Genomic DNA, 144,179 nt, shown 5'->3' with positions numbered 1-144,179 from the left:
TGTAAAAATTTTCATGTATTTACACTAAAACAAAGTATAATTTCGCAAAAAAAAAAAGTGAATAACCTGAACAAATATGAACAACCTGAAACGTTTTAAGAGAAGTAAGTACAATTTTAACAAGATTCTGCCTGTTACTAAATGTTTTATGTGTTTGTAGATCCACTGTGTACATGTGTAAATGATAAACTGTGGCATAATATTGTTAAAATTACACTTATTTTTTCAGTTTGTTCATGTTTTTCACATTGTCTGAAAGGATAATTTGTAGATGTAAACCTTTTCATAATGTAAATTTACTTTTTTCGCTCTTAAACATAAAGGAAAGTTTGCAGTTGACATTATTTATATATTATTATGTTATTATTTTACTGGTTCAGCCCACTTCAGATCAAATTTAGCTGAATCTGGCCCCTGAACTTAATGAGTTTGACACCCCTGATGTATATCATGATGTTTTAATCATCCTTTTTACAGGTTTTATATTGACATTTTTAGTGATCTTTGATGACTTTTATTCATTTTAGTCTGCTTTTTGTCTTTTAATACTTCTACCAAGGAATGGAGGAGGCTATGTTTTCATTGGGGTTTATTTGTCTGTCTGTTAGTGTGACAGGTTAAAATGCCTTAGCGCATTATTTTTTTGAAATGTTCCTCATAGGTCATTAATATATTTATTTGTTCTCAGGTATTATTATAGATTTATATATATATATATATTGTTACAGAAGTGCAAAGGTACTGTATAATTACATTTCTATTTAATTAACCCTTTCATGCATGAATTATGAGAACCTTTGTTGAGATTTTTTTCCTGAGTGTTTTTATTCCTGTTTAGGCATAAAAAAACAATGCAATTGATTTTTTTTTTTTTTTTTTTTATGAACTGGTTTTTCATGGAGTTACAAAAACATCCACTCAGCTGGACACCATGCATTTAATTTTTGAAGCAAAGAGACATGTATTTAAAGCCCATCATAAGAAAGTTATATACTGTGTGAAAACTATTCATTCATTCATTCATTCATTCATTGTTTATTTCAAGCATTTACAGAATAAATGCAAATTCAAAATTCCAAAATCATTCATCCATACTTGAAAAGAAGTGGGAAGAAGAAAAACTTGGTGTGGGAAAAAGAAAAACTATGAAACAAATATGTTTTTCATGCCACTAATCTGATGATTTCTCACATTTTAATATAGTCTAATACTAGTTATTACTAACTTCATGGAGATAATATGCAAAAAAAAACAACAATTTTTTGATTAAGAAAACTGTTAATTACAGTCTAATAACAATTAGCAACTGATTTAAAGCAGGTTACTGCAGATCAGGTTTATCAAGAACAGCAAAATTACAGTAACAGTATGAATTGCAGTGGATGGCATGATGCATAAGTGTCCGCTGTATTGGCTGATATGGAACTAAAACAACAAAACCCATGAATATACAAGAGAACAGCTGGAGAAGAACTGTCCGCTGTAGTGACCACTATGCATGAAAGGGTTAATGATGGAAAATATAGGTTTATATACATTTAATTTTACATTTAAAATAGTTATTAAAATTGCTACATATTTTGTCTAAAAATCAAATGCATTTAAAAAAGGTTTTTATTTAAAACAAGTAATACACAGTTTGTTCAGTGTTTCATGCCTGATTGATTCATGTTGTCTGGAAGGAAGTTGTTATGAGCATGTGTGTCGTGGAGGTGTGTGTTGTAATGGTGGCTGCTGAATAAACACCGGACGAGTGAGGAAAACACTGCAAGTTCGTTGTCGTTTCAACACCACATACAGCGCAGCCATCTCCCTCGAACGTCCGGGCGGAGAGCGCAACATTAGCAAGATAACTCCAAAAGTTATGGACGGATTTGAATTAAATTTTCAGGAAATGTTGATAAGGAACAAATGATAAAATTTTGGTGGTGATCGGGGGGACGGTGGGGACAGCGGGGAAGGGGGTCGGATTTTTTGTTTGTTTGTCTGTTAGCAAGATAACTCAAAAAGTTATGGAAGGATTTTGATGAATGAAAAAAGTATGAAAGTATGAAAAAATACCCAGGAGAATATACAGGGGTTGGACAAAATAATGGAAACACCTTAAAACATCAACAAAATATAATTTAATATGGTGTAGGTCCGCCTTTTGCGGCAATTACAGCCTCAATTCTCCGAGGTATTGAATCATACAATTTGTGAATTGTTTCCAAAGGAATTTTAAGCCATTCTTCAGTTAGAATACCCTCCAACTCTTTTAGAGACGATGGCGGTGGAAATCGACGTCTTACTTGAATCTCTAAAACTGACCATAAATGCTCAATAATTTTGAGGTCTGGGGACTGTGCCGACCATACGAGATGCTCAACTTCATTAGAATGTTCCTCATGCCATTCTTTAACAATTCTAGCTGTATGGATTGGGGCATTATCATCTTGAGGTGAAGGTGTTTCCATTATTTTGTCCAACCCCTGTATTATCTGTGTGGTGCTGATGTAAATGGTCAAATAATTTTGTTGTGTTATCTGTCGTTGTGGCAACAGGTGCAAGGAACAGACGACACAGGACAGGTGTTTCAGTATCATCCTTCTTGTAGCTGAAATCATTCCAGATAACTGACGTTGGTTTTCGTTTTGGCGCCAAGTCTTCGTTTTTGGTGATTTTCTCTTGTTCGTTGCTCATTTTTCTTTGTTGTTACCAGTAACTCACTCCATGCGCAGGGGCGTGGTCTGCTTTGGCAAACTGATTGTTAAGACTTCTGGGTGAAACGACAAAGCTGTTAAGACTGAGTAAATGGGTTTAAATAACTTCACTGTTGAAAATTGTAATTGTTTGGTTTCTTTAAATTTCTTACATGTTTACATATTTTTGTCTAATTTTGTTAATAATAGTAATGTTTATATTATGGTAAAATAAGTCTGGCAGTTTATATTTATGAGCAGGCGGGGTTGCCTGAGGTTATATATGGCGGCTGTGGCCCATTCTAATCAACCCATTCATTGATCTGTTCACCATCGGCAGAAGCACACAGCCCATTGGTATGTAACAAACGCTATCAGCTAATGTAGACTGCTAAGGGTGTTTAATCATTAATAGATGCTTGTGTATGTTTTCATTTGTTATGTTAAGTTAGCGTTACTTTACAGTGGAAGGATGTTTGTGTTTGTTTAACTATGAGTTGCGGGAATGCGGAAGTTCGGCTGTGGCGTGAGTGCCAATTATCAATGCTAACCGTATCTTACGTTACCTTAAATATTCTTTAAGTTAATGATCCTGGCGACTGCCATAGTAAACTCCGTAGTAAGCGACGTTTAATTCTTAGTCTGTAACAATGTCGCGCTGCGGCGCATTTTGGCTTTGTTTATGTGTAGTTATTAGCCCATGGGCTTCCATTCATAAAAAGGGCTACGGTGGCGCTTGGGTGCGCTTTGCGCATGCTCCAAGGACACTAAGCCTTCTGGGTAATGTAGTTTCCAGGGTAATAGTCACTGTAGTTATTAGTCTAATGTGTTTTGTCTTTTAAGTCTGTTTGTCATGTGAGAGATGACTTTGTTTGCTTGATGTTGTGTTTTATGTGTGAAGAGTGCATTGTAATTATGAATTTCTATGTGTTTGTTTTTATTCAAAGGTTTATGACCTGTGATAAATCCTGTGAAGAACAAAAATAAATTAAGTAAGAAAAGGATAAACACAAGTTATAACATTGTGTGCTGTCTGTCTAGCCTTTTCGGAGGGCTAAAATTTTGAAAAGTCCGAACACTGATTAAGAACGATTATGATTGGTGGATCGCTGCGCAGTGTGTTACAGGTACCCAGGGTGAAATTAGATGAGAACATGTTGAGTTCATTTACCTCCTACATTGCAGGACCTGCAATGTGACTATTGCGCACACGTACAATGGGATGATGATAGTCAGACGATATATTGTGCAGCTCTACTTAGTTGTATTCATTACGTTAAAGTTCAGAAATATCAGCCTTAAGCCTTATTCAGACCGGATTAGTTTTACACAGGCACGTGGGGTAAAGCAATAATTGCCAGAGATTTTTGCCTCATCTGAATGAGCTACGTCAGTAATCATTACCGCACAATGTCAGTAAAGATTACTGCGACTTTTACATAATGTAAAGGGGTTCAGGAAAATGACCCCAGGTAAAAATAATCCTGTGCGAATAGACCAGTAGTTAATATGTATGTAGATACTGAGTCATATCCTGTTTACAAGTGGTTTTTTTTGTGGATTTTCAACCATGAAGAGGCACTCAGTTTTCCAGTCAGCAGTCGGAAAAGTGCATGTGAAACCTCGTGTACTGTTGGAATTGGTATACGAAAAACATGATTCAGAAGCAAAAGAAGGTAGAAAGCACTTGTTAGAGGCAATAGAATAGAACAGAATAGAATAGAATAAAATCAAATAGAATAGAATAGAATACAATAGAATAGAATGTCTTTATTATCATTGTACAGGTACAACATCATTTTAAAAAGTGCAATTGTCCTAGATGCAATTAAAAGTATAAATAATGTATATAAAAGAGTATAAAAATTAAAATATAAAAGAACAACCCTGACAGCTGAAACTTAACATGCTTTTTTACAGGTTTTCCCCGGATCCTCTCTGGACCTGCTGCTGTGGTCCTGCCTCTCTCCTCCTTCATCATCATCACTCACTTATCCATATAGTTATGATAGTGTTTATTACATAGTTTCATAGATGTTCTAGTTCAGTTATCTGTGCATCCACTGCATCCATGTGTCTCCCTCTCTCCCCCAGTCTCTCTCTATCTCTATCGCTCTCTCTTTTCTCCTCCTTTACTCTCTCTCTTTAACCCCAACGGATCAAGGCAGATGACCATCCTTCAGGAGTCTGGCTCTGCTCCAGGTTTCTGCTGTTAAAGGGAAGTTTTTCCTTCCACTGTCACCAGTCACAGTGTTTGCTCCTGCAGGATTCTGTTGGGTTTCTGTAAATTGGCTCAGAGTCTAGTTCTGACCAACTCTATATGTAAAGTGTCATGAGATAACTTTTGTTATGATTTGGTGCTACATAAATAAAATTTGATTTGATTTTAACGTTCGACTCCCAACTTCTATTCCTCTATTATACAGCAGATCTTACACGAAATATTCACAACTTAACCTGTATCCACTGGACCCCCTCCACTGCTCTATGGCCCCCCACAAAAACTGAGCTCCATGAATTTCATCATGGGTAGGGGCGGCCGTGGCTCAGGTGGTAGAGCGGGTCGTCCAATAACTGAAGGGTTGGCGGTTCGAATCCCGCTCTGTCCTAGTCAGTCTGTTGTGTCCTTGGGCAAGACACTTCACCCTCCCTGCCTCCAGTGCCACTCACACTGGTGTATGAATGTTGGCGCAAAATGGCAGCCATGCTTCTGTCAGTCTGCCCCTGGGCAGCTGTGGCTACAGATGTAGTTTACCACCACCAGAGGGAGAATGTGAGAGCTAATGAATAATGGGTTAATAATGTAAAGTGTGTCTAGAGAAGCGCTATATAAATCCAATCCATTATTATTATTTACCCCTCCCACTTATGGTAGTTTTACTTAGGGTGCGAACTGGTCAAAAAAACAAGGGGGATGTTTTGCTTGTTTTTGTTTATCGGCATGGGGGGGGGCAGTTATACATGTAGGGGTGTGGATTATGACATAACTAATGCTGGCGTGAAACGAAAGTGAAACTTAAAATACAGTCTACTCTCGTTATACCGCCAACTTCCGTTCACGGCCAAATTGGCGGTATAGCGAAAATGGCGTTACAACGGGTTGCGTCCATAATGTGCATGTCTTTACTATATGATGTCTATGCTGCCTCCGTTAACCCTTTCTAATTGCGTTTCTAAATAAATCTTGATTCTGTTATGTTGTAAGGGATCATTTAAAGTGGGGAAACATTTTAAGCATTATTATACCGTGTCGGGAAATGACACCCCATCATCTTGAGGCTTTGGCTTAATCCCACGTCCTCTTCCCGACATCCTGACCTACTGAGTGTTCTGCGATAAATGAACGGTGGCCGTTCCGTAGACCTACTCGTAGCTTGTCGCGATCAGCGTCTGGCGCGTTTGTTTCAGTGCACTGTTAAAATTTATGTGTACTCGATGGCAATCACGCTGGCGGTATAACGGTCGGGAAATCAATGGTATAAGTGTTGTTTGTGCATGGAACTGGGCTGGCGGATGGCGAAAGGCGGAAATGGCGGTAGCTAATGGAATAATTCATTGGGGATTTTTGTGCAATGGTTTTGGTCGGCGGTGAGCGAAAATGGTGGTGTAACGGCGGGCGGTTTAACGAGAGTAGACTGTACTTTCAACGTCCAACTCCTGGGTTCTATTCCTCTATTAAAAAGTGGATCTTACACAAAAATTTTTTCACACCTTCTAACCTGTATCCACTGGACACACAAATACTGGGCCCTATGAATTTGTCACGCCCCCACTCCCCCTCCCCTTTACAGCACCTCAGTGCATGGGGCCGTTCGCAAATTCTGAGACTGCCAACAGTTCGGTTCAGGTGAACGTTAGAGCCAGTGATGTAGGATATAGGTGGAAGAAAACGGTCCCAACCTGTCTGTTATTTACACTGGTTGGTTGACATCAGAGGTGGGTAGTAACGCATTACATTTACCCCGTTAGTTACTTAAGTAACTTTTTACGTAAATTGTACTTTTAAGAGTACTTTTGATACGACATACTTTTTACTTTTACTCGAGTATATTTATGAAGAAGAAACGCTACTTCTACTCCATTACAATGGTGTACATTCTACTTGTTACTTTTATTTTTGGTCATTTGTTAATGGACGAACCATTTGTTTTGTTAGAAAGATTTTCGCCAAAAACTCATGACTCACATGAGTTAAAGAAATTCGACAGAAGGGGAAGATATGTTATGATAAAAATATCTAGGCTAACTGGTAAAAGTAAATAGAAAAACATGCACAGTATCTGCCTCCATAAGAACAGACTTGAAATATTAAAGTGATGGAACAAACAATGATTATTGTGAGGTATATTTGTAACTAGCTGTAATGTTCCCATATATATTTTCTATATTTTATTTTAACATTTTACTTAGTAATTGTTGAATTAAGAAGAACAATAAAGATGATGTTACTCAGGAAGTACTCAGTACTTGAGTAATTTTTTCATTAAGTGTTTTTTTTTACTTGAGTAATTATTTGGATGACTACTTTTTACTTGTACTTGAGTAATATGTTTCTAAAGTAACAGTACTTTTACTTGAGTCTAATTTTTGGATACTCTACCCACCTCTGGTTGAAATTCACTGAGCAGCAGTAGGGATGTCAAATCCAGAGGGGTGGTTGATTCCCCCCCCCCATTCCCCCCAACAAACTGCACCCTGGTTTTACTGATATTCCTTATCCTATGCAAATTAGCCATTAATATTACTGACGTCCTGTGCTAAAGTGGCATTATCCCACGAGCCCATGTAAAAGTAATCCAGTCCGAAGAGTGCTTAGCTCTGAAAAATATGTGTGTAAGTATTCATGCTATAAACAAAGGTAAAAAAAAAAAATTAATAAAAACTCCTGTTGTGGGCAAACACCTCGACACTTTTATATATATTTGATTTCATTTTCAGTAATTCCACTTGAGACGTCTAATATTTGCCTTCAGCCAATTCCTGCCGATACAAATACTAGAATATTTATTTATTTATTTATTTATTTTTGCACAACAACAAATCAAACATTAGGACAAACAAAGAAACAAATTGTGCAGGTGAGATCAGAAAACCCTGTGGGGCTTTTAAAATTAGTCTCACCTCATTACAGCATTAGTTTAACGAAAGACAATAGGAATAAAGCAACAATATACAAGTACAATAAAAATATAGACAGAATAAAAGAAAAAGAGTATGTGTAAGTGTGTGTAAGGGTGGGAGAGTGTGTGTATGAGGAATATTTAAATCTGTTGAATCAGATATGTCCTAAGCCTAAACTTAACCCTTTCATGCGTGAATTATGAGAACCTTAGTCAAGATTTTTTTCCCTGATTGTTTTTTTTTTCCTCTTTAGGCATAAAAAAACAATTAGACAAATTTTTTTAATGAACCTATTTTTCTTGGAGTTTCAAAAGCCATGCGTTTCATTTTTGAAGCAAAGAACCATGTATTTAAAACCCATTATCAGAAAGTGATATACTGTGTGACAACTATAAAATAAAAACATTTTTAATGCAGCTAATCTGAGGTTTTCTCATATTTTAACATACTCTAATACTAGTTGCAAAACAAAAAAAAAAAAAAAAAGAAAAGAAAAGCAAAAAAACCCACAAAGTTACAGTAATAGTATGAATTGCAGTGTATTATGGGATGGTGCTGTGTTGGCTGATATGAAACTAAAACAACAAAACCTGTGAATATACAGAGAACAGCTGTAGAATAGCCGTCCACTGTAGTGACCACTATGTATGAAAGGGTTAAACTGACTAAATGAGGTAGACCGAGATGTGATTTGAATAGAACTGTTCCATAGCTAAGCCCCCCCACCCCCCTAAACCTCAGACAGAACTGACCATGCCCACTACGGACCATTGGCACATGCAACCAAATTGGCATGTCTTGTATGGATGTTATATACATCTCTATTAAATTGGAAGAAGGCGGTTTTACAAGGCAAAGAATGTGTAGCAGGTTGAATCAAGATTTTGTAAAGAAATATACAGATGAGGTATTTATTTAAAGTAAAAATGGAGAGGGGCGACACAGTGGTGCAGTGGTTAGCACTCGTGCCTCACAGCAAGAAGGTCCTGGGTTCGATTCCAACACCAGTCGACGGGGGATGGGACCTTTCTGTGTGGAGTTTACATGTTCTCCCCGTGTCTGCGTGGGTTCTCTCCGGGTACTCCGGCTTCCTCCCACCATCCAAACACTTGCACTAATAGGTTAATTGGTTAATCTAAATTGCCCATAGGTGTGAATGTGAGAGTGGTTGTTTGTCTCTATATATTCAGCCCTGCGATGAACTGGCGACTTGTCCTGGGTGTACCCCGCCTTCGCCCCTATGTAGCTGGGATAGGCTCCAAGCGACCCTAGTGAGGATAAAGCGGATTCAGAAAATGAATGAAAAATGGAGAGGATATTGAACTATTTGAAAAGAGGGGCGGAGTCACTAAACGTAGCCATCCTGCAGAATTTCTTTTGCAGCATATAAAGTTTATGAAGGTGGGTAGGTGTAACTGCTGGTTATCGAATGTGTCCACACTTCAAACTGATGTCCACAACAAGTTTATTCTTCACAGAAGATAATGCAATGGTACGCCATGAAAACTAAATACAACAAGAAAATTAAACAAGGTTTTACTTAAACGTCATTCTAACACAACAATAGTTTTCTGTTAACATAAATTAAAAGTCGTTATTACCCTGTTCACCTGGATAACCAACAGAAAATGGGACGGGGTGTAATGCCCTCTGTTTGGACCTGCCAGATCTGTCCTTTTCTCCCACGTCGTCCTTCGCGTCCCTGTTGAGGGTCACATGACAATACATGAACTTTGACCAGGACGAACTTACCTAGTGCAAAATACTTATTTGACTTAACAAAATGACTTAAGTTACAACAGATCAGATATTTCAATAATGATGTGCAAAATAAAATTATCCCAAAAAATCTCCAATACAGTGATCAGATTCATAAACTACTGTGTTGCCATAGCAACTGTTATACTCTGTCATGTTGAGCAGGTTGGTTTTTGCCACTCAGTCTGACTTAGAGGGGTGTGGCCCGGGGAGAATATGCATATAATGGGTAATGTGCATACCCTCTTTAGCAGTAAACACAGCGAGACCGGGAAAATGTGAAATATGAAATTAAATGAAGGACAGTTGGACTGGACATGGATCTGTACGAGCTACCAAAGAACAAGTGGTCCATGAACACTGACATGTGGACGGAAATGGAGTATCCGGACATCCAGGGTGGAGGGGATCAGCGCTATTTTTACCTGAAACAAATAAACATGGTTTCATCATTACTGACAACCAGGGTCCAAAACTAGAACCCAGAACCAGCTGATCCAAAGTGGATTTACAGTAGACCGTGGACTGACCCCAGTGAATATATGCATGATCTACTGGGACTGAGCAGATTTACTGAGTCTAGTTCAGATCCAGTACTTAATCCAACACAGATACTACTGCTGTGGAGCAGCAGGGGACGACTTTATTCTAGTAAATTCTGATATTTTTACCACCTATTTTTAAATTACATTATTCTTTTAATATTACAGTGATCGCTTGCCAATTCGCGCTTTAAGTTCCGCAGTTTTAGTTATTCGCAGATTTTTCAGAAATATTCATCAAAAAATAAAAAATCAAGAAAAAGTCGCAGAAATTCCGCGAAAATCCACCCCACAGCAGACGAGAGGCCGCAGCTGCCAGAGAGAGAGAGAGAGAGAGAGAGAGAGAGAGAGAGAGAGAGAGAGAGAGAGAGAGAGAGAGAGAGAGAGAGAGAATGAAGAAATGTCAGTTCATGCATGTACGTGTGTTTGTGTGTGTTGATGCTCGAGACCAAAGAGAGAGAGAGAACTGATTTGTTTCTTGTGCGTATGAGAGGAAAAGAGAGCTGGGAGTAGATGTGTGTGTGTTCGTGTGTACGTATACGATGGATAAGCGTCACGAATGAAGAGAGGAGAGAGTACGTATCAGCTGTTAGTACGGATGCACGTGTGTGTGTTTTGTGTACTTTCCACATTCTTTCTTCAGATGTTTACAGTACTATGTACATGTATCCGATATATATATGCATGTATACACGTACTAATCATTGTTTTCTTTTATATATATATATCTCATTTATTTCATAATTATTACATTTGCAGTACTCATATACTATTTATAGATACATACAGACATGTACCTAGGTCTAGGATAGGCTCGGGGGCTCCGGCTCCAGTTCGCGGATTTTCGATTTTCGCGGGGGGCGCCGGTCCCCATTAACCGCGAAAAATAAGGGCTCACCGTATGGCTTTATTGTCGGAATATAATTACTTTAACCTCATAAACGAATGACATTTTTGTTAAATTATGAGTTTTTTTTATAACTACAACTTTATTCTCATAACATTGTGATTGTTTTTGTATTTGACTTTATTATCATAAAATTCTGGGTTTTATATCGATATTTTATGACTTTATACTTGTAGTGACAAGTGTTTTTATTTTCTTATGTGGCCCTAATACATTCGTAGCTTTATTCTCCAGTATTTGAAAAACTAGGTTAGCCTCAGTTTCAGTTAGTTTACTAATCATGTAGGAGCACAAGGTTCATTATCACAAAATGAAGACAAAAACCATGAAAGATCTGATCATGAAACCAAGAGCTTTACTAAGAAGTAACGTTAGCCAAAACAATCTGTCATTTAAGGTCTGATTTGACCCAAAAGTACAGCATAAATTAATGTTACTTTACACAAAACGAGATCTACAAATCTAGGTTTTGTTGTCTGGATTTGTGGATCCATCTGCGTCTCTTTTCTTTGTCTTTCGGTGTCTGTAAAACAGTAGCTCCGACTGCTTTTTAAACCTGTTCATACAATCAATCGCACAACAGCTCTATCCCATTATTTATTAAATATTGTTCTTCAGTTTAGACAGTATTGAGGCCAACGCTGTCACTCAGTGGGCGGAACCACGGTGACTTCTGCTAGTGGTGACATCACGTGCACACCCTCTATTGTGACTTCTAATTTTTAAATTTTACAGTCTTATCCTGGTTTTTATCCCAGAGACTCTTTTTATCTTCTTGAGGTTTTTATTGTGTTTTAATGGTCTTGTTTTTATTTATTTGATCTTATTTATTATTTATTTGATCCTTTTACTTATCCATACTGCTGTACTGATGAATGGTGGAACACTGAGCACTTTTTTTTTGTCTTGACTTTCGATTAAGTACCTGCCTAACAGGTTCAGTGTGTGTTTTTTGGTAATGCCAAATGCAGTTCACTCTGTCTGCAAAACAAATCTACCCACGGGTATAAATAAAGTAACCTTGAACGTTGAGTTTGCCGTACACATAAATGTCTGGAAGCCGATGGCCACCACTTTGAGCACCTCTTGTAATTGTAGAGGCCAAAGGTAACTTGTATTAATCTGGTGATGTCTGAATAAATTTGGTATTGAAATATTTATGCAAGTTTTTATTTTCCTGATGCATACATTATTTGGCTGACTGTATTCTGTGCTTATCCAGGTTTGCTGCTGTATTGGTAATCATATACTGTATATAACATCTCTACCACCTAAGTTTCACTGGACTCTCCCACACCAACATTTCTACATTTATTCTGTTTTTCCCTGTTCTGTTCCGTTCTGTTCTTTCCATCCTCAGTGGCATACCATCCACATGCTAGAAAATTCTGTACACCTCTGCTTGCATTTTTGTTTATTTGACTGCTACTACTTTTACCTACCTGGGTTTCTAACCTCTGTTGCACAGCTGTGCTAGTTTACATCTGTCTATTTTTACTTTAAATAAATCATATACAACAGTGGTGGTTTCAGAGAGGGGAAGCTCATTGTTGGCTTACATCAGAAAAATTGTCAAGTTATTTAAACATAAATTCAGCCCTCCGCTCCTTTTTAAGAAAATGGTCAGTGATCTTATCGTAGGCTACCAAGTAGGCGTCTTTTCCAGGGACTTGATAGCTAGTTCACGCCGACCTAGCCAATAGTATGATTGATTTAACTATCTACAAAAGGATATTAAACTCGAACAAGAAATGATTAAATTATGTAACGGAAACAAGAAAACATTGAAATTATGTCAAATTGAAACAAGGAAGTACAATGAGTGTGTTTTATTTACAGCGCAAGAAATGAACAAGTCATTTCATAGTGGTTTCTCTCTCGATTTCACAGCAGAATGCGCAACGGTATTAAACTGAACTCAAGTGAGGAGTAGATCTCAAAAATAGCTGTCAATCAAATGGGATTCAGCCTTTCGACCGATCCTCCAATCAGCACGTGGAAGCATGGCGTCCAGCCCAGCCGAGCTCCGCCCACAGCTCCATTCACCCCCAGAGACGCTGAGTGTCCAGGGGCGGTACAACATCGTGGCATTTATCCAATTACCGTCCAGTTTTGAGGCATGAAAAAAACTGTTCCATTCAGTCCCATTGAAGTGCATGGAGCGTCGACGGACAAATGCACTGAGCAGAGATCGAATGAGAAAACAACGGGAATGGATGAGAAGTGAACAACATGGAGTCTGTTGCTTTGTCATAAAGCTGATTCTGAACGAACTCGTCTGTGAGATGAACGTGTTCTAACACATTTGTAGTCAATGAAATGTCAACACAACCGTACAGATTTGACCATTTAATTTTCGTAATTTTAGGGGAAGCTGAGCTTCTCTTGCAGTCTGTGAGAAATCGCCTCTGATGTAGAAACTTCCATTTCATTTAATCCTACTTTATTATTTTATCTTCTCTTAAAACCTCCTCTTTTTTTCCTCCATTAACTGAACTATTGTAACATTTTCATATCTTTATGTAATAGGTTTGGTGCTATATTCCCAGTGTGACTGTTAGCTAGTGAGTGGGTGTATTATACAGGTGTATTTGCCTTCTCTGAGCTTCCTCTTTTTTTATAGTTCTGCAATTTTAATGATTTATGATTGTGATATCTGTGGAGGAAGAGAAACCAGTTAAAAGCAGTGAAATAAATGTTGAAGTGTCCAGTCTTTTTTCTGTTATTCAGCAGTAATTATAGAGTGCTCCTCTCATAAATGTCAGTGATAAACACATACCTTGAGATAACTCCATAAAAAGCCCATGATTATTATACACTACTGCTGTGGTTACCTCTGTACATAAGGACAACATAATTCATATAATTTGACAATAAAGGATTCAGTTTAATCAGAGATTATACTGTTTGCCTCTTGGTATCATTAACCATTTATGAAACAACATTATACATATGGATAAATAACCTTTTTTCCTCTTACTATTGCAGGTATTGCTGCATCCTGTCTGTGTGTCACTATAAATGCATTTACTTTGTCTCTTCAGCTTCTTTCTTGCTTGTATCATCAAATTCAAGGCCTGTTCGCCTCCCAGTGAAATTAGTCAATCAATGTCACAGTCGTCAGCGAGTCCCTGAAATAATATTGAAAACATACCCATCTGTCATACTGATATGAGAAGGATTTTCTGCCCATGATTCATATTATTTTTTAACAGCGAGTGACAGGACCGACGCCATCTGCTACAGAACCGCAGTATATACCATAGCGTGCTCCCATGCTTTGATGGGTTCCACTGTAGATCCTTAAATCCCACCGAGTCCTGCTAGATTTTATGACAGGGACAGTCTTGGTTTTGAGTTAAAATCCCAATTTCAACAAAGGCGTGAGGCCTGATATTTCTTTTTATTACATGGCTTTGTTGAATACCCCATTCTGATTGGTCAGTGCTGATGTTCTAGAGCCTGTTATTTCTGGATCGCACACTCTGTCTGTCTGTCTGTGTGTCCGTCTGTCTGTCTGTCTGTGTGTCTGTCTGTCTGTCTGTGTCCGTCTGTCTGTCTGTGTGTTTGTCTGTCTGTCTGTGTGTCTGTCTGTCTGTCTGTCTGTGTGTTTGTCTGTCTGTCTGTGTGTTTGTCTGTCTGTCTGTGTGTCCGTCTGTCTGTCTGTCTGTGTGTCCGTCTGTCTGTCTGTGTGTTTGTCTGTGTGTCTGTGTGTCTGTGTGTCCGTCTGTCTGTCTGTGTGTCTGTGTGTCCGTCTGTCTGTCTGTGTGTCCGTCTGTCTGTCTGTCTGTGTGTCCGTCTGTCTGTCTGTGTGTTTGTCTGTCTGTCTGTGTGTCTGTGTGTCCGTCTGTCTGTCTGTCTGTGTGTCTGTCTGTCTGTGTGTCCGTCTGTCTGTCTGTCTGTGTGTTTGTCTGTCTGTCTGTGTGTTTGTCTGTCTGTGTGTTTGTCTGTCTGTCTGTCTGTGTGTTTGTCTGTCTGTGTGTCCGTCTGTCTGTCTGTGTGTTTGTCTGTCTGTGTGTTTGTCTGTCTGTCTGTGTGTCTGTCTGTCTGTGTGTCCGTCTGTCTGTCTGTGTGTTTTTCTGTGTGTCTGTGTGTCCGTCTGTCTGTCTGTGTGTCCGTCTGTCTGTGTGTCTGTCTGTTTGTCTGTGTCTGTGTGTCTGTCTGTCTGTGTGTCTGTGTGTCCGTCTGTCTGTCTGTGTGTCCGTCTGTCTGTGTGTCTGTCTGTCTGTCTGTCCCTGAGTCTCTCTCTTTTTCTGTCTGTCTATGCCTAGGTCTGTCACTGTGTTTCTGCCTGTCTGTCTCTGTCTGTCTTTATCTGTCTGTCTGTCTTTCTACCTGTCTCATGCTCTGATTCTCTGTCTCTTTCTTTGTCTAGGTCTGTCTCTCTGTCTCTCCCTGTGTCTGTGTCTCTGTCGCTCTGTCTTTCTATCTGTCTGTCTCTATGTCTCTCTTTGTCTTTCTCTCTCTCTCTGTAAATGTGTCTGTCTCTCTCTTCCTCTCTCTGCCTGTTTCTTTCTTTGTCTAGGTCTGTGTCTCTCTGCGTGTCTCTGTCTCACTTTCTGTCTGTTTTTCTACCTGTCTCCCACTCTGTGCTTCTCTGTCTCTCTCTGTCTTTCTGTTTGTTTTTCTACCTGTCTCACACTTTGTTTCTCTATCTGTCTCTCTCTGTGTCTGTCTCTGTCTAGGTCTGTCACTCCTTGTTTCTGCCTGTCTCTCTCTGTCTGTCTATCTGTCTTTGTCTTTCTGTCTGTCTTTCTACCTGTCTCATGCTCTGTTTCTGTCTCTTTCTTTGTCTAGGTCTGTCTCAGTGTCTCTCCCTGTGTCTGTGTCTCTGTCTTTCTACCTGTCTCTATGTCTCCCTTTATCTTTCTCTCTCTCTCTGAGTGTGTCTGTCTGTCTCTCTCTCTCTTTCTCTCTGTGAGTGTCTGTCTCTCTGCCTGTTTCTTTCTTTGTCTATGTCTCTGTGTGTGTGTCTCTCTCTCTCTGTCTCACTGTCTGTCTGTCTTTCTGTCTCCCATTCTCTGTGTCTCTCTGTCACTCTGTGTTTCTACCTGTCTCTCTCTCTGTCTGTCTGTCTCTGTCTGTCTTTGTCTTTCTGTCTGTTTTTCTACCTGTCTCTCACACTGTTCCTCTATCTGTCTCTCTCTTTGTCTAGGTCTGTCTCTCCGTCTCTCACTGTGTCTGTGTCTCTGTCACTCTGTCTTTCTACCTGTCTCTCTCTATATCTCTCTCTTTGTCTTTCTGTCTCTCTCTCTTTGAGTGTGTCTGTCTCTTCCTCTGTCCACCTGCTTCTTTCTGTGTCTCTCTCTCACTCTGTCTCACTTTCTGTGTCTTTCTACCTGTCTCTCTCTCTTTGTTTCTCTGTCTGTCTCTCTGTCTCTCTCTGTCTCTTTCTGCTTGTCTCTTTCTTTGTCAGGTCTGTCTCTGTGTCTCCATCTGTGCCTGTCTGTCACTCAGTCTTTCTACCTGTCTTTCTCTCTCTCTCTCTCTCTCTCTCTCTCTGTTTTTCTTCTTGGTCAAATTGATCTTTAGTAAGTAGTCATATAATGAATAATGTACATAGAGCAGGTCATTATTATATTCATTTTTGTAATAATGGCTGACTACCTCTTACCTATCCAGTATGTAGTTGAAATCAATTGTCTCTAATGGCAGCTTAGCTCAAATTAAATATACATTAAGATATGGAACTAAAATGGACGATCAGCTCCTCAACTGACTAATAACAGGTACAATGTGGAAAACCACAATCAAAACAAAATAAAAATCGTCTATTATCTCATGAATACACCAACACATTTCAACTCCATTTGGACAGTTTTTATAGAGTTTTTTTTTTTTTTTTTTTTTTTTTACTAAATTCATCCAATCCAGCTCTGTCCTAGATGAGCATCTGATTTTTCACACATTCCCATCATTACTTTGTGTACTTTTTGTGTGTTTTTTAACCCAGTGCAGCAGTCACAATTAATGTTTTTTTCTGCTTTTTTTTTTTGCTGAATGCACTCGTCACACCAAAGGAGATTTCAAAAATAGTTGGAGTGTCCATAAAGACTGTTTATAATGTAAAGAAGAGAATGACTATGAGCAAAACTATTACGAGAAAGTCTGGAAGTGGAGGAAGCAACAAAAAACGTACCAAAGCTTTTATTAAAGCTCTCAAATCCAAAATCTTAAAGGATCCAACCAAATCCATGAGAAAAATGGCAATTGAACTTGAGGTAGACAACAAGAGCGTTAGAAATGCAGTAAAATAGGATTTGAAGTTAAAATCTTACACAAGAACACCAAAACACTTGTTGACAACAGCTATGAAGGAAAAGAGATTGGAAAGGTGCAAGAAAATTATTACATGGTTCAAGAAAAAGTCCTCCATTGTAACGATCTTTTCAGATGAAAAGATCTTCACTGTCGATGCTGTTCTGAACCGCAGAAATGACAGATTTATCGCAAAATCTCCTTTGGTGTGACGAGTGCATTCAGCAAATCACACACTCTTTGACGTTTGCTTTCCTGATTACTCATATGGGCAAAAGTTTCTGAAAAGGTATGGATAATAGTGTTAGGTATGATTATGACATCAATATACAGGGGTTGGACAAAATAATGGAAACACCTTCACCTCAAGATGATAATGCCCCAATCCATACAGCTAGAATTGTTAAAGAATGGCATGAGGAACATTCTAATGAAGTTGAGCATCTCGTATGGCCGGCACAGTCCCCAGACCTCAACATTATTGAGCATTTACGGTCAGTTTTAGAGATTCAAGTAAGACGTCGATTTCCACCGCCATCGTCTCTGAAAGAGTTGGAGGGTATTCTAACTGAAGAATGGCTTAAAATTCCTTTGGAAACAATTCACAAATTGTATGAATCAATACCTCGGAGAATTGAGGCTGTAATTGCCGCAAAAGGCGGACCTACACCATATTAAATTCTATTTTGTTGATTTTTAAGGTGTTTCCATTATTTTGTCCAACCTCTGTATGTTTGGTTTCAAAACAATTGACGTAGTGCCTGCTGAGAAAAAACAACTAAATGTTCATTGTAAAGTTTGCTTCCCCACCCTGTAATAGTTTAACAGTTTCATTATGAGTATAATTAACCCATAAAGACCCAAATATACGCATGTGATCAAAAGCAGTTACTGATCTAAATTGTTTAATCCTGATTGATCAATTAATTTTATCAATACATGTAAATAATTGGTGTAAAATAAGGTTATTCATCTTTTCATGGTCATCAGATATGACCCATTTAGATGTTCAGAGGCTCCATAGTTACCATGGAAACATCTTCATCTTCTACAACATTGATTCACCAGTAAAACCCATGGAGTTGGATCAATGACAGTGGATGGAGACACTGGGTTTATGTTCAGTTAATGAGAGATTTGACAGAAAAAGTCACTATTTCTCAAGTTCCATGATGATTAAAGTACATGATTCATAAAATAGGGAGATAAATATTTATTATTAATAATATTTTCTGGAGAGGGGGTGGGGTTAAATAACTTGCACTGCTTCTCACCCCTTTTCGTGCATGTAAATGAAACTATTGTGCTGTGCCTCTAAGATTGTTATAATTGTTGATATTTGTAGCATTATTTATGTTTTGCTTGTTGCATATATGTTAAATTTCATTGGAATAAAACACTAAATCAAATCAAAATAAAAGAAGACTGGTGCTAAAAGTACAGAAGTCACATTTTTGGACAATTCAGCTCTGTATAAAAAGAGAATTTATCATCACTTCACTTATTTCAGTCTTAACTATATCTTGACTAAGTCTTAAATAAACATTGATATTTACTTGCCTCGGATGCAGTGCTCGAATGGAATGAAAGCATGTATACTATTTTCTGAAAGAAACAATCAATTGTAACATCTTCCTATAAAATCTGAAAAGTAGAAGCATAATGTAATGTCACAACCTTATCTTGGACCAGTTCCACTGCATTTTTACAGGAAAAGGTGGAATAATTCAGAAATACCACCATACGCCATGAAGCGTAATGATACATTAAAAAAAAAACAAAAAAAAAAAACAGGTACCATATAATCATGACTGAGCTACTCATTTGGAAAGGCTATCATGGTTTAATACACATAAATATGTCCTACTAACAAAATGGCACCACAAAAGTTTTGCCCCGTTCGGTGGTACCACTACCTGGCCTGGCCCATGGACTAAGTAGTATCTGTACACCATATCAAAATATGTGGGTCTAATTTTATTGTTTCTGTCAATATATGGAATTTTTCAGCACGCATGCTTTGGACACAACATCTATGCAATAAACAATGCATGATTCTTCTGCGTGCTGAAACATTTGTTTGTCTTTGTAGGCATTAAATCTGGAGGCTATTAGGCTGGAGTGTCTGTGCATCCAATAATTTCTGATTTGACAGGGGTACAAGCCTGACATATTTTTAGTGGACACCATAATACAAAAATATTTTGGACTTTAAAAGAGAAATATCAGACAAATAAAATGGCCTGTCTGATTTTTTTGATAGAGCATTTTTATTTTTTATCTATATGTGCACCCTTTCCGTTACCCTTGATTGTGATCAGGCCGTGTGTATATTTTTGCTATTTCTGTCATTATCTTATCAGTAAAATGCTGATAAGATAATGCTACCTGAAAATACTACAAAGAAAATTACACAAAAAAGGAAAAAGAAAAAAATAGCCTAACTTTAAAAAAGATAAATAAAAAAAAAACTAAAATCTTGTAGATTTTGGGCAATAAATTTGATATTAACACCCAGATTTATAGATTTACAAGTTTGGGTGTTCATTACTTTGACTTAAAAGCTTACAGCAGTTGTCTACTTTCTGGCTGAATCCCAGTTCACCCCTCAGCCCCTCCCCCTTACCTTTACACCTACCCCTCCGTTTTGTGCGTACATGTGAAGGGGTAGTGTTGTCCTGATTCTCAGTTAGACGGAGGGGAAAGCCTAAGGCGGACGGGCTGTTTAGTCCTCGAAACGGAGATTTTCCACAGTACGAACAGAGGGGTGGGAGAAATCTGCCGTAATTCTGTTTGAATCATTAGCGAGATGGAGGTAAACACAGCCAAAAAGTACAGCAGTGTGATGAAAGAAACACACAAATGTACGGATTTTCTTCATAAACAATTTAATAATTGGATCGACCATTTAATGCCATTTCAATGTGTTATAGATTGCATTTCTGCGGTTTAGTTGATAGCCTCATACTCTGTTTTAGATTTACCCTTTCATGCATGAATTATGAAAACCTTAATCTAGATTTTTTTCCCTGAGTGTTTTTATTCCTCTTTAGGCATAAAAAAAACAATGTGACTGAACATTTTTTATTAACTTGTTTTTCATGGAGTTACAAAAAGTCCACTCAGCTGGACACCATACTTTTAATTTTTTTTTTTTTTTTTAAATTAACCTGTTATGACCCTGGGTCATAATTTGTCTATTTATATGTATGTGTTTTCTGTTTAGAGTGTGTGTGTTTTCCCCCCGTCCTGTAGGTGTGCTGTGCCCCTTTTGTTTCCGTTTGTTGCAGGTTTCTGATTGGTGGAGCATGATTGCCCGGCCCTTTAAAGATGGCCCTGGAGCTCCCATCCTTGGTCGCTCTTGCCTCCTGTCAGCTCCCAACCCTGTGTTCGTGTGTGTGACCGTCAGTCTTCGATCCTGGAAAAATCTGATTGTTTGTAGTTGTAAATAGTTTTGTTAAATTGAACCTTTTTCTGGTAGGGGAGGTCGGCTCTTTTGTTTTCACCTTTTCTCCTGTTTTTGTTAGGTAGTTAGGTAAGTTTTCTGTATTTTATTTCTTGCATTTATTTTGGTTAGGTAAGTTAGTTTGAATTGTAAAAGAAGATATTTTGTTTGTTGTTTTAGCCGCCCCCTCCCCTAACCCTTCCTTAGTTGAACAAAATACTGATAATAAATACTGTGAATTTTAGTTTTTGACTGACGTGTGTGTTTGGGAGCTGGGAGGGGTCAAAGTTGAGCCTATTATGTTCGCCCTGGTGAACCCCTAGGCCGGGGCGTAAAAAACCTTTATTTAACCAGGTACGTTAGTTGAGAACTGATTCTTATTTACAATAACAACCTGGCCAAGAGGCAGCACACAAACAGAATGAGTAGCAGCACAGGTTGCATGTACAAACAACAGATTAGATTAAAAATAACATTTTTGAAGAAAAGAAACAAATTTATTCATATACTGTGCGAAAACTATGCAATAAAAACATTTTGAATGCTGCTAATCTGATGTTTTCTCACATTTTAACATATTATAATACTAGTTATTACTCACTCAGATAATATGCAAAAAAAAAAAAAAAACATCTTTTGTTTTACAAAATAATGTTAATTATAGTCTAATGACAATTAGCAACTGTTTACACTAAAATATATTACTGCAGATCAGGCTTATTAAGAACAGGAAAGTTACAGTAATGGTATGAATGTCAGTGTATGGAATGATGCATGAGCGTCCACTGTGTTGGCTGATATGGAAATGAAACAACAAAATTTATGAATATACAACAGAACAGCTGGAGAAGAACTGTCCACTGGAGTGACCACTATGCAAGAAGGGGTTAATGTAAACAACTGATATTGTGATTTGTTGCTGGTAATATTTGGGCGGTCGTTGTTTATGATATTCTGTTATGCTTTCTTTTCTTATATCCCTCATTTAATAGGTCTTATTTATTTTATTTTATTGTATTTTTGTTTGTTTGCTTGTTTGTTTGTTTCTCTTCTGCCCAGTTTACTCAGTTCGTGTTCTAGTTATTGTTACCATTATAATATAATTATCACCATGGTTGTTACTGTTTGTATTGTTGATATTTTCTTGTGAGGGTCTTCGCCACCTTCTTTTTCCTTGTCCCCCCCAGGTCAGGTCCAGTTTGGTTAATTTTATTGTTAATGTTGTGCTTGTTTGTTAAAAGAGAATACGAATTTGCCCTTTTGTTAATGTTGCACTTTATGTGGAATTTTTTGTTATTTTTTGCAGAATGTGAACTGACAGAACTGATTTGATTTTTGTTGTTTGTTCAAAACTACCTTTCAGAGAAAAGTGCAATACTAATGTTTAAAATACATTTAATAATATTTATTTTATTTTATTTTCTATTTGATTTATAGCAGCAGAATTATATTACCCCTGTTTTTCTATATTCTATTGTCTCCAAATGTTTGGGAGAAAATGTTCAAAAATTCATAATAAATGCATTAAAGACATTTTGAGGGGTTTTCTTTCCTCCCATACCAAACCGTAAGAAACAAACAAAAACGAACCGTGGCTTTCAAAACCGAAAATGTACCAAAAATTTTGTGTACCATTATAGGACTAGATACTGGACAAGACAAGTTAAAAAGAGAAAAACAAAAATTAGTTGATAGCTGCAGAAAGATGACCAAAGTCCATGCAACACAGATGGTTACAGCTGCTGACGGTATGATGAACACCTTTAGAAACAAAGTTCTTGCATCTGTTAATAGCGGCATCGATGACCGCTGATGACGTAACAGGTCACGAAGCGTTGTCCCATTTCATAGGAGAATGTTTCCCTTGTAGCTCCGTTTCAAGGGGTTGTGCCAAGTGCAAGGGCCAAGGGGTAGAGGTAGGGGTAAGGGGTGAACGGGGATCGGGCCTCTAATTAAGTTAAAAATAGTGTCAGTTTTTGTGTGAATGCATCCATAGGGGGTGACACATGGTCAGCTATTGACTGTTTCCTGTCACAGACTATCATTATTGTATCAGCCTCTAAAAATCCAATAATGTCGACCTCTGGAATGTTGTCGTATCCCATTTAAAGGTCAAAGGTTAACCCACTATTATCCCTGTAGGGAAATTCCCTCTCTGCTTTTTACCCGTCCTAATACACACTGCAACTTGTGTTAGCGATTAGCATTAGCTCTAAACACATTTAATAGCTGTGAGCGGTCATTGAAGCCGCTTAGGGATGAACTCCAGATCTTTGATCAAGGACAGTGACAGGAGAATTAACCTGTATATACCTGCATTTAACCCTTTCATGCATGAATTATATGAACCTTAGTCAAAATCTTTTCTTGAGTGTTTTTATTCCTCCTGAAAAAAACAATACGACTGAGTTTTGTTTTTTTTCATGGAGTTACAAAGATGTCCACTCAGCTACACTGTGCATTTAAATTTTGAAGCAAAAAAAAAAACATGTATTTAAAACTCAATATCAGAAAGGGATATTAAAACAATGAAATAAAAACATTTTTAAAGCTGCTAATTGGATGTTTTCTCACATTTTGACATATTTTAATACTAGTCATTACTGACTTCACAGAGATAATATACACAAAAAACCCTTTTTGTTTAAAAAAAGAAACAAATAAACAACAAATATATATATATATATATATATATATATATATATATATATATATATATATATATATATATATATACGCTGTAACAAATTAGTGTAAAAAAAACCAGTAAATTTTGTACAGTATCATGCTGTTATTTGTAAATACAGTATAATGCTGTAAATAATGAGGTCTTTAAGGTGCAAATTTTAAACAGTAAGCTACTGCAAAATGTGACAGTATTTGACAGTATTTTCTTCAATTCCTCCACTGTCGTCCGCCCAGAACTGGTCTGAACAAAATCATCTGGCATCAAATCCCACCAGCTCATTTAGAAAAGATTCAATCCAACAAATGTTAACTACAGACTTGCTGCATCAAAGGTAAGTGGTTCTTTTTCGAAGCAGAAGGATAAAATAAAAAGAGGAAATAACTGAGGATGGCTATTTTCACCTGGACTTAACCCCATACAGAACGGGAACGGAGGTCACCTGATGCTTCTACCAACACTGCCAGAACTCCATTCTGCTCCAGTTGTTCATTTATCAAGGTAATTGTGATTTTATCAATGTAACTGTGGCATTTTGGGTTCATTAAACTTCTTCTTCTTGCAAGAATTTAAGAAAATGTGTTAATTACTGAATGGATTTGATGTGGTCGTTTCAATCAATTTAATGTAATATATGATCTCTTGTTAAAGTTCAAGAAAAAGGAGACTGAATATACGACACATGTACTAAGCTATGCACTTTGAGCCAATTTTGAACCAAATCACTGAATGTGATTGACAGTGAATTTAATAAAAGCTCAATGTTATAATGCCATCTCTTGCTATCTCTTTTTCTAGCAATGTTCATGATTTTGTATTTTAAAATGTAATTTGAAATGTTAAAATCCTAGCTTTTTGCTGTGTTATACCATAAATATTACATTAAATATGTTTTACAGTAATATATTGTTTCTTGGAATGCAGTAGTTACTGTAAAATGCAACTACTGTGGCTAACAGTATTTTACTGTAAAAGGAACATTATATACAGCCCAGTACCGTAATACTTTTTATAGTAAGAAACTGTAGTTGTAGATTACAGTAGAGGTACTGTAGAATAACAGTAACATGCTGGCAACTCTAGCTGCCAATATTTTACTGTTATTTAACAGTAAAATTTGTTACAGTGTAATTACAGTCTAAAAATTACCAATTGATTTACTCTAAACATGTTAGTGCAGATCAGGTTTATCAATAACAGCAAAGTTACAGTAATGGTATGAATGTCAGTGTATGGGATGATGCATAAGCGTCCACTGTTTTGGCTGATACGGAACTAAAACAACAAAATCCATGAATATACGAGAGGCTTTGAATAACTGACCACTATGCATGAAAGGGTTAATGGAAGGGGGTGGGGGGGGCAGAACAAAGTGCTACCTGATGTGCCACTGCGCCGCCCCTTGACTAATTTAACAGCAACATTTCGAGTATTTTCAATGCAGTGATTTAATGTAAATTTATGCAACTAAGGGAATTATTTGAGTTCATTCATATTGAAATACTGTGAATAATTAAATACTGTATATGCATGCAGTGTACAGTATATGTTGATGGCTTTTATGGTGAACAAAATCTGCAATCTTTGCAGTATTCTATGTTTTTTTTGCAACAGAGTAATGCCATGTAGCAGAAATTGCTTACTGTGCATTTAAATCATTCTAATTTTACCTCATTCAGCCGGTGAATTATGCAGAATACCGTATTTAATACAAACACATTAAGGTGTAGCAGAGGTGTAAATGCTATAATGAAAGATGTAGCTACTTGTTTATCATCTTAATGGCGTGAGGGTTTGCATCACAAATGGCCGATACATCATTAGAAATGCACCATAAAAACAAAAAGTACTCAGTGGTGTGAAAGGGTTTAGTTCTAGATGTGTCCGTAGCCCATAATTAGTATGGGCTCTATCATTTGTCATTGTACACAGTGCTGCGGTTGTAAAATGAAGATGACACTCTACCCTTTGGTCATTATAATGGTAAGCTTTCTGTGAAGGACAAGCACTTGAAGGCTCATTTCTGTTATCTTTATGACGTCATTTCAGTTATCCTTGAATTATTGATGTCTCGGTCATTCATTTCAACAACAAAAAAAGGAATGCTACCGACGCCAATTCATTCCGTCAGCGCCTTTCATGGTTAATACTCTCTTAGGGCAGCATATGCTTTTATGCTCTCCCTGTTGTTGTTGTTTATTTATATTAATACCCAGTAGTCTTACTTATACGTGTGTGTCCCACACTGTAAAAAAAAAAAAAAAACATTAAAAAAACAGCAATATTCCAGCAGCTGTTAAATAACGGAAATTAACCATCTCATAAATATATGGTAATTTTCCACAATTAGAACACAGTTTTTTGCTCTAACTTTACATGAGATTTTGCATATTTTTTTGACTTTCAAATGTTTAATAAAGAATATTTACATGTATTAAAACAATCAAATTACATATACATATAAATAATAAATAAATAATTTTCAATGAGACTAAGTTGTACAATCCACTGATAAAAACTGCATTTGGACAGTTTATCAGTGTTTATACATGTTATACATTCACAACAATACATTTATTCAGCATTTTTGTTGTGAAACCTCTTATAATTACACAAGATATTTGTCAATTAACAAACAAGTCTCATTAAACTTACAGAACAAATACTTCTTTAACGGATAATTGTCAGCAATTTTTTCTCGTTTTATTTATTTATCTTTTTTTTTTACAGTATTAAACTTTAAATTAACAGTTTAATCTCATAAATAGAAAATAAATATTTGTGAAATTATGATACATTTCCAAATGTATTTTACCTGTATTTTTCTGTAAAAAAAAAAAACAAAATCTTTTTAACCCTTTCATGCATGAATTATGAGTCTTAATCAAGATTTTTTTTTTTTCCTTGAGTGTTTTTATTCCTCTAAGCATTAAAAAACAATGCAATTGAAGAAAATTTTATCAACCTGTTTTTGATGGAGTTGCAAAAATGTCCACTCAGCTGGACACCATGCATTTAATTTTTGAAGCAAAGAAACATATTTACTGATCTACTGTGTGAAAACTATGAAATAACATTTTAATGCAGCTAATCTGATGTTGTCTCACATTTTAGTCATTACTCAGTTCATAGAGATAATATGGGGGAAAAAAATGTTAATTATAGTCTAATAGCCATAACAAGCAATTGATTTACACTCAAACATATTAGTGCAGATCAGGTTGATCAAGAACAGCAAAGTTACAGTAATGGTTTGAATTGCAGTGTATAGGATGATGCATGTGTTGTACCCCTGAAAACAGGGGAGATAGAATCACACGAGTGATTTTCCTCAGTGTGCACTTTAATGCAATCACAATAGTGACATATAACAAATAAAATTACGGTTACGTAATACAGCATCAAAACTTAAGTAGCTTTAGCCTTATATATTAGCGCCACAAACGTGTACGGACATAAGATGGCGCAGTGCACTCACGACACATTGTATGATAACGTTGAGTTACAGTTAACAGCAATAAAACTTATCTTAGCATTGCAAAAACTATAACAAACAAACAGATTTATGCTTTAACAAACTACATTTCACAATATAATCACAGTTGACCGCAATTACCTGAAAACAGGGGAGATAGAATCACACGAGTTATTTATCGTTGTTTTCCTCAGTGTGCACTTTAATGCAATGAGGAGAAATGGCGCGATCCCTCTCGAGGTGAATAAAGACAGAACTAATCAACCCCAGATAGTTTCAGGCATGCTAGTGGATCAGATTACCTTATCTGAAATGGCAAAGATATTATTGAAACAATAACATTTTAACTATATTCCTATTGTTTTAAGGCTTATGTGAATTAATATGAATTAATATTTATTGCAAACATTTTAGCTGTTTTACTGTTTTTACATCTTAATCTTGTAATAAACTGAATCGCTGCAATCCTATGTAAGGCATATAATGTTACTACAACCTATCACACATTAGTGTTCACTGTGTTGGCTGATAAGACAATAAAATCCATGATTATACAAGAGAACAGCTGTAGAATAACTGTCCACTGTAATGACCACTATGCATGAAAGGGTTAAAAAAAATGGAAATTTTATGGTTATTCACAGTTACAGTTTTTTCATGTTATTTTACATTTGACGTGTAAAATCACAGTCTATTTTTGTCATTGTTTCATTGATATTTTCCTGTATCTTAAAAATACAGGAAAAATCGGTAAAATAAATGGTAAAAATTCTGTTAAATTCAGATTTTTTTTTACAGTGTGTGTGTGTGTGTGTGTGTGTGCCCTCACAAATTGTTCACCATAATCTCTTCATTTGCTGCCAAATGGATATAATTGCGAATCTCAATTATAACATGATCGCACAGGCCTCACGTTGGCAAATATACACCAGACACACAATAATAAGTTTATCATATAGCCTCGACAGCAATAGAAACCTAGTAAATTGCACAGCGAAGTCTTGTCATCTTGATAGCTTTTGTGCTTGTGCATCTCTCTTTTTTTTTTTTTTTTTTTTTGCCTCCTCTGGCTGAGATTAATTGCTTCTCTACCCAGCACTGACAACAGCGTTTACAGAAGGAGGCGGATATGGGATGCCTGTATTTCAGGTCCTTCTACCTCCCTCCCCTTTTTTTTTATTCTCTTTTTGTCGCTGTTATTTACCACTTTGCTGTGTTTCACCGGAGGAAACACACACACACACACACACACACACACACACACTGAGCATGTAATGGGAATATGGTAGATATGGCACTATGGGCTACCGGCTGCAGGAATAGAACAGAGGTGATGTCTCAATTTATAATCCCCCTCCTACATTTTTTCTTAAATTCATCACTCAGATACCACCTGCTGCCCTTAGCTGCCACTACTGATGCCTTTGTCACCCACGCAAGTACACTGTATTACTCCAGGGAAGTAGGGAGACACAGTAATCGCAGTGTTCCTACAGAAAGTCTATGTTACTGTGCTGCTGTCTTGGTTAGTTTTTACTGCTTTGTATTTCAAGCACAAATGTTTGCACAACCCACAACGTTCAAATAAATGCTGAGAGGCTGCAAATACTCGTCTCATATTTGTGACATTGACCTGAAATTTTTGATGGAAGGGTGGGAATAGGAGATTGGCCCAGTGAGGACACAGCTGAGCGCGAGTACGACCGCCTGTTAATAATTCATCTATCTTTTCCACATGTGGGACTTCATCCAGTACAATAGAAGGTGTCTCTGGACCTGAATAGGTTTTATTCTCAGCTGAATTAATTCTCCTTGTGCATTGTCCTGCTGCATGGCTCTTGTGATGGGGCCCGGGAGATGAGCAATCTAAAATGCTCAAAGAATTCACTTTGCTGTAACGCTGAAGTGCTGACGTAATGTCCATAACTGTGATTGGACGGGCTGCTGACAGATGGTTTAATAGACACCGCCTTAATACAGTTGATGCTCATGGACTTTTCGCAAGACAGCACCCCACCGCTATTCTGACATGCTCAAAGAGTCACTGCATTTTATTACCTCCGCCAGGGAACGGCAGAGGTTATGTTTGCATCAGGGTTTGTCTGTCTGTCTGTCTGTCTGTCTGTCTGTCTGTTAGCAAGATAACTCAAAAAGTTATGGATGGATTTGGATGAAATTTTCAGGAGATGTTGATACTGGCACAAGGAACAAATTATTCCATTTTGTTGGTGATTGGGGTGGGGGGGCAACTGATCTGCCTTGGCTGAGGTCTGCGTTCTCCGAGTGCTTTTCTAGTTATTCTTCTTCTTCTTCTTCTTCTTCTTCTTCTTCTTCTTCTTATTATTATTATTATTATTATTATTATTATTATTATCATTATTTTTATTATTATTATTATTAGTAGTAGTAGTAGTATTACCTCTGTCAAGTGAAACAGCGGAGGTTATGTTTTTTTATCAGGGTTTGTTTGTTTGTTTGTTTGTTTGTTTGTTTGTTTGTTTGTTTGTTTGTCTGTTGCAAGATAACTCAAAAAGTTATGGACGGATTTTCATGAAATTTTCAGGTGATGTTGATACTGGCACAAGGAAGAAATTATTAAATGTTGGTGATGATTGGGGGGGGACTGATCTGCCTTGGCGGAGGTCTGTGGTCTCCGAGTGCTTTTCTAGAAAAGACAGTGAAAAGACCTCCGCCAAGGCAGATCAGTCCCCCCCCCAATCATCACCAACATTTAACCATTCCTTGTGCCAGTATGAAGATTACCTACAAATTTCATGAGCACTGGGGCACTGATATGCCTTGGCAGAGGACTGCGCTCTCCGAGTGCTTCTAGTTATTATTATTATTATTATTATTATTATTATTATTATTATTATTATTATTATTATTATTACTACCTCTGCCAAGTGTAACGACGGAGGTTGTGTTTTCATTGGGGTTTGTCTGTCTGTTTGTTTGTTTGTTTGTTTTGTTTGTCTGTTAGCAAGATAACTCAAAAAGTTATGGACAGATTTTCATGAAATTTTCAGGTAATGTTGATACTGGCACAAGGAAGAAATGATTAAATTTTGGTGGTGATCGGGGAGGGGGGGGGGGCAACTAATCTGCCTTGGTGGAGGTCTGTGCTCTCCGAGTGCTTTTCTAGAAAAGACAGTGTAGACCTCCGTCAAGGCAGATCAGTGGGCCCCCGTGGCCCCACCACCCCCCACCACCCCTGATCACCACCAAAATTTCATCATTTCTTCCTTGTGCCAGTATCAACATTACCTGAAAATTTCATCCTAATCCGGGGCACTGATCTGCCTTGGCGGAGGTCTGTGCTCTCCCAGTGCTTCTAGTTCTTCTTCTTCTTCTTCTTCTTCTTCTTCTTCTTATTATTATTATTATTATTATTACTACCTCTGCCAAGTGTAACGATGGAGGTTATTTTTTCATTGGGGTTTGTCTGACTGTTTGTTTGTTTGTTTGTTTGTTTGTCTGTTAGCAAGATAACTCAAAAAGTTATGGACAGTGTTACGTGCCAGGAGGTCTAGGGTACCGACACGTAACAAACACTAAAAGAAAGAAAAAGATGTTCCGGGAGACAGGAAAGAAAAACGTGGAGAGCAGGTCGCTTGTAACAAAAAAACGTTGAATTTATTATACAAAAAGAAAGGAATAATTGTACACGGTCAAAATTACTCAAAAATTAACACAAGCTTAAGAAAACAAAAAACCAAACTGCAGCGATGAACCCACTAGTCTTCACTGTTTGAGCTCCAGGCTTTTATAGGCTGGTGGGTTGGTGGCAGGTGTTTCCAGTCAGCCAAATGAAAGGCGGAGACAAGGAAAAAATAAATAATTAACAGCCCCAGCCGTAACAGATGGATTTTCATGAGATTTTCAGGAAATGTTGATGCTGGCACAAGGAACAAATAACTAAATTTTGGTGGTGATTGGGGGGGGGGGGGGTTGTTTGTTCGTCTGTCTGTTAGCAAGATAACTCAAAATGTTATCGATGGATTTGGACCAAATTTTCAAGAAATGTTGATATTGGCACGATGAACAAATGATTAAATTTTGATGGTGTTGGGGGGGGGGGCTGATCTGCCTTATTACTAGTTATTATTATTATTATTATTATTATTATTATTATTATTATTATAATAATAATAATAATAATAATAATAATAATAATAATAATAATAATAATAATAAAGAGTCACTACATTTTAGTCATTTTTAACAATTATTTTTTTATTAGTGATAGTTAACAAGACATTGTGGACAGAAAAACAACAGCAATACATAAACTAAAGGAAAAATCAAACAAATAAACAAACCAAAAACAACAAAGACGACAGAGTAATGACAAATGACAACAATGATAACATCATATTATAATGAAAAAGATCATACATGTAAAGATGTAAACATTTTAGTCAGTTTGTCTGTTTGCATATTTGAAAAAGTCATGGATGTACATTAAAATGCACTGAATGACCCTGAGTAGTGAATTTCCCTTTATATTTCTTTTTTTTTTTTACTTCATCAGTATCTGCATCAGTGTCATATTCATTTTCTTATTTCAAATCAATCTGTTCATATTTATGATATACAGTAAAAATCACCCATCTCTGTTTCCAATGTCTGGAGAGTATATTTAGAGATATGAGTTTCCCTATCTGATCTACAGTCCCACACTAAAACACACAGTAATTACAGTACAGTAACATAAAATAAGAAGTAAACATTTACTTTCACAGTTTGAATGCATGGCTAGGCACTAAAACAGTACTACTGATATATGTATGATTTCATCAGACAATTTTGGGTCTTCTTTTTTTTTTTTTTTGTTATGGATGATTTGCCATTTTTATAGATTTTAGATTAATAGGAAAAAAAGAGTTGGAAAATAGTTTGGTTTTCTGAAACTATTGTATATGGTGCATATTTAGAAAAAAATAAACTTGCAGAGGTCTCAAGGTGAGCTATTCAAAAATAAATTGCTGAGCCAAGAAAGAAAAAGAAGTCTGTTTGTCAGTAGCTTTAAACAGGATATATTATTTCTCATATGGCTAATTCCACATACTGCCAAAGTTACAGGAAATGGCACAACATTAGATTTAGTTTTGGCCAAGATCTTTTTTTGATTAATTTATTTTTTATTTACTTTCAACAACAACAAAACAATTTTGAAAAACAATTTTCATGCAAGTAACACCATTGTGCAGGAGAGGATAGAAGCCAAAAAAGACTTATATAAATATCTCCCCGGAAATAAACAATACACAGAAAAAGAAAAAGAATATTAATTGTATTTTATGTGTACTGTTTTTTGCACTTCGCACTGTAAAGCACTTCTTGACTCTGTCTGTGAAGAGTGCTCTATAAATAAAATTTACTTACTTATTTAGAATAAAAATACGATATAACTGAAATGATGCACTGTAAAAAAAAATCTGTAATTTAACAGAATTTTCACTGTTTATTTTACAGATTTTCCTATATTTTAAGCTACAGGAAAATATCAATGAAATGACAAAAATAGACTGTGATTTTACACGTCAAATGTAAAATAACACGAAAAACTGTAACTGAATAACCATAAAATTTCCATTTTTTTTAAAGATTTTTTTTCACATTGAAATATAGTTAAAATACATTTGCAAATGTATCGTAATTTCACAAATATTTCATTTCTATTCATGAAATTAAACTGTTAATTTAATGTTTAATAGTGTAAAAATAAATAAATAAATAAAACAAGATAAAATTACTGACAGTTAACCGTTAAAGAAGTATTTGTTCTGTAAGTTTAACAAGACTTGTTTGTTAATTGACAAATATCTTGTGTAATTACAGGAGGTTTCACAACAAAAATGTTGAATAATTTTTTTTTTTTTTTTGTGAATGTATAACATGTATAAGCACTGATAAACTGTCCAAATACAGTTTTTATCAGTGGATTGTACAACTTAGTCTCAATGAAAATTATTTATATACATATATATATATATATATATATATATATATATATATATATATATATAGGTAATTTGATTGTTTTAATACATGTAAATATTCTTTATTAAACATTAAAAAGTAAAAAAAAAAAAAAAAGAAAAATCTCATGTAAAGTTAGGGCAAAAAACTGTCTTTCAATTATTGAAAATTACTGTATTTTTATGAGGTGGTTATTTTCTGTTACTTTACAGTATTTTTTTTGGCACCCCTGCTGCCGGAATATTACAGTTATTTTATTTTATTTTATTTTTTTTTTTTTTGTTTTTTTTTTTACAGTGTAATCTAAAGTGAAAAAAAAAAAAATTACAAATCAGATAATATAAAGCCTTACATTTTTTCGTAAATTAGAGTCCTTTTCAGCTGCTTGTATTAGATAATCAGTGAGTCTGAGTATTACATTAAGGCGTATTCATCACATGCCAAAGATTCTCAAAGGGGTTCAGGTCTGGGCTCTGTGGTAGCCAAACCATGTGTGAAAATGACATCTTACACTCCCTGATCCACTGAGTCACACTGTTGTCATCTTAGAAAGAAAAAAAAAAATCCACTGATGTTCAGACCTGCTCATTCTGTATATTCAGGTTCAGGTGACTTCTTTTTTTTTTTTTTTTTGGACATCTAATGTTGCCGAACCCAGACCTGACCGACTGATCATAACACTGTCCCCATAGGCTTGTACTGTAGGCACTAGGCATGATGGGTAATCACATCATCCACCTCTCCTCATCACTTTGGACTAATCAGATCACATGACGTTTTTCCGTTGAATCACAGTCCAATCATTATGGTCTGTATCAAACTGATGGTTGTTTAAGAAATGAGCAGCTACTGCATCAGTTATGGTTAAAGAACTTGCAGCCATGGTTATTATCGTTAATGGAAACGAACGAAATAATGAAAACTAGAACTGAAAAAAACATTTTCGTTAACTGAAATAAATAAAAACTGTAATTAAAAGGAAAAAAATGATAACTAATTGAAACTGTATTGTGTGCTTACAAAACTAACTAAAATGTGACAAAATTATAGATAAAATTCTCTTTTTTTTTTCGTCTTCGTCAATGTCAGATTGATATGAAATCGATTTATTTCGCTCGAGTAATTTTAGCTGGCAGCACCATACGGCACTTCACGGTCTGTCACTTGTGGTCATCTTCTGGTTCCCACTCTACCTGGAAACATGGCGACTAAAGTCGGGAGAAAGCAGCAGAGTCCTGTCTGGAATTTATGTGAATACGACAGTAAGGAAAATAAAAGATGAAAAACTAAAACTAAACTAAAACTGAGCATTTACAACAAAAAAAAAGAAAAGAAAACTAATAAAAACTAGCAAACTTGCTCGAAAAACTAATTAAAACGAACTGAATTAGACAAGTCAAAACTAAACAAAACTAAACTATAATGAAGAATCCAAAACTATTATAACCTTGCTTGTAGCTCAAACATATTAATCACAGCAGTAATTATCCAATGGAAGAACATGAACTTTTTACTGAATTATACTTAATTGCATAATTTCACTTTTATCTGCTGCCGTTTTATGTACCTAAGTGTTTTATATATGTATGTGTGCAAGTTTAATTGTGTTTAATTTATTTTAACAACTATGTGTCCTGAAAGGTGCCTATAAATAAAATGTATTATTATTATTATTATTATTATTATTATTATTATTATTATTATTCATTCATTCATTCATTCATTCATTCATTCATTCATTCATTATCTGAACCTGCTTTATCCTCACTAGGGTCACGGGGGTCGCTTGGAGCCTATCCCAGCTACTTACGGGTGAAGGCGGGGTTCACCCTGGATATTTCACCAGTTCATCGCAGGGCTATTATTATTATTATTATTATTATTATTATTATTATTATTATTATTATTATTATTATTATTATTATTATTACCTCCGTCAGGATGCATTGTGATCACTTTGCTTTGTGTGTTTGCGTGCTTGTTTGTTTGTTTGTTTGTTTGTTTGTCTGTTAGCAAGATAACTCAAAAAGTTATGGACGGATTTTCATGAAATTTTCAGGAAATGTTGATACTGGCACAAGGAAGAAATGATTAAATTTTGGTGGCGATTGGGGGGGCAGATCTGTCTTGGCGGGGGTCTGCACTGCCCGAGTGCTTTTCTTGTTATTATTATTATTAATTAAATCCAGGTGGTGACTGTATTTTGAGCTGTGTTTATTCACCATGAATGTGTTACAATGAACAAACTATAATTTCCCAGTTTGGAATAAATAAAGTACATCTGTCTGTCTGTCTGTCTGTCTGTCTGTCTGTCTGTCTGTCTGTCTATCTATCTATCTATCTATCTATCTATCTATCTATCTATCTATCTATCTATCTATCTATCTATCTATCTATCTATCTATCTATCTATCTATCTATCTATCTATCTATCTATCTATCTATCTATCTATCTATCTCTAAACAGGTTTCATTACATTCATCATAAATGAAAAACCAGACAGCTAATCTTATTCACTCATTACATAATATCTCTACACAATTTCTATTTATCCTGCTTACATTGTCAACGTTCAGCTCTAGCTGTATTCATCCATTATTGATTCCAGATTCATTTTCTATTCATCAGGTAATAAATGATGAATGTTATTATAAACACTGCTTATAAACAGTATTCTTATACAGTTCATCCTTGGATTTACTGTTATGAAAGGCTAACCTTATCCTGTGTTTGCCTCGTATTGAATACATTTCCATTCATGCAGCTGCTTGTGTGACCAGTAAAACCTACAAACTGCTCTTGAACAAGTCATGATCATTTTGTAATAGTGAGCAAATCCTACTGGTGGATTTTTGGGTGAACTAAATAGAGTAGTCTTATATGTCAATGTTTCTAAAACGCTGTGTTTCTGGACTACTTAAAAAAAAAAAAAAAGGCAAAAATTGAGAGTATACCCACTTCTCCAGGGACCACTACACCACTGATAATAACCTTTAAATAATGACAGCTCCAAATTTTTCTCTTTGTTTTAGTGTAAACAAGGGAAAGTTACTGGACAATTTTTACATTTATCAACTGTCCTTTCCCAAAAAAATATGAATAACTTAAACAAATATGAACAACATAAAATGTCTTAACAGAAGTAAGTGCAGTTTTAACATCATTTTGTTAATGTTTTTTCAAGTTTTTGTACATTTTTACCTCCGCCAAGGAGGTTATGTTTTTGCCAGGGTTTGTTTGTCTGTCTGTTTGTTTGTCTGTCCGTTAGTGTGCAACATAACTCAAAAAGTTATGGACAGATTTTGATGAAATTTTCAGGGTTTGTTGGAAATGGGATAAGGAAGAAATGATTAACTTTTGGGGGTGATCCAGAAGAAATCCTGGATTCTGGATCACTTTGAAATTTTTGTTAACATTGTGGTAAATGGGGCCAAAATTTTCGTTTCCCAATATCTCGCTTAATTATTGACCAAAACTCATGAAATTTAACTCAGGAATTGACAATGGGGTCCTCTATCACATTTCAAAGGCTGATCCGGATCTGATCCAGAAGGCGGATTTTATCTCAATTTATATAAAAAATGGGGGTGCCCTTACTTTTTGGCCTACTGTGCCTTTAATATTAAAGGTAGCAATTTCTGACAAGCACCATCGTGTAGCTCAGTCAGTTCCGCATCGGGAGTATGCCACCGGATTTCATGTAGCTTTAATACTTAAGGAGCTAGATCCAGAAGAAAACCGCCATTACGAGAAATGTGATTTTCGTGAATAACTACTGAACTAATAAGGATATAATTATGAATCCGGTTGCTAATGGTATGTTTTCATGGTCAAGGAATCTTAAAATATAGGTCAAATAAATATGGGACTAATATTTATGGTGGAAATCACAATATGGGGGAATTGTGCAAATCTCATGCAGTTTGACTCAGGGATTTACAATGGGGTGTTCTATCAAATGGCAAAGACTGATCCGGATCTTTCAAAAAGTTATGGACAGATTTGGATGAAAATTTCAGGAAATACTGATACTGGCACAAGGAACAATTAAAAACATTAAATTTTGGTGGTGATCGGGCGGGGGGAGGGGGGCACTGATCTGCCTTGGCGGAGGTCTGCGCTCTCAGAGTGCTTTTCTAGTTGTACATGTTTTATTTTTGTTATCCTTTATTTTTCCATCGATTTAGGTTTTATTTGCCATTTGCACACATTCGGTCTTTTTTTTTTCATCTGATATGAGTCTCCCGGATTTGAAATCTGTCTGAAACATACAAGCAACATTCTCATGGTACTGTCATTTATCAGGCACAAGGAGCAGGTTGAGAGCCAATTCTGGTCCTTTGTTACCTGATGTTGTCTCTCAGGACCGCAATTTTGGTAGATAAGTGTCCTTATCCTCTGGTGATATGGGACCCACCTAGAGAAAAATCCCTTACATTCTATTATGCCTCTGCCATCTTGACAACACATAGTCACAGCTACTGAAGACATTCATCATGTCTCCCTGGACACAAACACGGAGAAGATAAACCAAAACTCTTTCATGTCCATTTATTCCTTCGTCTATTTGTGCAGTCTCCTCTGATCTTCTATAAACCAAGATGACTTGAATAACAATGTTGTTTGACTACTTTCCTGCTCAGTGTTTCTGAATATACTCGTGCCAATCTGCATGAATCTTCAAGGAGAAGTAAATTCAGTGGAAAAAAAACGAGTTAAAACATCCCGATGAGGCGTTTGAGGCGACCGTGTGCTGCCAGAATAGCTTCGATACACTTTGGTGCTGATTCTACAAGTCGGTGAACTGTCCTGCGCAAGAGATATTTATTCATGTGGTGTTTGGATCACGGTAGAGAGCGCTGTCCAGAATCCTCCCCATCAGTGTCCAAATACGGAGTATGTGAAGGCCACGGCATTGGTGAGACCCCACATAACATATGAATGAGGGCAATGTCAACCTGGCAGAGACCACCCCCATTGGGAAAGAAATATTTCATCGCAGAATAAACGGGATCACTTAAGACAGCTTTGTATTGATTTGCAGTGACCCTTCGCTCTAAGGTTAGGGTGTCAAACATAGGGCCCGTGGACCAAAACTGGCCATGAACGGAATATGTGAAATGGAAAATTTCAGATCAATATGATCTCAAATGGATCAGACCAGTAAAATACCATCTTAATAGCCTATTATTAATGACAGCTGCAATTTTTTCTCTTTGTTTTTGTGCAGGGGTGTCAAACTCATTTTAGTTCAGGGGCCACATTCAGCCCAATATGATCTCAAGTGGGCCGGACCAGTAAAATAATAACAATGAAAAAAGTAAAATTAAATTATGATATTGTTAACTTCTACAAAAATCAGAATAACATGAACTACTGGAAACGTCTTATGAAAAACAGCTGCAATTTTAACAATGTTCTGCCTCAGATTACACTGGGTTACAAAAAAATGTTTTTTGCAAGTTGTCTAGGTTTTTTCAAATGAATTAGGACCATTTTGCACCGCTAAATCCAAAAATGGCATCTGTTTTTCTCAATCAGGTCAGGTTTTTTTGCTAATTTGATTTTGAAAAATTTGATCTTCTCACAAAATTGATTACATTTTTGTGACTTTATCAGTTGATTTTTTATATACAGGTCTCCATACATAGGAGACATAATACATTCCATACATATATGGTTCTAACATGTATTTCTTTATATTTCTTCTTTATAGTTCTTCAGCAGTGGAGGACACGCATTGAAATGCGTTCCCGACAAAATGGCAGTCATATAGAGCATATTATATAAATAAAAATGGTTTATGTCAAGAAACGTTTATTTTTCCTATATATGGAGACTTATGGGACACCCTGTAGTTCTCACCCAAAATAGGTTTTAAGAGAAAAAAAATCATTTGATCTCTTGATTCCTGTTAGGTACAATGGTGTATTCACCGCAGATGTAGCAGAATACGTCAGGCTTATTTTTGCAAGATCTTCTAGTCAAAGCCATTTCATTCACCTGTAATATTAAAAAAAACATTAATCATAAATTGGCAAAAGTAAAATCTTCAGAGCTTGTTTATTGCAAGAAATATGAAATAATTTTGTATCATATGATGTGAAAATGCCCATAAATGTAAGCAAAAATGTTAAAAAGCCAATATGTAGCATAGTTTAGAAAGTTGACCTGATTAAGCAAAATTAATGTGATTTTTGGATTCAGCACACCAAAATTATCCTAAATCAGCTCAAAAAACTTAAACAACTAGAAGCACTCGGAGAGCGCAGACCTCCACCAAGGCTGATCAGTGCCCCCCCCCCCCCCCCCCCCCCGATCACCACCAAAATTTAATCATTTCTTCCTTATCCCATTTCCAACAAACCCTGAAAATTTTCTCAAAATCTGTCCATAACTTTTTGAGTTATGTTGCACACTAACGGACAGACAAACAAACAAACAAACAAACAAACAAACAGACAAACAAACAAACCCTGGCAAAAACATAACCTCCTTGGCGGAGGTAATAAATTTGTTGTTGACCAGTGTTGTCAGTTTATCATTTACACATGTATATTACAACTTACATTACAATTAGAAATACACAAAACATTTAATAACAGGCAGAATATTGGTAAAATTGCATTTACGTATCTTAAGACATTTCAGGTTATTCACATTTTTTGTAAAATAACAGTTTTTTAATAGAAACATTTTCATGTAATTTTACTTTTTTATACAAACAAAGAGTAAATTTGCTGTTTTCCTTATTTTCTAGGTTTAACATGATAGTATTTTACTGGTCTGACCTACTTGATATCTAATTGGTCTGTATGTGGAATTTGAATTAAAATGATTTTGACATCCTCAATTGTTAATATCTTCAGTGCAATTTATGTATTTCACAAATCCATCCCACGGGCCAGATTGGATCCTTTGGCAGGCCAGATTTGGCCCCCGGGCCGCATGTTTGACACCTGTGTTTTGGTTTTTAAAAAAAAAGGAAATTTACTGGACAATTTTTTCTGAACATTAATGTTATTTTAACATGACATTAAAGTTGCATTTATCAGACAGATCAGGAGAACACTGGTTTTGTTTGAGGTCTGTCTCAGCACCACAAATCCCATTTAAAGATGAAATCATTCTAACAAAACAATGTTAGTGACTCATAAACAGGATAAAAACGGTGGGATTTTTTTTATTAATAACTGATAAATGGTCAGTCATTTATTTTGAGGATGTGCAAGCGGAGAAAGAAAAAAAGAAAAAAAACCACCAAAAAATAATGAATGTACAAAACTTTCAAGTGAAACTAGACACATATATACATGTACATACATATACATATAAATATGCTATTTACATCCACCCCTATTCTATAGTTATACATTCCTTAGTATAAATTTAGTATCAATTTGTTCAGCTTCTTAGTATTAGTAAATTTAGCTTATACAGGATATTATATTAGTGTTGTAATCAACGTATCACCATCAATTCTAATAATGATTGGCCATATATAATCGTTTATATGTTATGATTACTGCCATCATTTAAATTAATATTTTCTAATATATATATATATATATATATTTTTTTTTTTTTATTGTTATTATTCTCACCATCACCACTTCACTACTACAAATTGCTGACAGTAATAATAATAATAATAATAATAATAATAATAATAATAACAACAGTGCTAATTAAAACAGAATGCCACCATATTACTGTATTATACTGCTAACAATACTGATAATAACAACAGTAGCAACAGCAATAGTAACAATAAATACATTGAGTGCATAATATTCTCCTTCAGCCAGGATTCCATAGAACCCCTAGTGCCTAGTGTCACTTCCCTCCTTCTTTCCTGTACTGTTAAGACCATAGACCTTATTAATTTATCATCTCCATCCACATGACGTTCTCAAACCGTCTGACAACAGCCACTTAGAGAATGTAACATGTCATATCTGCGCCAGAGCTCGCTGTGCATCATCTACGTATGGGGGATATTGTATGACCAAGGCAACCGATGCAGGAGAGGTAACTGAAACACCCACTGCTCATCTATCCACACACATGGCACTGTTTAAAGCAATATGTGTTCAAAAATGCCAACAAGAATGTGCCAAACCAAAAAATATTTTTCCAATACCAACGTCTCTGTGTGCCAAGTATTAACAGATTATTGGTGGACAAATGTCAGGATTTTAAAAATGAATGTTTTCGATCTCTGGAAAAAAAAGACTTCCATCATTACAATTTCAGTCTGTCTTTTAAAATGATCCAATAGACTCAATTAATCATTATGTAAAGACTAAAATAGTGAAAATAGTACTGTTTTAAATGTAATACAGTGTTTTTATGCCGCCTGTTTTGAATCCATCCTCTCCAGCATAGTCTGTATATTTTTAATTTAAGAAAAAAAATCATAGATGGTGTTTATTTTCAGATCTTTTCATCCACCTTCTATCTGCAGATCCCCTCATTTTACAGGTCGAACATTCAGAATAGAAAATAAGGAGAATGTGGGAGAAAGACCACATGACCTTTTCCCATTGAAACACAGTCCAATTATTATGGTCTGTATCAAACTGATGGTAGTTTAAATGAGAAGCTACTTCATCAGTTATGGTTAAAGAACTTGTAGCTCAAACATATTAATCACAGCAGTAATTATCCAACAGAGGGATCTGAACTATTTACTTAGTTAACCCTGTAAAGCCTGAACCATTAAATCATTGACAGAAAATTCCAGTTCTTTGAAACTGGAGCCTTTATTGGTCCTTCTGAACAACCAAAAAACATTTTTTTCAAATATTAATTTCCATGTATGAGTTTCTATTTTGTATCATATTTGATACATCGGGCCTGAATGCTCAAATGTTATTGTTTTTGAACAAACAAAAACATAATATAACACAAACATGTCTAACAAATTGGTAATTCCTTTTCAAAATTGCCAAAGTTCTTCCTCCTTCCTCATTAATGTCAATCTTGTAGTGTCACTGGAAAGGCCTCTGGTGAATAAATCCCTCCCCCTGGTGGATTATATGTATATTGCATGTATCTAATTGTTCTTATCAGGTTTTTCAAGAAAAAAAAAATCACACTGATCATGTAGAGGGTTTCAAAACTCATGTTTCAAATATGATTCATTTGTAGGGTTGAATCCAGGTGCTGGCTGTATTTTGGGTTGTGTTTATTCACAATGAATGTGTTACAATGTACAAAGAAGTTTCATTACATTCATCAGCTTTCATCATGAATAAAATACCCAGCTAATACAACTAATTTTTAGTCATCCAATATGTAACATTTCTACACAATATGATTTTTTTCTCCTTTTTTTTCTGGGTTTATCTAGCTTACATTGTTGCCCAGCTCTAGCTATACATCCATTATTGATTCCAGATTAACCCATAAAGACCCAAACAGCCACCATCGACCAAAACCACCTACTGATGTAACTGTTTAATACCTGTTGATTCACTAATCCTATAAATACAAGTAAATACTGAGAGTAAATACAGTTTGTCATCTTTTCTTGGTCATCAGATATGACCCATTTGGACGTTCAAAGGCTCCGTAGTGAACATGGAAACACTGTCATCTTCTACAACAGTGTTTTCCAACCAGTGTGTTATGAAAATTGGGTGTGTAGTGGAAGATGATCCAGTTTCACCTGATTGGATCTGTAAGCAAACAGCGTGATATAGATACATACAACTGCACACACCAATGATCCACTCTGCAACAACAGTCTCCTGTTTCCCTTCGCAAAATAAAAGTGAAAGTGAACTGGCCTCGATGTGGTGCATTCCATTGGTAAAACCCCCATCACTAGTGATGCATGGATTAGCAGGTTATCCACAAACCCCGGGTATCGGGTTGGGAAGAGGGGTGCCTCCCATACTATTATACGACGGACCTCAGTCTGTAGACTGGGGGGTCCGTCTCAGCTTTCTTGTTCCAAACACCCCACGACAATGTCGCTCATGCACCCCCGATGTGCCCCCCCAGATTTGTGTGTGTCTTTCTTCAATTCCTGCAAGAATATCAGCTTTGTGTTCAACTAAACAGGCCCAGGTTTCACACTGAGGAAGTGCATTGAGACTAGATTTGTATTATATTTCAATAAATATACTTTTTGTGGCATTTTTGTTCGGTGGTGTGCCTTATGATTTTTCTAATGTAAAATATGTGCAGAGCTCAAAAAGGTTATGAAACACTGTTCCACAACATTGATTCAGCAGTAAAACCCATGGAGTTTGATCACTGACACTGGATGGAAACACTTGGTTTTGCATTTAATATTTGATATATTTGCTGATAAAATAACTTTTTCTTCAATTTCATTCTGTTTCTGACATAATAACCTTTGAATTTACTCTGAGTTTTCATGAACATCTACAAGATCCTTGAATTAAATATAGGAAAATACATGATTTACACTGAAAAATGCAAAATACAGAGGATATTATTTTGATAAATGGTGATAAATCACTTAAAAAAGGTTGAATGTAGAGAAAAATGTATTTGGGAACTGACATAAAAGCAGCACTAAGTGTTGGGTTAATGGGGGTTAATTTTCTATTCATCAGGTTTTAAATGCCCCTGTTTTACACACACACAAACAAAAAAACTGCTGATATACAGTATTCTTATTTGGTTCAAGCTTCTTCAGGTCAAACATTCAGGCCTGGTTCATGTGAACTTGCTGAGTATATGGAGAAACCCACCCCATCAGACCAGTGCAGATGGTTTTTGCAGCGCTGAACTTCTGCATGTGCATTTATCTTTGTAATGACGGCTTTATATACTGCAGGCCTACTGCTACAGCATCCATCTGTATGTACTTGTTGATGGACTGGTCTCGCTGACAGTCTCATCACGTCCTGCGCTGACATTTTCAGTCACCTGAAGAAGAGTTACCCTTCTTTTTTTTTTTTTTTCTTTATATATCACATATATGCACACGCATCACGCTCATCAGCTGCACGCCGTCGGCCACACTTTCTATTTACTGATGTCTTTCCCATAGATCTAAATGCAAATGTCACTTTAGTCACTGTTCCTGTTGCCAGTTGAGCTGTCTGTGCGACTGAAGCTCCTGCCGTCCACGCCCCAGCAAAGTCACTCAGATCTTTTATTTTTCCACATCTTGGTCCAAATTCAGACTCAAACTGGCCGTGCTCAGTGTTTTGATTGGATGTTGACTGCTCTACAGCACTATGCCGTGCACCTGTGTGGGAAAATCTCTTATGTTTCTCCACTCATTTATTCCTTTTTTTTTTTTTTTTTGCTTTAATCTGACTCAACTTTTGCATTTTAAGCAGATTTAAGCGTAATGCACAAGATATGGGCTGTTCTATTTGTTTTTGAAAGAGAGCTCAGAGTAAAGGCTCATAATTTGTTGATGCTTTTGTCAACGACATCAGTGATTCCCCAAATGTCAATGTGCCTCATAAAAAAACATTTAGTTACTTTGCAGATGAAGCTCATTTCTGATCAGGAATTCACTGAAGGCACAGAAATCCACCAGGCAGCCGCATGAAGCCAGCGAATGTGTACTGCTGTTTACCCCCCTGCTACCCATGCGCCCCCCCCCCCCCCCCCCCCCCCCCCCAACACACACACACACACAAACACCCCGACCCGCTTTCAAGCCCCAGTGGCATTCTTTTATTCAGCTGATGAAAGAGATTGCTTGGGTCTTGTGCTAATGAATTGGCATTATTATTAAATGATGTTTGTAAATTATGACCTAGATTGCTCCCACTGAATGGTGCAGAAGCTCAAAACCCACATCATCAATTAGGGGCTCACAGCTACTGCGAACACTTAGTTGAGGAGTTAAACTGATTTCTAGAAGCAGGTGGGCGATCACATATTCCATTCGCAGCTCACTGGCGCTGCCTTGTGGTCTGAAGGCAAACTTCATCACTTTTATTCCCCTTAAATTTATGCTCTCTAATCAGAAATACATTAAATTATTAAGCATTAGTATGATAAATTTTCATTTGCAGTCATTGCTCAGTACTAATATTAGCAGAACAAATCAATATAGAAAGTGAAAACATAACTTATGTGCATGTGATTCCAAAAGAAATGAAATTTTCATGGAATATTCATCTGACTAAAGTATTCTGAAGCAAGTATGAAAATGTTAAGAATACATGTCTGCAAGTTTAAGAGTAGCTCCTTCATTAGGGCTTATTTTGTGTCCCATCTGTAGCCACAAGGGGGAAGAATAGTGGAACAGATGCAAGCACAGAGCTTCTCATCTCAGTGATCAAATATTTCTTTTTCATTTGAAATTCTGCTTTGTTGTTAATGATGTTGACAGCAACTTCACTCGACTTTTTGATAATTCTGATGGGTGAGCATATGACAAATGCAAATGAGAAAATGTTAATTTGTTTTTTGATCCAAATGGTATTTGAGTAGCATATTTCTCAAATCTCTTCCTGTAATGTGTTTATCATCCTGCACCAGAACAGTGGGATGTGAACTTGCTGCACATCTGCTGAAGGTCACGCTCATAGTGACACCTTGTGGAGGTCCGCGTCACTTAAAAACTCACCTCAACTTACTGTAACGCTTCCAGGTGGGCAATTTTATGTGAAAGTATGCCACCGCTTCCTCTTACCATTTTCTCTCATTTAGTTTGGACAGCTGTGTGCACTCCACAGTGGGAAGAACCCAAACAAACCCAAGACGCTTCGGGATTGCATTTTGCTTTAGTCACATACACGGGAATGCAGTTTGTGTTTTTAGCTTCATGGCCAATTTTGTTTGTGTGTATTTTTGCTCTGTTTGGCTGTGTGGACTGTTTAACCAGAAAATAAACAGTATTTGTCATAGTTACACAGTGAAATATGAGACTACAGCACTTGACTATCTTAGAAAATAGTTCCTAAAGAAATGAGTAAAGGTGGAATGAGGGGTGAAGGAAGTCAAGGGCACAGATGTATGATTGGTTTTAAATGTATATATAAAAAAATACAGCAAAAATCACAAAAAAAAAACAAACAAAAAACTGTATATACCAGGATACTGGTACATTTCTTTCAGACATCTTCACATAGTATAAGGCAGTGGTTCTTAAAGGTTTTACCATGGAGTACCCCCTGAAATATACTTTTTTAGCCAAGTACCCCCAAATTTGTTCCTGTGCCAAACATGTCTGTTTTTATATTCAAAACTTTGTACACAAACAACATATATTTAACTGTAATATATATAAAATAACACATTTTCATAAGTGAATTTTGTGTGCAAATTAATGCAGAGTGCCCTCTTTCATTAAGAAAAATAAATAAATTGGTCATTATTAAATGAATAAATGAACATTTCATCAGCAAAAAATTATGACGTAATTACTGAAACTCATTTTGAATAATATAAAATAAAAATGTTCTTAAAATGTTACCAAGATGATTAATAAAACTAGGAATGTCAGTTTTACTATATGAATGTATTTATTGTTTCATATTTTAACATTATTTCTCTTTTTTTTTTTTTTTATTCAGGACACGATGACTTATTTAATGTTTTTTTTTTTTTTTAATAAAAAAAATAAATAAAAATTCAAGTACCCCCTGGGCTTCCTCCAAATACCCCCAGGGGGGGATGCGTCCCCCATTTGAGAAAGACCTGTATAAGGAGTACAACATTTATTTCGACAAATTGTCCATTGTTTGGATTTTAGTCCAAACGTCCTGGTTTCATGTTACAGGTTTGCATGATTCCACTCCCATCCTTCACTGACCAGATGTTGGTCCCCTGCAGCAGGGAGGCTTTAGAGACTTTCCAGTCATAATATATGACTGTTCACAGAGCTCCCCCTCACACATAATTTCCACCCACTAGAGCATTTATCAGTCTTTTATCAGTAGCGAGGCACAAAATCCGTGCAGGGGAAGAAACTCTCAGGGAAAGACGTCATTCTCAGGAATCTTTTTGAAATGTCTGTGAATATCCTCCCAATCCTCTCATTGTATTTCACTCTTGGTATTCATAATCAGTTCTGCATCCGCAAGATGGTCCCATTTAAATTCCACAGTATTTCATCAGATCGCAGTAATAACACCATTCAATTTGGCATTTAACTTAATGTTCCATCTATGCCTGGGACATAATGGAAGAAAAACTCACTTAATGCCTATTTTTTTGTGGCACAACCCTGCAATTTGACAAGGCTGGATTACAGCATCTCTGTAAATAGCATTTGGGAAAATACCAAAATCACACTGTCCTTTTAGGACTCTTATTATTTTCTTTATGGTCCTTTAAGTGCCTTGAATAAAATTATATTATCATTGCACTTCCTTAGGTGGATCCCCATCATTTGTGAGATGGCTGCTGGTGTAAATTTGGACTTTCACTGGTAGATCCGGATGTTTTACAGCCCCGTGTGTCTCAACTGTAGATGAAATTCACAGCTTTGTCCTGTCCAGACATAGCAGCAGTGGGGGCTGTGGGGGTGGGTTATGAGGGGGCCACATTCCAGACCTACTGAAGCTAAAAGGAAATGATGTCACCCTTACCCAGACTACCATGACTCATTAGTTTCAGGCTGGACTGTATTTGGCAGATCACACTGTCTTGCCCATGCCACCGTGAGGAAAAACACCTGGGCTATTACATTTCTCTCAAAAACACCCATTTCCGTGTTGTTTCTGCACGAAAAGCAAGCCAAGCTTTTGATCCTGCATGTCTAAGACGCTCCGAACTGAATTCTCCCTCACATTTTAGTACCTTGTTAGGGCGCTGTAATTTTTTACATCGTGCAATACGTTCCTGTCTGCAGCCGTGATGTGTTCTCTGCAATATGCAGGATTGATGATTTCAGTAGTGGCGCAGGCAGCAGTCCTGCAAGCTAAATGTTTTTCATTCCATCATGGCTCACTTGAGAGCCATTTGAGATCATTATCGCTAATGTAGATATAATTTTTCTGGCAGAATCTCTAGATATTTGCATTGTAATTCGTGTAGCTCTAGGTTTTTTGCAGTGACTGAACCAGGTAATGTATACAAAAATCTGGACTTAACCCATGAAGACCCTGTTCTACTTTTGTGTCAGTTCCCAAATGAATAAGGCTTCATTCAGACTGCAGGCAAATGTGGCTCAAATCTGATTTTTTTTGCCCATATGTGACCTGTATCTGATCTGTTACAGACAGTTTGAACAGCACAAATCGGATTTTTTCAAATCCGAGCCAGGCCACTTTCATATGTGGTCCTAAATCCAATATGTATCTGATATGTTGCAATGCTACTTCACTCTGAACGGCCAGGTGGCATTTATCTGACCTTTATGTCATTGAAATGTCACAATTCTGCGTCCCAGGAGGAGAAGCGGTGGGAAAAACGTACTTACCATGTAAACACAGTGCATGCCTGCGTGGTCATGTATTGCATCAGGACCTTTTTTGTGCATGCGGGTCACTTCAGGGTCACATTCAGTTCATACTCAAAACTGATAGAAGTCGTATTTAATGCGTAATATGAATGAGCACACACACATTGGATTTCACCAAAAAATCCGAATTGTGCATTAAGACCTGCTGTCTGAACGTAGCCTTATTCTCGCTATTTAACCTTTCCTAAGTGATTTATCACCATTTATTATAATATTATCCTCTGTATTTTGCATTTTTCCAGTCAAAATCAGGTGTTTTCCTGTAGTTAATTTACTGATCCTGTAGATCAGGGGTGTCAAACTCATTTTAGTTCAGGGGCCAAATTTGACACAATCTGATCTGCAGTGGGCCGAACCAGTAAAATAATAACATAATAATATATAAATAATGTCAACTCCAAACTTTTCTCTGTGTTTTAGAGCAAAAAGAGTAAATTTACATTATGAAAATCTTTACATCTATAAGCTGTCCTTTCAAAAGATGTGAATAATATGAACAAACTGAAAAAATAAGTGTAATTTTAACAATATTCTGCCTGAGTTTATGATTTACACATGTACATTATAACTGACAGATCACAGTGGATCTACAAATACACAAAACATCTTGTTAAAATTGTACTTACTTCTCTTAAGACATTTCAGGTTGTTCATATTTGTTCAGGTTATTCACATTTTTTGCAAAACTGTACTTTTATTTAGTGGAAAAACATGAAAATATGTACATTTACAAACAGAAACATTTGGAGTTGTCATTATTTATATGTTATTATGATAGTATTTTACTGAATCCTGTCCACTTGAGATTGAATTGGTCTGAATTTTGGAACCTGAACTAAAAGGCTTGCATTTTTGCATTTCACAAATTCATCTCAAGGGCCAGACTGGACCCTTTGGCAGGCCGGATTTGGCCCCCGGGCCGCATGTTTGACACCTGTGCTGTAGATGTTCATAAAAGCTCAGATTAAAATTGAGGGATATTATATCAAAAACAGACAAAACTGATGAAAAATAGAAACTTTTCTGTAAAATACATCATTAACTGAACATAAACTGGGTGTCTCCATCCACGGCTATTAATCAAACTCCATGGGTTTTACTGGTGAATCAGTGTTGTAGAAGATGATGGTGTTTCCACGTTCACTACGGAGCCTCTGAACATCCAAAAGGGTCATATCTGATGACCATGAAAAGATGACAAACTGTATTTTGCACCAATTATGTCCATGTATTGATAGGATTAGTGGATCAGCAGATATTAAACATTTCACTGCATTGGCTGTTTGGGTCTTTATGGGTTAATCAAGATTTCCTATTCTTATGTAACGCAGTGCAACACTAAATAAGATGACACCATAAACCACTGAACAGAGACATGTGACAATAAGGACAGTCTTCAGTAGGACATAAATAATGGAGGGTGTGACACAAGGAGAATAAACAGCACACCCAGTCATTAACTATACATTGTTGGGTGGCCATATGTGTTCATTTAAGAGGCTTCCTGCGGTTGTGAAAATTATAGTAAATTGTGTAAATGTGCACGTAGGCAAACATACGGCAAACATACTGCCAACCACTGACTGACCCCAGTTATCTCAGCCTACTGTCTAACTCCAACCAGTACCTCCACAGAGTCTGTATATGAGAGCATGTGGGTGGGTGCTGCATCATCCTGCCTGTCGTGCATGTAAATAATCACATGCATATCTGATGCGGGGAGATTAACCATCAGGGTCTCCACATAGACACTGTGGATAAAACATTATGCATGGATGCATCTACTTGTATACATGATCAAATGATTGGTTCAAAAGAATTAAACTGTGTACATTTCAGTGTTTTTTTTCCTTCCCTGTGGAAAGTCAACTAATTTGAGTTTGAACTGCTGATACGCAAGCAGTAGATCAAAACGAGCTGCTTTATATTTGGAATTTCTTTGTAGTGTGAGGATTAAAAGATCATCATTATTAGAATTCTTAGGTAGCTTATACGTATGAGAAAACTAGATAGAAATCATATGCGACAGTCATACTCGTCTGTTCATTTATCCGCAGGAAAATCACGTATGATGTGGGTAGAATAATTATATTATTTTCAATAGAGACATGGATTATTACACTACCGATACCAGCTATTTTAACCCTTTCATGCATACTGGTCACTACAGTGGACAGCTATTCTACAGCTGTTTATATTTATGGATTTTGTTGTTCTTTTCTTTTTCTTTTCTTTTTTTTTTTTTTTTTTTTTTTTTACACATATCTTTATTAAAGTTTTAAGACACTACATATCTTTTCTGACATAAATCGGTAACATTATGTAGATAAACCCCCAGAATCACAAGCCCTCCCCGTAGTTTTCACACAATTTATCAGTAAATACATGTTTCTGTGCGTCAAAAATTAAACGTGTGGTGTCCAGCTGAGTGGACATTTTTGCAACTTCATGAAAAATAGGTTCATAAGAATTTTTTTTTCATTATTATTATTTTTTATTTTTTTAGTTTATTTATTTTTTCAAATTTATTTTTCAGAAGAAAATTTTCAATCGCATTGTTTTTTTTTCATGCCTAAAGAGGAATAAAAACACTCAGGAAAAAAAATTTTGATTAAGGTTCTCATAATTCGTGCATGAAAGAGTTAATGTGTACCTAAAAGCCCAGCACAGTAGCGTGTTTCTATAGGACGATGTCAAGTAAACCTTAAAGGGGTCATATTTTTCTAAACCCACTTTTATTAGTCTTTGGTACATTTATTTGTGTATTTGGACCCTAATAATTCATACAGGTTTTTGTTTTTTTTAACCTTTACTGAGGCAACACCAAGTGACAAAGAGATTACTGTACAATATTATCAATTATTTACATTTCCGTTTAATCATCATAATGTGTGTGTGTGTGGGCGGGGGGGGGTTAGGATATATGGCATGTAACATACAAAAGAAACAAAACGCCAGTCAGTAATAAGAATCAATGTTTTGTGTGTGGTGGAGTGTGTAAGATGTGTATGTGGTGTGACTGTTGTGGTGTGGGCTTCTCAAAAAAAGAATAAAAATCAGGGACATGACCAAAGACAGTTATTAGGTAACTGACACTAAACGAGAAGAAGAGAAAGAAAAAGGAGAGAGAGAGAGAGAGAAAGGAGGAAAAAGGGGGGGGGGGGGGGGGGTAAAAATAAATAAGTAAATAAATAAATGAAAATAACCAAATGAGATTAAAAGTACAATTTATCTACATTTGATGCCATTGCCCCCACTGCCTCACCTCGACATCATAGCACTGCTGCAACTTTTTTTTTTTTTTCCCTTTTAATAGTGAAAATAAACTCCTGGCTTATGTTGGGAAATGTTTGTATGAAAGTGTTTGTACTGTGCATTAAAAACACACAAAATTGTTTGGTTTCACCTTTGCTTAGCCTCCCTCCTCTTTGTGTGTGTATTATTTTTTGTTGCATGTATGGGTGCCATTTATTTATCACCATTAACCCTTTGATGCACAGTGGTCACTACAGTGGACAGTTATTCTACAGTTGTTCTCTTGTATATTCATGGATTTTATTGTTTTACTTCCATATCAACCAACACAGTGGACGCTTATGCAACACCCCATACATTACAATTCATACCGTTACTGTTCCTGTTCTTGCTAAACCTGATCTGCAGTAACATATTTGAGCGTAAATCAATTGCTAATTGTTATTAGACAGTAATTTAAATTTCATTTAAAACAAAAAGTTGGGTTTTTTTTTTTTTGTTGCATATTATCTGAGTGAGTATTTCAGTATGTTAAAATGTGAGGAAACATCAGAAACATCAGATTCACAGCATAAAAAATGATTTTATTTCATAGTTTTCATACAGTATGTCAGTAAATTCATGTTTCTTTGCTTCAGAAATTAAATGCATGGTGTCCAGCTGAGGGGACATTTTTGTAACTCCACAAAAAATAGGTTAATAAAAAAATTTCAATCACATTTTTTTTCATGCCTAAAGAGAAGTTAAAACACTCAGGAAAAAAAATATTGATTTAATCATAATTTTAATCATAATTCATGCATGAAAGAGTTAAAAACATTGCACCTGCTGGTGTAAAATGAATTGAATTTATAAAAACCAGTGTTGAATGTGGGAATATGGGCCCAAAACCAGGTGTATGATACAGTTTGGATTTGAACCCTCCAGGTGCTGCAAAGCTATCTTTTGATTCATTTTGGCAAAAATCGAGCGGATTTCTACAACGTGTTTAATTCCTGCTTAGTTTGTTATGCCTATAATTAGTTACGTCACGACATTTGAATGAATGAACAAATGAATGAATGTTTATTTCAGTTAAATACAAAATACAAAATACAAAACACATACATATTAAAAAAAACAACAAAACAAAACACATACATATTTAAAAAACAAACAAACATAAAATTAACACATTTTGTAACTGAAAAAGGAAGAAGCTGAAGCCGGAGGCTTATTTCTGCTTCTCCTATTCACATCCTTAGTCCACACCTGAAGTTGCAGCAGATAAATACTTAAACACAAATTATACTACATTCAGTGTTATAAGTCATTTTGTAATCATATTACTTTCATAGCCCTTCATAATTTGACAAATTAAATTCTTTTTGAAACTCAACAGTGAGCTACACAATTTCACTTCATCCTTCAATTCGTTCCATAGCTTGACACCAATAACTGAAATACTGTGATATTTAACGTTTGTTCTTACTTTACATTTTTCAAACACAAACATCCCTCTTAAATTATAATGTCCTTCTCTTAACTTAAACATTTTCTGAATACAAAAAGGAAGGTTTTTACTTTTAACGCGAAACATAAATTTCATTGTTTTTAAATATACAATATCGAAAAATTTTAGTAAACCAGATTCTACAAAAAGTGGATTACTTGATTGGAGATAACCAGCTTTGTTTATGACTCTAATAGCTTTTTTTTGGAGTTTAATTATCGGGTCTAAATTAGTTTTATACACATTGCCCCATATTTCCACACAGTATGACATATATGGCATTACAAGTGAACAGTACAATATATGCAAACATTTTTTGCTTAACAAGTCCCGAGTTTTATAAAGAATCGCAACAGCCTTGGACATTTTGCGTTTGATATATTCTATTTGTGGTTTCCAACAGAGCTTATGGTCAATAATCACTCCCAAAAATTTTGTTTCATACACCCTTTCAATTTCAATTTTGTTAATTTTCAGTCTTATATCATAATTTCCCCTAGCACCACCAAAAACCATAAATTTTGTTTTGTCTTCATTAAGTGACAACTTATTTACGTCAAACCATTTTTTTAACTTGACCAATTCCTTTTCCACCGTTTCTAATATTTGTTTCATATTTGCTCCCGAATAAACACATATAAGGTTAAGACTTCTGACGAACATTTCTCCGAGTACGACATATTTGTTTGTCAGCGGCAGCGGTTGTAGTCCACGCTGAAAATATGTCCAAACTTCGATCTGATTAAGTAAAATGTTCAGTTGTTGGTTGTATTAAAGAACACAGGTGGCTGAACAGGGTAGAAAGCATGGTCAACAACTTGGAGGGGGCGGGGTCATGTGCATTTAAAGGGCCAGCGCTCAAAACGACCTTTCTGGTGTCATTACTCAGAAATAGGGTTGAAGATGGACCTGTGGAGTTGAATTAATGAAGAATTCAGACCCAAGCAGAGCATTTACAATTTATGTAGACCACAGGGAAATGTTTTGAAATGCATAATTCCATTTAAAAAAAAAACAAAAACAAAATATCACTCCTTTAATGAGTACCTAAAAGCCCAACACAGTCGTATGTTTCTATAAGACGACGTCAAATTACCCTCAAATCACTTCATGATACAACAGTTTTTTGGTCTGATTCAAAGGAGAAGAGTCATCCATATCCTCCTGAGACCCAGTTATTTATTTTTGTCCTCTGCAGGGGACAGGAGTTTCACAGCTTTATTGAAAAAAAAAAAAAAAAAAAAAAAAAAAATGCTGTCCACTGCAAAAGACATTCTTGCACTGTGCTGTTTCTCATAAAGGCAATTATTTAATATAAAAAAAAAACAAACTAAAACCTGTACTTTCCTGGGTCTCAGGAGGATATATAATATAGTATTTACATAAGCGTTTACTTCATGCAGGTGTAATACCACTGATGACCACTAGATGCTGTCTCCAAAAAAGCCCTCCTTGCATTGAACTTCTCATCACATATACATACATTTTTTTCTCTTCCCCTAGAAGTCATTGTGGTTAGTTTACTTTTTTTGGCCCTTCTAATAAGTGTACCGGCGGTTGTTTTGTAAATTGGTTTTAGGGTTGATGCAAGGTTTAGATGTCTGCCGTGCCGGTTTTGATTGACAAGCGTGGTTGACGGCTCGCTCGCCCGCTGCGTTGGACATTCAGGGCTTCTACTTACCAAACAAACTTTTTCCTTTTTTACTCTTCTACAGTTGTGGTTAAGAAGTTACGGTAAGAAGTCTGAAAATATCTACACATATGAAGTTTACCCATCACCCCTTGGACTTCTACCTTCAGTTCAAATACATACATAAAGCCAGGTATGTTTACGACCAAAACGTAGACTCGGGGTTCATAACAGCGATCCAAAAACCCGAGTGGTGATGTCACGGTGGCTACGTTCGCTTCTTTTGTAGTCTGTGATTATAAGGCTTTCTCAAGTCACTCCATATAGAAACTGTTCAAGATGATGGAGGAGAAACACAATGGCAAACAAATGAAAATTTAACAAAATGTCCCTTTAACGATGCTGAACTCTCCCATTTTTAGCTTTACTCATTTGCCGTTGTGGTAACTCTTTAGTTTTTATTGCTAAATTTACTGACTTTAAATGAGCGAGTTAATTCACCTATGATCTGTACACCCCTTTTTATGAAATTTATTGTCGACTTCAGTCCTGTCTGCAGCTCAGAAGAAAAAAGGCACAAGAGTCTGAGGTGATAATCTGCATCTTTGGCAGGTTTCAGGTTACTTCTGGGACGTTTTTTGGCAAAGTCGAATAGAGTAAGTCCAGCTTGTTGCGTGATATAATGTACAAGAAAGCCAGATATAGCGTGATTTGGGTAAGTGAGCTAGTATGTATGAAAATGGAAGCATGTGTATGTGTATCCTGTGCAATATATCATAGATATTGTGGAATCTTGCCACTCGCTGACTACTCCCAAGCCATACGACGTAAAATATCAAACAAGCTATGATTATCTCCAACATTTTTATTATCAGCTGCCACATCTACATTTGTAGGTTAAGAAAAGAGGATGACATCGAGCCGTATGAAAGAACTGAAGGAGAAAAAGCAAACTTGACCTTGTGAACCGGTCTCAGGCTTTGCATTCCTGGGAGGTTGTGTTGCTGAAGAAAGGCTGTGTGATTTCTAGCTTTCACAGCTCCCTTTGGTTTCTGACCTCGGTGTTTATTTGTCCGTGAGGGAGGACGGAGGCTGAGGGTGGGGGAGGGGTCGCAGCTCCCACATGTGCTCCGTAATGACCACCACTTGACTTTGGCGTTGTGCAGTACACTTGTTCCCCCACCAAAGTCTAACCTTCGGAGACTAAATTTACCCTGCCGACTCACAGAGAGGACCCACTGCTAAGTCTTGGTTCACACTGTAATTGTATCAAACCAACCCTAATATTACCCAGCAGCACCTGACAAAACCTGCACAGCGAAAATAACTAAATAACTATTAAGTCATGTGTGATATGGAAAACATTCTTTATAATGTCATTTTAGTTGAAAATTTCGCTTTGAGATGGAAATGCTTAGTTTAACAGAAAACATTTTCCCTGATTTCAGCTGATAATGCATAATGTAGACCTGGAAATTATTAGCACAGTCATTTCATTTGTGTTTTTTATTTATTCTGTGCAAGTATTTGCTTTGAGTCACACTGGTTTTTGATATCTTGTTGCAGCCAAATTAAGTAAAAGATACCGTTTTTTTAAACAGGCTTGTCGTGTGTTAGTTTTTCACTTTTAATCTATCAGCTTTGGAAATAAAATCACAATACCGCAATTACAGTCTGCTCAGGTTTCTCCTTTTCCTTCGAAGACTTGTAATTATGTCTAACTTCTGTTGCTCTGTTTATATAACTCAGAAAATACTAAATCTTTTTATGCATCTCTTCTTTAGAGGTTGGGTACCACGGGTAAATAATGGTATCACAGTTCAGTCAACAGAGTAAAAATACAGATGCTACATTTCATATTAACATCTGTAGATATGCATATATCAGTTTTTTTAAATAGTGGTGCCTCTCAGATATTACAGTTATATATAAAAAGATCATTTTTATGGCAGGGTTTAAGCACTGGCAGTACGTGGTGAACGGCAGGATAATATATTCGGTTTTCATTTAACTTACTCTTTAATTTAAAAAGACCAGAATGATGTGATCAAAAGGACTCATGATATATTCATTATAATTTCCACCAAACCACAATGTCCAAGCATGAAACAATTTAAAAGGAGGGACAAAGACACAATTTTTCAGAGGTACAGGGATGAGGGAGGTGTTATCACTGGGGGTTATAGGGATGTACAAGTATGTGGTATATGTATGTATATGTGTATGTATATTTACAGGTGTGTGTGTATGTGTGTGTCTATGTATGTATATGTATATATCTGTGTATAAATTTGTATTTACATATATGTGCTATTGTATCATGTGTTTACGTAAATCATATTATATTTGTTCATAATAATATAAAGCCAGAAACCAAATTATTTAATACGTATCAGTCATATTATAGTATATAGTAGAGATATGCTTAGACTAAGAAGGTTATTACTGTTATTAATTATTTAAAGAGAAGGGGTGGGAGTTTATAAGTTATGCTTCTTCTCACTCCTTTTTGAATATGTATTATATGTCTTATGTTTAAGTGTTTTGCTTATTATTTTCTTCTATTTTGACATTCATATTCGAAATAATTCCGCCAATCAATCAATCAATCATTCAATCAATTTTCATTTCATTTTCATTTTATTTTATTTTGTTCATCACCACATGGTATGGAGCACAAACACCATGTCATAACAGAAAAAAAAGAACAATATACATTCAACAATAACAAAATCAAGTGAAAAAGAGGTCAAATTCTTTTCAGAAAGTTGCCCAGTTTATGGATTGTCTTTGGTTGTTCAGACTGAAGAAGCATTAAAAGTTTATACATGGATGGATGCTGCGAGTAGTATTTTAGCAAATACTTCTGCCTAAATTCAACAACCTTTACATTCGTACATTCAAATAAAACCTGGAATTCATCTCTCACACAAACATTACAGCACAAATGACAGATTCTCAGACTTCTTTCCAAACCTTTGGATCATCCTAACCAAAAATCCAATAAACGGATACAAACGCTAGTCTCTTGCGGCAAAATTCTGGATTTTACATATCCAACCAAACCACTTCCTTCTTATCAAAGAAACCCAAAAAGACGTGCAGGAGGTATGCAATGCATGCATTATTATGACACATATTTTTGATTCATGTCTCCTTGGTTTGAACAACAATGGCAACATTTTTTCTGGCAACCACGTCGGTTATCACACAAATATAGTCTTTGCATGCTTAGTGTGTGCTTCTGTGGGTGAATCCTCCCCATGAAATGTGATATTAAAGTGTTGCATGGCTAGTTGCACTTCACCCACATCATGAATTACCCCTCTGCGTAAACTTGTGAAAGTCAAAATAAAAAAAGAGAATTATGGCCGAGTGCCGAGACAGAGGCAGAAAGCCACAACACTGAGCTGCAAACCACAGCGTCCAGTGTGGAAGATTCCTTTTGTACACGCAACAGAGGTATCCAAGTGAAAAAAAAATCCCCCACTTGTGGTTGGTCTTTTAACTTGAAGCCAAGGAGGCAATTAGAAGGATTAGGGTGGATCACCACTGGTTTTGTCTTGATGTGCTGTGGTCACCAGATTGCCAGTCTGCTGCTGCTCTATTGCTTCTGGCTCCTCAGAGGGCAGCAAGTTCACATCGAGGGCTCAGAGTAAACACGCCCCACTGAGGGATTCTTCAGTATCTGATAGAAGGAGAAGTGCTAACTACAAATTCAACAAGCCACACAACAGCAACATGCAATTATGCCGTACCAATGGACAGGATTTGGGAGAAAGCTTTCTGTGGTGTGAGGTCAGGATCGACGGTGGGAATACGCTGTTACGATCGCGACGAGAACCCCTGCTCTTTTCTGTTTCACAGTAAATGGAGCACAGTCTGTGCTGCTGCAACGGCTCATCCACAATTGAGTTTATAGGTGGCATAAATATAGACTCGGGCAGAGGGAAAAATGAATGTGGTTGATGCATTTCGTGTTGGATGAGCTGTGCTTTTGCCTTTGAGATTAGCCTGTTTTCTTTTAAAGCTACGTTTGAGGCCAAGATAGAATGAAATCAGTGTGGATATAATGCATATTTCTATATATATATATATAATATGGGATTTTCCCTAAGTCAGAGGGCTTGGCATTTTCCCAGTTTCTGGAGGTCTTAAATGCATGGGGCTGGAAAAGTATGCCAGTAAAATATATATAATTTCACATCCTTTCAGACAAAATATTATTACAGTATCTGTGTTAAAAGCTAAATAATAAATAAACATCATCCAAAATACCATTAAAATCCAATGAAAGTCAATAGGTAATTTTGTTTTGATGCTCTCCACATTAATTAGACCGAGCTATTTAGCACCTAACTGGTATATACTTAATGAAGGGCAGTGGCAGCTGCTCGTCTTTCAGAGAGGGGAAGCTCACTGTCGGTTTACATTTTTAAAAAAAGTCAAGTTATTTAAACATAAATTCAGCCCTCCGTTCCTTTTTAAGAAAATGGTCAGTGACCTTATTGTACCAACTAAACAAGAAAATGTTGAAATTATGTTAAATTGAAACAAGGAAGTACAATGAGTGTGTTTTATTTACAGTGCAAGAAATGAACAAGTCATTTCGTAGTGGTTTCTCTCCATTTCACAGCAGAATGTGCGGCGGTATTAAACTGAACTCTGTCAAGTGAAGGAGTAGATCTGAAAATAGCTGTCAATGAAACGGGATTCAGCCTTTCAACTGATCCTCCAATCAGTGCGTGGAAGCCCACTGTCCAGCCCGGCTGAGCTCCGCCCACAGCTCCATTCACCCCCAGAGACACCGAGCGTCCAGGGGCGGGACAACATCGCGGCATTTATCCAATTACTGTCCAGTTTTGAGGCAATGAAAAAAACTGTTTCGCTCAGTCCCATTGAAGTGCATGGACGCTGAGCGTCTACAGACAAATGCACTGAGCAGAGATCGAATGAGAAAACAGACATGGGAATGGATGAGAAGTGAACAACATCAAGTCTGTTGATTTGTGATAAAGCTGATTCTGAACGAACTCGTCCTTGAGATGAACGTGTTCTAACACATTTGTTGTCAATAAAATGTCAACACAACCGTACAGATTTGACCATTTAATTTTCGTAATTTTAGGGGAAGCCGAGCTTCCCTTGCAGTCTGTGAGAAATCGCCTCTGATGAAGGGATACATTTTATTTCTAAAAAACCCTCAGTTTCAGGGGCAGATGCAGGGTTTCTTCCTCTCTACTCATATATTTGATCTGTGTTTAATGATAGCTTTCACTTTCCATATTAAAGATCCTTTCATGATACATATTGTATGCATCTTGGTTGTGGTATTGGATCCAACCTATTGATTTCACCACGTTTGATGTAATATTTAGACTCAGCAAAGACAGGCTGTACCCACACGGGGGCTCTGGGGGTCTGAACAGTGGACTCCTGTTGCTTTCTCCTCTGTACCCATATTGACCTAAGACACGCCGTTGCCACACAGCACACACACACACACACGCACACACACGCACACACACTGACAGTAATACTCTACGTTCCCATTCTTTCATCTACACTGCAAAGTTCAAAGTACCGATTGAAAGAGCAAAACCAGACTAAACACCCTGAAGGATCATTCAGAAGACCCCGAAATAACTCATAAAAGGCAGTTTGTGCCACTTTTATTTTTCTGTGCTTACTATAAATGGAGCTTCTGTGGCTTCCCCCGTCCTCCACCCGTCTCCATTACGCTTTTGTCTTTTCCATAAATCAATATCTGTCGGGGAGTGTGGGGCTGCTGATTGTTTTTGCAGAGCGTTGCTGTGTAATTTGGTTAAATGGCACTTGCACCCAGTTTACTCTGAGATGGTAAACAGTCTGGCTGGTAAAAGGGAGTGTGCTGATAGCCTAAAAGCATACAATCAGCTGTAATTGGTATTGTGGACTGCGGACGCACTTGATTACTTACCTGGGATATAGGCGTGATAGAAGGCTTATAATTATAAGTCCTATTTTAGTGAAATTATACAATAAGGATCGCATTCACTTCATCAGGATTTACCTGACATGTCTGAATCCTTTGGAATTACACACGGTATAATCATGAGCATTTATCGGGATGACTGACTGCACTCAAAACACCAACATTAATGGAGACTCTGGATAAACACATGACCTTTGGAAAGCCCAATAGAATGTGCTTTTGCAGAAGTAAATTCTACTTCATACAAATCGAACTTCATACAGTGTTGCTGGAGTTGGTTGTGAAAATGAAATGCTTATATAAAAAAGAAAAATGTTTTTTTAAGTATTTTCTAGTGTACAGGTATGGCCAAAAGTTTTGGGAATGACACAAGTTTTCTTTTTGCATGTGTTTCTATGTACTTCTGAAGCACATTGAAGAATAATTAGAAGAACTATTTTGGTTTCAAAGAAATTTAATGACAAACAAGAGGTGCCAGGCACAACAAACCGCGCCCCTCACACGTATTGTTGCTTATTCTGGCATCGATCCAGCTGATGTCATCATGTCTATGTGTATGCTGATGTCATCATACCAATTACCTCTAATTCTGTGCCAAGTCTGAAATAAATTGAAACAAAATTAATGTTTTTATAGACATGTGAAATTATTCCCATTATACGTAAATGGAAAAAAGATTTTAAAAATTCATAAACAATTTTAACTTTGACCTACCATTCCCAAAATGTAACCATATCTATTCTGGGTCACTGGCAACTTATAAATCCAATTTGGTATGAATTCAATCAATAGTTTTGCTGCTAAAGTGATAACAAAAAAGAAACAAACAGAACCAAAAACAATACCCCTTGCCTCTCCTTCGAGGAGGGGGGGGGGGGATAAATCGCATTTAAGCCAAGAATCAGTTTGTGTAATTTCCAAAACACGGCCATATGTACTGTACAGATGTTTGTCATTGGACTGCATGTATAAATATATATTTCAGAAAATATTGGCATATGCTATAAAGATATTATCTAACAACTAAACTGGAGACACTAGATATTTACATATATTTACATAAAAATGTCATTATAATTATCACAAGATGCTCTGTGGCAAGAACAAAAACAAATTCACTGTCACCACGCTCTATTTTTTCATTTTGGAAAATTTATAGAGATAAAGGCTAAAATGCTATGACATTCCTGATATGCTGTGTCACCGCAAACAACCAAGGCCCACCCATAAAAACCACTGTGTCCCCTCAGCCAACAATAAACCAAAACTGAAATACTTTTACAGCTGGAAGTAAAATCATTTCACATACTTTGGATTTGGAAGAGTTTGTATTAATGCAGAACAAAGCATGAAACAGGGTAGTTGGAAATGCTGCGTGAAAACTCATTTTCTACTTATTTTAGCTGATCACAGCCGTGCAGTGTTGTAGGGACAGCCTGTGACGCTGAATTCTGTGTGGGATCTCATGAGGAAATTGCAAAACAAACAGAAAGAAGTTTTGTTGATGAGATTCTGCAATCACAGCCGGCGACGACGCCTGTTCTTGTGTAGTGAGTGTATAAATTAACTGTACACAACTTGGGAAAATGTCTCTCCTGGTTTGTACACTGAGAAACTCCCTTTACAGAATTAAAAGCCTCAGACAGAACTGACCTCTGGGTAGGTGGCCATCTGCCGCGATGGGTGAGACAGAGAGAAAAGAGGATAGAGAAAAGAAAATCATAGAGGAAGAGCAACAAACAACACAGACAATGGACAAAACAGACAAACACAGAGCTGGTCTGAGGCCAGTAACCGCACATCAAGAACATCCAGCTCTGAAGACAAAGATACCTGCAGAAAAAAGCAGAGAGAGGGAGGACAGAGAGGGAAAAAGACTTTATTTGAGCTGCTTTTGTTTGGATTTTCACAGCAGGTTTTCTGTGATGCACAGATTGGATGGCACTTTTACTTGTCTGTTCTATTCTATTCTATTCTATTCTATTCTATTCTATTCTATTCTATTCTATTCTATTCTATTCTATTCTATTCTATTCTATTCTATTCTATTCTTTTCTATTCTATTCTATTCTTTTCTATTCTATTCTATTTTATTCTATTCTGTAGTACTTCAGATTCAGTACTTTAATTCAAATGTGCAGTAACTTGTTTTACCTTCCAGTACTTTTATTATTATTATTATTATTATTTATTTATTTATTTTTTTTTTTCTGATATAGTACTCTATTCTCCAAGTATGTATTTGTGTCTGTGCAATAACCGTTTTTATATGTTTTAGCTGTGTTTCTGTTTTGTTTCTGTTTTTGTTTTGTGATTCTGTGACTCAGGGAAACACACAAGAATTCCAATGTACCTATACTGCGATGTATCTGTGCAAATGGGAAATAAAGTCATTTCTATTCTATTCTATTCTATTCTATTCTATTCTATTCTATTCTATTCTATTCTGTAGTACTTCAGATTCAGTACTTTAATTCAAATATGCAATAACTTGTTTTTTACCTTCCAGTACATTTATTTATTTATTTATTTATTCTTTCTGATACAGTACTCTATTTTCCAAGTATGTATTTGTGTTTGTACAATAACTGTTTTTATATGTTTTAGGTGTGTTTATGTTTTGTTTCTGTTTTTGTTTTGTGATTCTGTGACTCAGGGAAACGCACAAGAATTCCAATGCACCTATACTGCGATGTATCTGTGCAAATGGGAAATAAATTCTATTCTATTCTATTCTATTCTATTCTATTCTATTCTATTCTATTCTATTCTATTCTGTTTTTAAGAACTAAACAACAATAGAGGAAAGACAGAATTGGTACCATATGCTTGTAATTATCTATACCGCTTGTTGACAGAACTTAAAAAAATATTTTTTATGCTTTACCAGTAGTTTGTAAAATCAGCGTTGTCTCCAAACTCTTACCAGGACATCCTTGTGATCATGAAACATCACCGTCATAAGAACAGACATGAATAGAGAGAGCAAGGACCTTTGACCACAATAATCTTTACAGCTGCTACACACATTTCTCCTATTATGTAATGTAGTTGCGCATGTATTTATTTATACATTTAATTTTGGATGTAGTGCTGAATAACAATGGAGCGTCCTACACACAAACCCCATCAGCTCAAACTGAACTCATACATTTTTTATAAATACAGATTTCACCAAGTCTCATGCAAATATATACTATATAATAATTTGACCTTATTACAACTACAATCTGTCTTTACTGTGGTGTAGCACCGTATAACTACACTAGACAACTCAAGAGAGTGGGTGGTTTTGTCATGCATTTATTATCATGGTTAATACTTTCATACTATTTATTTTATAAAATTAGCACATATCTTTCTAAACTTAACCCATAAAGACCCAAACATCCACTGGTGACCAAAATCATTTACTGATTTAAAAAGTTAAATAAGTGTTGATTATTAATCCTACTAGTGGCATTGTACCCGTGGTGCCGTTCTACGATGGCGCCCTCCTGTGGTGCAACAGCGGCATTGCAACTGTACGCTCTCCCGTGCTGCAACATCAGGACACGCGTCGGACAAACATGTGCCGGACACAGAAACATCCATTATAGTAGGATTTTGACATATAGCCTTTTAAGGTGGACTAATATACACTTTTATTCATTATATAGAATTGCCTCATGTGACTGTTTTGATTGATGCATCTGTGTACACACAAGTAGATATTTAAGGCAGTATACACTACGTATAACCCCAAACCAGAAGTAGTTCGGACGCATGGACAATGTATATTATATCCAGGGTGGTGTGGTGGCATAGTGGTTTATCCACCATTAAAAAATTGTTAGTATCCTGACCATGGTGATGATGATGTGGTGTTGGTCCCTGAGTGCCTTCAGTGGTAGCTCCTGGTGTGTGCTAATGCTAGTGCTAATGCTAGATACTGTGTGTTTATTAACCCATAAAGCTCTAAACCATCACCAGTGGCCAAAAGCATCTACTGATCTAAACTATTTAATCCCTGTTGATCCACTAATCCCATCGATACATGTAAATAATTGGTGTAAAATACAGTTTGTCATCTTTTCATAGTCATCAGATATGACCCATTTGGACGTTCAGAGGCTCCACAGTGAACATGGAAACACCATCATCTTCTACAACATTGATTCACCAGTAAAACCCATGGAGTTGGATCAATAACAATGGATGAACACACTGGGTTTATGTTCAGTTATTGATATTTTTGCTGAAAAAGTCACTTTTTTCCGTTTTCTGTTTTTCTCATATAACACTGGGTTACAAAAAAATGTTTTTTGCAAGTTGTCTAGGTTTTTTCAACTGAATTAGGACCATTTTGCACCGCTAAATCCAAAAATGACATCTGTTTTTCTCAATCAGGTCAGGTTGTTTTTGTTAATTTGATTTTGAAAAATTTGATCTTCTCACAAAATATAATAATTAATACCAAAATAAGATTGGTAAGCACACTTTATGAAACTTGTGACTTGATTCCTGTTAGGTACAGTGGTGTATTCACTGCAGCTGTAGCAGAATACGTCAGGCTTATTTTTGCAAGATCTTCTAGTCGAAGCCATTTCATTCACCTGTAATATTAAAAAAAAACATTAATCATAAATTGGCAAAAGTAAAATCTTCAGAACTCGTTTATTGCAAGAAATATGAAAGAATTTTCTATCATATTATTTTGAAAATGCCCATAAATGTAAGTAAAAATGTCAAAGAGCCAATATGTAGCATAGTTCAGAAAGTTGACCTGACTGAGCAAAATTAATGTGATTTTTGGATTCAGCACACCAAAATTATCCTAAATCAGCTCAAAAAACTTAAACAATAAATTTGTTGTTGTTGACCAGTGTAATAATCCTAAACTGTAATCTGAGCTTTTATGAACATTGACAGGATTGGTTAATTAAGTATAGGAAAATACCTAATTTTTCACAGAAAAATGAAAAAAAAAAAAAAAAAAAAAAAAAAAAAAAAAAAAAAAAAATATATATATATATATATATATATATATATATATATATATATATATATGTATATGTATATATATATAAAGGATAATATAATAATAAATGGTGATAAATCACTTAAAAATGGTTAACCCTTTCATACATAGTGGTCACTCCAGTGGACAGTTGTTCTCCAGCTGTTCTCTTGTATATTCATGGGTTTAGTTGTTTTATTTCCATATCAGCCAACACAGTGGACGCTTATGCATCATCTCATAAACTGCAATTCATACCATTACTGTAACTTTGCTGTTGTTGATTGGTTCTTGAGTGGAAATCAATTGTTAATTGTTATTTTTTGCATATTATCTCCATGAAGTGAGTAATAACTAGTATTAGAATATGTTAAAATGTGAGAAAACATCAGATTAGCTGCATTAAACATGGTTTCATTTCACTGTTTTCATATCACTTTATCATATTGGGTTTTAAATACATGTTTCTTTGCTTCAAGAATAAAATTCATGGTGTAGTTGAGTGGACATTTTTGTAAATCTATAAAAAAAACAAAACAAAACCTCAATCTCATTGTTTTTTTCATGCCTAAGGAGGAATAAAAACACTACAAAAAAAAAAAAAAAAACAACATAAAAACAACTCAACTATAAAGTTCTCTCATAATTCATGCATGAAAGGATTAAATACAGAGAAAAAATTATTTGGGAACCGCCACAAAAATAGCACTGGCCCTTTATGGGTTCAGACGGGCAAAATGCAGAGACTGAAATTTATCTTCAGGGATAATAAAGCAAGTTAACCTCAACCTTATAGGTTATATTTTGTCTGGTCAGCTTCATTTGATTAGCAAATGTACTTCTACTTCTGATGAGTTAGAATTATTAAGTAACAGTTTTTTTTTTGTTTTTTTTTTAACAAAAGCTGCATCTAGGATAGGTCTAGTCTAGTCCAAAGATGGGATGAAGATCACCACCTTATCAAACATGGTCCCTGGAAAGAAAATGATTTGGAGATTTCATTCTCTATTGTGCACAAAAGAACAAAATTAATAATGTTCTGGAAGTGAATGCATTTCAGCGAGTAAAAGGTCAAAGTTCAAGCCTCAGCTGAACACTGTGTTCTCCAGTTCTTTGGACAACGCCGCTTTAAGAAGCATCATTAGCGAATAGAACCCCATGTGTCAAACCTCTGTAAAGCACTGAAGTATGGAGTTCCATCCTCCATCCTTCTACGTCAGTTTAGCCTAAAGACAGCCTCATATTAACTGTGTCCAGACAAACATGGAGTCTGCACAGACATGTCAGTATCCAGATTTATCGGTGATAAGAAATCGACCCTGTGCCCTCCAGGCAAATGCCACAGAAGACCTTCCAGACTGTTATCAGCAGAGGTCGAGAAGCCAGGGTCTGTCATGGTCTGGGGGCTGAGTCAGTCTGAAGGGCAAAGGTCAATTGCTTTGTGTGATGCACCATTAACACTGAAAAGCACTTTGGAGATTGTGGAGCAACACATGCTGCCTTCAAGATAACATTTTCCAAGGATGTCCATGCACAAAGGCCTGGCTGAGGAAGGGGGGGGGGGGGGGGGGGGGTGATGGAGGGCCGGTGATGCACTCCGCACTTTACCACAACATGCAGTATGTGGTTGACCACTGAAACAACAACAATAAGACAAAATGTCACCTGAAGTGCTTTATCACTTGGTGTTCTCAGTTCCCTAAACACATTTTAAGACATTTTGGGACATTTGAGAAGTGGCAGATGGTTTAACCCTTTCATGCACAAATTATGAGAACCTTCATCAAATTTTTTTCCTGAGTGTTTTTATTCCTCTTTAGGCATGAAAAACCAATACAATTGAGTTGTGTTTTTTTTTTTTTTTTTTTTCATGGATTTACAAAAATATCCATGTGACACCATGCATTATATTCTTGAAGCAAAGAAACAAGTATTTCAAACCCACTATCAGAAAATGATATGAAAACAATGAAATAAAAACATGTTTAACCCTTTCATTCACAAATTATGAGAACCTTAATCAAAATTTTTTCCTGAGTGTTTTTATTCCTCTTTAGGCATGAAAAAAACAATGCGATTGAAAATTTTCTCCTGAAAAATAAATCAAAATAAATAAATAAAAGAAAAATAATTGGAAAAAAAAAAAAAAAAGTAATAATGAAAAAAAAAATCTTATTAACTTATTTTTCATGAAGTTGCAAAAATATCCACTCAGCTGGACACCACACGTTTAATTTTTTATACACAGAAACGTGTATTTACTGATAATTTGTGTGAAAACTCTGGGGAGGGCATGTAATTCTGGGGGTTTATGATCAGGAGAGATCTACATAATGTTAACAATTCATGTCAGAAAAGATATGTAGTGTCTTAAAACTTTAATAAAGATATGTGTAAAAAAAAACAAACAAACAAAAAAAAACAACGAAAAGAACAACAAAATCCATGAATATACAGGAGAACAGCTGTAGAATAGCTGTCCACTGTAGTGACCACTATGCATGAAAGGGTTAATATCTTAACTTTTTCTTGAAATATGTTCTGATTACATTACCTGTAGCTCCTGTGACTAATTTCTTCCTAAATTGCGCTGAAATTATATTAATTTGGATTGTTTTTACATCATGAACCATGTTATTACATTTTTTTTTTTTTAAATAAAAATGTGTCAAGTGCATTTTGTAATAAATTTCTCAAATTGTAATAACTTACTACATAATGACAAAAAATTTGCTATACAATGCGTTGACGTAATTTATTACAAAATGCGTCAGCTTATTACATAATGCGGCTTTATTACAAGATGACGTGACATTCTTATTACATTTTGAACTTTTATTACACAATGGGAATTTATTACATAATGCGGCTCAACAGGCCCCCGGACCGGTTTGACACCTGTGCTGTAGACCATACTGGACCTCAGATGGTTGACTCACTGTCCTCACTGTAACTGTTGCTGTCACTGTCTTGTAATATAAGCAGAAATGACTAAAAGTAGTCAACTACCCGATAAAGGGTTAAAAGATAAAGCTAGAACATACCGGTACTAGCAGGCCCGATCACTTGCACAGAGGCAGCCTTATTGAACTGTGGTTCAGTTTTCCCATTTTTCAAAGGTTGAAAACTCAGCTATCCCACAGTGTCTCATAGAAATAAATTACACAGCGAGCCTTTTCATACACTTAAGCATCCTTAATGTATTTCACTTACACATATAGTCCTAAAAAGCTTTGTTCCCATCAGTCCCATTTGTACAAAGAGAAAAATGTAATTAGTCGGAGTAAAAATCCTGGACGCACACTCGGAAACACACCCACGAACCCACAAACACCGAAGTGCATCTGTGCACAGCCGTATTGAACGTTTCCTTGTCGTATTTGTGTTCTATCCCAGTACTTTTCCACTAGTGTGTGACTCACAATTGCACTGCGCCTGAACCTGGATACCCCTACCCACAGCCCCCTTATCCAAACATAATCTCCAAAAATTTACATTGACTTCAACTGCGCAGTAGATTGTATATATCATACACACACAGTTGGTTTGCTTCCTGTTTTTTTTTTTCTTTAACAGCTTGCAAATATAGGGATTTAAACCACATCGCAAATAAGTCAGTTACTTATGCAACATATGGTTTCTGTTGCACTGGATAAACATGAAACAAGCAATAAACTACTAGAAAGATAAAGCTGGTGATACTTAAGATCAAACATCACCTGATATGCATGAATTAACACATTTATTACTGACTTTAACGGGCTAATTAACCCCGTTTTATTACAGATACCACTAAACAGGCACAGGCACAGGCACTTTTTTCCACTTCTTGTTTTTTTATAAAAAGCATTTAAGGACAATGTCAAATTTGGACCAAGTTTATTTTAACCCGTTAAACCCTGACCATATTTCAGGGGAAAAAACGCCTAAAAAGACTTACCCAAAGTAAATGAAGAATTACTTCACAATAATAAGCTTCATATGGATGTTCTTGGTGTCTGTGGACATTTAGAGACCTCACAGAATCTATCCCCATTGTCTAAAATATTGTATCTATTACTATGCCTGAGTAAACGGTAACAAACTGAAAGAGAAATTAGAATTTTTTATCCTCGCCTGTTTTTTTCTGGCTGGATTGATGATGATATGCATAAACTAATTGTTCGTGTCGAAGATTTTTAATAGCGTATATTTCACCCCACAAAGATTAAAAATCATGTTTGAACATTAAAGTTTGCACTAAAATACACTTTTGATGTACTTTTATTAACATTAGGGTCTAAAGTTTGAGCAAAAGTTGAAAAAAACATTCATTGTCCTGATTTATTATATATTTTTATAGTAGATTAATATAATTTTTCGGCTCGCGGGCGGGCTGATAGAGCTAAAGGGGTTTAACCCTTTCATGAGTGGTGGTCACTACAGTGGACAGCTATTCTACAATGTAATTTAACCTGAACTTCTATAACAGTACCTGCATAATATCTGCATGAATGAATATGAAGGCAAGGAAATAAAATGTTATAAATATTGAACCCATAAAGACCCAGCACTCTTTTGATGGCAGTTCCCAAATGTTTTTTTTTTTTTTTTTCTCTCTATTTAACCTTTTTTAAGTATTTATCCACATTTATTTTTATATTATCCTCTGTATTTAGTATTTTTTCAGTGTAGAGTAGGTATTGTCGTATATCTATTCTGTCGATCATGTTGATGTTCGTTAAAACTCAGAGTAAATTCAAAGGTTATTAAAAAAGAAACAACGAAAACAGGAAAAAAAGGGACTTTTTCAGCAAATTTATCATTAATCTAGTGTGTCCATCCACTGTCATTGCTCCAGCTCCATGGGTTTTACTGGTGAATCAATGCTGTAGAAGATGATGGTGTTTCCACAGTAACTACGGAGCCTCTGCACATCCAAATGGGTCAAATCTGATGACATACTGTATTTTACACTAATTATTTACATTTTCATGGTGTTAAAAAATGTCCAGCTGAGTGGACATTTTTTTAACTCCATGAAAAATAGGTTCATAAAAAATTTTTAATAGCATAGTTTTTTTCATGCCTAAAGAGGAATAAAATCACTCCAGAAAAAAAAAAAAAAATTGACTAAGGTTCTCATAATTCATGCATGAAAGGGTTAAAAAGGCTTTTTTTTTTTTTTTTTTCAGGCTTTATTTAGCACATAGAGAGTCACAAAGCTGGCATCCTAAGTGCTAAATGTGTAAACTGTAGATGACTGACCTCCAAACCGTAAACCCCAGATATGCCCACACAAAGACTGGCCTCAGGGAGTTGCGTTCTCTCATCATTGTAAACACTTAATTTAAATGGTTTGTTTAGTCAGGACCAGAATGTATATAGTAAAATCACTATCTGTAAGTGGCACCCTACAGTTAGTGGCACACTTAAATGTACTTCGGTATAGGATCACATTTCCCATAGAGTCACTGACCCCGAGCCGAGGTATTCATTGGGTTAAACAGGGACTCTGTGGCCTCCGGTTTGTTCAGCTTTAGGTTTTAACCCTTTCATGTATGAATTATGAGAACCTTAGTTGAGTTTTTTTCCTGAGTGTTTTTATTCCTGTTTAGGCATGAAAAAACAAAACAAAAAAACCCCAAAAACAACGCAACTGAAATGTTTTTATCAACCTATTTTTCATGGAGTTACAAAAATGTCCATTCAGCTGGACACCATGTGTTTATTTTTGATGCAAAAAAACCCCATGTATTTAAAAGCCATCATCAAAAAGTGATAAACTGTGTGAAAACTATGAAATAAAAACATTTTTCATTCAGATTCAAGTTTATTGTCGTTCCAGTACATAAAAAATACACAGAAACGAAATATTGCACTCAGGTCCCCGACTGTCAGCAGCATTTAGTAAAATAGTATAAATTACTGATAAAAATAACAAAAATATTAAAATACTGATACAAAAATAGCACTAAAAATAACATCCCCCCTAAAAAATTACCTATAAATAACAAAAAATAAATAATTATTTATAAAGTGCACAGCAGTGAAGTGCCAATTTAAAGTGCATTCCGGGCTCAAGTTCAGACCCTGGATTTTCATGCAGCTAATCTGATGTTTTCTCATATTTTAACATACTCTAATACTAGTTATTAGTAACTTCATGCAAACAATATGCAATAAAAAGCCTTTCTGACACCAGTTACAAGTGTTTGCTCCTGGAGGATTCTGTTGGGTTTCTGTAAATTGGCTTAGAGTCTGGTTCTGACCTACTCTATATGTAAAGTGTCATGAGATAATTTTTGTTGTGATCTGGCGCTAAATAAATAAAATTTGATTGATTGATTTGATCAGTTTTCCCCTGTAAGTCGCTTTGGAAAAGTATCTGGCAAATGCATAAATGTAAATAAATGTAAATGTAAGAAAACTGTTAATTACAGTCGAATACCAATTAGCAATTGATTTAACATGTTACTGCAGATCAGGTTTATCAAGAACAACAAAGTGACAGTAATGGTATGAATTACAGTGTATTATGGGATGGTGCATAAGCGTCCACTGTGTCGGCTGATATGGAACTAAAACAACAAAACCCATAAATATACGAGAAAACAGCTATAGAATAACTGTCCACTGTAGTGACCAGTATGCACGAAAGGGTTAAAAACACACTCAAAAGACCCAGAGCTTTTATAGCTTTTATATACTGAACAAAAATATAAATGCACGACTTTTGTTTTTGCTCCCATTTTTCATGAGCTGAACGCAAAGATCTAAAACTTTTTCTGTGTACACACAAGGTTTATTTCTCTCAAATATTGTTCACAAATCTGTCTAAATTTGTGTTAGTGAACACTTCTTCTTTGCTGAGATAATCCATCCACCTCACAGGTGTGGCATATCAAGATGCTGATTAGACAGCATGATTTTTGCACAGGTGTGCCTTAGGCTGGCCACAATAAAAAGCCACTCTAAAATGTGCAGTTTTATCACACAGCACAATACCACAGATGTCACAAGTTTTGAGGGAATATGCAATTGGCATGCTGACTTCAGGAATCTCCACCAGAGCTTTTGCCTGTGAATTGAATGTTCATTTCTCTACCATAAGCCATCTCCAAAGCTGTTTCAGAGAATTCATGAAGAAGACTGTGCGAGGAAAATGGTGGTTACACCAAATACTGACTGGTTTTCTGACCCCCCTGGACCACCCAATACAGTAAAACTGCACATTTTAGAGTGGCCTTTTATTGTGGCCAGCCTAAGTCACACCTTTGCAATTATCATGCTGTCTAATCAGCATCTTGATCTGCCACACCTGTGAGGTGGATGGATTATCTCAGCAAAGGACAAAGGAGAAGTGCTCACTAACACAGATTTAGACAAATTTATGAATGATATTTGAGAGAAATAGGCCTTTTGTGTACATAGAAAAAGTTTTAGATCTTTGCGTTCAGCTCATGAAAAATGGGAGCAAAAACAAAAGTCGTGCATTTATATTTTTGTTCAGTGTATAAAGTAAACAGTTCTTGCGGCCTGTCTATGAATCTCAAATACCTCGCCTGGTTTATTCTTCTTTATACCCATTTAGGAATACATCAAACCTGAAAACTGTTTTTTCACCATTTCTCCCTCTTGATAAAGTCATTTCTGTGAGAACCTGCTACTTTAGTAGGTATGCCGCTTTTCCTGCATGCCTGGCTGGGATCAATGTCACCTTTCAGAGGGTCTGGACATAGGGCAGACCGGGGGAAATGATGGCCACAAAGGGTTCTTTCAGCAGGAGAGAGCCTTTCCCCCATGCTGACCTAAATCTCTTCATTCTCCCTCTCTCTCCCTCTCTCTCCCTCTCTCTCTCTCTCTCTTCCTCCTCCTCCTCTCTGCCTCCTACTCAGACATTCAGCCTTCATCCAGGCTTCACAGGCAGCTGAAAACGTGCGCTTAGTCAGGGAGTCCAGCCCTGCAGGGTGGACTCATGGGGCTCAGGGTGGGGAGTCTCCTGAGGCTGTGGGAGTTTAAAGGAAGAGATTTGATTTGAGAGGTGAGACCTGAGAAAAGGATTTATTAAGGAAAGCACTGATTTAAGGTTTAGGTCAATGTCGTTCCCAGATGGTTTGCATTTACAGCTGATATAAAACAGAGGTGCGACGTCTGTCTCACATTCTGATGAAAACTGTCTCGTCATTTCCCCAAAGCCTGGTCCGACCGGCTCAATAAATCGTATTCAGACTAAATATATATGTCCCAAGCTCTCTGTACGCTTCACCTTCCTGTACTTTCCTTCAAAGTTATTTCATCAGCCTTTAACATTCCCCATCTGTACAGCTTTCCTTAGGTTACATGTACATGTTTACTCTCAGCCCCTAAGGTAAACTGAACTACATTTGCACTGATGTAGATCATCACACCACACCCTAAGCACTTCACAACTGCTGCTCGCAGAAACACAGTTCTGCAGCTTGGGTCTGATTGTTTCTACATGTGATGTGTTCAGTGGAGAACAACTTGACAGACTTGGACGGTGAACGGATGCAGTGATGATACAATGGAAGTCTGTCTCCAGTGGTGAGAGATCAGTTCCAGTCACTGCAATTCTTCTGCCAAGAGAGTTTCTGAGGAAGACCGGATTTTTCTAAAGAGATTTCTAGGGAAGAAATAGTGAGCGTAACTGTTTTGGACTTGAAAAACTCCTGACCTCACATTAGTTTTAATGAAGTAAAGACAATAAATCAGAAAACACTGATTTTTTTATTCAGCTTTTATTAAATTTTGACAATAAGTTAAACATTTGCTGAATTTCAAAATCCTTTCACACACTTTTCAAGAAAAAAAAAAAAACTTCAGAAGTGTTTTTCGTAAAAGACAGTGAGTGTTGCCAATTTCAACAAAGAAAAAAATCCTTTGAAGTACAAACAGAATATCGAATTTCATTAAAACAGAACTGAATTCTGTTTAGTTTTTTGTGTGTGTTAAATTACAAAAATAGATATCTGGGCACATATTAAACTGAATCATGTCTGTTTGTGGAAGAAAAACAACAGCACTTTTCACTCTAACAAAAAAAAAAAAAAAGACTTTAATCTTAAACGCAGAACCACAGAATGAAAATTAGCACCAGTGGCAACTGTAGCAAAGATGAGATTTTACAGTATCAAAGGTTCAGTGACATTTTCCTGAATAAAACTAACAGATACACATAGGACATGTGCACGCCAGCACAAAATAGCTAACCCGCAAAGCTACCAGTGTGTATTTATGACAGTTAACGTCGCTGTTCTAAATATGCCCGGTAAAAACCCTGATAAAAAAGCATATTTAGACGTTGTTTTTAAATCCAGAAATAAATAGTTGAGCAGTTTGATGCCTGTTACCCCGCTAGTATGTTTTACTTGTATTTTGTGTATCTAACGTGTAAATAACATTTGTCACACACCTTTTCATTTTCACTCTGTTTGACAGAGATTCACTCAACACAGTTAATTATTCTTTTAAAGCAGTTGCTTTAAAAAAATGCATCAGCAAAACATCCTGGGCACAAATCAACACATAACGAAACAAAAACATGACAAAGAAAGCAAAGCACGGTCAAAAAGAATAATTTATGAAGGGAAAGTTCAGGGGTCGATGAAGGACACTGCGATGTAGCGGGTGCCGTTGGTGGTGGGCAGGCCTTCGTGAAGGTGAGTGAGTCGACCCGGGTGCATGAAGCTCCAGCCTTTCCTTGGCGACTCAATGGAACAGTTATACCTATGGAAACGGCAACCCCCACCCTAGAAACAAAAAAGAAAAATGAGAAAATAGCCATGAATGCAACGTGAAATCTATAATAAGTAACATTTCCATTAGTGCAGTTTGTGAAATTTTCAAAGAACTTCAAAGAAATCTGTAATTTTATTCAGTGTAACAGTCTGTTTCATTTCACCATCTGTCAGTCCCATCATATCTGCTTTGCTAATTTTAATATGGGTGGTACTTTCCACCCATATTTCCACAGACATGCATGTTAATAGTTTAATTAGTGTTCCTTAGGTGTGAATGTGAGAGTGAATGGTTGTTTAAGTATATGTCTGCAAACTGTTTTGGAAGATGGATGGATGGATGGATGGATGGATGGAATGTTCTGAGTGCTTTCAGTATGAAAAGTCCAAATGGATGTGGCCAATCAGTAAAATGCTTCATCTGACTTTATTTTGTGACCACTAACAACTGAAATTATATTCAACAGTGGAAACATGGCTATTGACAGTTGTTCTTGTATAAAAGTATGTTTCAGAGTTACCAAGAATACTATTAAAGGAGATGAAGTAATTGGGAAAATCAGGATTATGTAACATCTGATGACGTCTATTATAACATCAGTACGTTGCGTCTCCTATAATGTCATTTTATTCTCACCTGAAAGTCTCTGTCTTTGTTATTGAGGGCGATGTTGATGGTGAAGGTGGAGGAGTCATGGTGTGGCCTCAGGTATGCCTGCCTTTCAGGTGTGTATTTCACCACAAAGTTCATGACGGCGTAACCCTGTGATGATGGAAGGGAAATACATCAAACTGACAGCTAGTGGTTTCAAACGACCAATAGAGAAGAGCCCGTAGAGGCTCATGTTTCATCCCAGTATGTTACATACATGTAAAAACAGGTCCAAAGAAGACTGCATTTTTTGGCTTTGAGCAAACAGAGTTTGGGTTCACTTTATTTTTCATCCCACACTAACCTTTGTGTAGTAGCCAGAGAAAACTTTTAATGTGACGGGTGATATGAACTCTCGGATGAAGTGTAGCCACTCTTTATCAAAGCCAATTTGCTTCATATGAATATCGTCGGTTGGCACCGTCTCATAGCCTCCAGAAATCCGTTTGTCCTAAAAAAAGGAGAGAAAATAAAGCACACTGTGATTAACGATGGAACGAATGACCCACCTTCCTGTGTATGACCACACTTTTCAAAGTGACGATGATGATGTGTCTGTGTGTGTGTGTTAAAACCGCAGGGTGTGCTGTTGTCTGCCTGCAAGAGGCTTAATGACCCATCCAGCTCAGCCTTTCCCCAAACACAGTGAGTCTCGCTACGCATTTAGCCTCCCAGGCAAACTTTAAGACACATTAATTACCAATTTCAAACTACATAAAACAGGCCACATGAATTAGACACCATAAACATAAAACACAACATCATAACCCTTTATTTCGCTATATTTAAATGATGGACCTGCAGAAGACAGTAATAAAATTAAGCATGTGTGTACAAGTACTCCTTTATACCAGTAGTGTGTCTGTATGTGTGTCAGATGTGTATGTACTAATAAATACAGAAAATTATAAAAGAGAATTTAACTAAATGAATGATTAAAAAAAGATTATTTTAATCATTGGAAAATTAGTTCTGTTACTTTCAAATATGCATATAATTACAAATAATGTATTATAATGTGTATTATACAATATAAACATAATTATTTTATGATGTTATATCATTGTAAAATGTATTAATACATAGTGTACTAGTGTATGTATATAAAGTGTATTATATTATATGATTATACATAATTTATTATAATGTGTATTACCATGTAAACAATTATTTTATAATCTATATTATAAAAGGGAAGTGGACTCTGTCTGTGTCTCTCAGGAATCAAAAATCCGTAGAGAGCTGACGGCTGCAGTTTGGCATACTTATGTATTTTTGGTCAAGGAACAGACTAGTGTAAACAGCACACTGATAGGACCAATATTTTGGGAGATATTAATAATTTGGAATACAGAGGCCTCCCAATGGCTAATCCCGTTGCTATGCCCAGAGTCATAGAACCAGCATTGAAGTGGGTTTCCTAGCAACAGATAAACAATAGGGCCACATTGCCATGGTGTCAGATTTCATGTGCAGAAACAGACATGCCAGTTAAGCGGCTATTCAACTGAAAATACCAGTGGAATTTACCAAGAGAGTAAAGAATGTAAAGGAATGAACTGAATCAGAGGATCAAGAACCTGTGGTCAACGCGCTAGCACTGTTATATTATTGTAAAATACATAATGTATTATTATGCAATGTATATAATGTGTATTATATTAAATGACTATTATGAATAATGAACATACATTATATATACAATATATACATTATATTTACAATATATACAATATTTACATTATATATACAATATATACATGATATACAATATACAATGTATATCATGAAACTAGGCTTGGACAGAATTTAGTTTTGATATGTCTAATATTTTGGAGTTATTTTGTGGAGCTTAAATGGGACTTTGTGGCCAGTAGAAAAGATGGGTCAAGGGGGTGGGAGTATGTAAGTTTCACTTCATCCCACTCCTTTTAGAATATGTTTTTTTCCCTCTTTCTTAGTGTTCCTTTGCAGTTTTTGATTTTAAATTTGAAACAAACAAACAAACAAACAAGCCAAATAGGTTGTGTCCATAAGCACTAACAGATTCCACTTTCTCCAGATCAAAATATGTGGAAAATAATAATAATCAATGATACAAGACTTGTGGTCATATCCTTAGTGCATGCCTGCCTGCAGCATGTTGAATGCAGTAGTGTTTTCAGTGAAACCAAGCTAACAGGACTGACCTCATGTTTGCCTCCCGACCATGAACCATAGTGCTCCATCTCTTCAACAATTTCGTCACAGGCCTTCTCTGTGAAAACTGGGAACCAGAACACATCTGGACAAGGCTGCAATAGACACACACACATACACAAAGAAACTACTGAGAACACACTCCCAGAGTTACACACTGACCTGGGGCTGCAGTGACTCTAATGTAATATCCAGATCTTTTAAAATGGGATTTATGACGGACATTATGTCATTTTCTCTCGCTGTCTCTGACCCTTTAAGATACAGACACAACATACAAACCTCCTCCAAGTAGTTCTCAGTGAAAATCTGTGTGTAGTTCTGGTGGATGTACTTCTCCTTCCAGTCCTGAAAGAATTTCAGATTAGTAGCCATTTTTTGGGACTGTTTGCTGACCCGCATACCTCAAAGTGCTAATCCCTCTCCCACAGGGCAGGTCCCAGCCTGCCAAATACAGTGGTAAATCACAAAGCCTTATCAGCCTGGAGTCTTATCACTCCGAAGTCATTATCTCAGAATTGTCCTCCATCTTTAATCTTTCCATTATGGCTAATAACCTTTAGAGGTGGCGGCTTTTTATTTCAGCTAGTCAGAAAAAAATGTTATTTTTATTTCAGAAAAGTGCAGAATAATGAGTGAGTATAATGACTTACCACGGGGTTTTCAAATATCTGCCACAAGTCATTGTTATAATGAGAAATGTTATAATTGGCTGTGGAAATTAGCCTCCCAAAGTCATGACGGTTTGTTATGTACATGAAGACTCCCTGCAGCAAACAGGAGAAAGTTCAGTCAGTTTCACAGAAGTTGTAAGACATTACAAAGCTGGAGTCTGTGTAATGTCTCACAGGCAGGATATATTATAGATTCATATCTACATAAGCCTAATATATGCAGATCTACAGCGCACAAGTGCACTGCAGGTTCTAATTATATGTTTATGACTTGAACACTCATTAAAGCTTAGCACTTGCATAAAAAAACTGATAAAAATGACTACTAAACAGCTTTACTTGCAGAAAAAAAATACTCGATGCAATGAAATGCATCATCTGAAGATAGAACCAACAGAGACATAGATGCCAGATAAATAATCTAAGATTATTTATGGGTGGTGGGAGTGGAGGGCTGCAGGGTTTTGGTGGGAACAGGACAGTGAGGTGACAGGAGGGGGATTAGGAACAGGAAGGGAGCTGGGAAGCAAATCCAGGAATGATATTCCCTCTACAGTAAGCATGTGTGTGTGTGTGTGTGTGTGGGGGGGGGGGGGGGGGGGTGGTGGTGGTGGGGGGGGGGGGGGGGGGGGGTTGCTGTGTGGGGGTAGATATGGACTCAGTATCAGACTAGGCTTTGTAGAGGACAAAAGAAGATGAATTAGGAAAGGTTTAGCAATCTGTCAGTATCATATTCAAAGAACTAATTTTGAAAACATCTTGTAATCATCTTGTGTTGTAGACCAGATGGTCTGAGTGTTTGAGCCTAGTCTGAGATCAGTCAGTGTGTTCAGAGGGAGCAGCTGGTTACATGTGTTCGCTGTGAGGGTTGGCTGTTGGGCTAAAGCATCAGGACAGGGGACTTGCATGTGGATTCATTCTCAAGACTTCTTTCTCCTCCTTCAACTCCTCTTTGTGGGATTAAAAAAACACGATAAGAGACAAAGGTCTTTCTCTCACTAAATTTGTCGTTAAGTTTGATAAGTATCTGCTTTTGGGCCTAAACTCATCACAAAGAAAAAAAAAAAGGTCAACATCAATTTCCAAAGAGTTGCCAGACATTTCTATTTGTTTTGTGAAGATACAGGCAGCAGCTTGGACAGCAATCCAATATTGAACTAGTGTTTTTTTTTGTTTGTTTGTTTTTTTCTATAAAAATGTAATGGTTTAATCCAGTGGTTTCCAACCTTTTTTGGCTCGTGACCCAATTTTAACATCACAAATTTCTGGCGACCCCAGACATTTAGAGCTGCAACCGATCAATCGACTCAAAGTGATAAACAAAAAATCATTCAACCACAATTCTCCTGAATCAAAGCTTTGTTTCCTTCATTTCTCTGCTGTTAAACATTGGTTCCACTGTTGTGTTTCACACGGACGCTTATTGTGTCGTACAAAGAAGCTTCAGTTCAGGAAAACTGCAATAAAATATCTCCCTTCAATCAATTCAAGTCGATTAATCGAATCGGGACGTTTTGCATTGACTTGACCTAGTCGACTAATCGGTTGCAGGTCTACAGACATACAAAACGGAGTCATTTTTTTACTGAAATGAATTTGTTTTTGATCATGTAATAGTTTGCTACACTATGTGGCAAATAAACATTAATTTTAGATGACATTTAGTCTATATAATGTATATTATTATGGACGGAGGCAGTAAAGCCAGGTGTAGATTACTGCACAAAGTGAGAATGTTATTTTCCTTGGTCAGGATATGTACAGTCAGTCCAGCTTGGATTTACAAGGCTGACAATTAATACTGAACAAACAATAACTTAAACTATGAATTATGAAAGAGCTGCAGCATCTGAAAGATAAACAGTACCACAGTGCTTCAGTTTCAGCTTCACAGTTTGTCATGTCTTTTATTTTTTGTGATTGTCTCTCAACTCACCATATATTTTTTATTAGTAAGTTTCTATTTTTATTTTTATCAATTACTAGAAATTTCAGATGACCCCATTTGAATTCCAGGCGACCCCACGTGTGGTCCCGACCCCAAGGTTGAAAAACACTGGTTTAATCTGAAATATTTATATTTATGCTCAGACAAACTTACAATAAAACATTAAGCTTTTGATTTGTCATATTTACGAAACTCAAATGACTGAAAGAAGTCAATGAAATTAATCAAATCTTTGCACATTCCAAACAATCTACATAATCTGAAATACTTCACTACCCATAAAACAAGCAACTTCTGACAGCTAACTGATTGGAAATAGATGTTTTCCAAAGCAGAATAATCAAAACAAATGGAGACCTTTGGGGGCCTGAGCATATGGAATGATTCCGGTGAAGGGGAGTCTTTTTCTCTGTGACTGGTCTAAAATAAAACAGAAGCATCACATAAATATGATAACATAAACTGTTTCAAAGTAAGAGACAGGGTGACAGTTGAAATACATATGTCACATACATAGCCACTTGGGAGGAGAGAAAATGCGCCTGCATGAAAAAGGAGCAAGATTCCCTCTGAAGCTGATGTTTTTGTGGGTTAACATGGGAGGAACACATGCTGGGGTAGAAAACACACAATCCAAAAGTACACGAAGTTTGGATCAGGCATAGCGGTTATTTAGTGCTGAATGCAGGTGAAACGTCAGTGACATGAGCACAGCTTGACAAACAATTAACAAGCCTCGAAGTGGAAAGGAAAAACACGAAACAGACGAGACAACTTTTGTCAGCTAGCCAGCCAGGCATTGCAATTGGTTGCACTGTCTGTGGTCATATGACAATAATCACTGGAGGAAAGCGATGAATGATGCAATACAAGTGGAGCAGAGAACCTGAATGCACCACAGAGGCCATCAAAAACAGAAGAAGGTCATGCCTTGGTGACAGACGAAGACATTTCAAACCATATATACTTGCCAGTGTTTTTTCTTTGGTTTCATCCGAGCTGTTGACTTTTGTCACGGTTAAAGTTCAGTGCATTTCTAAACTAACAGCACTATTTCTTTTAATATGTACATTCAATATCAGAGTATAAATGTCTCTTCATCTAGTTACAAAAGCTCTTAACAGAGACACCTTTTTAATTAAAACCCCTTTAGCCCTATCAGCCCGCCCGTGGGCCGAAAAAATTATATTAACTCTTTCATGCACGAATTATGGGAACCTTAATCAAAATTTTTTCCCGAGTGTTTTTATTCCTCTTTAGGCATGAAAAAAACAATGTGATAGAAAATTTTCTTCTGAAAAATAAATAAAATAATAAATAAATAAAATATAAATAATTAAAAATAAATAAATAAATAAAAATACATTAAAAAAGTAATAATGACCAAAAAAATTCTTATGAACCTATTTTTCATGAAGTTGCAAAAATATCCACTCAGCTGGACACCACATGTTTAATTTTTGATGCACAGAAACATGTATTTACTGATAAATTGTGTGAAAACTGTGGAGAAGGCTTGTGATTCTGGGGGTTTATCCTCAGGAGAGATCTACATAATGATACCAATTCATGTCAGAAAAGACATGTATTGTCTTAAAACTTTAATGAAGATATGTGTTAAAAAAAAAAAAAAATTAAAAGAAAAGAAAAACAAAATCAATGAATATACTACAAAACAGCTGTAGAATAGCTGTCCACCGTAGTGACCACTATGCATGAAAGGGTTAATATTCATCTACTATAAAAATATAATAAATCAGGACAATTAATGTTTTTTTTCAACTTTTCCTCAAAGTTTAGACCCTAATGTTAATAAAAGTACATCAAAAGTGTATTTTAGTGCAAACTTTAATGTTCAAACATGATTTTTAATCTTTGTGGGGTGAAATATACGCTATTAAAAATCTCTGACACGAACAATTAATTTATGCATATCATCGTCAATCCAGCCGAAAAAAAAACAGGTGAGGATAAAAAAAATCCAATTTCTCTTTTAGTTTGTTACAGTTTACTCAGGCATAGTAATAGATACAATATTTTAGACAAAGGGAATAGATTCTGTGAGGTCTCTAAATGTCCGTAGACACCAAGAACATCCATATCAACCTTATTATTGTGAAGTAATTCTTCATTTACTTTGGGTATGTCTTTTTAGGCGTTTTTCCCTGAAAATATGGTCAGGGTTTAACAGGTTAAGATATTTCTACATATTATTCTTGAATTTCTACATCTTTGAGTTTTAGCCTTCTTACCATTTCTCTGGCATTTCTACACAAAGCCATGTCTGGGTCCAGTTTCTCCAGAACAAAGTAGTTCCTCTCTTTCAGTTCATTCCTCAAGGCACTGCCCTTGACGAGGTATATATGTGCCATATAAGGAATGTTCCACACACCCCTAGAAACAACACGGGAGAAAAAAAAAAACATACATTCTCATTTTGTAGGACTCATTAAAATGTGCTGCCTTGGAATGAGCGTGGAAGTTTTTCTTTCACAGGTCATTCATGGGTAAAGGCGTGTTCTAGGGGCTGTTAGGGAACTGCACGCTACAAGTAAGAATCATGTTAAATGTGAAAAATACTTATTGAGAGTAACTTAGAGCTTTAGATACACTTTTATTGACAGTTTCTTTGTTGTTTTTAAGCCCCAAACCACTGTCAGCAGCCAAACGTATCAGCTGATCTAAAATGTTAAATACATATTGATCCACTAATTCTATCAATATATGTAATTAATTGGTGTAAAATACAATTTTTCGTCATTTCATGGTCATCAGATATGACCCATTTGGACGTTCAGAGGCTCAGTAGTGAACATGGAAACACTGTCACCTTCTACAACATTGATTCACCAGTAAAAACCATGGAGTTGGATCAATGACAGTGGATGGACACACTTAGTTTATGTTCAGTTTATGCTATATTGTACTGAAAAAGTCACCTTTTCTTCCGTTTTTTTCTGTTTTCATACAATAACCTTTGATTTTACTCTGACGTTTTATGAACATCTACATGATCAGTGAATTAAACATAGGAAATTGGATGATTTTCATTAGAAAAAAATGCTAAATTCAGAGGATAATATTATAATAAATAGAGATAAATCACTAAGGAAAGGTTAAATAGAGAGAAAAATTCATTCAAGTCACAGTGGGTCCTTCTGGATAACTGTTTCAGCTAAATCTAACCTGATGTACTTATCGTTATATTTTAGCCACATACATATAAAGGAAAGGTTATTATCTTCTTCAACATCAATTCACCAGTAAAACCAATGAAGTCTGATAAATAACAGTAGATGGAGACACTTGTTCTATATTCAGTTAATGATATATTTGCTGAAAAAAGTCCCTTTTTCTTCAGTTTTCTCTGTTTCTGATATAATAACCCTAAACTTTAAACTTTCATTTAATAATGATCAGTCAACTAAATATAGGGAAATACCTGATTTTCACTGAAAAAATGCAAAATTCAGAAGATAATATTATTATAAATGGTGATAAATCACTTAAGAAAGGTTAATTAGATAGGAAAAATCATTTGGGAACTGACACAAAAGTAGCACTGGGTCTTTCAGGGTTAATTTTCTTTCTTTTTCTTGCCATTTCCACTGACTAGACCTGCTTACATTCTAGTCTTCATCTTGGTCATTTCCTATTGTTGGACCATAGTTTCATGCATTCCCCAAATCATATCCTTCTCCAACCAGGCAGCCTGACCAACAGCGAGGGAGTGGATCCCTCACTGTCTTCCTCCCACCGGTTCATGGGAGATTAAATCTAGGTTTCTCCTGTGGCGAGTGAGTGTTTATCCCTCTGTGCCATCTGGGCGCTATTTCAATTTATTTTTAAACACATAAAAAATGAGTCAGTCAGAAAAGAGTTTATATTCATCTAAAGCTTTTTTCACGCCTCAGGCTTTGATGCTTTTTTGGAAATCTGGTCAGCTCCGATTGTGGCTTAAAGACGGATTCATTTAGAATGGAGCTCCATATAAAGTAGTCTTTTAGTTAAACATAGATGGGAACTGGATGGTGATTCATTTGTACTCATGAACACTCAGAGACGCTAAAATGTGGACGTACGAATAAAAATGCAAAGCCATTGACCTACATGTAGCTTGGTGACTTACACACGTTTCCTCTGTACAATGTCGACATAATCTTCTGAGCGAGCGTAATAACCGTCCAGACTTAAGGCTCCCCAGAAGTTGGACCACAGCTTGCCGTGACGAGTGACAAGGGGACCAATTATTTTTCTGTAGAGAAGCAGAAGGCAGAGTGGAAAGATGGTAATTCTGTCAGAGTAGATAAAACTCAGTGACATCTCACAGACAGCGAACCACCTCATGTACTGAGGCGCTTCGCTGTAGAACCAGCGTGCTGCATCTAAAAGATCAACCTCTCTGTAGAAAGATATATCACTGCCAAGTACGCAACAGATTTTCGAAGTGCATAACGCGAACCATACCCATACATCATACTGGACGGAAGGCGAGTAAGTACAAGTTGATGTAGCAAGCTTGTGTTTTTTTTTAACCCTGTGTGGTCGTTTTCTCTCAATTCAAGTGAAATACTTTTTTGCTCCCAGCTGGTGTTTAGTCTTACAAACCCAAACCACAATGAAAGGGATTGTTAATGTGTTTTTATATAAAATTAGTCTGACAGCCCGGAAATAATAAAGACATAAATCCAAATGTTGGTTTATATGGATGCAAATGGATGCTATATACCATGATGCAATCTTTTTTTTTGGTTAAAATGCAGGCATTTTCTTCCCACAGCCTTGATGCAAACAGAGAATTCCCATGCTGTCTTTAAATATCCCCGAAGGGTTTTGCTTTGCATGCCACTAACAGGTCACAATGCGATGCCACAGCCACACTGACAACTAGTTACAGGACCGTTTCTTCCCAATCATGAGCTGCAGTTGAGAATAAAAGGGTTTGCATGTTTGTTTTTTGTATAATGCAAAGTGGCATTTCAGAGTTTCTCCAATAGACCATTCAGTGTTTCCATGTGGCCAGGCAAAAACAGGAAAACCAGAGCGGCTTATTTTTAAACTTTCATTCACTGCTGTAATGTTCCTGTGGTTTTGCCACTTGAGGGATACATTCAGTAGGTCGCAACATCTACCATGGAAGTGTGCTGAATGACTTCCATTGTTGCTACTGTTCCTGCTACTGAATGATTACCTGTTCTGTTCGATGAGGAGCTTCAGCGTCTGCCTGTTGGTGAGCATCACATCTGAGTCCATGCTGAAGTAGTAGTCGCATGCGGCATCCTTGCGGCAAAGATCCCTAATGCGGTCCCAAACACAGACAGGGCAGAGAAAGTGGTGATCAGTCAATCCAGAGCAGATTATAGTCAATGAAGTACTTGGATGCAATCACAGTCATGAGTTAGAATTTATCAGCTCCTAAATATAAGATGTCAGTGTAAATTGCAGAGTCAGACTCTCACTGACTGTCTTTAAACTTCAAGTAGATAAAATGATTTTAAGAAGATTAGAGGCTGCTAATAAACCTTAGACTCCTTCATTATAGGGTGGGTCTTGACCAATGCTTTTAGGCATGATGTACTTTTGATAGTATCTCTATAATGGGGGCTCACAGATTGAATTACTGCCATGACAACAGTCTGTGGCTGAACGCTACGCAATAAGAGGAAGAGGAAAAATGAAGGAGACATCTAGCACCTGTGAGGTATGGCTGGAGAGCATTATATTAAACTGACAATACTCCAACCATAGTGCATATATTAAAAGAATAGAAAATTAATTTGAGGTAAACAGACCAGGAGGGCCTATCACAGTTGCCGGGGAAACGGTCTCATCCAACCTGCATCAGCAAGACTGTACTATGGAACAGAAGTCTTCCATTTGATCTTTAGAGAAACTTCACATATACAGGGTGTCCCGACAAAATGTATACACACTTTAAATAAATGTAAAGTAGATGTTTATTAAAATTCATTTTATTTTCAAAATATAACAGAATTTACAAACATCATTTTATTGTTTTGTCACCATCTGTTCTCAAACTGAGGTCTGGTGAACGTGGAGGGTATTCAACGAAACCCCTCTGTCCATTCCACCTGTTTGGCAAGTTCACCAGACCTCGCACCACTAGACTTTTTTTACGTGGATACCTAAAAGACAAAGTCTACGCTATGAGACCTGCAACAGTCGCTGAATTGAGAGCAGCCGTTGAACGTGAATGCACGCAAATACCACAGGAATTGTTTGGTGATGTGTGCGATTCCATTGCTTGGCGTTGTCAGCAGTGTCTGGACCAGAACGGGCGTCAGTTTGAGAACAGGCGGTGACAAAACAATAAAATGATGTTTGTAAATTCTATTACATTTTGAAAATTAAATGAATTTTAATAAACACCTACTTTACAATTATTTAAAGCAGTGTTTCCTAACCACTGTGCTTCAGCATATAAGTGTGCCATGGATTACCCAATATCACCTGATTGGTACTCTAAATGAGCGGTGGGATTTAGATATGTATGACTGCATGTGCCAGTGATCCTCTCTACAACAACCGTCTCCTGTTTCCCTTTGCAAAGTGAAAGTGAACCGGCTCCGATGCAGTGCATTCTGTTGATAAAGCCCCCCTCTCTAGTGATGCATGGATCAGCGGGTTACCCATGGGCTCACAGATGAGGTTTGGGGGGGGTATGCCTTCATTATACTATTATATCCCATTCTGGCAAACAAAGCTACTTCAGTTCTGTTCCCTTTCTCCATCTATGTGAGGTGGGCTTTTCAAGCGTGACTGCTATAAAAACGAAAAAAGAGACACTCAGAGCTGTTGAGGAAGATCTTCGTGTGTGTCCTTCTTCAATTCCTGCAAGAAAATCAGCTTTGTGTTCAACTAAACAGGTCCAGGTTTTACACTGAGTAAGTAAATTGAGACTAGATTTGCATTATATTTCAATAAATATACTTTTTGTGACATTTTTGTTTGGTGGTGTGCCTTGTGATTTTTCTGCTTTAAAATATGTGTCGTGGCTCAAAAAGGTTGGGAAACACTGATTTAAAGTGTGTATACATTTTTTGGGACACCCTGTACATTTGTTTTTGATTGTTCCAGACTAATAACACTGGTCAACAACAAATTTATTGTTTAAGTTTTTTGAGCTGATTTAGGATAATTTTGGTGTGCTGAATCCAAAAATCACATTAATTTAGCTCAATCAGGTCAACTTTCTGAACTATGCTACATATTGTCTTTTTAACATTTTTGCTTACATTTATGGGCATTTTCATATCACATGATACAAAATTCTTTCATATTTCTTGCAATAACCGAGTTCTGAAGATTTTACTTTTGCCAATTTATGATTGTTTTTTTAATATTAAAGGTGAATGAAATGGCTTCGACTAGAAGATCTTGCAAAAATAAGCCTGACATATTCTGCTACAGTTTGTAACACTTAATAAATACATCCTGTTAGAATTTTTTTTTTTTCTCTTAAAACCTATTTTGGGTGAGAACTATATAAAAAATCAATTCACTCAATTAAAGTCACAAAAATGTCATCAATTTTGTGAGAAGATCAAATTTTTCAAAATCAAATTAGCAAAAAAAACCTGACCTGATTGAGGAAAAACAGATGTCATTTTTGGATTTAGCGGTGCAAAATGGTCCTAATTCAGTTGAAAAAACCTAGACAACTTGCAGAAAACATTTTTTTGTAACCCAGTGTTATCTAATCATTTCTCTTCTATGAGAGATGCGTTCTATTCACAGCAGACACATACATGCCCATGTTCCTGGCTTCTCCCTGGCTCAGATTTTCCTCTGGTCCCACAACTTTGAAACTGCTGAACGCATTCCTGTTCTCCTCCCAGAATTTCTGGATGTGCTTCTCGTGGTAAACCTCCTGGTGAAAGAGTCAGTATTAATGAATTAGAAGCCACAAATAAGTAGCTGTGTATATGGTGAAGATGTAGCAGTGTCTCAGTTGCAGCTGCAGCTGTATTTGCTCACATTGTTGTGTACAAAAACTTTGAGTTTATCCTTTGGATAATCCAGGGTCAGAAGTCGCTGGAAGAATTCAGGGAGAAAAGGAGTTGGCTGCTCGATGAACACTCCAACTAACACATTTGGGTATTCCTGTTTAGATAAGAGAAAACACAAATTAGAAGTATGTCAAACAATGGAGCCGAGGAATGGAACACTTTAATATAAATCATGGACGTCTTTGACATTTCACGTCAGACATAAGCAAACACTGTAGTTGTTACAAACGTTCTTCAGGAGGAGAGAGTTTTCTTTGCTGTAAAGTACCTTTTATTAATGAATGTGATGTTACTTTTTTCTCCATTGTGTTAAAATATTTGGTTTATATTTGAACTGTTATTCACATATTCACAAGCTGTGTAAAAAACCTGCACATTTGTTTCTCCAGACCAGGCCAGCAGACTCAAAGAGAGTCCCAGCACATAAGCACATTAAGAAGTACTGCATACGTGTACTGCTTTTCAACTATACCACAGAGCCACGTATCACTCTTGAGAGGACAGTATACAAGCTGATTACTCAGACACTAAGGGAAAAGAAGAGAATAAAGAAAAATGAAGAAGCGAGAAGGAAACTTTTTCCCATGACTCTCAGCTGCAGCCCACACAGCTCAGTCTGGATTTGTGATCCTCCTGACCAGTTCACAGAAAAGGTCTGGGCCAGGGATGAAAAAGGATCTGCGCAGAACCGTCTAATTTGCGAGTTCCGTAATGACTGTGTTTTTGGCACCAGAAGGGGAACCCATCTCATACATCTTGCCAATGAACTTAAATTGTTTCAGACACTGGGTATTTTGCAGAAGAATGTCAAAAACGACAGAGAAAGGTAGAACCAAAATATTTACTGAAGCACACAAGCGCAAAACACATTATGAACTTGATTTTGTCTGGTTGTTATTAGGCCTCTGTGTGTTAACATCAACAAGCTCTGTGAAAGCCCCAAACCCAAGCATGAAACCAAAATACACAAAGAATAAAGAAAGCAGGACTGCCAATGGCTGAGGTCGACCCAATCAAGAAAAGCCAGGACACAGCATGACCAGTGTTTCCAAATGACCTGATCTTTAGAAGTCTCCCTCCCAAACACATTGAGTGGCACAGAGGAATGAAATGTTTTCAGAAGCTGTGTTTTTCTGTATTCACTGTAGAAGGTCAGTGCAAACTGCTTTCAGAAGTGTCTTTCATGCAGTTGGGTTTGTATTGTATCAGCTCTAGTTGAATTATTGAAGCTCATTTATTTATGGAACCTGTGGGATCACAGCAACTCTTTAGGGATTAACCACTGTGACACTATAATGACATACAGCAGTGGTTCTCAACTGGGGGGGTGGACACTCTCCCGGGGTGTGTGAGCACAGGACAGGAGGGGGAAAAAAAAATCACAAACTAGAAGCACTCGGAGAGCACAGACGAATGCATTTGGATGAAAATTTCAAGAAATGTTGATACTGGCACAAGGAACAAATGATTAAATTTTGGTGGTGATCGGGGGTGGGGGGGTCACTGATCTGCCTTGGCGGAGGTCTGCGCTCTCCAAGTGCTTTTCTAGAAAAGAGAGCGCAGACCTCCGCCAAGGCAGATCAGTGGGGCCCTGTGCCCCCCGCCCCGATCACCACCAAAATGTAATCATTTGTTTCTTGTGCCAGTATCAACATTTCCTGAAATTTTCATCCAAATCCATCCATAACTTTTTGAGTTATCTTGCACACAGACAGACAAACCAACACCGGCAAAAACATAACCTCCTTGGTGGAGGTAATAACATACCCCATCACCCCACCCCGGGTCCCAAATTTTCTGGGGGATAGGGGGGCGGCAGGAGGTTCATGATGCTGTTAGTGGGCCTTTGTTCAAAAAAAGGTTGAGAAACACTAACATACAGACTCTGTCAGTGACGTTCCATGTTGTTGTGAAGTTGATTTGCATAAAGTGGATTCAACACATAAATACAACAATAATAGGCTTCGCACTGGCTTCAGTTTTGTCAGAGAAACAAAGTCTGTTGAGGCTGTTGACAGATGTAGCCACACAGCCTGAGATATTTCCTATTGCCTTCCATTCCTGCTGTCTATACATCCCCAGCCTTGGCTGAACTCTGTGACAAATTTTCAGCGTAACCACTATAACTTACTGTTGTGGATAAACCCATACTGAGGAGCCCACTAAAAGGCAGCCTGGTCGACAGTGACACCCCTTTAAATGAGCCCTTCTGAAAACCCCAGAAGCCATATCCTGCACCACAGCAGTGCAGTGCTTCCTCTTCCCCAAGTAGTTTCCCTGGCACTTGTGCTCTTTCAAAAGGGTCCAAAAGGACCAGCGGGCCCGTAACCCTGTTATTGTTGGAATGGGAGTGTACACGCTACCAGCAGTCTTGCTTATCTGGTGAAACTGGACAAGCTGGGCACCACTCCTACTGTCTAGACAGGCACTGATAGATGGATGGTTGACTTTTGAAGACTTGATTACACTTGATCTTTTCTTATGTCCACAGGGAGGTGGCTAAAGGCAAACTTTCCACACACTATAACAATTTTAAAAATGGAATAAAATGACTCTATCTGAAGCACTTACTTTTAACTGAGACAGGTCCACAAGGTCATCATCACAGTGGCTGCAGCCGTGTTCATAGTTCCATGCATTGGGGACGTAGTTGGCCAAGTAGTTCAAGTACATCTGTAAGAATAGCAGGAATTATGTGTGCTCCAGAAGATTAATATCAGAATACGAAAAAAAATTCAAGTCATAAGGCTCTGAGCTCAGACTGAACCCAAAAGAAACAAAGCCTATTACAAATATTAACATTAAGATCAGGCCTGCAAATTAAGTTTGCCGTGATAGCTGGAAAATTCTACATTTATATTCAGATATCCAGTTGGGAAGCTCCGACAGTAGAAACCACTGCTGTGGACCTATTTTCAGTGATCCACACTTGGAGCTTCTCCTGTGTCGAGGCCTCTGGGAGGATTGACTCAACAGTTTGGTTTGGTTCATTACCAAGTACGACCAGAGACAGGCGGCTGGTGGCAGAGCGAGACTGAAGGGGTAAGGGAAGGAAAATACCAGGAAATAAGTTCAGATAATGTGGTGACTGTAGTATCATACGGATATCCTGTTTGCTGAGTCTGTCGTTCTAATGTACAGAGAGTCGTGGTGTAGAGAAACTGAAGGAGACAGGAGAATTCTGGGTTCATTTTGGCGAGACTCCTCTCATTTATTGAATAATGAGCCGACCAGGGTTCCTGGCAAGGAACAATGGACGCCAGGATTACAGTTTAGTTTTTGCCAACTCTCCTCCATATGTTTTCCTCAAAATCCTTTGTCAATGTGTGTAGCTTTAATCACCGCAAAACAGTCTTTAGTGACCTTAGTGGATACGGAATCTCAAAGCCATATGCCTAAGGGATGTCTTTGTAAAGCAGGTCAATAATTCAGACCTAGACAAGTATTGTAGATGAAGGTGATTAGCTCAGAGGAATCTCTACTGTACCATAAGTAGGCTATAAAAATACTACGTGCCTGAGGGCATCATTTCGTACTCACTTTGGTGTTTCCGTTGCCATGGACAACCACCGGTAGAGAGTCATAGGCAGTGTTTCTAACTCTCACTCGGTCTGTTCCGAACTTGAGAAGCACCTCATCTGCCAAGAGAGGAACAAAAGACATTTCAGATCAGATTATGATGGTTCGTTGTGACATCAGGAGGTGCAATTGTTGGATACTTAAAGAGTAAATTTCTAATCCTAAAGCATGCGATCACATGTTTGTTTTAATCTATCAACTGGAATTTGCTCTTTGTTACTGAAAAGTCCCACCACAAAACTCAATGTTAAAATGAAAGTTTCTAAAATAAGACACAGATGAGCAGGAGATTGAATTCTGAAATCCAATGTCTGATTTCTCACCAACAGCTCCGTTCAAGTTCTGGAAAATCTGGCACTTGTGGTCCAAAGTCATATTGAGAGTTTGCTACAAAACATGGAAACAATAGTTAGTCATTCAGTATATATTCTCTAACTCACAGGTGTCAAACATGCGGCCCGGGGGCCAAATCTGGCCCGCCAAAGAGTCCAGTCTGGCCCTTGGGATGAATTTGTGAAATGCGAAAATTACACTAAGATATTAACAATCCTTTTAGTTCAGGTTCCACATTCAGAACAACTCAATCTCAACTGGGCAGGACCAGTAAAAAACTATCATAATGACATATAAATAATGACAACTTCAAATGTTTCTCTTTGTAAATGTAAATATTTTTATGTATTTACACTAAAACAAAGTATAATTTTGCAAAAAAATGTGAATAACCTGAAATGTCTTGGGAGAAGTAAGTAGAATTTTAACAAGATTCTGCCTCTTACTCAATGTTTTATGTGTTTGTAGATCCACTGTGATCTGTAAGTTATAATGTACATGTGTAAATGATAAACTGAGGCAGAATATTGTTAAAATTATACTTATTTTTTCAGTTTGTTCATGTTATTCACATCTTTTGAAAGGATAGTTTGTAGATGTAAACCTTTCCATAATGTAAATTAACTTTTTTCGCTCTTAAACATAGAGAAAATTTTGGAGTTGACATTATTTATATATTACTATGTTATTATTTTACTGGTTCAGCCCACTTCAGATCAAATTTAGCTGAATCTGGCCCGTGGTCTAAAATGAGTTTGACACCCCTGCTCTAACTCTTTTGCTCATGTTAAGAAGTATTTCACTAGGACTTAGTAGTAATAGTACACATGCTGGCCTGGAGTTTAGTATGTCGTAGATACTTACTCGCTGTAGTGGATCCAGGTATATTTTAGTGTAGAAGAGCTGATCATCATCATTGTCATGGAGGCTCCACTGTGAAACAATTCTGTTAATGTATGGGGCGTAGCCGATAATACCTACACGTAGAAAAAAAAAAGTGTGAAACGCACTTCTAGCAGTAAAGTACAGACTAGACGTTTACAAGGTAATATACAGCTGGCTGACTGTTGGTGTCAATTACGTCTCTTGGCTCCTCAGTCTAAAAAGTGTGATTTTTGGCAATGATCCTGAGCACACAAGTACAGGGCTGGGACGTACTTTACCATTTACAGAAAGACAGGAGAGTAATAATGGGCAGTAAAAAGTCTGTAATCTGAAGGTTGGGAAAGTGTGCAGCTCAACTTTTGTAGCGCTATGTGAGAAACTCCAACTCCCTCCAAATGTATATTCTCATGACAAGCTGGACTCCAGTATTCCTGTCTCCCCTTTTTTTCTGCTCTTGCTGAAAGTTACTGACCACAGTGGCAGATTGCAGGGTTTGGCTATGTTGTTGGTGTGTGCTCTTTTGCATCCCATCATTTACAAAAAAGCCTCAGACACTGTAAACAAGTCACTGGATAGACATGACATAATCTAAATGGCAGGACCAAGAAAACGTTCAAAGAAAGTCATGGCATTTTATGCAAATCATATTGACGGTAGCTTATCCACAAAATCATGGCTTTGAAATCAGCAGATGCCAGAAATTACTGGAAGTGCGTGACTTTCTGACCTAGCCCTCTTGGGAAAAATACTATCTGCCACTGCTACTCTGCAGAATGTAGTAAACAATATACTGCTGACAATGTTTCAAGAGATAAAGCATGAAACAATACAACTTGGAAGTATAATGCAAGCCTTCCTCAACCTCCTGGAATCTTTTCTTTTTACATAAATCATACTTAGGTTGGTAAGTGAGTGACCTTTTGTGTGTCTGCTATAATAAACACCCATGACAATACAAAACACAGACGTCCTCTGTCTTGATTTCATTCCCGGACACAGTGCCCTCTGAGACGCAGCAAGTGTCCAGTTGCTATAAAACACATCTCAATGGTTACTCAGGGCGGCCGTTGTATGAGCACAAACAAAACCTGCAATTTAACACAAACTGCGGCACATTCGGGGGGCCAAGACAAATCCACATGTCATGTCAATGACAATGAATGCTAAAAACAGTCTCTAATCAGACCAAGAAAGCTAGGCTCCTATATGGGAGGTCAAACCAAGCTGATGACCACAAGGAAAGCAGTAATTCAGTGTCCTGGATGGAATGGCAGGATGCAGCTGGCCATGCAGTTTGGCGCCTGATCAGAACACACTGTCCCTTTCTTTAACAAATGAGCCCACATTTTCAATACTTCTTCCTCAAGAACGTCTCATCTTGTTGTCATCCACGGGGTATTTGCTTTGAATCACCAAGTGAAGTCTAGAATTAATATAGAATATACTATAAATGAAAAGATTTGTCAGACTTGACAGATCCCTAAAAGGATGGAGAGAAAAATGTAGAAAAGGCTGAAAAGGAACATGGTCTGCGGTGAAATTTCCAATGACAGGCTCACCCCTCCTTTTCCTTTGGACAGGAAATACCACTGAGAGCTAGTTTACACTGGGAGATAATAATAAAAAGAAATAATAATAGAACGCCTTTGGTTCCTCTTTTCAAAGCTGAATATTCAGCATATTGCTGTTCATTAACGGTGGTCCACCTCTCTTTAACAGTGAGACTGCAGTGTTGCTTAACACCCTGAAAAAGGCCTGCAAGTCATCAGACTCTGACAGCTGATGGTGGAATGTATAAACTCATACATACCAAAAGCCGCTATGGGTTTCCACCCAGGTTTCCCAAGTACTACTGCTACCCAAACAAAAATAGAATATTTCTCAATGCCATTTTACAGAAATGAAGTAAAAAGGCAGGAGTGACAATTTCTTTTTCATGACACTGTAGATGAATGTGATTTTAGCTTTTATCTACTGCGAAGTGTTTCTACTGTAGCGTCCCAGTAGATGTTTGACGACTGAGCATTTTATCTGGTAAAGAGTTTTAATTTATTGTGTTTGCATTTTGAGAACCCACCTCCAGAGTTGAGGTAGCGCTTGCCGCTGCGGATTGAGGGGTACTTGTCAGCTAGTCGCTTATCAGGCCAAATCAGCCCCTCCGCAGCAAAAATGACTTTGTTATTTGCTTGTTGGAACTTCCTGAGTATTTCTTCTGGTCCTCCAGCAAAGATAAGATCATAGCTAAAAGGAAAAAAGTAAATATGAAATCATTATTATCAACAGCTCTTTAGGAACCACCCTTCAAACTCGTTCTTATATTTGACACACACTGTGTTTGTACTTGCGTTACACAGATAGACATGTAAAAGTAAACAGTGGACATTCTTCAGAGGTGAGCCAAGGCAGACGTTACAAGCTTAAACACATAAGCTGTTGATGCAAATATAACCCATAGAGATGTGTGACCGAGGGGAAATTGCCTAACCGCTGACATACTGTAGGTATTGTGGTGACAAGTGGAAGAGCATGGTGTTATTCAAGGGGCAGATATTTTAGGAAAGTGGAAAGTCCTAATGTTTTTGGGGATTTTACCACTTTGAGGTGTGAAGTCATTACAGTGGAGCAGCTCATTTGTGTTAGTGACACCATTTCCCCACAGTCTATAAAAACTAAAAATATGCCTCTTCTAGTAGCGAGTTTATGTGCATGTCTGGGTAATATATATATACTCATCTAAAATAGACGAATCCAAAGAAAATCTTATAATGTCAATACACCGGTTTATAGAAAAAGTAAGGGGAAGGGAAGTCTATAGATGAAGCAGCCTGCTCTAATGTATCCACATATGACCAACACATGTTCATACAAGTACCTCTGGTCCTCTGTAAAGACATCAATTATAGTCACTGCTGCTGTATAAAATGACACGCCATGGCCAAACGTTCCTGATCACTGACACAGGGATGAATGCAATACTGTGTCTGACATAGTTCTTTTTTTGTGAAGCTCAAAATTACATTTTCTATTGATTCAACAATAGCATTGAACAATATCGACTGTGGTTTCTGGTAAAGGTATGGGCAACATTAGAAACGGTGAAAAAATACCAAGCTACTCCTCTTTTCCTGGATCTATTGAAGAATCTTGGGAGTTCTCGCTTGGGTTGTGCCCTACCCTTTCACAAAGATGATGACACAAACACAGTATGGATTTGAGTTCTTTGTCTTTTCATTTTCAATAACTGAATATGGGGTAACCAGGGCTGGATGATCTTGCCAAAAGATGATGATATTTTGAGATCTCAATCACAGTTTTCTCACTTTTTGTATTTTTTTTTCTTTCTGAAGGTTTAAGCTGTGGCTGTGTCTTTTTGTCATTATTATTCTGATAAGAAACACTGCATTTTGCATCATTTTGGACCAAATTATTCCAATATTTTGACAGTAATTTTATGAAGTAAAGACTGGTCAACATTTGTACTGCACGTGCATCGAAAACAGCTGCCGTGTTTCCATTAATTGCACAGATTGGGACTAATTTGTCAGGAAATGTATAATGAATCAGACATGTTTTTACACTGTAACGTAATTTCTAAAGCATCTGTATAAATCAGATTCATTTCAGATTCGGACATGAACTTACAGTAACTCCTCACAGTCTGCAGTCATCACGTCATGACATTATTTCTTCAGCAGTAGAAAAACAACTGGTTACACAAACTCTGCGAGGTAACGATAGACTAAAACCGAGCACTTGAGTGCAGACAGATGCTTAAGAATCTGCACTATGCAAAAACTTAAAAAACTCATTAGCCAGGCCTAGTTTGGACACTAAGGTGGTCTTGCAAGACTATATTATTATCATAAAAAACTTTGCTCAAATCACAATCACCTATGCAGGTTATTATACGACAGTCACTTCCTCTAAAAGAAGAAAATACAGTCCAATTACCTGTTTTAAGGGTGTGACGACTTTACAGACCAATTATAGCACTCATCCGTCATATGACAAAGTAGGTTAAGTATTATTATCTCATGCTCTATTTAAGGAAATATGGCTTCCAATCCTGTCATTACTCTAAACCATTCACATTACCTTGGTGAAACTTTCCATTGGCTCTGAAAACTTGTAATTCAGCTACCTGCAAGTGAGAATGTCCCTCATGTATTTGGCAAAGCTCTATAATAACTCCTTTTGATGCATGCACGAGGGGCGGTTCGGCGCTACATAAAAGTGCAGAAACACCTCTCTCTGAGGAGGCAGAACTTTCAGAGCACTTATTACAGGCTGTGTTTGTGACAATTAGTTTCATTTCTAATTCTTTCATCTATGCAGCAATTAGAGGCGGTTTGCATCCCTTTCTTGTTGCGAAAAAGACTGCTATAATTCATGTCAAAACCGAATCATCAAAGTGAGATTTTGGGTATCAGCAAAAGAAACCACATCCATTAAGGTAATATATTTATTTATCTTCAGATTGTGACACATTTATCTATTTTGAAATACGTGTGTGATCTTTGTATCAAAAATAATGCACAAGTTATATTCCATGATCCACCTATTGACTATTAATTCATTTTAGGACACATACCTATCCACAGACAGGACAATAAGATCCTCCTGGTCGGCCAGACCTTCCATGGCTTCCTTCAGTAGTCTGACTTTTTGCCCCCCACCGATGGACCGGCCCACATCTCCACCTCTCCATGCTTCTCCCATCCCCAACACCTGAGACAGAAAACACAAACGAGAAATAAATAAGCGTGACATGAAATTTACCAAAAGGTAGTGAGGTAAAACACACTTCCGACACACTTTGGGCAACATTAGAACCAGTGAAAAATTATATCAGCAGGTTTATGGGACATGATTGGACGCAACAAGAGAATATATCTGAATGATCTGGACAATATCCAAACTAACTCAACCCTCTTATTATGATGGGATAACATTGTGACTCATTGATCCACATTTTTATCGTTGTAGTTTAATTTTTGATACTGCCCTGTCTGTGCTTGTTGACGTCTCTTGTTTCGTATGTCTTTACTTTTTTGTTTTACTGTCTGTTCTAAAATGTAAAATCTGTTAAAAATAAAGTATAAAAAAAAAAAAAACCAGAAAAAAAAAAAAAAAAAAAAAAAGAACCAGTGAAAAAATACTGAGATCCACCTCTACTCCTGAATCTACCCCAGAATCTTGGGGGTTCTTGTTTGGCTCGTTCATTACCTTTCCATCAAGTTGATAACAGCCATCCTGGTTTTATCAGCCATTACCACCACCATACAGGGTGGGGAAGCAAAATTTACAATATTTTGAGGCAGGGATTGAAAGACAGTGTATGACCAATTAGTTTATTGAAAGTCATGAGAATTTATTTGCCACAAGAAAATTGACATAATAGAAAATGTTTTTATTCTATGTGTCCTCCTTCTTTCTCAATAACTGCCTTCACACGCTTCCTGAAACTTGCGCAAGTGTTCCTCAAATATTCAGGTGACAACTTCTCCCATTCTTCTTTAATAGTATCTTCCAGACTTTCTCGTAATAGTTTTGCTCATAGTCATTCTCTTCTTTCCATTATAAACAGTCTTTATGGACACTCCAACTATTTTTGAAATCTCCTTTGGTGTGACGAGTGCATTCAGCAAATCACACACTCTTTGACGTTTGCTTTCCTGATTACTCATATGGGCAAAAGTTTCTGAAAAGGTATGGATAATAGTGTTAGGTATGATTATGGCATCAATATATGTTTGGTTTCAAAAAAATTGACGTAGTGCCTGCTGAGAAAAAACAACTAAATGTTCATTGTAAATTTTGCTTCCCCACCCTGTACAAAGCAAGAGCAAAGGTAGAGCGTCGGACTTGCTTCGTTTTGATCAACATGGGCCACATTCCCTGATGTACTGAGTGAACTCTGCAAACACACAGCCTGGCCAAAAAAACCTGGGTTTAACTAAGCAAATAGGCAGGAGGATTCCATTGGATAATTACTGCAGTGATGAAAATGCTTTAGCTGCAAAGTTCTTAAACCCTAAATGATGCAGTGAGAAGCTCCTCATTTCTTTAACAACCATGTCAGAATATATATCACATGGTTGTGGAAAAGATATAACTCTTTTTTTTTCAAACAGTTAAATTATTGGCCTGCAGGAAGAAGAAAACAACTAAGGCTATCACTGAAACTACAAAATTGGGTTAAAACTTGGAAGGATAGTGTTGAACCATCATCCTTGAGGAAGACATGTGGTCGGGAAAAAATGTTAAACATTTGATGAAATCAAATCGCAAAAAAAACAAACACTGGAAGTCATGGCTATATTTAATAGTGAAAATAAGAGGATATTTCTGCATGTACAACATGAACAGAACCCAACGGATCAGGACTAAACAGCCATGTGACCTTTGGAGAACCACTTAAAGAAGCTAATCAGAAAGAAAGGCTGTGTTTCAACGGAAAAAGGTCACGTGGTTTGATGAGTCCAGATTGACCCTGTTCTAGAGTGATGAGTTCATCAGGATGAGAAGAAAGGTGCATGAAGCAGGGCTGCAACTAATGATGATTTTAATAAATGATTCATCTCTAAATATTTTAATAACTAACACTGGTCTACAATTTTTTAGACATGATTTGCTTCAGACATTAAATGTGCTAAATGTTACATATTTTAAAAAGATTGATTGGAAAATAAATTACAAAAATGCCGGTTTGCTGATGTTTTCAAGGTGTATGATTAAGTGTTATTACACATATATATTGGTTTATGTACATTTATATAATAGTTTTAGAAATCTCCCACTAAATAGAACCTGTAAAGTGAATGTATTCTAATGTGCAGACAGTGTTTTGAAGTAGATCTTGTAGCTCTGAGACAAATATTCCTTTTGAGTCAAACCCATTCTCTCATTAATTCTTGAGTTTCACATTTTGACCCAAGGCTGTATCTTGGAAAGTTCAGCCAACCAGCATTTTTGACTTGATTTTTCTTTATCCGTGACTCTCATGTGGTAAAATTTCATTACTTTTATTCTGGAAGCATTTTCCTTGTAGACCAGTGTAATCGATTCATCGGTAAACACAAAAGACTAAATTCTCAAAGATTGGTATTTAACCCACAGCAATATGCAGACAAGTCACTAATGATTACATCCCCGCAATGGCTTCTGGTTTAGTTAGCGAGCACTAGCCCGCTACCTACACTTGTTATGGCTAGAGACTTGCAAGATATAGTCTTCAACCAGCTCTGGTTATAGACTGACGATCAAACTAGCGTTGTATGTACAGAGAGTATGCATGTGATGTCACCGCTAGCGGAAGTCACCGCGGTTCCGCCCACTGAGTGGCAGAAAGAGGGAGATGAGTGACAGCGTTGGCTTCAATACCGTCTAAACTTAAGAACAATATTTAATGAAAAATGGGGCAGAGCTGTTGTGCGATTGATTGTATGAACAAGTTTGAAAAGCAGTCGGAGCTATCGTTTTACAGACACCGAAAGACAAAGAAAAGAGACTTAGATGGATCCACAAATCCAGGAAACCAAACCTAGATTTGTGGATCCCGTTTCGTGTCAGCTAACATTAATTTATACTGTATTTTTGGGTCAAATCAGACCTTAAATGACATATTGTTTCGGCTAACGTTACTTCTTAGTAAAGCTCTTGGTTTCATGATCAGATCTTTCATGGTTTTTGTCTTCATTTTGTGATTCTGAACCTTGTGCTCCTACATGATTAGTAAACTAACTGAAACTGAGGCCAACCCAGTTTTTCAAATACGGGGGAACTGGAGAATAAAGCTACGACAGAGTATTAGGGCCACATGAGAAAATAAAAATACTTGTCACTACGAGAATAACGTCATAAAATATCGACATAAAACCCGTAATTTTATGATAAAGTCGAATACAAAAAGAATCACAATGTTATGAGAATAAAGTCATAGTTATTAGAAAAACCTCATAATTTAACAAAAATGTCATTTGTTTATGAGATTAAAGTCGTCATATTCCGACAATAAAGCCATAATATTAAAAGAATAATGTAATTTAAAAACAGCTGGTGAAAATATCAGAATTTACCAGAGTAAAGTCATACTCTGTTCATCCACAGCAGTAGTATCTGTGTTGCATAAAGTATTTGATCTGAACTAGACTCAGTAAATCTCCTCAGTACCAGTAGATCATGCATATATTCACTGGGGTCAGTCCACGGTCTACTGTAAATCCACTTTGGATCAGCTGGTTCTGGGCCCTCGTTTTGGACCCTGGTTGTCAGTAATGATGAAACCAAGTATATTTGTTTCAGGTAAAAATAGCGATGGTCCCCTCCACCCTGGATGTTAGGATACGCAATAGTGACATGTCTGTTTTTTATGCTGTTTTTATCAGATTTTAATTTGTCTTTGTTTTTATGATGGTTGTATTTTGTTGTTCTTAGCCCGCTTTACACCCTGTGTTATCACTAGTTTTACTTACTTATTTACTTATTTAATCCCTTGTTTTATGTTTGGTGTACGGCACTTTGGCCAGCTGTAAAGTTCTTAAAGTGCATTATAAATAAAGTTGGTATGGTATGGTATGGTATGGTATGGTATGGTATGGTAAGTACGAAGGGAAGTCACACTAAATACGACCACTTCGATGTATAGAAGCTGTTTTTTTCCCTGAAACTTTTGTTTTTACTTAACCCAGAGAATGAGAAATGCATGTGTGATCATTATAACTTTACTAAACCAACAAACCTAATGTCAGCCCAGCACTTGTACATGGTAGGTACAAGGCCTGTAACGGTACACAAAATTTTCGGTTCGGTACGTTTTCGGTTTTCAAAGCCACGGTTCGTGTTTTTTTCAGTTCGGTACAGGAAGAAAGAAAACCCCTCAAAATGTCTTTAATACATTTATGAATTTTTAAAAACATTTTTCCCATAGAATATAGAAAAAAAGGAATATAATTCTGCTGCTATAAATCAAATAGAAAATAAAATCAGTTATTAATATTACTAAATGTATTTTAAACATTAGTATTGCACTTTTCCCTGAAAGGTAGTTTTGAACAAACAACAAAAATCAAATCACAGTTCTGTCAGTTCACAATCTGCATAAAAATACCCAAAAAATTCCACATGAAGTGCAACATTAACAAGAGGACAAACTGGTATTCTCTTTAAACAAACTGAAGAGCAACTTCAACAACAAAAAATTAACCAAATTATTTATTTTAGGACAGAGAACAAACTGTTTAGGCCACTTTGCGTACGTGCGCGCGTGTGTGCAGAGTGCGATTTGTCTTTTTTTCTTTTTTGGTCGGAGCCGGGGATGGGGGGTCCATAACTAACATAACTAACTGGCGTGAAATGAAAGTGAAACTTTATATACTTTCAACGTCCAACTCCTGGGTTCTATTCCTCTATTATACAGTGTACGGGAGAGAGAGAGAGAGAGAGAGAGAGAGAGAGAGAGAGAGAGAGAGAGAGAGAGAGAGAGAGAGAGAGAGACAGACAGACAGAGTAAGTGTTGTAGAACTACTGTAGTTCCTAAGGGCCAAACATCCAACAACAACCATCTTATCACTGTCTCTTTCCCCGTTGTTGTCTTTCACCGGGACCTGAACTGATCCAAACTGGACTGTAATGATGGTGGAGGGTCTTCAGTCTCTTCCTTCCAGGTTCACATCATATTTGTTGTTTTTTTTTTTTACCTTATATCAGCTGCTATTTTGTATTTCCGGTCAATGTGCGCGTCCTTCAATATGTCCGTGTGGATCTTGCGCAAATTTAAAGTTCTGCATCAAACAACGTCTTTCGTTCCTTTTTCTTTTTCTCAACATACTGTGCCGATTCAGTACAGCTGTGTACCGAACCGAACAGGTGTGTACCGAAACGGTTCAGTTCGGTATGTGTACCGTTACAGGCCTAGTAGGTACTGTATATATCTGGGAAGTCTGTTTATATGTCCACATGACGATGCGTATGTGTGTTCATGTAACTGTAACACTAAAGTTGGGTCAGTGTGCAGGCTTTGCTTCCCATTTAACATGCATTTTTTTATTCACTTATGTGGTCTCTTGGAGATTTCTTTGCAGGTCCAGTATAAATCTAGCCTAAAGGAACAATACAAACCAGGAAAAGCTAGCAGGAATTTGGAATCATTGCATATAATTTAGAAAGATTTCTTGCTGGGAACTTTGGAGTAGTTTGGAAGAATGACTCAGACTAGTGCAGTTGGATCAAATAGACAATCAGAGAAGAAGAAACATGTGAGAAGGGCACAAATTTCGGAGAAATAAAGGGATCAAGCTAACATTTATCAAGCCAATTCTTTCTTTTTTAACTGCTGGCTCAAAATAAAATGTAGAAGAACTCTGGGCCCACACTGAGGAGTGTCCCGATAAGATGGATGAATTCCCAACTCTGCACTTAATTTACTTTAACCAGTCTAATCCATCTTAGAAAGTATGTTTAACCCTTTCATGCATACTGGTCACTACAGTGGACAGTTATTCTACACCTATTCTCTTGTACATTCATGAGTTTTGTTGATTTATTTGGATATCAGCCAACACAGAGGACGCTTATGCATCATCCTAAACACTGCAATTCATACCATTGCTGTAACTTTGCTGTTCTTGATAAACCTGATCTGCAGTTGCATGTTTTAGTGTAAATAAATTAAAAATCAATCTTTTTTTTTTTTTTTTTGCATGTTATCTCCATGAAGTGAGTAATAACCAGCATTAGAGTATGTTAAAATGTGAGAAAACATCAGATTAGCGGCATTTAAAATGTTTTTATGTCATAGTTTTCACACAGTATATAACTTTCTTATTATTATTGCTATTTTTTGCCCCTTTAGCCACTTTAACAAACTTGTTTATATTGTTTATATTTTTATCTCTTTATTTTTCTATTGTACTGATGCATACTGTCTTGCACTGCTGTACACACTTCAATTTCCCCCTTGGTGGATCAATAAAGTATATCTTATCTTATCTTATCTTATCTTATCTTATCTTATCTTATCTTATCTTATCTTATCTTATCTTAACTTTCTGATGATGGGTTTTAAATACATGTTCCTTTCCTTCAAAAATTAAATGCATGATGTCCAGCTGAGTGGACATTTTTGTAACTGCTGGAAAAAAACGTTCATAAAAAAAAAAAAAAAAAAAAAAAAAATCAATTGCATTGTTTTTTTCATGCCTAAAGAGGAATAAAATCACTCAAGAAAAAATATTGACTAAGGTTCTCATAATTCATGCATGAAAGGGTTAAGCGCTTGGCTGTTGTGTGTGTGTGTTTGTGCTGCAGTGTATTAGATGACAATCTTACCTTCACATTGTAGTTAAAATATTTTGCAGACTGCATAAAGCGGCGGAAGCCATCTGTCTCCTCTGTTGCAACAGTTAGGACGAGCAGTTTCTCTGAAAAAAACAAACAAAAAAAAAATCTCCATAGAGTCATCACATATCTGCCTGGTGGACAAATTATAGGGACGTATGGATACGGTCTTGTAGCTGAACAAAATATACTTAAACTCTAAATTTACAGCTCAGAAATTTAAACTATGACTATTTGGGTTGGCTTAAACCTACGTCTTAAATAGCCGCATTTACTGGAGTTTTAATTTGATGCAAAAACAGAAGTATATTTTCATAGAAGGTTTTCTGGGTTAAAAGATCTCCCACATAACTCCAGGACATTTCCAGTGGCCATGAGCGCTGAAGGCTGAGGTTGAGAAGGGGTTAGACCAAATACAAATTAGCACTACTGCCTCGTGATGTTCCGTGGAGGTGGACTACACCCTCTGAGCTAGTTTCCACTTGTTCTGTTTCTTTTTATTTATTTTTTTATTTTTTTATCAAACCGGCAGTGGAAATCCTTGGTTAGAAAGGCTGCAGTTTGTGATTGTGAGGTAAAAGAAGGATGTAGCATCAAGGTTACAATAGTTTTGGATTTTTAATTATAGTTTAGTTTTATTTAGTTTTGACTTTTTTTTTTCTCTAATTCAGTTAGTTTTAATTAGTTTTTAGAGCAGGTTTGCTAGTTTTTATTCGTTGTCATTTTTTCTGAATGCTTACTTTTAGTATTAGTTTCAGTTTTTTCATATACACTGAACAAAAATATAAATGCCATACTTTTGTTTTTGCTCCCATTTTTCATGAGCTGAACTCAACAATCTAAAACTTTTTCTACGAACACAAAAGGCCTATTTCTCTCAAATATTGTTCATAAATTTGTCTAAATCTGTGTTAGTGAGCACTTCTCCTTTGTCCTTTGCTGAGATAATCCATCCACCTCACAGGTGTGGCATATCAAGATGCTGATTAGACAGCAGGATTATTGCACAGGTGTGACTTAGGCTGGCCACAATAAAAGGCCACTCTAAAATATGCAGTTTTACTGTATTGGGTGGTCCAGGGGGGTCAGAAAACCAGTCAGTATTTGGTGTGACCACCATTTTCCTCGCACAGTCTTCTTCATGAATTCTCTGAAACACTTTTGGAGATGGCTTATGGTAGAGAAATGAACATTCAATTCACAGGCAAAAGCTCTGCTGGACATTCCTGAAGTCAGCATGCCAATTTCATATTCCCTCAAAACTTGTGACATCTGTGGTATTGTGCTGTGTGATAAAACTGCACATTTTAGAGTGGCTTTTTATTGTGGCCAGCCTAAGTCACACCTGTGCAATAATCCTGCTGTCTAATCAGCATCTTGATATGCCACACCTGTGAGGTGGATGGATTATCTCAGCAAAGAAGAAGTGTTCACTAACACAAATTTAAACAGATTTGTGAACAATATTTGAGAGAAATAAACCTTATGTGCATGCAAAAAAAGTTTTAGATCTTTAAGTTCAGCTCATGAAAAATGGGAGCAAAAACAAAAGTGTGGCATTTATATTTTTGTTCAGTGTATTTTATCTTCCTCACCATCCTATTCAAAGAAAAAAGTGAGGTTACCCCGGACACTTTATTTGGGGGTCAGGTTAGGGTGGCTCTGACTAAACAGAGACACAAGCATATGTACAGTACCATGGATAAATTCCCTATAGCAGGTTGGAGGGGGTAATGTAGGTGGGGGTGCGATCCATACACAACGTCACTTACATGAAAACGAAACTGAAACTTTCCATATTTTCACCGTTGGCCTCCAGACGTCTATATTTCTCTTATACCGCTGATCTTAGATGAAATTTTCACATGTTCTATCCTATATCAACTTTGACAAAGACGAAAACTAAGGGAATTTTATACAATTTTTATACATTTTAGTTCGTTTTGTAAGCACACAAAACGTAAAAATACAGTTTCAGTTATGTTTTTTTTCTTTTAATTTGAGTTTTTATTTATTTCAGTTAACAAAAATGTTTTTTCAATTTTAGTTTTCGTCATTTCGTTAGTTTTCGTTAACGATTACACTGGGTATAAAAAAAAATGTTTTTTGCAAGTTTTTTCAACTGAATTAGGATCATTTTGCACCGCTAAATCCAAAAATGACATTTGTTTTTCTCAATCAGGTCAGGTTTTTTTGCTAATTTGATTTTGAAAAGTTTGATCTTCTCACAAAATTGATTACATTGTTGTGACTTTATCAGTTGATTTTTTTATATAGTTCTCACCCAAAATAGGTTTTAAAAGAAAAAAATCATTTTGTAACAGGATGTATTTATTATTTATTATGTATTCACTGCAGATGTAGCAGAATACGTCAGGCTTATTTTTGCAAGATCTTCTAGTCGAAGCCATTTCATTCACCTGTAATATTAAAAAAACCATTAATCATAAATTGGCAAAAGTGAAATCTTCAGAACTCGTTTATTGCAAGAAATGTGAAAGAATTTTGTATCATATGACGTGTAAGCAAAAATGTTAAAAAGCCAATATGTAGCATAGTTCAGAAAGTTGACCTGATCGAGCAAAATTAATGTGATTTTTGGATTCAGCACACCAAAATTATCCTAAATCAGCTCAAAAAATTTAAGCAATAAATTTGTTGTTGACCAGTGTTATAACCTTGTGTAGCATGGACATTTAGTTTTGTCTCAGAAAGATAGTGATAGGAGTTTGTCATCAGACTGAACAAACTGTTCTGCCCCAGTAGATAAACACACTAACAAAAAAGCTAATAGCGCTTTAATATTGTTTTATTGGACTACTTTAGTATTAATCCTGCTTTTAATGTTTTGACGACCAATCTGCTTTATATTTAATATTCAACACTATGTTCCACTAGACCCTTGTAAATTATTTATTGGACATTGGCAAGCGCACTTTGGAAGACCACATATGAAGGCCTTAAAATGTCTGAGCTCCAGAACAAAATTAAACAGCTGGTGTTCCATCGTAGGAGTACAAAAGCCTACCATCATTTAAAGAGTTTCATTTTTATGCAAATCTGCTTTCAGACTGAACTCCTTTCCTTATTTCTCTTGTTGGCGGCAGTACAAACCTCACCGTGCACATAAAGAAGTATCACATTTCAGGTACCAATAATGTGTTTATGAAGTGGTAACAGAAAATTCACCATGGATGCATAAAGAGGGAATGTTGAATCAAAATCAGGAACCAAAATTATATGTATCCTCTTCATATCCCAGAAGAGTGCTTCATTTTTATACACATCATATATCAGTGATTGTCAGGCGTCGAACTAATGCTAGTGGTTTAATCAAATCCTCATTCTTCTTGCAAAAACTTTGACCTCTAGCTGTCGAAAAAAGCCAAAATCTGTGTTGTGGGTAGACTTTCTATAGCCTGCAGGAGTTCATGACCCCTGAACCCTTTCAATTACATTATGGTAAAAAGTCACTATGGAATTTTTACCTAATGATGTTAAACATCTGTTTTAGTATTACAGGGTTCCTACAGGTTTAAGTGAAAATGTATTTATTTACTCCAACGCCTTGATTCGTACTGTTCAGTCATTTCTCACTGGGGGCTGCAAAGTTAGTGATAATCAGTTTCTAATCTCAATATAAATTGTTGGGTTGGATCTGAGTCGACTAACGTTACTTTCTTTGCAGCTTGGACATTTCCCAGGCACATTTAAACACAACACAGCAAACAATATAACTTAAGACCTACCATATCAAATGTAACACATTTTAAAGACGTTTTTAAGGTATTAAATGCAAATTTATTAATTCAAGACTTCAGACTTTTTAAGATCCTGCGGGAAACCTGCTCTGACACCCTTTGAATTTCAATGTGTTGAAAAGTCATAATGGAATTTTTACTCAATGATGCTAAAGATCTGTTTTAGTATTACAGAGTTCCTACATGTTTAAGTTAAGACTTTTTAAGACTACTAAGACAGAATTTAATGCCCATTTCACAGCCTATTTTGCAGCCATACTGGCAAAAATTTGTGACTCCTAGAATTTAGGAAAATGTATTTATTTACTCCAGTGCCTTGATTCACACCATTCTGAGTCATTTCTCACCGGGGGCTGCAAAGTTAGCGATAATCGGTTCCTAATTTCAAAATAAATTGTCAGGTTGGAACGGGTGGAACTGAGTCACCTAACGATTCTTTCTTTGAAGTTTGGAAGTTTCCCAGGCACATTTAAACACAACACAGCAAACAAGTTCATGGCAGTATAACTTAAGACTTACCATATCAAATTTGATACATTTTAAAGACGTTTTTAAGGTATTCAATGCAGATTTGTAAATTCAAGATTTAAGACTCTTTAAGATTCCGTGGGAACCCTGCTCTGACACCCTTTGAATTTCAATATGTTGAAAAGTCATAATGGAATTTTTACTCAATGATGCTAAAGATCTGATTTAGTATTACAGGGTTCCTACAGGTTTCTACAAGTTAAAGTTAAGACTCTGTAAGACCTTTTTAAGACTGTTAGACAGAATTTAATGCCCATTTCACAGCCTATTTTGCGGCCATACTGGCAAAAATTTGTGACTCCTAGAATTTAGGAAAATGTATGTATTTACTCCAGTGCCTTGATTCACACCATTCTGAGTCATTTCTCTCTGGGGGCTGCAAAGTCGGTTCCTAATTTCAATATAAATTGTCAGGTTGGAACGGGTGGAAACTGAGTCACCTAACGATTCTTTCTTTGCAGCTTGGATATTTCCCAGGCACATTTAAACACAACACAGCAAACAAGTTTATGGCAACATAACTTAAGACTTACCATATCAAATTTAATACCTTTTAAGATTTGTAAATTCAAGACTTTTAAGACTTTTTAAGACCCCACGGGAACCCTGTATTAGTATTAAGTCCTAGAGGTGCAGTGAAGGGCTCGTGTTGGACATGAAGAATACTGTAAATGTTGGACCTGACTGTACTTGATTTGTACTTGTGTGTAGTCGAACCTCACTGGAATACTGGATAAACTGAGCTAAGCCTGAAGGGACGTAATAGCCTTGATCCCACACGGACCCATTATTTGTGAGTAATCCAGATCGCCGGCCTCCCATCCGTAAATAAACTACTCGCGGCCCTTTTTCTTCCATTTCCTGTCACTGTGACACAGCCGCTCTCTCATCCTAGTCTAGTCTGCAGGCTTGTCGATAGCAGTTCCAGCTCTCTGACAGAGTCTCTTTAACAGGTTGGAAATGGTTCCCTGTCTGCTTCCAACTGAATAGCATTAGATGACACGCCGAAAAAAACTGGGCTTCGGAACAAATACGCAGTGCACGGAGGACAGGGGAACCCATTCTGAGCACAGGTGTGTCCCTGTTCTTGTTCTGCTGTAGCTTGGCTGAGAGATAGATGGTGCATAGTGCATGGAGGGAATGGTGTCTCCCACATCTGGGAAACACATTTTCCATGTAGATCTGTAAAACAAGTGATTTTTATAGTAACAGGGCTTTACATGCTTCCTATTTCCTTACACATGACTATCGAAGTGGCAGAGTTGAAGTCTGGGTCAAAACAATTAGCTAAGCAGAATGTAAAATGCCTATTCATTAAACTGCTCCTGGCTTAAATGCAGGCAATAAATCATTTATTTTGCTTCAGGGAATCAATTTTTACAAGGAAAGTCTGTAAAAAAGACTTCCACAAAGGATTTGACATCACATATTGTGTCCAGAAGGTTTTTAGTTTTTACAGTCTTGTATTAAATAATACTGTCAGCACATGTGTCTTCTATTCGTCTTCACAATAGACTAAATTCAATATTAATATCCATTAAAACTGAGAATTCAACAGATTGATCTGAATTTTGTCAGTTTCTTCTCTTTTTTTTGCCTTTCAACACCATGTAGGATGTTGATTTTATGTGTTTTTACTTTCTGGCTCATGCAAATTCTGTGGTTTACTCAATATTTTAGTTTTCACATATTTTATTTACAATGCTTTAGGTGTTTTATGACTTTTAGGTACTTGATAATGTTCTTTATTTTTTACTATAGACCACTTTGGGCATCTGTGGTTGTTTTAAAGTATTCCATAAACAAGTGGTTCCAGGCACAACAAACCCTGCCCCTTGCCCGTATTGTATCTTATTTTGACATCGATCCAGTTGATGTCATCATGTCTATGTGTGTGCTGATATCAGCATATCAATTGCCTCTATATAAGTGCCAAGTTTGAAGTAAATTGAAACAAAATTGATGTCTTTATTGACATGTGAAATCTTATTATAAGCAAATAGGAGAAAAAAGAGGTAAAAAATTAATAAAAAATTTTAACTTTGACCTAATTTTCCCCAAATGTAACCACATCTATTCTGGGTCACTGGCAATCTATAAACCCAGTTTGGTATGAATTCAACCAATAGTTTTGCTGCTACAGACATTTGAAATTTCAACCATTATAAGTAAATACGAAAAAAAAAAAAAGATTTGAAAAATTCCTAAAAAATTTGAACTTTGACCTTCTGTTCCCAAAATGAAATGAGATCTATTCTGGATCACTGGCAATCTATAAACCAAATTTAGTATGAATTCAACCAATAGTTTTGCTGCTAGAGTGTTAACAATCAAACAAAGAAACCAAACCAAAAATAATACACCTTGCCTCCCCTTCAGGGGAGGGGTAATACTGGGGTAATACAGGGGAGGGGTAATACTAGGGTAATACTTTTGGATTGGATAATAACATGCCTATGACCTATTTTAGTTGACTATACAAGGGGGGGCTGAAAAGTTTACAGCCTGACTAAGAAGGGGTTATTCCACAGCAGTGGAACTTGGCATACATTGAATTCAACCTCTCCTGATAGTAACTGCATGGTTTCCTTCCAGATAAACCCACACTGGATAAATAATTTAGGACTTTGAAAAGTAGTACTACAGACATTTCATGAAAATGCTTGCTTTTCACCCCCCCTCATTCTCCCTACTCCTCTTGAATTCAGCTTCCCAGTTTTACACAGTTGATAAAGCTGGAGCATCATCCCCTATAACAGCGGTGTCAAACTCATTTAGGTTCAGGGGCCACATTTAGCCCAATTTGATCTCAAGCGGGCCAGACCAGTAAAATAATGTCTTAATAACCTATAAATAATGAAAAATCCAAGTTTTTCTTTTTGTTTTAGTCCAAAAAAAAAAAAAACAATTAAATTATGAAAATACTTACAAAAAAGATGTGAATAACCTGAAAAAACAAATTTCATTTGAAAAATTAGTGCAATTTTAACAATATTATGCCTCGACTTATTATTTATACATGTACATTACACACAATGTTACATAAACATTTGGTAACAGGCAGAAAATTGTTAAAATCTTGGAGTTTGGAACTAAAATTTGAACAATTTCTACAATATTCCATCTCTTATTATTAACACAACTCCAGATCACAGTGGACCCATAAATGCACCAAACATTTAGTAACAGGCAGAATATTGTTAAAAATGCACATTTCGGGTTGTTCATCTTTGTTTTTATTTATGTATTTATTTGCATTTTATTGTGAAAGAATAGTTTTGTAAATGTAAATATTTTCACAGTGTAATGTTATTTTTTCCACATAATTTTTCACAAAGAAAATTTGTTGTTGTCATTATTTATGGGTTATTGTGTTGTTATTTTTACTGTAGATCACATTGGTCTGTATGTGGAACCTGAACCAAAATGAGTTTTGACAACCTTGACTGTTCAGGTTAATTTTTGCACTTTCATCCCGCAGGCCGGAATGGAACCTTTGGCGGGCCAGATTTGGCCCCCGGGCCGCATGTTTGACACCTGTGCCCTATAGCAACCATGTCAGCATGAATGTCCTTGGGGGCTAACCCCTTTTTCTGCAGGCATTTGATAAGACCACTGTGCCACGGATGGTTCACCAAATGTCTCTGGTACTACTTTTCAAAGTCCTAAATTATTTATCCAGTGTGGGTTTATCTGGAAGGAAACCATGCAGTTAGTATCAGGAGAGGTTGAATTTAATGTACGCCAAGTTTCATTACTGTGGAATAACTCCTTCTTAGTCAAACTATGAACTTTTCAGCCCCCCCTCGTACACTGACCTGACATGTTCACTGTGCACTGGTTTGTGCTTTCATTGTGTTCTTGCACAAGTCTATGATGTCAGGGAGGCATTTCCTGTCCGGAAGAAATAGACGGACATCTAACCTCACTGTTCCCTCTGTGACTTTGCCCTGACCTTATCGGAACACATGCTTGTCCTGTCGTAAACATGCAGACCGCAAAAGTGCATCCCAACAAGAAAGCTCATATTAAAATACCGCCTCTGGGCTCAAACCCGTTGAAAGAAACCCAGACAGGCACTTTCCTTTTACACATTTCGGCAGGTCTCTCTCATACTTTTCCATACAACATTCCTGCTGGAAACAACTCCCTAAAGACTCTGAGTGGCCTCATTTGAACTATGACTGGTAACCTTGACCTGGATGTTTCAACACTGTCTTCACAACATTTAGTGTCACAGGAAGAATTATGACCTGCCACATTTAAGAAAGAGCCATTTGTCTGTTGAAGTCAAGCTAAACTCAGGGGTTGTCGACAGGTTTCTTTGAGTTTTCTTCTGTTCTTTTCACATCTTACTGGGAAATCTCTTGAAATCAGCTCATCACAATATTTTCCAAGCAACAGACTGGAGCTACATTTTTGCATTCTGCTCTAAAACAACACCATCGTGTTACAGGTCAGCGAAGAGGTCTCAACGTCTAGTAAGTACAAATCATCTAATATCCTGGAGCAGTCTTAGAATTCAAGACCTGTTCACTCAGAGACATACTGCTCACAGTCATATTTCATGAGTTGTGTTTCACTGGTGGACTGAACAGATTGACATGTGATCAAACCTGCAACTTGGATGTTGCGCAGCTGCAATTTTTTTGGATGAAGTTCAACCAATATCTGATTATAAATGAGGGTTTCTGTGTTTCTGTTGCCGTAGAGACATCCTGCTAATAAATCATATTCTCCAGATGTAAATGAGCATATTTTTTTGATATAGACCCAAGTAATAATCACCTCACCATCAGATGAAATGACTATTCTGCCTAAAACTGTGACTCATATCACAAAATCTGTCAAAAATAATAAGAATAATACAACTTTTTTTGGCAAATCATTCAGCCTTATCCTGGAGCATTAATATCTGAGCCAAGTTACTCTTGGTTTCTCCGTCTTTCCAACCTGTAAATGATTTAGTGATGTTATCTCAAACAGTGTTCTTCATTGGTACAACCTGTTCTTATACTAAAATTAAGTTATATGTGGCCTCTGAATAGGACTATCACAGTATCTACAATATTGCAGTATGTAGATATGTGATAGAAAGGTGGTCATGTTTTCTTGTGTCTAGAAACTGTAATGCCTCCCATAGAACTATTATCTTAATATGGTCAATGAAATGCTTTTTAGAAAAACTATATAATTTATGTCCTGAAACTTAAGACTTTCAATCTTCATTAAAATTAATTGTAATTGAACTGAGTAAGTACGGTATTTTACAGAGCCTTACATAATATTGCTAGCCTAGCACAACTGTTCAAGTACATTTATAGTCATTCTTTAGTCTGTTGGCACTTAACATGTGCAGTTAGTCCGCTTCAACCTGCAGGAGTTTGTGTACTATTTTTTCTACCACTTAGAGATATTTGTAAGAATCTCTGCACACTGCCACTTTTTTCCAGAGTACAAGTACTTACATTTGATTACTTGCCAATACCGAGTCCCGATATGAGTACTTAATAATACCATTACAGTTCTTACTGGTCTTACTTTTGAAAAGGTGTTTTATTGTTGTCATTAATCTGACTGGAACAAAGTGCTGCTATGGACATTTAATGCATTAGAATAAGTGTTTCTCAAGTAATCCACCAGAGGACGCTGCTCTTAATTAACCATACTGGACAAATACCATGAAGAAGAATAATGGATTGGATTTATATAGCGCCTTTCTAGACACCCAAAGCGCTTCACATTATTGACCCATTATTCATTCGCGCTCACATTCTCCCTCTGGTTGTGGTAAACTACATCTGTAGCCACAGCTGCCCTGGGGCAGACTGACAGAAGCGTGGCTGCCATTTTGCGCCTACGGCCCCTCCGACCCCCACCGAATATTCATACACCAGTGTGGGTGGCACTGGAGGCAAGGAGGGTGAAGTGTCTTGCCCAAGGACACAACGGACTGACTAGGACAGAGCGGGATTTGAACCGCCAACCCTTCGGTTATTGGACGACCCGCTCTACCAACTGAGCCACGGCCGCCCCAAAGTTTTTTGAGAAGAAGAAGAAAGTCAATAATAATAATAATAATAATAATAATAATAATAATAATAATAATAATAATAATAATAATAACAAACCTGGCGACAACAGTAATAATAAGTAATACTAATGTGGATACTAATGTTGATATTGACATTGATGAGGGTAGCTGTCATAAATGTGTCAGTAGTTTTTCCACTAACTCACACAGTCACTCTTTGAAAATATCCGGTATCTCCACGGTTCCCGGTGGTACTGCTTCTCCATATGGGTATGCACAGAACCTTATATATAAGATAATATGATGATCTTTGTTTGGCTCTGGGTATGCATCTGCTAGCTCCCAGAAAACAGACAGAACACTTGAGCCGTATCCATCTGTGTCTTGTAACTTGCAGTCAGCGTTACTTTTTTCACCGTCGGTTATTTAGAAAAATGTCCACACTGCTGACATTAGTCCTCCGCTCTGTACTTGCTGCACTGTGAATATCATGCTGCCGTAAAATGGTATAAGTGTGGTTGTATCAGAGTATTTTTACGAGTAGAAGTACAGGGTGACACAAAAAAACGGGAATTTTTTAACAATCCAGTAAAACCAAGAGTGATGGAAGAAAAATATTTTATTCATAGTAAACATGCCATTTAAGAAACAATGATGGAATTTTCCTTTTTAAAAAAAATTACTTCCTGTAGATGGCGTCCTCCTGTACGAATGCATTCTTGAAATCTGCTGTTGAGATTCCTCATTGACCACTGCAACATCTCAGCTGGGATACTGTGAATTTCATCCTGAATTCTCTGTTTTAACTCATCCAGAGTTCTTGGTTGAGTCGTGTACACTTTACTCTTGAGATAGCCCCACAAGAAAAAATCACAAACGCACAAATCTGGCGATCTAGGGGGCCAGGGAACGTTACCGAATCTTGAGATCACACGGTTACCGAACAATTCTCGCACAGCCGCCAATGGTTACTAAAATGGGGGTGTGTTTACTTGTTCAAGGTCACTGTCTCGCAGTGCTGCCACTTGCTCATGTCTGCCAATACACACTTCAAAAATTCCCGTTTTTTTGGGTCACCCTGTAATTTTTAAAAAATGAAAATTCCATCATTGTTTCTTAAATGGCATGTTTTAAGGTTTCAATTACTATGAATAAAATATTTTTCTTCCATCACTCTTGGTTTTATTGGATTGTTAAAAAGTTCCCGTTTTTTTGTGTCACCCTGTACAAGCGCTCAATATCGGACCGATACCTGATACTGGTGTCGGTATCGGTGCATCCCTACTGCACACAGAAAGGTAAACCGAGGAAACAACAACAAAAGCTCCTGTACACTCTCTCACTTCTATAAACTTTTAACTTCGACACTACATTTATACTTTCATCCCATCGAAAGGCCTGAAACATCACATTAAAGTTAAGAGAAGCGTAAAAATGTGCAGGAGCATAAAACAAGTTCACCTCCATGAGCTGCCGGTTGCAGGCATCCAACTCGGCCCTAAGTCTTGATTTACACAAGTACTTTGTCAAAGCAACTGAGCCAAATGTAACAATCTATTCCTTATATGTTAGCTCGAGAATTATGGAAATATTTTCATTTCAATATCAAACCGTGGTGGGATGAATTATTGTAATAGGGGCGACCGCAGTTAAATCCACCATGCTAATACTACCCAACATCACTTGCAGGGTAAATTCCTTCACAGCGATAGCCCCACCTCAGAAGTCGGATAATTTAACACTAGTAACAGTGTGATCCTTTGTAAGTATGTCAGATTAACAGGCTAATATGTTCCATCAACATCTACCTTCCTGTGTGGTGACAAAGGTGAACTCTAGGCCAACTGTCAAGACCTTTGATTTGTTTTTTTTTCTAATGTACACACTGCATTCACACTAACAATGACCCATATCTGAGGCACATGACAAAACTGGAGCCTTTTAGTGGGCTATGATTTTGGAGATTGGGTGTCTAGTCAGCGCAAACATTACATGTTCTCTTGTCAGCTCGGTACGAACAAGCCACAGGAAGAAAGGAATGCAGGCCAGTACAGTAAGTCCATTACTCTTCTCCAAGAAAGGCATTGATGCCCAGTGGTCTTTTCCCTCTCCCTCTTTCTTTGCCACATGGGGCTCAGCCGTCTAGGTAAACTTTCACACTTGGATGAGCAAAAGTTCTGACTCGCTGGCTGGGGCTAAGCTTAAGTAAGCATTTTTTACAGAACAGAGAGTGGTATCATGGGAACGCGGCCTGGTCTTGAACATGAGGATAACAGGATCTTTCCTCTTCCACGACACACTGAACCCAAACTGTTCTTCTTTCTATTTTGGTCATCTAAATAAATAAGCATTTTTTTTCCCCGGTTTCAGAAAAAAAGTATAAGGAAGTGTCTGGCCAGGGAAAGTGCATGAAGTTCAGTTAATAGGGTAAACTGTTGCCTTATATGCTCTAATTCCACTTCTTGAGAGCAGTTTTCTGAATCTGGAAATTTACTTTGGTATGACCACTGTTCTGAAAAGTCCAACTAAAAAGTGGATTTACTTTTAACAGTTCAGAATATACCAAAGGTTGCATTAACCAAAAATATTCCGTCATTGACAGATTTTTTTTTAAAGATGACAGAAAATCCTGAAGGCCATCCGTCATTTTGACAGGTTAAAATACTGAGGGTAAGAGAGTTTTCACACAACACTGTGAACAGCACCACCGTTCACAACTACGCTGAATACAACACCGTTACTTCTTTCAAATGACTCACTGTTAGCTCTCCTGTAGTAGACCCCTTGTCCAGCTGGGGGTCAGTGTGCATATTGATCAGTCATTGTCAAGTCTTTTCTCGTTGTTTAGCTGACTTTAGCCAAAATTCTATGCTACTTTGCCAGTAAAAAGCCCAGTAAATGTGATAGCATTGATAAACACTGTGAAAAAAGAGGGACTGATGTGGTGGAGGATGAAGGACAAACAAGTAATACGCCAGTTCATATGGCATTTGGTGTGCTATACGTATGCATTTTCTACTTTTCATGTGTTGTTCAACACCATTTGATGGCATGTCAATTTACGCCAAGATCTCCAGTTCATATAACCCTACCCCTCAGTGCGTGGTATTTGACATGGCGTGAACATACATGTGGAAAGCTTATAATGTGTACAGATAACACGCCAATTAAAAGTGGCGTGTATATTTATGCGAATCATGATATCACATTGGTTTATCAGCCAGCAGTAACTACAGTTGCTACATCATTGAGATGTTTTTGAACATTAAATACTACTAAATGTGTCTCAGTATCATTAAAAATCTTTAATTTGAAATGACGGTAAATGATGCGTTGTGATGGAATTTTTACGACCCTGTGTGTCAAAATGAAGGACAATAACAATATCTAGTGCAACCTCTGGTATATACATTCCCTTTATCCTCCATCTGTAATAATAACAAGAGCCATCAATATCAATGTACATGGAAAGCAGCAAAAAAATAGTTGGGATGTGCTTAGTTTAACAGACTCTGGGGCATTTACTTTTCATGGACGGGCTTTGGCACTTAAGCTGTGTGGAACCTTTTACAGTGATGTGCGCTGCCAGGCCAGACTATACAGCAGAACCCTACTCATGGTAAAATACAGCCTTCCCATGCAGCTGCAACCTCCTCTAAAAGGGAAGGTTGTAAAAACATTTTAAGGCGGGTTACACAGCAAAATTTATAGCAGACGGACAACAGTGGGAGATTACTGAGTCTTTATGAAATTCAAGATTTAGAGAGCTTTATTAAACCCTGAGGGGGATTATTTTTGCTCTATTTGCTCACGAAATGCAGGGTTACCTAAATCAGTGGTGATAGGACATCAAATTCTTAAAAAGATGTGGAAATTGTCAGTAAATTAAAGGCTTGTCTCCTCCATAAAAAAGCACCTAACTAACTGGATGTGATATGTAAGCGGAGAGGAATGAGAAACCAAGTGGTTTTGTAAATCAACATGTCAGCATTCCACTCCAGAAAACAGTAAAAAGAAAAGGACATGGTCTAGCATTGAGGAAAAATGCATAATATTCATCAGCGTGATTCCGATCCAGTATATAAACCAAAGTTCACTTTACGACGTTGCTTTCACAGCACATGGCACGCGACTTTTTCCTGACATTATGATAAAGACGATGCTAATTCCTTGGATTAAGTGTTAAGCTTCAGAAAGGCAATTACCTAATACAGTTTAAGACCACAGATCTACACAACTGTAAAGTCTAAATGTTGACACAAGACAGATTAATCTCTTTTTGTAGACCAATAAGTGTAAAGTACATTACAATTGAATTTTCACATAGCCTATGCGTACGTAACCCAATTCTCAGCCTTGAGCTCTAAACATAGAAGTGTGCTGCCCAGTGTTTTCCAGCTGTAGAATGCATCAGAATTTTAATGTAACCACAAGGAGCCCTGGCACAGAAGTCACACTTTTGATACCTAAAAGCCATAGACTTCTAGACACGCAGACATTCCTGTTGAGCTACCAAATACCATTGTTCTTACCTAGGTGAGCGCTCCATGTGTTTGTTATTAGCCTTAGTGACCAGATTAAAAGATACGGCGACACACGAAACTAGAGACTAGAAAACCCCCATGTCTCACTGCGAGAGGGTTTATTTCCAAGTGACGTTTCAAAGTGGCCATAATGTATAAAACACACCAGAGTCCATAATACATGAGCCATGTAGTGCAGATGCAGAAAAGGGCTGTGTTTTCAATTACACATGTCAAACCACAGGCACTAAAGGCTTAGGATGTGGTATGATGTCACCAGCATTGAGCCAGGAAGTCATTTTTTATTCTCGTTTCACGTCATTTTGGCTTAAGAGACCTTTATTATTTTTATCATAAAATCAACTATGCATACTGTTGAAATAAAAAGGGATAACAAACAAATTATAAGTCGTGTAGTGCTTTTATAGGTATGGATAATCACTGGAGAATGATTATTTCCTTTCAGCTATTTCTGGTATTACTTAACCCATAAAGACCCAAATATACACCAGTGATCAAAAGCATCTACTGATCTAAAATGTTTAATACCTGTTGATCCATTAATCCTATCAATACATGTCAATAATTGGTGTAAAATACAGTTTTTCATCTTTTCATGGTTGTCAGATATGACCCATTTGGACGTTCAGAGGCTCCGTAGTGAACATGGAAACACTGTCATCTTCTACAACATTGATTCACCAGTAAAACCCATGGAGTTTAATCAATGACAGTTAATGGACACACTTGGTTTATGTTCAGTTAATGATACGATTTTCCTGAAAAAGTCCCTTTTCTCTGTATTTTGGTATGATAACCCTCAAATATAATTCTAGCATGATGATTAAAGTACATGATCCCTGAAATAAATATCGGAAAATGCCTGATTTTCGTTGAAAGGATAATATTATGATAAATGGTGATAAATCACTTAAAGGAGTCATATTTTGCTAAACCCACTTTATTAGTCTTTGGTACATTTATTTGCGTATTTGGGCCCTAATAGTTCAAAAAGTTTGAATTTGAACCCTCCAGGTGCTGAAAAGCTATCTTTATATTTGTTCCGGCAAAAAATCGAGTGGATTTCTACAATCCGTTTTAATTCTTGCTTAATTTGTTACGTCTACGACATTTGCACATATAAGGTCAAAACTTCCGACGAACATTTCTCCGAATACACCATAACTGTTTACCAGCAGCAGCGGTTGTAGTCCATACTGAAAATATGTCCAAACTTCGAGCCGATTACCTAAAATGTTCAGTTGTTGGTTGTATTAACGAACACGAGTGGCTGAACGGGACAGAAAACACAGCCAACAACTTGGAAGGGGGTGTGTCATGTGCATTTAAAGGGCCAGCGTTCAAAATGACCTTTCTGGTGTCATTACTCAGAAATAGGGTTGAAGATGGACCTGTGGAGTTGAATTAATGAAGAATTCAGACCCAAGCAGAGTATTTACAATTTATGTAGACCACAGAAAAATGTTTGAAAATGCAAAATATCACTCCTTTAAAAAAGAGAAAAAATTATTTGGGAACTACCACAGAAGTAGCACTGGGTCTTCATGGGTTAAAGGGAAAAAAATGTAGAAATTGGGTAAATTAATCAGTCTTGTACAGTGTCCAACACACCCTGTCAACTGTATGGCTACACGATCCAGACTACACATCCTGCCAGGCAATCACAGCTGGGTAATTCTTTTATTCTGTCATCATCCTAATCACTTGTGAGTAGGAATAATGGGATATTTGTACTGTGCAGTCCTGACAACATTCCTGAAATTAACATCTGTTTTTCAGAGATGCTTTCGAGAAATCATGTTTGCATGGTGGGGATACCATTAGCTTGATGTAACGCTCTATTCCGCTTGATCGTTAACAAAAATACATCAGACAACAAAACAGAAAAAGGTCATAAAGGAGTAGACAAGACAACACATACTTGGCTAAAAAGGAGGCACGGTACCAACGCTGTGGTGATATAGTGACAATGTTCTAAGACATGATTATAGCTTGGGTCTGCCAGCAGGGTTTGTTAGTTTGTTGGACTGGAATTACAGGCAATAGAGAGCGCCATTATACAGTATATAAGGCTTGGACCAGCTTAGGTGGAGTTTCCTTTTCGTCTCTATAAAATGCTGCCTGCTGACATGTCAGTGATGACTGGGACAGGGTTCATCTAGTCTATTACATGGGACAGTTGAGTAAACCAGACCACAGTGAGTAATGGTCTTCATCCCAGGCTCCAAGACCATTTTACATTATTACCAAATCAGCTTTCAATCATGTTGCTGTAAAAATGCAAACCAGTGGATGCCTCCTGCAGACCACTATTTATGCCTCTTGACTGTTTTTCTACAGTTATTAGAGCTGGGTAATGATGGATGCACTGGCATTCACTTTTAATTTCCTGTATAACAATGGTTCGTGTAATACCACAGCTAAAACAACAGCTGTAATGCCTTAAAAGCCGATGACTTATATGACATTTTCACCACTAGTAGTGCTACAGAGACATGTACAGACTGTACTGAGTGGAGTCTTCTTTTACAATATGGGTCAAAACACAGCTAAAATTTATTTAGGGGGTCAAATGAGTGGCCATTTTTGTCCAAAAAAAAAAAAGAAAGTTGTAAGAAATGCATAGAACTGTGTTGAAATAATGCTAATACATTTGTGCACAGACTACTGATATTATTTGACAGTGGAAGCTATATTTTCAGAAATATTGGGTTTTGAATAGCACGTGTATGTGAAAACTTTTGCTGGTGGACGGACGTGACATTACCCATGATGCTCTGGTCAGTACCAGTACTTTATTAGTAATAAACTTATATACTTACTATTGCTAATTCTCCTCTTATTCATAAATGTTAGTATTTTGGATCTAAAACAATAACAGCTGACACAAAAACACAAAATGTGGCAGTGGACGGATGTGACATGGTTTTTACAGATCCCATCATACTGATGCTCTGCAGCCATGTCACCGTTTCCACAAATGATTCCTGTGCAAAAACTAGGATCAGAATTATTTATTGCATAGTTTATCATCATACTAAAGAGTAAATAACAATACAGAATTGTTATTTCTTTATAAAAATGCTTATTATTAGAAAACTGTTGATTTAAAAAGTGACATTCTTAATGTATGTATTGGCGTAACATAAGCAGGATGGATCAGCACCATACTCCATATTGCAACCTGTAAAAATAAAACATGTGATATGTAGGAGAGAATCTTGTAAGAAAAATTGGGGAATCTAAAAGAATAGAATATTTGTTTTTCAGGTAAATTCAGTTCAAATATAACTTGGCCATTTGTGACATGAAAATATAGCATTAATTGTGATGAAACTGGACATTTTTGAGCTGAAAACATAGTTCATATGACCATCAACATGTTGCAACAGAACTGAAATCCTGTAAATTTGCATAACTTGCATTTACCAACACAAAGTTCCTTTAAGGATTCACTTCTATTGATTTCTTATGCACAAAGACAGAAATAAGACCTCTAAGCAAATTTTAGCCGAGTAATGTCCTGTCAGAGAGCGAACTTTTAATTGACTGCCATTCCAACATTTATTTCAATATAAAGTAGCTTTTTGTTTTGGATAATCCCTTACGGTCCAACTAAGGCAAAAATGAATTTAAAAGTAAAAATGTGGGTCATTTAGCAACACTAATCTGTCAACTTGTTTCTAAAATGTCCCGTCAGAGAAATTTCGAATACCATGTTTTGACCCATATTATAAAACAACACATTACCCATAAATTACTGTATTTTTGATATTACAAATGCAGTTAACCTCCACCTTTGTGAGGATGTAGCCCCAGTCCAGACAGTGGTATTAACCCATAAAAACCCAAACACCCACCGCCAACCAAAGTCATCTACTGATCTGAAATGTTGAATAACTTCTAATCCACTAATCCTGTTCATACATTGAAATAATTGGTGTAAAATGCAGTTTGTCGTTTTTTCATGGTCATCAGATCATGTCATGTTCTACAACATTGTAGAAATCCATGGAGTTTATCAATGACAGTGGATGGAAACACTTGGTTTATGTTCAGTTAATGATAGATTTGACTGAAAAGTCACTTTTTCTTCAGTTTTCTCTGTTTTTGATATAATAACCCTCAACTTTAATTTGAGCTTTTCTGAACATCGACATGATCAGTGAATTAATTATTGGGAAATACATGATTTACACTCAGAAAACATAAAATACAGAGAATACTAGAAGCACTCGGAGAGCGCAGACCTCCGCCAAGGCTGATCAGTGGCCCCCCCCCGTGGGCCCCCCCACACCAAGGAGGTTATGTTTTTGCCAGGGTTTGTTTGTCTGTCTGTCTGTTTGTCTGTCCGTTAGTGTGCAACATAACTCAAAAAGTTATGGACAGATTTTGATGAAATTTTCTGGTCTGCGCCCCCCCCCCGTGGGCCCCCCCACCTCCGATCACCACCAAAATTTAATCATTTCTTCCTTATCCCATTTCCAACAAACCCTGAAAATTTCATCAAAATCTGTCCATAACTTTTTGAGTTATGTTGCACACTAATGGACAGACAAACAGACAGACAAACAAACCCTGGCAAAAACATAACCTCCTTGGCGGAGGTAAATATTATAATAAATAGTAGTAAATGACTTAAGAAAGGTTAAATACAGAGAAAATTTCCTTTGGAAGCTGTCATAAAAGTAGTTCTGGGTCTTTATGGGTTAAATCTATTCATGTCTCTGTTTAGTTTTGAGCCCTGCTTTAAGTATACGGTACTATATTGTTTAATTCTCATGAACTTAGATCATGATTGATCTCAATTTGTCCTCTGGTCTATTTCCAACAGGATCGTGTGGGTCAGGGGTAGATAACCTGTGGCTCTGGGGCCACATTTGGCTCTTGGGGCCTTTTCTAGTGGCTCCATGTGGCTTTGTCCAAAAATATGGAGATGAATAACACTAAGGGTATTTTTACCTCCGCCAAGGAGGTAATGTTTTTGCCAGGGTTTGTTTGTTTGTCTGTTTGTTTGTTTGTTTGTTTGTTTGTTTGTTACCTCTGCCAAGGAGGTTATGTTTTTGCCAGGGTTTGTTTGTCTGTTTGTTTGTTTGTTTGTCTGTCTGTTAGTGTGCAACATAACTCAAAAAGTTATGGACAGATTTTGATGAAATTTTCAGGGTTTGTTGGAAATGGGATAAGGAAGAAATCATTCAATTTTGGTGGTGATCAGGGGTGGGGGGGCCCACGGGGGGGGGCGCAGACCAGAAAATTTCATCAAAATCTGTCCATAACTTTTTGAGTTATGTTGCACACTAATGGACAGACAAACAAACAAACAGACAGACAAACAAACCCTGGCAAAAACATAACCTCCTTGGCGTGGGGGGGCCCACGGGGGGGGGCTACTGATCAGCCTTGGCGGAGGTCTGCGCTCTCCGAGTGCTTCTAGTTATTTATTTATTTATTTATTTATTTATTTATTTATTTATTTTTACACATTTTTATATTATTGTCAAAACCATAAAGTCAATCTGATGTTAAGCAGAGAATGTACACTCCAAATTAATCTAAAAATAGAAGCAGAGGATAGTTTAAGTAAAGGCGCTATATCAAAGTTCTATAATTACTTGCTATCTAATTCAATTGAAAATGCAGATCATAAGTGTGAAGCATGGAAGGAAGATCTAGGTACAGATATCTCATTAGAAGATTGGCATTCTGTATGTACTAAGGTCCACACCCAAACAATCAATACCCATTTTAGATTATTGCAGTATAAATGGCTAATGAGGACTTATATCACACCAGTTAAATTAAATAAATATAATCGGAACATCCCGGATATATGTACAAAATGCATGGAGGTGAAGGGAACATTATTTCATTGTGTGTGGCAATGCAGTAAGAGCAAATCTTTTTGGGAGGAGGTTAAAATGGCAATAGAAAAAATGATTTTGAAAATCATTCCAATGGATCCTGCACTTTTTGTTTTAGGACCTTACCCAAAAGGTCATAAATACAACAAAAGTGAACAAATATTAATAGATATGTGTCTTTTACATGCCAAAAGATCCATTGCAATGTTCTGGAAAAAGACCAGCAGGCCAAGTATTGCGTACTGGGTGAAGCAAATGTTGACAACTTTTCCTTTGGAGAGACTGACGCACATACAAAAAGGTAGGCAGGATATGTTTGAAAAAATATGGGAACCTTTTAAGATATTTGTTAAAAATGTTGATTTAGCAAATGACAATGAGGAGGAATAAATATTCAGTTGTGTAAACCTTACAACAGGGTTAATGAGTTCAAATACCCATATTTGTAACAGGGCATTAAATTATGTACAAATGTTTATGACTGAGAAGTTTGTGATGTGTACGTGTATTGTTTATTTGTCTTTTTTTTGTTTGTTTGTTTTTTTGTGTATATGCGTGTTTACTTGTAACACTTGTAATGTTGCAGGTGCCTTTGTTTGTAAGGTACAGGTCTACATGTGTTTATATTTACAAGTGTATGTGTGTATATATATATAAAAAAAAAAAAAAGTCTTAATAAATATATTGTTAAAAAAAAAAAATTGAAGCAGTAGTAGTAGTAATAGTAAAGTGCTTTTTATTTTATGGCACTGACAGTATTCATCTGTATTCTCCATTGCAAAGAAAGCATTCACATAGGCTACCAGTAAATTTTTGCTGCACAACACAATAATGGTATTTACTTTAGTGTAGTTGAGTAATTTTTTAGTTCTATAAATGCACCAAAATTTTGATTTATTCTTGACATGATCCATGCAAACTCATCCTAAAGAGCTTCTTAAACAGTAAACACTTTTATTTATTTATTTGTTTGTTTGTTTATTTAGCAGAGACAGAACATGTTAATGAACGTTTCTGTAAATGTGCCAGTATTAGCAAAAAAGCTATTTTTCAACTATTGTTCCTGGGTAAGATGTAAAATACCAGCATTCATAAAATTAGAAACATTTTAAAAATTAAGGCTACACCCATACATTACATAGCATTAGTTCACACACACACACACACACACACACACACACACACACACACGCACACACACACACACACATTACATAGCGTTAGTTCACATACACAGTATACACAGTGAAGTAAAATATATAAGGACAGGTTTTGGCTTAAGACAATTTTGTTTTTCTATTTCTGTTCTAAAATGGCTCTTTTGATAGTAAAGGTTGCCAACCCATGGTATAGGACATGCCATTAAAAAAATGAATAGCAGCACTTCCAGAACTTTCCTTTTTAACCAATATTTGTTTTAAACGGTTCATTTATCAGTGTAATTACTGTATTTTACAGTGACGCCCTGACCTTTTGGGTTTATTGCATTACTTTTTGCTACCACAGGTCACTAGGCTTGTGAGTTTATTTCTGTTTATATAATGATGCTTTAAGGTTTGCCCACAGTAAAGTGTTTGTTTCTGTCACATTAACTTGTTTGTGTAACATGATGTTTAAGTGCAGCTGAAGGAATAATGATGAAGAAGTACAGGAAGTCCATCAGATATGGGTCTGGTGCAGTAAGTCTGATTTACACCGATGGTTCCGAGTTACGTTACACTCAAAATGTTACTGATTCATTAGAAAACAGTGAAGGAGCAAAATAGTGCACCGCAATGTAATGAACAGAAAAAAAACTATATGTGTTGTATGTACACAGAAATGTGGAATTCTCATCTAGATATTATCCAAATATTGTAAAAAATTTAACCCAAAATTAGCTTATAGGCACATCATGTTACACATAAAGTCACACACTTAAAACACCAAAAACAGAGAAAACTAGTAGAAAAGTTGCTTGTATTTTATAAGAGGTGAGATAGTTGTGATTCAGATCCTGATTCTACCTCAGACGACTGTTGTATAATCTTTGACCAGATCGCCAAATCCCAAATCCATAACAGGTTCTTAAAGAGGTCATATTGTGCTAAACCCGCTTTTATTAGTCTTTGGTACATTTATTTGTGTTATTGTGTTTTTGTGACCCTAATAGTTGAAAAAGTTTGAATTTGAACCCTCCAGGTACTGCAAAACTATCTTTATATTCATTTTGGCAAAAATCAAGTGGATTTCTGCAACCCATTGTTTTTGTTTTGTTTTTTTTGTTTTGCTTTTTAATAATCTTTGTATTAGGACACATTTTCAGTACAGGTATAAGCATGTACTATTTTCCAAAAAACCCACTAACAACAAACAAAAACTTAAACTAAAAAAAAAAAAAAAAAAAAAAAAGGAAAAATAGTACCCTCCCACTTCCCACCCACATTGGTCCACATTCACTTAATTATGAGTATTATAGCTATTCTTTTCTGTTGTGTTTTCTAATGATGTTTTATCAAAGCAAGAGAGGAAAGTAATCGTTGATCCTCTGAGAGAAAATTTGGTCTTTTCCAGTTTCAAAAAGATATTCTGTCCGTTATCCAGGCGTGTTCTGCTGGAGGTTTAGGCGACTTCCAAAGAAGGAGGATACATCTACAGGCAATCGAAGAAGCAAATACTAACACATTTATTTTTTTGTAACCTGTTTTAATTTCTGCTTAATTTGTTACGTCTGAAACTAGTTATATCACAACATTTGCATATATAAGGTCAAGACTTCTGACAAACATTTCTCCGAGTACAACATAATTGTTTATCAGCAGCAGCAGTTGTAGTAAAAACTGTAAATGTGTTCCAAGCTTCGAGACGATTACATAAAATGCTCAGTTGTTGGTAGTATTAACAAACACAAGTGGCTGAACAGGACAGAGAAGCACAGCCAACAAGCTGGAGGGGGCGGGGCATGAAGTGGCTCATGTGCATTTAAAGGGCCAGCGCTCAAAACCACCTTTCTAGTGTCATTACACAGACATAGGGTTGAAGATGGACCTGTGGAGTTGAATTAATGAAGAATTCAGACCCAAGCAGAGTGTTTACAGTTTATGTAGACCACAGGGAAATGTTTCAAAATGTATAATTCCATCAAAAAAAGCAAAATATTACTCCTTTAATATGTTTTGCTTCACATAGTGAATGATTTTTGTGCTAAACAAATCTAGTATCTATTAAAACATTCATTATATACATCAGGGGTGTCAAACATACGGCCCGGGGGCCAAATCCAGCCTGGGGGATGAATTTGTGAAATGCAAAAATTACACTAACATATTATCATTTTATTTCAGGTTCCACATTCAGACCAATTCAATCTCCAGTGGGTCAGACCTGTAAAATAAAATCATAATAAACTATAAATAATGACAACTCCAAATTTTTCTCCTGGTAAATCTACATATTTTAATGTAATTTTACTGTATTTACACTAAAACAAACTATCAATTTTCAAAAAACATGAATAACCTGAAGAAATAGGAACTACCTGAAATGTCTTAAGAGTACAATTTTACAACATTATGTCCGTTATTAAATGTTTTGTGTATTTATAGATCCACTGTGATCTGTAAGTTGTAATGCACATGTGTAAATGATAAACTGAAGCGTAATATTATTCAAATTGCACCTATTTTTCTTGAGAAAATTCAGTTTGTTTGTTACCCACATTGTTTTAAAGGATCGTTGGTAGATGTAAACATTTTCATAATCTAATTCTTTCCCTTTTTCACTTTAAAACATAGATGAAATATTGGAGTTGACGTTATTTATATATCATTATGTTAATATTTTACGACTCCAGCCCACTTGGGGTCAAACTTGCCTGAACTAAATGAGTCTGACACTCCTGATATACATGATACACTTAATATGATTGTATATTCAAAGTACTCCTTACAGTAAAATTAGCTACAAACCTATGTGAAGGTAGTAAATAAATTAAAAAGTGAAATACAATATACCTGCCAGAAATACTTAAATACTTGTGTTCTGACTTAGAACTAAGAGATATTGACATTTAGGATGAAAGCACCAAAATAATCATCATGAGTTCTTTCACAGCCATTCTTTCTCGCGATTTATCAGCATAAACAGACGAGAACATCCTTTTTTATTAACTTATCAGAGCTGTAATATTATAAAATCCATCCCGTCTCTCCTCTTTCAGCAGTGTCGCTCTCACAGTCGTTCAGAAATCAGTGAAAGGCTCCTTTCAGACAGTCAGACAGTGGGGGTCTACCCCACCCAATTTTTGTAACTTTCCAAAGCTGACAAACCAACAGCCACGTCTGCTGTCCACAGTAACTGCACCAGGTGGGCTTAGGTGTGAAATGTGCAGAGAGCTCTATCAACATTACTGCTTCTTCTCCTGTCGCTGTTCTGTGCTGATTGGTTGAACTGACAGAGTGGCATCGATACAAAGAGTAGAGAAGAGAAGCGCACAGTCTACTGCATTTGAACTCTACAGATCTACTGTTAATTGTTAGTGTAATCAAACTATGTAGATTTTGCTCTGAAGGCTCTCTAACCTCTGTTTTTCCTGTATTGTTATGCACCATCGCTATGACAACCAGCATCTTACCCATCTTGTCTGAAAGAGTATACATCTGCACATTCTGATGCAGTAAACAACACATCATCCACTTTAATGTTGTGATGGAAATTTCCTCACTCTGTAACCTAACAGAGGTGATTAACTTCCCATTTTACCGCTCCACTTTGTGTCATTTTAATGTTTTCTGGGAAATAAAAGGAGAATAAATGATATGGATGAGGAAAAAATGACTCATCAAGCTGATTCCAGTTGTTTCCGTTGCATTAGCACATCATATACCGGCCTTTTCTTCTGCTTTTTTTTTTTTTTTTCCTTTTTTTATACAAATTAATAACACAAACAGGTCATAAAAAGGCTCTTACGTATTTGTAACAGTATGTAGTTGGAAAATTAAGAACAAACAATATAATAAGGCTCATGGTGTGTTGTTGATAGAAGACACATTTCCTGGAATGTGAGACGCATTTATTGTACTTTTTCATGTCGATTACATGGATCACAGTTTGCTGATTACATTTTATGTTCAACATTGCAAAATCTTCCATAGATGACAATTATGCATCACAGTAATGTTTTGATTGTTTTTTTTTCCCCAATATTATCTTTTTCCTTATTGAAGTTTTAAGAAGCAGTTGATGTTAATGCGACTAGTGTCTGAGAAGACCTACCTAAGTCTAGTCTACAGAATTAAATTTAACTAAACTGTCCCTTGATTGTTTTACTGCAGTAAAATGCAACATTAACACCCAGATTTCCAAGCTTAACCTACGCACATATGACATTACACTGACATTAAAGGCATATGCATCCACTTATACTGTTGTGTGTTGGTTTTATAAGACGCCTTGTGACTGTGAAAAAGACCTGTGTTTAACTGAACTGATTTTAGGGCAATTTAGAGCAATTTAGCCAGAGCTACATGTTAACAGGGGCAGATTTTCTAACAAGTCAATAAAGTTGTGGCGCATGGGAGTTAGTGTGGTATGAAGCCTATAACATACTGTATATATACTGTAGGTTGTGTTTAGGAGCAGGTTGTTGGCTCTAATCCATACAGATTTAATTATAACATGTTTACAAGCATTACTCATTGTCACCTCCCTGTTTGTCAACCACTGAATGCAAATATCATTGTGATTTTATTTAATATATGTTTTGTTTTGTTTTGTTTTTGTGCTTATTTGCATGATTTGATCCAAAGTAAGTGAAAACCCTCAATCCCTCGCCTCCACTTGGTGAGTTATTTCTTGCAGTGACATTTAACAGCCCGGCATATAAAAGAAGGAGCTGCACGCAGCCGAACAACATACAATAAAAACAGCATTGTGAGAAACCGCAGACGGGACTATCATGCAATTTTACGCACCAACATATAACGCACTAAAGTTGTCTAGATTCTCACACGGGAAGCATCGGCCGTTCAACCTGCTCCTCCTGTTCAGTAACATCATGTTAAAGTGCATCTTTGGTCACTCAGATGCAGATCGAAGCCGGAAAACGGGTGGATGTAAAAGTAAAGTGGATGCGTCTGAGTCCGGGAACAATAGATGGGAAGAAAAGGGGGAAAGTTTCACTGTTGTTTCTTACCTTTAGGAATAGGCGCAGGAGTTTGGGGTGATTCAGAAGGGTAGAGTGAATTTGCAAACTTCATCCAGAATGAAAACACAAAACAAAACTTGAGGTACTCCATTGCTGTTGCGGTGCGCGTTCCCGGACGCAGTGACTCTCACCTCCCAGTCCGACAGCAGTGGTCAGCCCTGGAGGGTCCTGACTGTGGGCTCTCGCGATAATAAAATAATGAAGTGAGAGAGAAAAAAAAAATCACACGATGTATTTGAAGTTTCTAGCTCTTAAGACAGTTTTCCAGTCCAAGGGAAGGCTAGTTTAAGGACTTCAATTCAGGGACATTAGTGCGCAACAGGCGTGGTTCCTTAATTGCCAGTGCAGTCACTGTGGGATCCCAGTGAAGATAGAACCAGAGGAGGACAGATCACTGAGTTCACCCCTGACACAGGGCAGTCCTGCGAGAAAGTGTGACTAAGCACAGCTGTATTTGAACCCCCACCCCACCTCAAACTGTGAAACTGCCCTCCCCTGGTCCCCTCCCCCTGTGCACCCTGCGCCCAACCAGCACTACCCCCATATGCACAAACCACGCACAGTCAGTGTGAAACGTGCACAAATACACACACACACACACACACACACACACACACACACACACACACACACACACACATTCGAAAACGTGAGCCTTTATTCAGTGTTATTACATTTTAGGAGTTGATCCCACAAGTTCATTTTAAAGGTTTTCCCTGGTTGGTGCTCAAAATTGGACAATCTGATATCTGAGAAAATGCCTTAAGGAACAGTCTGAGAAGAAATATGCTGGATGTTCACTTGTACTACAGAATAAAAGTCATTTACTAAACTTCCTCTTTTAAAATGTGTATAAAACTGTTCTATAAAAGTAGGATGACCATGAAAAGCAGTGATTTTTACCTATTACTCCTCTGTTTTGTACTGTACTGGTAAGTCTGTATTTATATGATGATTTTCATGCAACAAAGATTCACAAATTATTATTTTTATTTTCTGTCTTTCTTTCTGTGAGCAATATTGACACCCCCTTTTCTTAAAAAAAAAAAAAAAAAAAAAGATAACAGTATATACTTTATATCAATGATGTCCTGTGTAATATGTTGTGAAACTGCTTTGAATAAAAAAAATTGAGAAATAGATAGATAGATAGATAGATAGATAGATAGATAGATAGATAGATAGATAGATAGATAGATAGATAGATAGATAGATAGATATGAACAGTGCAGATCTATAACATTTTAGATGGTCTGAAAACCTCTACTGAAGGACAGTATGTCCCTTTGTACAGTCCAGTGCAAAAGTCGTCGGACACCTGTAGGTTTGTTGTTTTTGCTGGGTTGAAATGAGCATGGATATTAATTTCTCATTCTCTTTTCTTAAGATACAAGAAAAATACAGGAAATATGTGCATACGCTTTAAAAGACACACACACACACATGCACACACAAAAACAGAGCTAAATAGGTTCTAAAGGTGAAAGTTCACGGTGACCCCTGACCTCGTGACAAAAGAAGCACAAACAGTTAGAAACATCTGACGTGTGTTGAATGAAACCTTGTATAAAACACCAGGCAAGTAAATAAAAAAAAAAAAAAAAAGTAAAATGCTGTACAGCAAATACAGGGGGGGTGAAAAGTAACTAGGCGTTAGAAATTGCTGACAGACTTTTAAATATTACTGAAGTCATGATGAAAACATTTTTTAAACAGACAACACTAATGAGGATTTCTTTTTTTTTCTTATTGTCTTATTTCTTATTTCACAGATTCAGAAGGTTCTCACTGATATCCCAGATGACATCCCTCAGAAGGTTGTTCATTCCATCTCTGGCCGTTTGAGGAAACTGGTTGACGCCACCGGTGCTTATGTTGAAATATGAAGATTTACTTTCATTTTCTCATGTAATAAAGAACATGTATCATTTATTTCAGCCAATTTGTAATAGGAGTATGGATTTTATTACCAGGTTTCAATGCCTAGTTACTTTTCACCTACCCTGTAGAATAAAGAGTAAAAACACAGTTCAGTTAAAACAGTTAGACGCAGGTTATGGTTACAGAAAATTAGAATAAAAGAATAGAACACAAATCAGGACTCGAATATAATCATAAACAGCTGGGTCTTCATCTTTGCATTAAACGCCTCAGTAGAGCATGTCTGATGTTATACGACACAGACAGAAACAGTTGGTGCGTGAAGAGAAAACGCCTGTTTGCCAACAGTCACTTTATAGACCATGGGGACACACAAAAAAACAGATGCCATACTGTCTGAACAAAATAGTAAAAAACATGTTATGTGTAAAGGGAGGTCACTTTAGATTTTACTGCTGTACGTACTTCCATATGTCTAGGATATATCTTAATACAGAGACTGAGAAATGCATATGTGTGCAGCAAACCTAGTACTGGCTTCAGACTGTTTCACAGTTCTGCATATGTTAATGGGTTCCAATAAGAAAAAGATTTTAAACTAGAAAAGCACTCGGACAGTGCAGTCCCCCACCAAGGCAGATCAGTGCCCCCCCATCACCACCAAAATTTAATCATTTGTTCCTTGTGCCAGTATCAACATTTCCTGAAAATTTCATCCAAATCTGTCCATAACTTTTTGAGTTATCTTGTTAACAGACAAACAAACAAACAAACAGACAGACAGACAGACAGACAGACAGACAGACAAAACCCCGATGAAAACATAGCTATTATATATATTTATTGTATCATGCGCTGTATCAACACATTGGCCACAAGTTCTTAATACACAACGAAACCAGTGATCCAATTAAAAATGTTGTATGTTTCTTGTTATACATTTGAAAATTGAAAATAAAAAAGACCTTGATCCAAAAAATAATGCCTGATGTGGTGGAGTTGAATAAAAGACGAGCAGAAAAATGCACACAGAGAACAGTACACTTTATTTATTGCCACATGACAGTTTTGTATGCATGAATTAGAATGAACTAATTTATTTAATTTATATGCATTTAAAGAAACTTAATTTATGAGCTTGCATAAATTTGAAGTAATTTGATCATGGTGTTTGTATGTATTTGCATGAACTCACTGTATTTGTATTAATTTTAAGAAATTTGATCATCATACTTATATGACTTATTATGTTTTTAAAGACACTTATCCTTATTTAAAAGTTTCTGATAACATAAAATGATTTGCATCACCTGTCATGTGATATTGCAGTTAGTACCCTATATAAACAGCTGTGTGTCATGATCTGTCCCATGTCTGATGAAGGCCTGTAGTCCCAAACGTCACTACTTGTGGTGAATAAAACATTTTTTTGAGGAGCTCACAGGCTGGGCTGGGATCCTGCACAACTTTTAATGACTGGGTGTGCGTGTCAATACCTCTGAAGTAGAACAAAACATGTAGAAATTACTTTAGACTGATTTATTGTTTGTTTCAATGCTTTGAGGAGCTTGTGGACACGGTGGTTTGTTTTTAACCTCTTCATTTCCACCAGATCACCTGCAATCCAGTCGCCATTTGATATTAAATACTTTAAAATTCCAACAATAAAACTTTTAATATAGACATGCTATACCTTTTTGGGAAGCCTAGATTCTCCACAACTGATTAACTATGTTTATTTTACAGTATTCCTGAGCACCAAAACATAATTAAGGAAAGAATCATTAGCTCTGATCACTATGATCAGAGCTAATGGGATTTTCTACCTGTTTGGTGTCATGAGGTCATGTTACTAGTTCATTCCATGGTCAAATATATATTGTTGTTTAAAAAAAAATGGAATAAAAACAAAAATTATCCCATAAAGACCCAAACATCCGCCATCGACCAAAAACGTCTACTGATCTAAACTGTTAATTCATTAATCCTATCAATACAAGTAAATAATTGGTGTAAAATGCAGTTTGTCATCTTTTCATGGTCATCAGATACGAACCATGTGGATGTTCAGAGGCTCCGTAGTGAACATGGAAACACCGTCATCTTCTACAACATTGATTCACCAGTAAAAACCATGGAGTTGGATCACTGATGGTAAATGGACACACTTAGTTTGCATTCAGTTAATGCTATATTGTACTGAGAAAGTCACCTTTTCTTCAGTTTTTCCTGTTTTCATACAATAACCTTTGATTTTACTCTGAGGTTTTATGAACATCTACATGATCAGTGAATTAAACATAGGAAATTGGATGATTTTCATTAGAAAAAATGCTAAATTCAGAGGATAATATTATAATAAATAGAGATAAATCACTAAGGAAAGGTTAAATAGAGAGAAAAATTCATTTGGGAACTGCTGTAAAAGTCACAGTGGGTCCTTATGGATTAAGGAAAAAAAAAACATTTCAGCTAAATTTAACCTGATGTTCTTATGGTTTTATTTTAGCCACATACATATAAAGGAAAGGTTATTATTTTTCAAATGAGGTGTCATTGATTCATTTTGGCCTTGTAGTTCTTTAGTTATAAACTTTAGAACTTGATAAATAGATGAAAATCAACACAAATCAGGTAGAGCTACCCCCAATTAAAATAATAATAATATCAGAAAATTAAAGAGAATATCAAAATGACAACAAAATGACTCTTTCCACAAAGCACTACTTACATTATTATGTATATAACATGGGTGAAACAACTGACTTCCAGTCTTTATTATAAAATACATATAATGCAAATTTATATGTAAAGTATTGTACTGGTTACAAATATTGTTTTTACTACTAAAAAATATGGACACTTTAAATAGGGCTGCACACTGCTGACAAGATCATATTCCTTTTTTTTTTTTTTTTTTTTTTTTTTAACTTTTCATATTCTGCTCTTGGGATATTCATTAATTTTTAACATCAGATATTCTCAGTTTGAAAATGGTCTTTTATTGTCATTCATCAGTGAATTGAATCGAACTGAAAAAATCTTTAATGTCCCCAAAGGGCAATTTGATTTGCAACAGAAGTGTACATATCTCACATATCACCAAAACAATCAATCTCACATAGTACAATAAATACAATAAATACAGTAAATAAATAACTAAGTCATCATATTTAATGGTGCATTGTTCCCAACAGACTATTTAAAAACTTAACAGCAGATGGGACAAAGGATTTGAGATATCTGTTTGATTTGGCTCTGCAGGGGAAAGTAAGATACGGTTTACTTTTTTTGTCATTACATGTAGTGTGTATATGAAACGAAATCAGAACTCAGGTCCAGCAATGCACATGGTAAAAATCCGATAAAATGAACCCTATATTAAAAATAATAACAATAAAATCTGATAATAACAGTAAAATCTAATAATAAATAGTGAATAAATATGCATAAATACTACAGTGCAAGATTAAAAATGAGCAGCATGTTAAACCAGGATAAAAACAGCACTGTTTTTCTGTAGCAGCATGATCAACAGTGTTCCATGGAGGTGACCAACCTGACAGCCTCTGGGAAAAAGCTGCATTTGAGCCTGGTGGTTCTGGCGTACCTTCTCTTAGATGGAAGAAGCCGAAACTCAGCATGAAGAGGATGGAGAGGGTTTGTCAAAATGGCCTTTGCCCTCAGAGTGGCTCTGGCTTGATACAAATGATCAAGGTCATTCAGGCCAGTGGCAGTTGTTTTTTGGCAGATTTTAACAACATTCCTCAGCTTATTTTTGTTTAAAACGCTGAAGTTACCAAACCAGCAAATCAAAGAAAAAGTTAAAATGGCCTCAATAAAAGAAGAATAAAACATTTTAAGAAGCTTTTTTATCAACATTAAAACACCTCAGTTTCCTCAGATAAAACAGCCTCTGATTTGCCTTCCTGCAGATGGCATCTGTGTTGGTCTCCAAGGACAGTTTGTTGTCCAGGATGGTGCCTAAGTACTTATACTGACTGACAACTTCCACTGCTGTGCCTTTGAGAAAGGTTTGGGCTGTGACATCATTGAATAGTTAACCTCTTTCTTGGATTTGTAAAGCAAAAATTTCATGTCATCAGCCACATTCTTTATTTTTCTTCAGAAATATAAAATCACCAGTTGGCTAAAATTTGCTTAGAGGTCTTATTTTGTAGAAGATGACATGATCTGATGACCATGAAAAAAACGACAAACTGCATTTTACACCAATTATTTCAATGTATGAACAGGATTAGTGGATTAGAAGTTATTCAACATTTCAGATCAGTAGATGACTTTGGTTGGCGGTGGGTGTTTGGGTTTTTATGGGTTAATACCACTGTCTGGACTGGGGCTACATCCTCACAAAGGTGGAGGTTAACTGCATTTGTAATATCAAAAATAGAGTAATTTATGGGTAATGTGTTGTTTTATAATATGGGTCAAAACCTGGTATTCGAAATTTCTCTGACGGGACATTTTAGAAACAAGTTGACAGATTAGTGTTGCGAAATGACCCACATTTTTACTTTTAAATTCATTTTTGCCTTAGTTGGACCATAAGGGATTATCCAAAACAAAAAGCTACTTTATATTGAAATAAATGTTGGAATGGCAATCAATTAAAAGTTCACTCTCTGACGGGACATTACACAGCTAAAATTTGCTTAGAGGTCTTATTTCTGTCTTTGTGCATAAGAAATCAATATAAGTGAATCCCCAAAGGAACTTTGTGTTGGTAAATGCAAGTTATGCAAATTTACAGGATTTCAGTTCTGTTGCAACATGTTGATGCTCATATGAACTATGTTTTCAGCTCAAAAATGTCCAATTTCATCACAATTAATGCTATATTTTCATGTCACAAATGGTCAAGTTATATTTGAACTGAATTTACCTGAAAAACAAACATTCTATTCTTTTAGATTCCCCAATTTTTCTTACAAGATTCTATCCTACATATCACATGTTTTATTTTTACAGGTTCAATATGGAGTATGGTGCTGATCCATCCTGCTTATGTTACGCCAATACATACATTAAGAATGTCACACGTCACTTTTTAAATCAACAGTTTTCTAATAATAAGCATTTTTATAAAGAAATAACAATTCTATATTTTTATTTACTCTTTAGTATGATGATAAACTATACAATAAATAATTCTGATCCTAGTTTTTGCACAGGGATCATTTGTGGAAACAGTGACATGGCTGCCGAGCATCAGTATGATGGGATCTGGAACAACCATGTCACATCCGTCCACTGCCACATTTTGTGTTTTTGTGTCAGCTGTTATTGTTTTAGATCCACAATACGAACATTTATGAATAAGAGGAGAATTAGCAATAGTAAGTATATAAGTTTATTACTAATAAAGTACTGGTACTGACCAGAGCATCATGGGTAATGTCACGTCCGTCCACCAGCAAAAGTTTTCACATACACGTGCTATTCCAAATCCAATATTTCTGAAAATATAGCTTCCACTGTCAGATAATATCAGTAGTCTGTGCACAAATGGATTAGCATTATTTCAACACAGTTCTATGCATTTCTTACAACTTTTTTTTTTTTTTTTTTTTGACAAAAATGGCCACTCATTTGACCCCTTAAGTAAATTTTAGCCGCAATATACATTCATACATTTTACATTTTGTGTGATTTTGTGTGTCATATTCCTATTTTTATGGACAGTATTGCGAGTCTTTCACATTTATCGAGGTACGTGTCGCTGAACCCAAAATGTCACCATATAACCCAGGTCATGTTTACTTTATCAGCCCTCAGTGTTTACCGAGGTCTAAACACACACTGATTGCTCATTTCTTTATTATGGGTGTAGATAACAGTTAAACTGAGAGTAGGTTGTCACATTCACACTTGCACATTTTTTTTATTGAATCAAATTGCAGACTTTTGTGACTGTATAATTGCACAGGCTGACGTGGTGATTGGGTTAAATTGTGCAGCTGTAGTCCAAATGGATTCTGTTGCCAGTTCGACAGTGTTTGAGTCAATACTTCTTGGAGGGTTGGTGCAGTCTGTGGATGTTAAAGACGCACTACGATACAACACTGTACTTTCTCTGCATTGTTTTAATATAATTTGTCTATTAAACTAACGCCTCGGGTTAAAAAAAAAAAAAGAAAAAACATAATCGCTGCTTTTCTGTATGACTTTTTTCCTTAACCTCATAGCTTTGACAGGTGCCTTTCTCAGTTATCCCTTTATCATGATCCCATTATTACCATGGGTATGATGATAGTGATAGTATTATAAGTATTATATCAGTTACTCTGCAGTCCCCACTCCGGGAATATAATAAATATATAAGAAAAATATTCTAAAAGACGGTACACCGTAGAACATTTCTCACTTATGTTTATGGATACACCGATCAAACTTCAAGGCAACAAGCTGGTGTGTGTTTGCTTTCCCTGGTTTTTTGTTTCTCAGACAGAACTGCACCATGCTAAAGGCTGTGCAGAAAGAGAGAAGAGCAGAGTCAGTAGTCGCTTTTCCATTAGACATATGCGCAAAACTTTACCGATATGTACTACAAGTTGAAAAAACAGAAATGCATAATGTCAGTTTTTCCATTAAATCACGAATGCGATTATTTGTTTACTTATTATCACGAGATGACACGAGAAGTTGTTCCATGAGCATGGCAACAAACGTAAATATCGTGGTGATTTACAGATATATTCATTATTATATATTACTCCTCTATCTTGTACTAAATTAAAAAAATTATTCGGTTTCCTGGTGTGTCCACACATACCATGTCATGTTTCTTTTAAAACTCTTCTTCTTCACTTGTTGTAATGTCCGTCATCATCTGGGTTTTTTAAATCACGTGACGAAGTTATGCTGCGTTCCAGGCCAGTTTTTGAGCCCGTAAGTCACAACTTCAAACCATGACTCACAACTTTGTAACATTCCAGGCAAGTCACGCCAAACTGTTTGAGCACAAGGAATTGTGGTAGTTAGATGTAAACAAACCAGCATGGTGGACCCTACATTATGCTCATTCACAATCATTTCTATCACCAAAAGTGCTTGTTCCTTGCTTATTTGAGGGAAACAGAGGAGTAAAAACAGCGTATAAGGCAAGAGAAGCTGTTCTACCTTTTATGTTATGTTATTTGTATATTTGAATACGCATTTGATATTAATTTATTCTCGCACTCAATGGACTGAAAACTAGCTAATGCTAGAGTAGCTGCTGATTATGCAGAACATTTGCAGATAAATAATGTCAGAGCAATACCTTGTTTTAATAAACAAGTTGCATAAACACTGCATCTATGGGGGCCGCCATTGTTGTTTCATGGGCTACGTGACGTCAGAACTCGGAACTGGGAGTACATTGATCTAGTACGAGTTCACGGGTGGGAAGTCACTGGTTTGACAACCATTCCAGTGCATTTTCAACAGCAGAAGGTTAGAAAAACACGAGTTACGGGTGGCCTGGAACGCAGCATTATATTCGCGCAATTTGAGGGACAATGGAAAAGCGACTAATGACAGAAGCTGCTATTGGCTGAATGTGTAAATTCACTGCCTATAGGTCGACACCCAGAAATGTCTAAAACACAACAAAATGACACAAAAATATAAAATACAAACACAAAGGAGGGCCTCTGCAGGTACATAACACATTACACACTGATAGAGAATTGATGATTATTACTGTAGGAGTCAGTGTATTGTTACCTGCGCCAGGAGGTATTGTGATCACGTTGCTTGGTGTGCGTGCATGTTTGTTTGTTTGTTTGTTTGTTTGTTAGCAAGATAACTCAAAAAGTTATGGACGGATTTTCATGAAATTTTCAGGAAATGCTGATACTGGCACAAGGAAGAAATGAGTAATTTTGGTGGTGATCGGGGGATGGGGGGGTGTTGCATACTTTGCTTTATGGCTAATTTATGCTACATTAGATACATAAACAGATATCCACAGAGCCTACTCTGTGTTCATTTCATGTATATTTCTGTTTGTTTTTAGAGATCTTGCAGTTGCGTACCCAAATAGAGCAAACGAGTACTACCACCAGAAACCATGAGGACAGTGTTGAGGTGATAGGTGAAAAATCCCGACCACTGACATGCTTCGAGTGTTTAACAGCCTCACAGACCACCATAACTTGCAATACTTTGTCTAATTGTGCCTCCTTCTCATTATCAGTATTAATAATTCCTCTTCAGCCATTGTTCTTTATTATTAACTTTCTTCTTCTTCTCTCAAAAAAAAAACCACTCTTTTTTTGTGGTATTTGTTATGGTGGCTGACAAGGGCCAAACACATTCCAACAGTCCAATGCATCTCATTTAAGAGAAAACAGCTTCAAGTACAGAAACGATGCAAATTCACAAACTCAAACACAAGTCTAAATGAGGTACAAAAAGAGGACCGTGGTACAAAGGACAAAATGAGCTGCAAGGAACAAAAACAAATGCATAATCATCAAATGCTCTGCGAATAAAGAAACGATGCAAAGCAAGAAAACATCTGTAAATGAAAAACCCTGCATAATCAGTCACTACAACGGAAGTGCTCCAAACCTGTAGGGGGCAGCATTTATAGACAACAGACTAGTGTCAAATATAATCAAATAAAAGTCACATTACCACGCTACACTGTAACTTCAATGTGTTCCCACTGTAGTTTGAAACACTGTCAGTCAGCTGTTCTCCGTCTCTCTCTCCATCCTGTGTCTCTGCATTGATCTGTTCTACTGACAGCGCCCCCTACAGGTTTGGAGCACTTCTGTTGTAGTGACCGGTTATGCAGCATTTTTCATTTGCATTTGTTTTCTTGGTTTGGATTGTTTTGTGCTTTGCATCGTTTCTCTATTTGCAGAGCATTTGATGATTATGCATGTGTTTTTGTGTCTTACGGTGCATTTTTTCATTTGCACCACATTCCTCTTTTTGTACCTCGTTTAGACTTGTGTTTGAGTTTGGGAATTTGCATCGTTTCTCTACTTGAAGCTGTTTTCTCTTAAAGCTATACCGTATGATGTGGCATTTTTACACTTTTCTTTTGTCTTCTTAAAATGCTCCTAATAAGTGTGTGTCAAACTAAAATGTAAAAGAAATCCGCCAGGTATTGAAACTCAAAAATGTTTAATTCTCATATATTTCTAATAAAAGTCTGACCAATCATTTTAGTCGGTCCGAATAAAATAATTGGCCGAACCTGGCTGAGCCTCCTGTCAATCATCCATTACGGCCGTCCAGCATCCGATCCATTATCGCCGTCTCCGCATCCGATATGTGTCCCTCTGAATCTGACGCTTCACTGGCGCTGCTTCTCCTGTCACTGACCACAGTCTACTGTCTAGGATGTGTTTGGATAGAACTGACATGCACATGTGGAAGGGAAAAAACGGATTTATGAACAGAAACGACAACTGAGGGGCACAAACGGGAGTCTGATGAATGAAGGATGGAGATAAAAGTCCGGAAGTCAGCTGTACTGGACTGAACAGGTCTGCATAAAGCTCAGCTTTTATGACGGTGGGACTCATACAGGTACATGTACATGGTGTCACACAATGTATGATGATGTAGGATGATAATTGTATGGACTATGAAACTTCAAATGTCCACGGAAAATTTGCGGAGGCCGCGCGTTCACAGTGCGCGCGCCTATCCCCTGGGCACTGCAGTGAAAACACTGACCCAGTACTGCACAGACCAGGTCTACTGATGGAACAGGAGCCGCGGGCCTGCGGCAGGTGGATGATGTAACTGATTACTGAGGGAGGGGTCCGCGGACACGCCAAAACGGACCGGACCTCCGCCTCTGCTTCCTCCTCCGTTTCCATCGTGCATCAGATGAGAGGAGGAGAGAGGAGGAGGAGCCTCAGAGCTCAGGCAGAGGGAAGGGGGCGGGGCTTTGGAGGGAGGCGGATTGTTCATGTTCAAACTTTTACTAAGTGCTGTGAGAAATGCCACAACGGTAGGTAGAGCTTTAACTGAGACACATTGGGCTGTTGCAATGTGTTTGGCCCTTGTCAGCCACCTTCATTTGCCCATTCAGAGCAGCACCCTCTGGTGGACTGATCGCCAATCACTCATTCCAACGCAATGGACTCTTGGAAGTATAAATGCAGTGATGTTTACACTGTTTGAAACACATGGATTTATTTTTGTACATAAGCATAAATGAGTTGTTACCTGTTAAAATGGTAGGTTTCATAAGTATATAAACTGGAAAGTAAGGGTGTATGAGTAGTCTGGTGAGGATTTGGCTTGTGTTAGTTAGTGCATATGGACTGATGGGCTAGAGAGGTGCCAATTCACCGCTAGGGCACCTTGAGCAAGGCACCAAACCCCAAAGGGTCAGAGCACCTGACTATGTGTCA

At 36.7% G+C, this 144,179-nt stretch overlaps 1 protein-coding gene across 2 annotated transcripts; it reads right to left on the bottom strand.

Annotated features, from left to right (window-relative positions):
• Nucleotides 1–74,346: 74,346 nt before the first annotated feature.
• On the bottom strand, nucleotides 74,347–132,357 carry plod2 (procollagen-lysine, 2-oxoglutarate 5-dioxygenase 2). 2 transcript variants are annotated; one of them, XM_030123563.1, is made up of 20 exons: nucleotides 131,902–132,357; nucleotides 104,993–105,084; nucleotides 98,256–98,392; nucleotides 95,742–95,905; nucleotides 93,644–93,756; nucleotides 92,770–92,833; nucleotides 92,408–92,505; nucleotides 91,439–91,540; nucleotides 88,836–88,961; nucleotides 88,607–88,728; nucleotides 86,029–86,133; nucleotides 84,967–85,092; nucleotides 83,090–83,231; nucleotides 81,195–81,257; nucleotides 78,869–78,982; nucleotides 78,498–78,563; nucleotides 78,206–78,310; nucleotides 76,321–76,467; nucleotides 76,002–76,127; nucleotides 74,347–75,376 (listed from the first exon to the last, which is right to left on the bottom strand). In XM_030123563.1, exons 1-20 carry the CDS (start codon nucleotides 132,002–132,004, stop codon nucleotides 75,221–75,223), a joined length of 2,271 nt encoding a protein of 756 aa, XP_029979423.1. In that variant the 5' UTR covers nucleotides 132,005–132,357; the 3' UTR covers nucleotides 74,347–75,220. The 2 variants fall into 2 exon arrangements, with proteins under 2 accessions (XP_029979423.1, XP_029979424.1); XM_030123564.1 differs by lacking the exon at nucleotides 81,195–81,257 and having other exon boundaries at nucleotides 74,361–75,376; nucleotides 131,902–132,356.
• Between the last annotated feature and the right edge of the window lie 11,822 nt (nucleotides 132,358–144,179).

The sequence above is a fragment of the Sphaeramia orbicularis genome, chromosome 20 (assembly GCF_902148855.1).
Source record: "Sphaeramia orbicularis chromosome 20, fSphaOr1.1, whole genome shotgun sequence".
Taxonomy (NCBI): Eukaryota; Metazoa; Chordata; class Actinopteri; order Kurtiformes; family Apogonidae; genus Sphaeramia; species Sphaeramia orbicularis.
Note: the sequence above shows the minus strand (reverse complement) of the source record. Positions and strands in the feature narration are given on the sequence as shown.

Coding starts and splice junctions, on each gene's coding strand:
- plod2 (XM_030123563.1), bottom strand. CDS start 132,004: ATGGAGTACCTCAAGTTTTGTTTTGTGTTTTCATTCTGGATGAAGTTT. Junction 81,258..83,089: donor GTAGAAATGCCAGAGAAATG/GTAAGAAGGCTA, acceptor GTTTTATTTTAG/ACCAGTCACAGAGAAAAAGA. Junction 78,564..78,868: donor AGATATTTGAAAACCCCGTG/GTAAGTCATTAT, acceptor AAATTCTTTCAG/GACTGGAAGGAGAAGTACAT.